Source organism: Suncus etruscus, chromosome 6, assembly GCF_024139225.1.
Source record: "Suncus etruscus isolate mSunEtr1 chromosome 6, mSunEtr1.pri.cur, whole genome shotgun sequence".
Taxonomy (NCBI): domain Eukaryota; kingdom Metazoa; phylum Chordata; class Mammalia; order Eulipotyphla; family Soricidae; genus Suncus; species Suncus etruscus.
In genome coordinates this window covers 58,588,539-58,727,372 of record NC_064853.1, presented here as the reverse complement: position 1 = coordinate 58,727,372, position 138,834 = coordinate 58,588,539, and the positions used below count along the sequence as shown (strand labels likewise).

The 138,834-nt window shown below is 39.7% G+C and overlaps 3 protein-coding genes and 2 non-coding genes across 5 annotated transcripts; 3 read left to right on the top strand and 2 right to left on the bottom strand.

Annotated features, from left to right (window-relative positions):
• Positions 1-30,807: 30,807 nt before the first annotated feature.
• On the bottom strand, positions 30,808-32,848 carry ACTRT3 (actin related protein T3). The gene is made up of 2 exons (XM_049774469.1): positions 32,649-32,848; positions 30,808-31,726 (listed from the first exon to the last, which is right to left on the bottom strand). Exons 1-2 carry the CDS (start codon positions 32,846-32,848, stop codon positions 30,808-30,810), a joined length of 1,119 nt encoding a protein of 372 aa, XP_049630426.1.
• Positions 32,849-34,362: 1,514 nt separating this feature from the next.
• TRNAV-AAC (transfer RNA valine (anticodon AAC)) lies at positions 34,363-34,435 on the top strand. The gene has a single exon. It is a non-coding gene; the product is annotated as a tRNA-Val (tRNA).
• Positions 34,436-36,353: 1,918 nt separating this feature from the next.
• On the top strand, positions 36,354-57,773 carry MYNN (myoneurin). The gene is made up of 8 exons (XM_049774454.1): positions 36,354-36,422; positions 37,419-37,715; positions 43,722-44,515; positions 45,473-45,632; positions 49,665-49,843; positions 52,843-52,926; positions 54,725-54,811; positions 57,482-57,773. Exons 2-8 carry the CDS (start codon positions 37,450-37,452, stop codon positions 57,742-57,744), a joined length of 1,833 nt encoding a protein of 610 aa, XP_049630411.1. The 5' UTR covers positions 36,354-36,422; positions 37,419-37,449; the 3' UTR covers positions 57,745-57,773.
• Positions 57,774-65,209: 7,436 nt separating this feature from the next.
• On the bottom strand, positions 65,210-111,920 carry LRRC34 (leucine rich repeat containing 34). Its single transcript, XM_049774491.1, has 10 exons — positions 111,811-111,920; positions 110,633-110,751; positions 110,466-110,530; positions 95,454-95,537; positions 91,941-92,069; positions 77,784-77,879; positions 72,626-72,780; positions 72,118-72,273; positions 68,450-68,576; positions 65,210-65,413 (listed from the first exon to the last, which is right to left on the bottom strand). Exons 1-10 carry the CDS (start codon positions 111,882-111,884, stop codon positions 65,210-65,212), a joined length of 1,209 nt encoding a protein of 402 aa, XP_049630448.1. The 5' UTR covers positions 111,885-111,920.
• Positions 91,288-91,393, top strand: LOC126012326 (U6 spliceosomal RNA). The gene has a single exon (XR_007496841.1). It is a non-coding gene; the product is annotated as a U6 spliceosomal RNA (small nuclear RNA).
• Positions 111,921-138,834: the final 26,914 nt, after the last annotated feature.

The following is a 138,834-nucleotide window of genomic DNA, read 5'->3' as shown; positions in this document are numbered from 1 at the left end:
TCAAATAAATTTTGGGTTTTGTTTTTGTTTTGTTTTTGTTTTTGTTTTTGTTTTTTTGGGGGGTCACAGCCATCAACCCTAAGGGATACTCCTAGCTCTGTGCTCAGAAATCACTCCTAGCAGGCACAGGGGACCATATGGATGCTGAGATTCGAACCACCATCTGTCCTGGATCAGCTGCATAGAAGGCAAATGCCCTACCGCGGTGTTATCTCTCCAGCCCCATGACTCAAAATTTTAAGGAGGTTATATAACTTAAATTTGTACAGCAATAGATTTCACATTGCTTTTATACATACTTGTGAATTAGAAAGAACTGATACTAATAACCTCATTTTGTAAAAAGAAGAACTATTCAAGTTAAGTGAATTACTCAAGTTCACAAAAAATTATATACCATACTTAAGACATCCTAGCTCTCCATTCTACTTTTAGAGGAACTATGATTTTCCTGAACTGTTCTGTATTTCTCATATGAAGTTACAGCTTAATGTTAGAAATTATAATCTGTTCATGGCTATAATTATTGTTAGAGCATAATTTTTATTTCTGTTTTTGTTTTGGGGCCACATCTGGTTTTCAAGACTTACTCCGTGCTCTGCATTCAAGGATCACTCCTGTTGGTGCTCAGGAAATCATAGTGTTGGGATATCAGGCCTGGGTCAGTCACGTTCAAAGCTAGAGCCCTATCAGTTATCTGATCCCCCCCCCAATATCTGATTATTATATTAAGAATATAGAAGCAGCTCCGGCAGTGTCAGGGTGCCTAAAAGAGAAGTCAGTACAGTTAAGCTAGTATTCTAAATTTCAGTTCAATGGAAACTTTCATCTCTCTTGCTACCCAATAAAGTGGCAAGAAAAAGGTTAAATAATGTGGGACTTTGAGAGTTAGAAAAAGAACCAGTCTTGTAGGGGAGAATCAATTTTATCCAGATGATAGTTATGAAAAATAGTAACTACAATATAATTTTATAGTAAGTCAAACCAGGTTGGCTGCATGCAAGGCAAACGCCCTCTCCACTATGCTAGTGCTCTGGCCCTACTATAATTTTTTTTAAGACAATTTTTTTTCTCCCTTCTTTTCCTTCTCTTGATGGTATGATCAAGAGGCAATGATCAGGGCCACACACATGCTTGATTAAGAGTTCACACTTGACCAAGCTTTTTAGAGCTTGAATTCCTTTAGCAGAGTTTGCACATGTGCTCACTGAGGTCGCATCCTTTAGTTACAATGCTTACACATCCCTTTCTGAGGTGCAACTGGGAAGAATAGTGCCTTAATCATTGCCTTAGTCCTAAGCACTGACCAGTCTTTTACCAAATGGTGGAATATCACTCCATGCTCCATATAATACTACAGAAAATTATAAAAGCTAGTTAATTATCATATATTTATCAAATATAAAAAATATAGAAGAAGGCTGGAAGTTTAGATCTAGTTGATGACTAACCACAGCAGCAGAGATTCCAGGATCTCTTTACGCATATGCAAGCAGCACCAGGGATCAAACTCTTAGCCTCATACTTGCAAGACACCAGTTTTAGCCATGAGTCATCCCTGTCTGCTGCTAAGACTATTATTTTATAATATTCAATGAATATTGAATTCAACCTATTGAATATCAGAAGAATGAAGGCTGAAAGTTTTGATCCCTTAATCACTTCATTAGTTAACTTGCAACCAGACTCCATTCTCAGGTCATCTAATGTCATCTCATTAACATAAAATTCAACTATAGTAGAGAAGGGTTTGTCATGAATATCACAACACCTTTATGGCTATTATTGTTGTTTTGTTTTGGGGCCACATATGATAGTGCTCAGGAGTTTCTCCTGTTTCTACATTCAGGAATTATTCCTGGCAGTGCTCAGAGAACCATATGGGATGCAAGGTAACAAACCCAGAATGGATGTGTGCAAGGCAAACACCCTACCAACTGTACAATCTCTCTGGCCCCAACATCTTTACTACTCTAATTCTTGAAAATTTACAAGGGTTTTAGGAATCTTCTATAAACAAGAAGGTCAAATATATATTCCATATTATAAAACATAACACAATGCCCAATTAGTCTGATGAATTACCCAGTTTATCAAGCCATCTTACTAATAAACTAGATGGCCATAAAACATAACTGTAAAAACCAGAATTTTTTTTTGTTTGTTTTTGTTTTGGGGCCACACCCGGCAGTGCTCAGGAGTTACTGCTGGCTGTCTGCTCAGAAATAGCTCCTGGCAGGCACGGAGGACCATATGGGACACCGGGATTCGAACCAACCACCTTTGGTCCTGGATCGGCTGCTTGCAAGGCAAACGCCGCTGTGCTCTCTCTCCGGGCCCAAAAGAACAGGATTTTTAAGATTGATGGGAAACATTATTAATTGTACTAGCATGGTAATCTCAAATAGAATACGTAAGCAAGGATTCTAAATTTGCAAAAATGGCTCACTCAGTAGAACACTTGCCTAGCAAGTATAAGGCCTTGAGTTTGATCCCAGAGCAATGATTGTTTCCCAATACACCTACAACACCTAGAACCACTTAAGAATTGTTCAGAGTACTATCCAGCCCAAGCAAGCAACTAACTGTGAAGCCTATATCACAGAAGCAAGTTGTCTTGAACCCTTGAAAACTACTGTTTTTTATACAAATAAATAAATATTTACACTTGGATATTTCATCTCATTCAGCAAAAATAAATAAAACCCCAAACCTGAAACATTAATTTTCCTACTCTGTTCTTCTTTATATTATTAAAATCCTTTTATATTTATATCTACCCCCATTTACTACATTCAGTAACCTGGAATTATGCCCAGTTGCCCCTCCCTGAGACTGATACTCATTTCATAAACATCATTCATAGAAATGTATCTACAAAGTATGACCTATATATATATATATATATACTTATTTTCTCATCCATCTTCTACCTGAATCCTCCTTCCTACCCACAGTACCACACCCTGTTTATTTTCATCATATTATATAACTATATATTTGTAATTTTCTTTCTTTTCTGTCTAGATTGTTGTCAAGAAATATCAAATTTGATCACAACATTATTCCTAGAATAATGCTGGCACATAGCAGGTACTCAACGTTTGCTGGATGAATTTAAAAAAAAGAAAGAAGGGCAAATCACCCTTAGAAAATACCTTTGGTATGGTGGAATATTAATATAAGTATTTATGCCCTTTTTCATTTTATTTTACTTTTTTATTGGGGGGGGTGGGGTCATACCTGATGATCCTTAGGGGATGGTTACTTCTACCTCTGCACTCAAGAATCACTCCTGGTGGTGCTCATATGGTGAGGATCATATGGGACGCTGAACATCAAACCTGGACTGACCATATGCAAATCAAGCACCCTGTCTGCTGAACCATTTTTTCAGCCCCTGTACCCTACTTATTTTTATATTTTTTATTGAGACCATTGTGAATTAAAAGTCTTTCACAGTTATATTTCAGGCACATAGTGACAGTGAAATAGTCAACACCACCAGTGTTGACCACCCTCCACCAGAGTTCCCAGCATGCATCCCATACCTCCACCCTTAGCCCCCTAGACTACTAGTGTAACAGGCCCATTTTGTGTTTAGCTTGTTATATTTTGAATCTTTAGATTTCATTGTCATTGATTTTAGCTTGGGTATTTAGATCTGACTTTTTATTTGTTTTTTTTTTTCCATTCAATGCTCCTGAGATACTTGCCCCTGGGTCCCATCTACTTATTTTTTCTTTTCTCTGTTTGTAAGAAGACACAGAAAATGAGGCAGAACAAAATTATTCAAGTTCTGAGATTCTATGAAAAAGGCAGGAGCTCCTATCTAGTAGATATAAATAAAATTAACAGAAGAAAAAATAAAACAAAAAAAGGGGAGGACAGGGGCCAGGAAGGTGGCGCTAGAGGTAAGGTGTCTGCCTTGCAAGCACTAGCGTAGGATGGACTGCGGTTTGATCCCCCGGCGTCCCATATGGTCCCCCCAAGCCAGGAGCGACTTCTGAGAGCATAGCCCCTGAACATCAAACGGGTGTGGCCCAAAAAAAAGGGGGGGGGAGGACAGATGTCCTTTTGCAAGTTTGTTTTTTGTTTGTTTTGTTTATATGCATAGGCACAGTAAACATTGGGGAAATTAGAAAGGAAATTCCCTTGGCCTTAGAGAAACAGGGTGTCTCGAGCCCTGAAGCATACAGTCATAAGACTGACTACAGGCTCTGTCTCTGGGCATGTTGGTTGTCCAACCCCAAGGTCTTTCTTTATGGTCCCAGGAAAAATTCTGCTCAGTCATGGTTGCAAAATCAGTCTTCCGTAATTAGAGATCTTGTTTGGTTTCTTTTGTACCCTACTTTTAAAAGTATGTATTAAAATCACTAAGACAAACACCAAACAGTAAAATATAATTGGTTAGTACTGAAAAAAAGGAAAGACAGTACAGGAGTGGAGAAAAGTAGAATTCATACTAAACCATTTTCCTATTCCTCTCCTTTGGTTTCTATATAACTTTTAGTTTTATATTTTGTTTTGTTTTGTTTTTGAGCCACCCTTAGTAGTGCTCATGGGGTTAACTGGCTCTATACTCAAGGGTCATTCCTGGTGGTATTCAAATGACCATATAGGATGCCAGGGATCAAACTCAGTTTGGCCACATACAAAAAAAATGTCCTATTGCTCCAAGCCCAAATTTTATATTTTGTACAGAGAAAGTTACAATAATCCCACTCTCCAATTTCAAATTATACTACAAAACAATAGTCAGAATGTAACAGTATCACAATAGAAACACACACACGCACACACACACACACACACACATATATATGTATATATATATCTTTTTTTTTTTTTTTTTTGCAATGTCTCTTCTCTTTCATTCTTTTTTTTTTTTTTAATTTTTTTTTTATTTAAACACCTTGATTACATACATGATTGTGTTTGGGTTTCAGTCATAAAAGGAACACCACCCATCACCAGTGCAACATTCCCATCACCCAAGTCCCAAATCACCCTCCTCCCCACCCAACCCCCGCCTGTACCCTAAACAGGCTCTACATTTCCCTCATACATTCTCAATATTAGGACAGTTCAAAATGTAGTTATTTCTCTAACTAAACTCATCACTCTTTGTGGTGAGCTTCCTGAGGTGAGCTGGAACTTCCAGCTCTTTTCTCTTTTGTGTCTGAAAATTATTATTACAAGGGTGTCTTTCATTTTTCTTAAAACCCATAGATGAGTGAGACCATTCTGCGTTTTTCTCTCTCTCTCTGACTTATTTCACTCAGCATAATAGATTCCATGTACATCCATGTATAGGAAAATTTCATGACTTCATCTCTCCTGACAGCTGCATAATATTCCATTGTGTATATGTACCACAGTTTCTTTAGCCATTCATCTGTTGAAGGGCATCTTGGTTGTTTCCAGAGTCTTGCTATGGTAAATAGAGCTGCAATGAATATAGGTGTAAGGAAGGGGTTTTTGTATTGTATTTTTGTGTTCCTAGGGTATATTCCTAGGAGTGGTATAGCTGGATCGTATGGGAGCTCGATTTCCAGTTTTTGGAGGAATCTCCATATCGCTTTCCATAAAGGTTGAACTAGACAGCATTCCCACCAGCAGTGGATAAGAGTTCCTTTCTCTCCACATCCCCGCCAACACTGTTTATTCTCATTCTTTGTGATGTGTGCCATTCTCTGGGGTGTGAGGTGGTATCTCATCGTTGTTTTGATTTGCATCTCCCTGATGATTAGTGATGTGGAACATTTTTTCATGTGTCTTTTGGCCATGCGTATTTCTTCTTTGTCAAAGTGTCTGTTCATTTCTTCTCCCCATTTTTTGATGGGGTTAGATGTTTTTTTCTTGTAAAGTTCTGTCAGTGCCTTGTATATTTTGGAGATTAGCCCCTTATCTGATGGGTATTGGGTGAATAGTTTCTCCCACTCAGTGGGTGGCTCTTGTATCCTGGGCACTATTTCCTTTGAGGTGCAGAAGCTTCTCAGCTTAATATATTCCCATCTGTTAATCTCTGCTTTCACTTGCTTGGAGAGTGCAGTTTCCTCCTTGAAGATGCCTGTAATGTCCTGGAGTGTTTTGCCTATGTGCTGTTCTATATATCTTATGGTTTTGGGGCTGATATCGAGGTCTTTAATCCATTTGGATTTTACCTTTGTACATGATGTTAGCTGGGGGTCTAAGTTTAATTTTTTGCAAGTGGCTATCCAATTGTGCCAACACCACTTGTTGAAGAGGCTTTCCCTGCTCCATTTAGGATTTCCTGCTCCTTTATCAAAAATTAGATGGTTGTATCTCTGGGGAACATTTTCTGAGTATTCAAGCCTATTCCACTGATCTGAGGACCTATCCTTATTCCAATACCATGCTGTTTTGATAACTGTTGCTTTGTAGTACAGTTTAAAGTTGGGAAAAGTAATTCCTCCCATATTCTTTTTCTCAATGATTGCTTTAGCTATTCGAGGGTGTTTATTGTTCCAAATGAATTTCAAAAGTGTCTGATCCACTTCTTTGAAGAATGTCATGGGTATCTTTAGAGGGATGGCATTAAATCTGTATAATGCCTTGGGGAGTATTGACATTTTGATGATGTTAATCCTGCCAATCCATGAGCAGGGTATGTGTTTCCATTTCCGTGTGTCCTCTCTTATTTCTTGGAGCAGAGTTTTATAGTTTTCTTTGTATAGGTCCTTCACATATTTAGTCAAGTTGATTCCAAGATATTTGAGTTTGTGTGGTACTATTGTGAATGGGGTTGTTTTCTTAATGTCCATTTCATCCTTATTACTATTGGTATATAGAAAGGCCATTGATTTTTGTGTGTTAATTTTGTAGCCTGCCACCTTGCTATATGAGTCTATTGTTTCTAGAAGCTTTTTGATAGAGTCTTTAGGGTTTTCTAAGTAGAGTATCATGTCATCTGCAAACAGTGAGAGCTTGACTTCTTCCTTTCCTATCTGGATTCCCTTGATATCCTTTTCTTGCCTAATCGCTATAGCAAGTACTTCCAGTGCTATGTTGAATAGGAGTGGTGAGAGAGGACAGCCTTGTCTTGTGCCAGAATTTAGAGGGAAGGCTTTCAGTTTTTCTCCATTGAGGATAATATTTGCCACTGGCTTGTGGTAGATGGCCTTCACTATATTGAGAAAGGTTCCCTCCATTCCCATCTTGCTGAGAGTTTTGATCAAGAATGGGTGTTGGACCTTATCAAATGCTTTCTCTGCATCTATTGATATGATCATGTGGTTTTTATTTTTCTTGTTATTGATGTTGTGTATTATGTTGATAGATTTACGGATGTTAAACCAGCCTTGCATTCCTGGGATGAAACCTACTTGATCGTAGTGGATGATCTTCTTAACGAGGCATTGAATCCTATTTGCCAGGATTTTGTTGAGGATCTTTGCATCTGCATTCATCAGTGATATTGGTCTGTAATTTTCTTTTTTGGTAGCGTCTCTGTCTGGTTTAGGTATCAAGGTGATGTTGGCTTCATAAAAGCTATTTGGAAGTGTTTCTGTTTGTTCAATTTCATGAAAGAGTCTTGCCAAGATTGGCAGTAGTTCCTCTTGGAAAGTTTGATAGAATTCATTAGTGAATCCATCTGGACCTGGGCTTTTGTTTTTCGGCAGACATTTGATTACTGTTTTAATTTCATCAATGGTGATGGGGGTGTTTAGATATGCTACATCCTCTTCCTTCAACCGTGGAAGATTATAAGAGTCCAAGAATTTATCCATTTCTTCCAGGTTCTCATTTTTAGTGGCGTAGAGTTTTTCAAAGTAGTTTCTGATTACCCTTTGAATCTCTGTCATATCAGTAGTGATCTCTCCTTTTTCATTCCTGATACGAGTTATCAAGTTTCTCTCTCTCTCTTTCTTTGTTAGGTTTGCCAGTGGTCTATCAATCTTGTTTATTTTTTCAAAGAACCAACTTCTGCTTTCGTTGATCTTTCGGATTGTTTTTTGAGTTTCCACTTCGTTGATTTCTGCTCTCAGCTTTGTTATTTCCTTCTGTCTTCCTGTTCTTGGGTCCTTTTGTTGAGCATTTTCTAGTTCTATTAGCTGTGTCATTAAGCTACTCAGGTAAGCTCCTTCTTCCTTCCTGATGTGTGCTTGCAAAGCTATAAATTTTCCTCTCAGTACTGCTTTTGCTGTGTCCCATAAGTTCTGAGAGTTTGTGTCTTTATTGTCATTTGTTTCCAGGAACCTTTTTATTTCCTCCTTGATTTCATCTCGGACCCACTGGTTATTGAGCATGAGGCTGTTTAACTTCCAGGTGTTAAAGTGTTTCTTCTGAGTCCCTTTGGAGTTCACAAATAATTTCAGAGCCTTGTGGTCAGCGAAGGTAGTCTGCAAAATTTCTATCCTCTTGATCTTATGGAGGTATGTTTTATGTGCCAGCATGTAGTCTATCCTGGAGAATGTCCCATGTACATTGGAGAAGAATGTGTATCCAGGTTTCTGGGGATGGAGTGTCCTATATATATCCACTAGGCCTCTTTCTTCCATTTCTCTCCTCAGGTCTAGTATATTCTTGTTGGGTTTCAGTCTGGTTGACCTGTCCAGTGTTGACAAAGCCGTGTTTAGGTCCCCCACAATTATTGTGTTGTTGTTGATATTATTTTTCAGATTTGTCAGCAGTTGTATTAAATATTTTGCTGGCCCCTCATTCGGTGCATATATGTTTAGGAGAGTGAATTCTTCCTGCTCTACGTACCCCTTGATTAATATAAAATGTCCGTCTTTGTCCCTTACAACCTTCCTGAGTATAAAGTTTGCATTATCTGATATTAGTATGGCCACTCCAGCTTTTTTATGGGTGTTGTTTGCTTGGATAACTTTTCTCCAGCCTTTTATTTTGAGTCTATGTTTGTTCTGACTATTCAGGTGCGTTTCTTGTAGGCAGCAGAAGGTTGGATTGAGTTTTTTGATCCATTTAGCCACTCTGTGTCTCTTAACTGGTGCATTTAGTCCATTGACGTTGAGAGAAAGAATTGTCCTGGGATTTAACGCCATCTTTATTTCAAAATTTGGTGTGTCTTTTGGGTAGTCTTGTCTTAGATTAGGTCTTTCAGTTTTTCTCTTAAGACTGGTTTTGTGTCTGTGAAGTTTCTGAGCTGTTTTTTGTCTGTGAAACCATGTATTCTTCCATCAAACCGGAAAGTGAGTTTTGCTGGGTATAGTATTCTGGGTGAAGCATTCATTTCATTCAGTCTTGTCACAATATCCCACCACTGCTTTCTGGCATTGAGCGTTTCTGGTGACAGGTCTGCTGTAAATCTCAGGGAAGCTTGCTTGAACATGATTTCCCCTTTTGATCTTGCTGTTTTCAGAATTCTGTCTCTATCTGTGGGATTTGTCATTGTGACTAGGATGTGTCTTGGGGTGGTTTTTCTGGGGTCTCTTTTGGTTGGTACTCTTCGGGCATGCAGGATTTGATCACATATATTCTTTAGCTCTGGGAGTTTCTCTTTAATGATGTTCTTGACCATTGATTCTTCCTGGAAATTTTCTTCCTGGGTCTCTGGGACTCCAATGATTCTTAAGTTGTTTCTGTTGATCTTATCATAGACTTCTATTTTCGTCTGTTCCCATTCTTTGACTAATTTTTCCATTGTCTGCTCATTTGCTTTAAGTTTTTTTGTCCAATCTCTCCTGCTGTATGGAATTGTTATGTATCTCATCTTCCACAGCACCAAGTCTATTCTCAGCTTCTGATACCCTGTCCCAGAGCTTATCCATTTTGTCATTCACTTCGTTTACTGAGTTTTTCAGGCCTGTTAGTTGACATGTTATTTCAGTTTGGAGTTTTGTCATTTCTGCCTTCATATTTTCTTGGTTCTTATTAGTGTTCTGTTCAACTCGATCCATGGTTTCTTGGAGTCTGTTGAGCACCTTCCATATTGCTAGTCTAAAGTCCTTATCTGAGAGGTTGATTAGTTGTTCAGTCATTATCTGGTCCTCAGAATTGTCATCTTCATTCTCTATGTCTGATGCTGGCCTGCGCTGTTTCCCCATTGTCACATTTGTATTGTGGGTTTTTCTACGTGTTGTAGTGGTATTCATTGTCTATATGATGTAGGCAGCACACTCCTCTGGCTCCTCCCTTTCTGGATGGGCTGACTTGCCTCTAAGGGAGGGGAGTCCTCCGTGGATGAAGCCTCACACTGGGTCAAATCTTAGGCCCGAGCATGTAACAGAGAAGACAGTCCAGAGAGAAATGTTTGCTTCTGTGATATAGCGCCGTTCTTAGTGTGATTTTTCCTTCTTGTTGCAATGGAGTTCTTTCCTTAGAAAGAGTGCACGGCCGCGTAGCGAAGCGGAGCGGCCGTGCTCCTCTGAGCCTCTTTTTGCCCCACTCGCAAGAGTTTCACGCAAGAGGACAGTAGACAGACATAGACAGGTCACACTCACAGTCTTTCACAGCTGAGCCCCACTGGGCCGGTGTACTTTCGCGGATTTTCCCCGCCTGGTGTCACACACAGGGAGCCAGCTTTTGCAAAGGATAGCCGGTTTTTATGCTCTGTATATATATATCTTAATGAAACAGAATGAAATGCCCAAAAATAAATTCATATATGTGGGTAGTGGAATATTATTTAGCCATAACAAATGAAAATATTAATTTGTAACATGGATGAACCTAAGGGTATTATACTTCATGAAGCTAAATTCAGATGAAGAACAATAAATACTATAATTTCATTTATATGTGGCACATAAAATAAATAAATGAACTAATGTTGTGTTAACCAGCCTTCACCTAAATAATATGGCTATGCCAGCCTTCACCCTTAACAATGATGGCTTCTCACAGTGGTAGGGCATTTGTCTTGCACGCAGCCAATCCAGGATGGACGGTGGTTCCAAGCCCCGCATCCCACATGGTCCCCTGTGTCTACCAGGAGTGATTTCTGATTGCAGAGCCAGGAGTAATTCCTGAGCACTGCCAGGTGTGACACCAAAATATATATATATATCCAAAAGAAAAAAACCAATGATGGCTTTTTCTTTTAAATGTCAAAGACCCACTGGGCGGGAAGAACTTCTAGATAGATTCTTTACCTTAATTCCCCATCCCCTACCCATGAGGGTGGTCCTATTTTCCCAATAATTATTGTGGTTCTGGCCAGTCTGTTTCCTCTTGCTCCATGTGGTGGAAAAATATCTGGTCTCGTGTTTCATCTCTCTCTCCAGTCTACTTTGGATTATTTCCTGCAGTGACTCTATTCCAGACCCTATTTCCCCCTTCCCTGTAGGATTAAAGCTTGTAGATTTTTCTATATCTGTGCTTAAACAGGGACCAGTTGAGAAGACCTCAACAACAGAGGTGAGATGAGACCCTTGTAGATCAGGTTGATAATCCCCTCGTAGATGAGGGCCATTATTCCCTTTTGGATCAAGATTATAATAGTGTCTTGGCTTTGGAACGAAGGCAATAGACCTTTTACCATTATTTTTACTGTATCCTTTAATGGAGTGGTGACATATATACTAGGCAGCTTGGCGTTACTCTTAGGAGGTTTTATGTTATTATGGTGCTTTTACATACATCGTGCATTACAGATTGTACAGGTCATACTTTCCAACATGTCTTCCATATTGGAAAGAAAAAGCACCTTCCCAATGATGAAGCATTCTCAAACTAGAAGCAATCTTAAGGCCAGTAATTAGCCATTCACCACTGGCATTAAACCAGAGAAACTAACATTTACCGGGACTAATATATCAAATGAAGTGGGAAACTGAAATGAGCTGGCTATTGCCTCTTCAAACTTAAAGTATTCTGTAGAAACGTTCTCTTCTCCTCCCCCACTGCAGCCTGGCAGAGAGCACTCTAGACACAGCTCCTTCATCCCTACCCATCAGGAGAATAATCAACCTCCATCTTATGAGGATGTGAATATGGCCTCACTAAGACAGTTTAAAAAGGCTTGTAGGGGCCTGAGAGATAGCATGGAGGTAAGGCATTTGCCTTGCATGCAGAAGGACGGCGGTTCGAATCCCGGCATTCCATATGGTCCTCCGAGCCTGCCAGGGGCAATTTCTGAGTGTAGAGCCAGAAGTAACCCCTAAGTGCTGCTGGGTGCGACCCAAAAACAAAACAAAACAAACAAACAAAAATGCTTGTGCTTCATACATGTCATTTTCGCATCCTGTTTTGAATTCCTTACTAACTGAAGTGAGGGTGGGCTTTGGACACCTCAGGATTTTCATGCGATTGCTAAGATCTGCCTGAGCCCTTTGCAATATTTGCAGTGGAGAATGTGGCTTAGTGATGAGACTAAAATTAAACACATCCTATGCCATTATAAAAGGAGAATTTCAGGGGTTCAGTTATAAACTCTGTTTTTGTTTTATTTTGTTTTGGGGCCACACCTGGCAGTCCTCAGGGGTTACTCCTGGCTTTTGTGCTCAGAAATCACCCCTGGCAGGCTCGGGAGCCATATGGGATACCAGGGATAAAGCCCAGGTCCATTCCGTGTCAGCAGCATGCAAGGCAAATGCCCTACCACTGTGCTATCACTTTGGCCCCAAGTTATGAACTCTTGATCTGGGGAATTATGCAAATGTTCAAGCACAAGCTTTCTTGCCTTGTGCTATATTAGAGAAGATCCAGGAGGTGGTGCTATGAACTTGGGAAAAGATTGATGCTGATTCTGAATTAAAGGAAGTTATACAAGGATTTTTCAGGGAGTTTCTGAGCTATATGCAGAATTTCTGGGGAAATTGACAGATCCTATCCAGAGACAAGTAAAGATGTTTCATCATCAGGTTATGGTAGGATCACTATCCTCTCACTGATGACAACGTTGTCTATAAAGTATAAGTGTGCCCAACAAGTGGAACTCACCATGTTGATTGACCTTTCTCATGTGTTAGGCCCATGGCTGACCGATGTGGACCGATGTGGACCGATATGGCCCATGTGAACCGATGGCTCAAACAAATGAAACTTATCACCTGGCAGCACCTGTTTCTACATCATCTATGGAAGAGCATAAAGCCCTGTACACAAACGCCCACCACCTTCATGTGCATCATCACCTTCTATAGACAAGCCAGACAGATAATCAGGGCATGTCAGGTTTGTGCACTGTTAAATTGTATTTCACATGTAGCTGGAGCTAAACTCCAAGATATGCAGACAAATGAATTATTGCAAATGGATGTTACACACTTTAACTTTTTGTCAAACAAACCCTATCTTCACGTAGTGGTTGATTCTAACTCTCGTTTTATGTGGGCAGTCCCTATAACTTTTTAAAGAGCTGAGGGACCACTCCTGGCTCTGCACTCAGAAATCACTCCTAGCACGGGGGATCATATGGGATACCGGGATTCAAATCACCGTCTGTCCTGGATTTGCTGCATGCAAGGCAAACACCCCACAGCTGTGTTATTTCTCTGGCCCCAAATGAGCTTTTTAAATGTTTAGGCTATAAAATAAAAAATAACTATCAGAAGAACTACTCATAAGAGGGCAGTGTGAGTAAAATAATTTTATGACGATAAATGAAAATTAAACATTATAGTAGATATTTATCTAAATATAGTAGATATTTATGCTGATTTATAATGATGTATGCCTAGACCTAGAATATATATAATAGTAAAGTGAAAATTCAGGGGCCAAAGTGATAGCATAGTGGGTAGGGTGTTTGCCTTGCACGCAGCCAACTTACCTGGGTTTGATTTCCAGGTCTCACATGGTCCCATATGGTCTCCCGAGCATCCCATACAGTCTCCTGAGCCTGCCAGGAGTGATTTCTTAGCACAGAGTCAGGAGTAAAGCCTGAACACCTTTGGGTGTGGCCCAAAATCCAGGGGAAAAAAAATAAATTCATTTCAATTACAATAATGTTTAAAAAAGAACAGTATCATTTTTAATATATCTTTATTTAAATAGCTTGATTACAAATATTATTGTAGTTGGGTTTCAGTCATGCAAAGAACACCACCCTTCACCAGTGCAACATTCCCATCACCAATGTCACAGATCTCCCTCCTCCCACCACACCCCCCCCCCCGCCTATACTCGAGACAGGCTTCTACTTCCCTTGTTCATTCACATTGTTATGATAGTTCTTAATGTATTTATTTCTCTAACAACACTCATCACTCTTTGTGGTGAGCTTCATGTAGTGAGCTGGACCTTCCAGCTCTCCTCTCTTTTATCTCTGAGAATTACTGCAAAAAATGTCTTTTATTTTTCTTGAAAGCCATAGATGAGTGAGATTATTCTGCGTTTTTCTCTCTCCCTTTTTGTTTTTGTTTTGGTTTTGGTTTTGGTTTTTGGGCTACACCCGGCGGTGCTCAGGGGTTACTTCTGGCTGTCTGCTCAGAAATAGCTCCTGGCAGGCACGGGGGACCATATGGGACACCGGGATTCGAACCAACCACCTTTGGTCCTGGATCAGCTGCTTGCAAGGCAAACACCGCTGTGCTATCTCCCCGGGCCCTTCTCTCTCCCTTTGACTTATTTCACTCGGCAAATAGATTCCATGTACATCCATGTATAGGAAAATGTCATGACTTCATCTCTCCTGATGGCTGCATAATACTCCATTGTGTATATGTACCACAGTTTCTTTAGCCATTCATCTGTTGAAGGGCATCTTGGCTGTTTCCAGAGTCTGGCTATTGTAAATAGCACTGCAACAAATATAGGTGTGAGGAAGAGATTTTTGTATTGTATTTTTATATTCCTAGGGTATATCCCTAAGAGTGGTATAGCTGGATCGGATGAGAGCTCAATTTCCAGTTTTTGGAGGAATTTCCATATCGCTTTCCAAGGTTGGACTATATGGCATTCCCACCAGCCCTAAATAAGAGTTCCTTTCTCTCCAGAACAAAAAAAAAAATTTTTTTTTTTTTGGCTTTTGGGTCACACCCAGCAGCGCTCAGGGGTTACTCCTGGCTCCAGGCTCAGAAATTGCTCCTGGCAGGCTTGGGGGACCAGATGGGATGCCAGGATTCGAACCTCAGTCCTTCTGGATGCAAGGCAAAATGCCTTACCTCCATGCTAGCTCTCCGGCCCATGAACAGTATCTTTTTTTTTTTTTTTTTTGGTTTTTGGGGCACAACCCGGTGACGCTCAGGGGTTACTCCTGTCTATGAGCTCAGAAATCATGCCTGGCTTGGGGGACCATATGGGGCGCCGGGGAGTCGAACATAGGTCCATCCTAGGCTAGCGCAGACTAGGCAGGCACCTTACCTCTAGCGCCAACATGCCGGCCTCAGAACAGTATCTTTTAATATAAAAATTTATCATACAGGGGCCAGAGAGATAGCATGGAGGTAGGGCATTTGCCTTGCATGCAGAAGGATGGTGGTTCGAATCCCGGCATCCCATATGGTCCCCCAAGCCTGCCAGGAGCAATTTCTGAGTGTAGAGCCAGGAGTGCTGCTGGGTGTGACCCAAAAACCAAAAGAAAAATATTATCATATATATAAATATAATTATTATATTTTTGTATATATACTTTTTTGGCTAATCAGGTAGTTGCAATAAATGCCAAATGAAGAGCCACCCCTAAAACCAAAAATATTTTAAAAATTAAATGAAACAGAAATAACTTATACAACCATCCCATTTTTAAAATAATTATTTAACAAACTATTTAAGACAAAAATTAAATAGGACAATATTATTTAAGTTATGTCATTTATATAAATCTCTATAATAAGTAAGCAATTGAGAGATAGTACCAAGAAAATAAAGATTAAGAGATGGAGAATGGTAGAATTAAATTTTCATGATTGTATATGCTGTTGTTAAAAGTTGTTTTACACTATTGTAACCTTACTATCTCAATAATAAAACTTATCTAATGACTTCCATGTGCCTAATAAAATAATAAGCTGAAAATTTCTAGCCCTGAGCATAAAGTCTTTCAGAGTGTGGTCCAAAAAAAAAAAAAAAAAAAAAAAAAAGAATTGAAGTAAAAAGAAACCAGATCATGAAGAATCTTGATTAAAAAAAAAAAACTTCATTTAAATAGACTTTATAATTTTATTTCTTCAGAGGAAAACTCAGTATAGACTGAATAAATCCTGAGGAGAAATTACATCAAATTATTCACTCTTTCCTTTCAGTCATTTTAAGTCTCATTTGCATTATTTTGGAAAAGAGATTGAAGTAAACAGGAACCAGGTCATGCAGAATCTTGATAAAAACTGAATTTTTTATTCCAAGTGCAATGTAAAATCACCAGTTATATATAGAAAAAACACATTTTAGATTATAATTAATAAGATCACCCAAAGTACATTCAAAAAAAGAACTAGTGGTAGCTGGGGGCCAACTGAGACAAAGATAAACTAGTCAGTGAATGATGGGGGTCCGAGCAGAGTGTTAGCACACCAGGAAGGGTGATTGCATTGCATGTGGCCAACCTGAGTTGATCCAAGTATACCTTATGGTCCTGCAGCCTGCCAGGAGTAATTTCTCAGTGCAGAGCCAGGAGTAACCCTTGAGCGCCCCCAGGTCAGGCCCCAAAATGCAACCTCCACCCCAAATAGTGAACAATGAAGATAATTAGATGTCTTCAGGGTAAATTTTCAAGATAACACGATGGGCTGTGGGCAGAGTAAGGGATGATGCCCAGATAACTGATAAATAGGGTTGAGAAATAAAATAATTTGGTTAAATTTAAGTAATATAGTGCTACAATAATCTACTTAGATGGTCTTTCTCGCCAATAAAACCTCTAAGAATGGGAACTCTGTTTACCTTTGAAGTCATCCAAAACAATGCAATAGACTAGCTTTTTGTGTTTGTTTAAATGACCATCACAGCTTTACAAAGATCCATCCCAATGCATTAAGATTCTAGTTACTGTGAAAAGTCTAATTTTAGACACCTTCCCTTACCAAAGCAGATTCTTTAAAATGATTAACTTTGAAATAAAGTCATGATATTTATAATATAGTTTTCTAAAATGGAAGTTAAAAGGTTTAAAGTGTGTTCTTAAATTCTTTGATGTGTTACTGACCAGCGAACAGCATTCTTCAAATAATCTGACCTCTTTTATCTCCAGGTGTTTCAGTTTCTCCATTTATAAAAAGGAGATAATAGTAGTTGCTCCTCTTACAGGATGTCCAGGAAAGTAAATCAGATAAATTACTTTGCCCTCCCAGGAGAAGGGCTCCAGGAAATATGCATTATTAGTTATGACTTCAAAGCTGTTTTTAAACTGCTCCCCAAGTCTTTGAACATGTTAAGCCTATGAATAACACCATGTTAGGTGTTTATACATTTCTGGCTAGCTTTCACCGCTTGTTAAAGCAGTAAATGGTCTTGGAACAAATGTATTTTTCATTCTGTGATAGCTATGCCTCCTTGTTTGTACACTTGAAAGATGATTATCTGGCATATGAAGCATATGAGGTCAAGTTGAACTCATTGGTGCCAGTACAGTTCAATTGCAATTTTAATTGAGTTTTTCTTCCAAGGTTGAACATAAATCACTGGTGCATTTTGGTAAGCTATTTGAATTCTAAAAAATTATCACAAGGTGAATATAACTACTTTCTCCAGTAATATAAACTTTTTTTTATTTAGCTATAATTTCAGTATTTTTACAGTACTTTTTCTGATGTACTCATGTTTTTTTATTGCTATAACTATGCATTTTAACATTTCCTTTTGAGGGGGTCACACCTGGCAACGCTCAGGGGTTACTCCTGGCTCTACGCCCAGAAATCGCTCCTGGCAGGCTCGGGGGACCATATGGGATGCCGGGATTCGAACCACCGACCTTCTGCACGCAAGGCAAATGCCTTACCTCCCTGCTATCTCTCCGGCCCTGTTTACAAATTATTTAATTTATTTGGTTTTTGTGTCACTCCCAGCAGTGCTCATGGGTTACTCCTGGCTCTGAGCTCAGAAATCGCCCCTGGCAGGCTCAGGGACCACCTGGGATGCCGAGAATCGAATCAAGTCCATTGCTGGTCAACTGTGCCAAGGCAAATGCCCTACTGCTCGGCTCTCTCCGGCCCTTCATCATAAATCCTTAACTTAAAAGAATAGGGGAAGGAATGACAACTTACCTTTTGTCACTTGATTTTCATTTTAGTTTAAAACTCTTTTTTTTCTCAGCTTTTTGTATAAGTGTGAGTATATATAAACTGTGTATAAACTATGTACATAAAACCAGCGTACATAAACTGGTATATGCTATTATTAAATCTCTTAAGTCTTTCTTCTAATCTAGGAATTTTGACCCAGAACCAGGACAGGCTAAATTCAAGTTCTGGTCAACTTCAGAGCCAAAATCTATAGTCCTTACAAGACAACTCTCATGCTGAAGGCAAATCAGGCCCACTTCTCAATATTTTTAAAACCAGAATTTGCATCATGAGCATAAAATTCTTAAATCCTCTTTTATTATTTGGAACTCAACATAAGTAACTGAAAATAAATGGCACAAATTCCAAACTTATCCTAATAAGCCCTTTCTCCTATTATAACCTCTGCAAATTAGTACACAAGGATAATAATGATTTTGGCACTTCTATAATGGTGGAGGTGCAGTAACTACGTGCATTCACCAAAAGCATTAACACTACTATCATGTTGCCTCAACAAGAAAGAAAAGAGATTTCTGATACTAACAACCAAAGTTAAGTGAGCTTTTACAAATTACAGACACAATCCACAAGAGTGACTTCATAATGCAAGTTCTACAAGAAAGAAAAAGTGGGGGCCGGAGAGATAGCACAGCGGTAGGGCGTTTGCCTTGCAAGTGGCAACCCAGGACCAAAGGTGGTTCGAATCCCGGCATCCCATATGGTCCCCCGTTCCTGCCAGGAGTGATTTCTGAGCCGAGAGCCGGGAGTAACCCCTGAGCACTGCCAGGTGTGGCCCAAAAACCAAACAAAACAAAAACAAAAAAAAAAAAAAAGAAAAGTAAAAGAAAAAAGTGAAAATGAGAAAAAGGAGAGGAGAAATAGAGGAAAGTCAAAAGGAGAAAATGAAAGGTGGAATTTTTGTTGTTTTGGTTTGGTTTGTGATTTCTGGACATCAAACAAAAATATTAACACTATTGTAAACCATGGTAAGGGAAAGAGAATGAAAACTAAAGCTCCCAAACATGCAACCTCTAAGGTTCTTGTTCTAGGGCCAGAATGCAATTCAGTGGTGAAGTACTCACCTTGCAAGTGATGCTGGTGCAAGTTCCCAGGAGACTTATGTAAAGTGGGAAGAAGAAAGACAGCAGCCTGGGAATCTGCCACTATCACTGCCTCTCTCCACCTGTGGTCACCCCAGAATAACTGGGGAAGAGCTAGGACTATTAGCCTTGCTCTGGCAAAGAAAGTAAAATCAGTCCTAGACCTACCCAGGCCTTTCAGGTCCATCATCTCCCTCACAGCAAAGAATTTCAGGAAGAGATGAGCAGTGAGTAAAAAGTTTTGGGGCCAGCAGATAGGATGCTTGTGTTGCACACAACTGATCTGGATTTGATCCCATCCCATAATCATCTGAGTCTGATGGGAGTATTCCTGAGAGCCAGATCACCACCAGGTGTGGCCCAAAATGCAAAATAAAAGTTGAAAAACAGGTTTTATTTAAAAATCCAGAGGAAAAGATGGGAGCTGGGGGGAGAGGGAGAGACAGACAGAGACACAGAGAGACACAGAGAGACCAAAACATGCTCAAGAGAAAATAATGAAGTTAATGCTATCAAATCATCCTTCCAGACACACCAATGCACCATCAAAGTGTCAAACAGGCCAGGCCAATAGTACAACAGATTTTTTGCTTTGCACACAGCCTACCTGTTCGATCCACCACATCCCATATGGTTTGCCAAGCATTGCCAGGACTAATTCTAGAGTGCAGAGCCAGAAGTGGCCTGTGGGCATTGCCAAGTATGACCCAAAAACCAAAGAAATAATAAAGTTCTGAATGGTAAATGGAGCACAGTACTCCATCAAAAATTAATGTTGTCATTTAAATTCCTCTGAGCATGTTTCCCATCTGCTAAAAGAATTTAAATCACTTAAATCTTGCAGCAATTAAACTTATCTATAAATATTTATAAGTTATCTCGTGAATGACATTATGATCCCTTGCTACAAGATTAAGTGATTCACTTTGCCAAATCAAATTTTGTAACACTAAGAATTTTAGAATGCAAAACATTAGTCAGAGGGAACTTTTTGAATATAAGATAGAACTAGTCAACAATTGTTAAATTGTTAAATCTCATTATTAGTATTTCCTTTTTAATGGTGGGAGAAAAGCATTCCCATAGCTCATTTCTTATCACAGCAATTTTCTAAATGTAGGGAACCGAAAATCCCACTAGATGGAGCAGTAACAAAAAACATCTACTTTTCAAAGAAATCCTGGCAGCCTTCAAGAGATTTTAAAGGTCAATTTGAGTAAATGTAAACTTAAGTGTAGTTACTTCAGGAATTTAGAAAGGTCTTCAGCAAAAACAGAACTGAAACTTTTTTCATTGCTTTCTTCGTTCTTTCCACAAAAAGCAAACTGACAAAATTATTTTTCCTTATTTTAAAGACCAATAGTAAAAGAACACTAGCTTTTCCACAGGCCTCTCTCAGGGCCTTACCTCCAGTAGTAGGCTGAGATGATACAGACCTATTATTTTATACACATTCTCGTGAAAATATGAAAATTTTATGTAATATATTTAATAAATTTACTGTCATGGGCCTACACTTAAATCATCCAGTTAGGATACAGGCCTAGTCGTTTTATTTCACTTCCTAGGGGTTCTGGATGAAACCCGAGGACTCACTCCAGCGATGCAAGCTCTCCACTACTGGGCTGGAAGCTACAACAACTTCTATGCCAAGAAAAAAATAAAAGGGGCTGACTCATTTAGGATGAATCTATACAAAAGCCTGGGAAAGTTTGGGGAAGGAGAGGACAGATTAACAGGGTAATTGTTCCCTTTTACCTAATGGGTTTGCTAATTCTTCCTGAACAAAAACTAGCCTCCCCTCCTCCATCTTATTTATTTTGGAGAAGGGGAGTAGTAACTGACCAGCAGTAATGCCTGTAGTTAAACCCCTCTGGGGTAAGCACCTCTTGGGGCTTTACTTATGATTCAGTGCTCTGGGATCACAGGCAGCCCTCAGAAGACATTAGCTAGGGGCGCCCTAGAATGGTGTAGGGTCAGAGTTGACACCCCAGTCAGTACTGAGTCAAAGACCACCTCCAGACACAGAAGGGAGTTTATTCAGCTAGTCGAGGTCCAAGTCTCATCCAACACTGTGGAGTCTTGATAAGGACCCCAAAGCAAATTTCCAACCAGTATATATAGGACTTTACAAGCATTTCATTGGTTAATACAAGCAGTTCATCCTTCACCACTTACATGATTGGCCCATTTCCATTTTGCACAGAAATCACATCCAATCTTAGGATTGATGTCTAACTCACTGCTGACTCCATTTTGGATCAAGGGGTCCTTATATGGTGAAACACTGGGATCCACCTAGTTCCTCGTTTTCATAGAGCAGGGAGGGTCTTGCCCTAGAAAGGATACATTTTGCGATTTAATCTTTGGGCTAACACCCTCTGCCTATGGGGAAGCTGTAGAGTGTAAAAAGGCTTTACTGGTAGCCCACTTTGGACCACCTTGGCTCTAGGCCCAAGGGTTTTGGTTCTCACAATAGAAACCAGGTAGGCCTCCAGCTAGGCAAGAGACTTAATCCCTGTCCTCTCCCTGCAGCTGGGACCAATTCGAAGGTGCCAAGATGATACAGACCTATTATTTCAAACACATCCTCACGAATATTTTATGAAATATATTTAATAAATTTACTGTCATAGGTCTACACTTAATTGTCCAGTTAGGATACAGGCCTAGTGGCAAGAGGGGCCTCATGCGATGGGCTGCGCGCCTCCAGGCCCACTTCTGAGTGCAAGAAGACACGCAAAGCCCCTGGCACAGGAAAGGCCGCCTCTCGGCTTCCTCCCCCAGCCCAGTTCAGGCTAACAGAAGTGTAGGGTTCGAGTCCCGGGTGCAGATCCCACAGCTCGGGGAGGCACCGTGGAGGGCCCGACTCCAGTTTCTCTCCCTGCGGACAGGGGTCCCGTCCCCGGCCCCAGGCCCCGCGGCTGACAGAGGCGAACTCTTCGCGACGGCAACGGTGCCTCCGAAGAAGCCCGGACCGACCGCGGCCTTGGGCGGGGATGGACGCTGGGGACGGAGGCGGGTTCCGGGAGGGCGAGAGCCGGCCAGCGGCTGACTTTTTTGGCTTTTCGCTCCTGGGAGGGTGGCGGGCAGGACTTGAGCCCTTGAGACACTAGATGGTGGGTGGCGGTAGGTCTTGGGCCTTTTCGCCCGCTGAAAGCCAGCCCAAAAACAGCGGGCGAGTTGCCAAGGCCAAGCACCTACGCCTTTCTCTTTAGGGTTAGACGAGAGGGCCGCTCGCAGTTCCCACAACCCGCCAAGATGGCGGCGCCGCGGCTCCGTTTAAGTACAGTTGCCGCCGACCGCGCTGATTGGCTAAGATGGTCCCGCTGCAAATATCGCGATGTTTAAAGTCACGTTTCGCTTTTGTTTCTTGCCTCCCCCGCCCACGCTGTAGTTCCGCCTTTGAAATTGAGTGACCCGGGGCCGGAGAGATAGCACAGCGGTGTTTGCCTTGCAAGCAGCCGATCCAGGACCTAAGGTGGTTGGTTCGAATCCCGGTGTCCCATATGGTCCCCTGTGCCTGCCAGGAGCTATTTCTGAGCAGACAGCCAGGAGTAACCCCTGAGCACCGCCAGGTGTGACCCAAAAACCAAAAAAAAAAAAAGAAAGAAATTGATTGACCCTTGGGGCGGAGAGATGGTAAGCGGTAAGGCATTTGCCTTGCACGCAGCTGACCCAGGACTTACGGTGGTTCCCCGCATCCCATATGGTCCCCCGAGCTGCCAGGAGCGATTTCTGAGCACACTGCCAGGAGTAAAGCCCTGAGCGCAGCTGCGTGTGAACCATCCCACCCCCAAATGAAATGTATGACCAGCATCTTCCTACTTGGGGCTGCCCGTGGGGCTGCCCCAGTTGGGTCTTTTGGTTGCATTGGTAGTGGGAAGGTTGCACTAGTGAACGGGGCAACCCAAGTACAAACAAAGCACCATGATTACAAACATGTTTGTAGTTGGTTTTCAGTCATTAAAACACACACACACACATACACACACCTTCACTAGTGGAACATTCCCACCACCAGTACCCCCATCTCCTTGCTCCCCCACACTGCCTGTATTCCAGACAGGCATTCTACTTCTCTCACTCATTAACATTGTCATGTCTCACTCATTAACATTGTCTCACTCATTAATATTGTCTCACTCATTAACATTGTTAGTGTGGTTATTTCTCTATGCTCACAATTCTTTGTGATGAGCTTCATATCTATTTTAAAATTTTAATAATAAAAATATTTTTCAAATTAAGTTTGAGCTTTAAAAGGCATTTGATAGTCAACTCTTCAATTACTGTAAATACTGAACAGAATCTATCTAGTTACCCCTGAATAACAAAATCAAGAAGATTCCTTCATTAAATGAGAATTTGGACTAAACATGTTTTTTTTTAAAACTTTTTCAGGTTTGGGCCCGGAGAGATAGCATGGAGGTAAGGTGTTTGCCTTTCATGCAGGAGGTCATCAGTTCGAATCCCGGTGTCCCATATGGTCCCCCGTGCCTGCCAGGAGAATTTCTGAGCATGGAGCCAGGAATAACCCCTGAGCGCTGCCGGGTGTGACCCAAAAACCACAAAAAAAAAAAAAAAAAAAAAAAAAAAAAAAAAAACTTTTTCAGGTTTTGGGGGAGTATAAAGGTGGAGGTCCACATTCTACAGTTCTAAGGATCTACTGGCCCTGTGCTCTCTGGGGGTGATTCTTTTGGGTGGGGTCACGCCCAGTGGTATTCGGGGGTTACTCCTGGCTCTGCGCTCAGAAATCACCCCTGGCAAGCTCCAGGGTCCATGTGGTATGCCTGGAATAGAACCAGATCAGCTGCATATAAGGCAAAAACTGGACTGCTAATGTAACTATTGCTCAGGCCCCTCATGAGAGTAGGGGGTCATTCTTTTTTTTTTTTTTTTTGGTTTTTGGGCCACACCCGGTGACGCTCAGGGGTTACTCCTGGCTATGTGCTCAGAAGTCACTCCTGGCTTGGGGGACCATATGGGATGCCGGGGGATCGAACCGCGGTCCGTCCTAGGCTAGCGCAGGCAAGGCAGGCTCCTTACCTCCAGCGCCACCGCCCGGCCCCAGGGGGTCATTCTTGACCAGGCTTGGAATGTCTAGGATCTACAGGGTGAGAGGTGTATAAGGTAAATGGCCTATTCACTGTACTATGTTTCCAGAACCCATTTTTCTTATTTTGAGAATTTTTTTTTATTTGGGTTTTTTTTTTTTTTTTTGGAGGGGGGGGGCACACCCAGCACTGCTCGAAGGTTATTCCTGGCTCTGTGCTCAGAAATTGCTTCTGGCTGGTTCGGGGTACCATATGGGATGCAGGGGGCCTAACCGGGTCTTCCCTGGTCGGCAGCATGCAAGCAAATAAATGCCCTACCTCTGTGCTATCTCTTCAGCCCTTGAATAATTTTCTAACAAAAAAAAAAAAAAAAAAGAAGAAGAAGAAGAAACTAATTGGTTACTTCTGAGCAATGTTTCCAGCCTCTAGAGACCAAAAGCGATGTCTTACTTGGGCTTTGAGAGCACAAAAATATTTTAAGGCAGGAATACAATACTTTGATTTTTGATTTTGGTTATCACATTTGTTACAAACCTAGGAAAAGTCCTGATGTTAGAACTAAGTTTATGGGAATGTCAAAATATAAGTTTGGTTTAGAATTAATTGATTGTTCTGCTCTGTAACCTAGCTTTGTTATAGGCTTAACCACAGCCAATTCTAAAAACATCAAGAGCATGTACCAGGACAGTTAGATAAACTAGCAACACCAGGGACCCTGTGGGGCAATAAACCTTATGTAACTGCAAGCCAAGGTCCCTGGGCATCCTTGCTCTTCCTCTGCTACTCAGCCAACCAGTTTAAACCTGGCTCAAGCAATATGGACTAAGTAGCTTAGTCCATAGCTTGAAGCCCCAGCAACCCTATGAAAAAGGTCTTACAAGTCCCTGCATTGTCACCACTTGTGAGATGAGTGACCCCAGAATACTGCTATTTAAATAAACTCCCTTGCTCATTGCATTACTCCTCTGGCTTTGTGAATCAAATCTCAAGTCCAGAGCTAACTTTGAAACTCTGACTAAAAAAGTCTTGGCTCTGCTGGTTCAGGCGTTCATTTTCTTCCCTCTATCTTTAGGAGATCTTTTAAATTCGTGAGCACATTCAACAATCAAATATGGTTTTTTTTTTTTGTTTTTTTTGTTTTTTTTTTTTTTGCGGAATATAGGCCCCACATGTACAAGGTTCTATTGCATGAGCCATACTTCAGCCCTAAGTATTGTTTCTTAATCTTATTATCCATTGACTCACCTGCTAAATAAAGCTTTTTCAAGCATAAACTGAGCTTTATGTTACTAATTTTAATTTAATTACAATTTTAATTGTTATTTTACTTTTAAAGTGCAATCCAAATTGCTTATAAAATTTTTAACTGAAGCTAAAAGGTAAACAGAGGTGGGGTTGCTGGGTGTAGGGGCAGGGAAAAAGTTGAAGGGGCGAGAAATTAAAAGGTAAATAAAAATTCAACTTGTGTTCATTTTGAAGAAACAGCCTGTGGAATTGTCACTTATTGGCACCTCAATCAGAGAGCAAAGTAAAATATTAGATTTATTTGAGATTCTTTGAGGGCAGGAAAAACTATAAAAAGCATTCACTTTTTCTTTTAATTCATTGTGAATTATCTGAAAGGATCATCTATGATCCAATAATATCCTAAGCAGGTTATTGGATTAAACCTGAAACCAGTTTCAGATTGTTTGTACCAACCTACAAGTTGCTTTAAAATCAGATCTCAAAACACTAAAAAAATTTTATCTTAGACACCATTGTTTACAGTCTTGATAATGATAAGGTTTAATACACAAAATTTCCAAGACCATACTCACCAGTGTGTGAGTAGCTCTAAATATTTTTGTTTCCTCTATCATTCCTTGGGACTCCAATTACATGTACATGTTGAAATTATCTTAAAGCTCACTAAATGCTATTTATTTGTCTTTTTCCTCTGTATTTATTTTTCCTCTTTCAAAATTTATATACATTGGTTCTCAACACAGAATTTTAGGAGTATGGCTTAACACCTCTTATGTGTAAAGGATTCACTACACCCACCACTAAAAGGAACATTATCCATTACCCTTTTCTTTATGGTATCCACTATAATGTCACCAAATCAAGGGGTTAGTTTTGTAGGGGCATGCTGGCTCATTTGTTTAGTTAGATTCCCCTTCTCAGTAAAACCATCAATGGTTGTTTTCTTTTTTGTTGTTGTTTTGTTTTTTTTTTTTGTTTTGTTTTTGGGGCCACACTCATTTGATGCTCAGGGGTTACTCATGGCTAAGCGCTCAGAAATCACCCCGGCTTGGGGAGACCATATGGGACGTTGGGGGATCAAACTGCGGTCTTTCCTTGGCTAGTGCTTGCAAGGCAGACACCTTACCTCTAGCGCCACCTCACCGGCCCCCAATAGTTGTTTTTTACTTACATTTTTTTGTTACCTCCCATTTAAGGAAAACACGCACCAGATGTGGTTTTTTCCTTCCTTGGTGAAGTGCCTTCCTCCAAAAGAATTATTTGCCAAAAGGCCCGCTTAGTGAAGTCAATCATTTAACCCTTTGTGTGGATCACTGGTGGTAATTCCAACATGGCTGAACATTACATTTTCTCTCTATTTGGCCACTATAGAAATCAAGCCTCAGCTCTCCTACAGACAAAGAAATGTCAGTACCAAAAGCCCGCCAAAAGTTCCCTGCTGGCACCAACAACTTATTTTTCTGAGTCTAGCTCCTTGATGGTAAACAATTATTTCCATCCCCCCTAAAATCTATTTTCTGGCTACTACATAAACATCATAAATATCTGTCTCTCTCCTCTTGGTTTCTTGAAAAACCTGCTTTTTGCTAAACCAAAAACATCTCTAGCCCTGGTTTCACTGCCCTCCAGCAGAGTTCTTTCTCACCTGAAAAAACAGTCTTTTAATATGTAAATTTAAGGCCTGTATCCCCATTGTGTTGCTCTCCTGCTCTTTGAAGACACCTTGCATACCAGAGTCTGTGCTTATAAATGTCATCAGCTGAAAAGTAAATTTGTCTCTCGTCCCTTGGACAAGGGTCCCCTTACAATGCATTTTGTGTGGTCTCATTTATTTCATTTTCATATTTTATATCCGTCCACTTGTGCTCCTGTGTAAGGTTCCCGGACCCCACGAAGGTTCTGCTTAGCAACGCTAACATGTCTGCAGCATTTTTCACTTAAAATAATTACCTTGTGTCCCAATATTATCTCTTCAAATGGAATAGTATTCTATTGAATAAAGAAACCACTGCTTCTTGGGTATCGCCAACCTGTTATGGACCCATGTTCGATCCCTGGCATCCCATATGGTCCCCTGAGCCTGCCAGGAGCAATTTCTGAGCACTGGGCCAGGAGTAACCCCTGAACACCAAAAAGATACCATTGCTTCCTTATCGAGTCATGTAAATGGGTATTTAGATTCATTCTGTTTCAGGTACTGTAAATAATGCTGTTAAGAAAGGTGTACAAATTTTCTTCAAATTAGTGTTTTGTGTCATTCAGATAAACTAAGAATATTACTGGATCATATCAAATTTTCTTTTTGTAATTTTTTATAGAATCACCATAAGATAGAGTTTAAAAAAGGTTGATGATTGAGTTTCATTCATATAATGTTCCACCATATTAGATTTTTATTTCTGAATTTGTAAAATGGGAAATTTCATTTTGCCTACTTCTGGGTTGTTTAAGTTTAAATTATATGTATGACTAATCTTAGTCATGAAATAAATTCTGGGGCTGGAGAGAGAGAGTACTGCAGGGAGTGTACTTGCCTTGCACACAAACTGGAAGTACCAGGCAATATGATTTCCTGAGTCCTTCCAGGAGTGATCCTACTCAGGAATAATTCCAGAGCACTGAGTCATGAGTTAGGTGTCTGAGCAGAGTTAGGTTTGGTCCTAAAGTAAATAAAATTTTAAATAAGTTCTAAGAATTATTAGATGAAGGCTTTGTTTTATTCATCCCTACACAAATCACCACTACTTGAAAGTAGTAAGTACAGATCAGTTGTTCATGCTACTTGCAGATAGTCATTTTCTACACTTATCCAGTTTTGTTTATAATCACTAATGTGTAGGAACCACCAAGAAATGAAATACATCTTTTCTAGTTAGATCTATCTATCTATCTATCTATCTATCTATCTATCTATCTATCTATCTATCTATCTATCTATCTATCCATCTATCCATCTATCTATCTATCTATCCATCTATCTATCTATCTATCTATCTATCTATCTATCTATCTATCTATCCATCCAGCTATCTATCTTTCATCTTTCTCTCCCTCCCTCCTCCCCTCCTCTCTCCTCCCCTTTTTTATCCTCCCCACCCCTCTCCTCTTTCTGTCCCTCCCTATTAGGATACTAGGAGGGATACTAGGAGTGTATAAAAGAAATCTGGGAAGAGGGAAAGATCACAGACTTGGTTGTTGTTGTTGTTGTTTTATGGGGGAGAATTTGAGGGAAGCTTGTGTTAGTACTCTGGATCTTCCACATACCAAGTTTGTGCTCCAGCCTATTGAACTATCTCTCTGTTCTCACAATTCTTATCTTTTAAGAATGTATCTAGTGAGGGGAAAATACAGGCCAAATAAGACTACTAACTAGATGCTTATAAAAGTATTAGTAAAAGTATGAGAAACATAATGCAGTGGTTTTGAGCTACTTGTCCATGGACTGATTCTAGTCCACAGGTATAAAAAAAAAAAACAGTTGGCTTACTCTTTTTTAAACTAAGTTGTTGAAAATCACAATTCTTTTTATTTTATTTTATTGGTTTATGGGTCACACCCGGCAGCTCTCAGGGATTACTCCTGATTTGTGCTCAGAAATCGCTCCTGGCAGGAATGGGGGACCATATAGGATGCCGGGATTTGAACCACCATCCATCTGTCTGGATTGACTGCTGAAAAGGCAAACACCCTACCACTGTGCTATTTCTCCACCTGTGAAGGACACAGAATTTGACTCCTTGAAGGAAATAGCATTTCCAATGGACTTTAAAATTCTTTAATTACAAAGCAAAAACATTTTTTTGTATTTTAAATGACTCTAGTGATAACTATGTGCAAAACTCTTGCACTAGACAGATGGCCTTTTAAGCATAGACACTGATTCTAGCACTCATTGCACTTAGTAGAGTGCTTTGCATAGAATAGATACAAAATAATTTGAGTTAGGTCAATACTGCTATTAGTCATTCAACTACCCAGGTCATCTCAAACTTTAAGTTCCATCATATATATCTAGGCACAATGATGTATCAGCTTTCTTTGGCAATTTCTTATAGAGCCTATTGTTTACAATTCAAATATAGGACTAATATTTTACACCAGGCGAATAACTTTTTAACTCATTACTAGATCACTAGGGCGCATCCTAACCATTCTCTAAACTACAACTGTAGTCATCTTAATTTTCTTGTCCTCCTAAATCCTTAATTGTTCAGTTGCCTCCAGTCACTGGCTTTTGTTTATCTTTTAAGAGCTTTGACACTGTAATATATTTCCATATGAGCTTTTTATATTATTTTAATTTTTTTAAGTTTTTTTGTTTTTGTTCTTTTTGTTTTTTGTTTTTGGGTCATACCCGGCAGTACTCAGGGGTTACTCCTGGCTCCAAGCTCAGAAATCACTCCTGGCACGCTTGGGGAACCATATGGGATGCCGGGATTCAAACTACAGACCATCTGCATGAAAGGCAAATGCCTTACCTCCATGCTATCTCTCTGGCCCCAAAGTTTATTTTCTTATTTTTACTTTTTGGTGTTTGGGGGCCACACTTAGTGGTACTCAGGACTCACTCCTGGCTCTGCACTCAAGGATCACTACTGGTAGACTTAGGAGCCTAACTTGGCTGCCAGAGATCATACATGAATTGAATGACTGTGTGTAAGGTAAGCAATCTGTCCACTGTACTGTCTTCTTAGTTCCGTGAATTATTTATTTTAACAAAATTAATCTGTTAAGCTTGCCTTGAATATGTTCATTCTCCTCTCTAGACTCTTGGTTCATTCCATCCCTCACCCATTCTAATGCCATCTAATCCTTAATAATACCTCTGCTGTATTAAACTCCTCCTCATAGAAACCACCATAAACATAAAAAAATTAAATCAGCTTTTAGCACATATCATTCTACCACAAATTGATTTCCTAGAGGGGCTGGAGAGATAGCATATAGGTAGGGCATTTGCCTTGCACAAGGCAGATACAGGACAGATGGTGGTTTGAATCCCGGCATCCCATAGGTCCCCTTTGCCTGCCAGGAGCAATTTCTGAGTGCAGAGCCAGGAATAACCCCTGAGAGCTGCTGGGGTGTGACCCAAAAACAAAAAAAAATTGATCCCCAAGATCAAGAATAATGTTTCTGCTAACATTTAATTTAGTTCTACTGAATAAAACATGGTATTTGATGACATAAAACCATAATTTCTCCCATTATTGATGTGTAACAGGAATATTTTGTTCTCTCAGACACACAGTTTTTGTGACACAGTTTGTCATAAATATTCAAAATGTTTCCTTCCAATCACTATAGTTGTATTCAGAAGCATCTCTGGTGGACTATGTTGGGTCCAACTTCCTTAAATTCTGCAGCAGTGATCCACATGTCCTGGAAGGCTGACAGAGATGCAACAATAGACCCTCCCATCCATACAGATATTTTCCTTTCTGGGGGCGATATTACCTGCACAGGAGTGTTGGCAGGAGCCAACTTTGCTACCTCCTTAACTAGCCGCTTGTCTAAGCCAGGAAAAGTGGTTGATCCCCCTGAGAGGATGATGTTAGAGAAGAAGGAACTCCTCAGGTCTGAGTCACACTTCATTATACTGTTGACGCACATCTTATCAATGCCAGGAGCACTGAGATTCAGGAGCATTGGTGAGAAGAGGGCCTCTGGACAATGAAAGAGCTCTTCTTGAAGCTTGACCATTTTCCCATCAGGTAACTGGTACACTTTTTCTAGAGAATCAGCTTTCTTAGTCTTTTCCTCTTCGTAGTTCACTGCCACATAACAACAGGTCTCCTTAATGTCTGCAAGTATTCTTTTGTCCGCAGTACTGAGTAGCATGATGCCATGGTCCTTCAGTAGCATCATAAGGAAGTTGGTGAGGTCTTTGCCTGCCAAATCTAGCTGCAGGACCCCATGGGGCAGACAGTAACCCTCGAAGATAGGGATACTCTGGGTAACCCCCGCACCTGAACTCAGCACAAAGCCAGTTGTGAAGCCAGCAGCAAAGAGTGCCAGCACCCCCTGGACAGACATGTAGAAGGCAGGAACATTCAGGTGCTCAAAAAACACTTCAATGATCTGCTGCCGGTTGGCCAGAGGGTTCAGGGCTGGCTCGGTAAGCATAACTGGGCTATCAGAGGGCTTTAGCTTCAGGTTATGATCATACATATGCTTCCACATGTTCTCCATGTCCCCCCAGGAAGTAATGAGGCCTCTCTCCACAGGGTAGCTGTAGGAAGTGCGACAAAACAAAAGGCAACTTTTACTTTTCCGGGTTTCTATGCTTTCACACCAGAGTTAATCCCTCTATTTATTACAATTCTTGCTAATAGTTAGGGCCCAGCGGGAAGCTCTTGGATGCGGCTTGGAAAATATTCCTTAATGAACAGGGACTGCCAGAGTCTCTTGGAAGAGAAATCATGGGGACTAGAGGGATCAGACAGGAGGGAGGGCTCTGGCCTGGCACCTGGCAAATCAGGATTTATTTCCCCAGTGGGCCCCTGAGCCAGCCAGGAGTGAGCCCTCAGTGTAGATCCAGGAGTAAGTTCTGAGCATTGCCCAGTGCGGCCCCCAGTCCACAAATCGATAGGCAAAATAAAAGCAATTTTATTTTTAAAGTTTAAGTTTAAAAGAAAGAGTTTGTGTGTGTGTTTCATATAGAATATACATTGAATATTCATGTTGAGTATTGAATGCATAATAATATTGAATATTATTGAATATCAATAGTCAATATTGAATATCAATAGTCAATAGATAGTATACTCATTTATATATGAATATGTGTACTCTATATTTATATAGAGCATGGTATATACATATTACATATGTATGTATCTATTATGCAATGTGCATAATATGATATATTGTATATGCTATATATAATGTAATATCAACATATAAGTACTCATATTTCTATGAATGAAAAAGCCCAGAGGGTGGCGCACTGAGCAATGTTCGGAGACGAACTTGGACTTCACGAGCAACACGTCCGTTTGACAGCATCTGCGGGGCTCTAAAGGAGCGAGGGATGCACGTCTGCCTATTCTGGAGCGACCCAAGGACCGTGCCAGAGCCGCGGGTCGCTCCCTCCTCTCCCGGGGGTCCCTCCCGCCGCCCCTTGGGGCTCCCCCGCCGGCGGGACGAGGTACCTGATGGCCAGCGCGTTTCTCAGCTCCTGCGCCTGGTCGCCCACGTAGAGTTCCCGCGCGCCCTCGCTCCCCGCGGGGCGGCTTGGGGGGCGGCCGATTATGTTGGGGTACACGAACTGCGGCTCCCGAGAGCCAGCCAGGCCCGCCTTGATGGTCCCCGAGCCGTTGTCGATCACCACCGGCACCTGGTAGTGGCTCATGTCGCCGCCGCCGCCGGCCAAGCGCGCGCGCGGCTCAGCCCCGAGGTCGCGGTCGCGGGTCGGCCTGGAACGCGCGTCACAGAGCACAGAGGCCACGGCCGCGCGGGAGAGGGAGAGCCCAGGGCCGGACGGTCCGACTGGGCCCGGAGCCGCGACTCGGGCAGGCAGGCGTAGGGGCGGGAACCTCCCGGGATCAGCCGCGGGAAAAGCGTCTTCGCTGGACTCGAACCCGGCCCAAAGCAAGGGCTTCCAGCAGGCCCTCGAGTTGTATTGGCCCGAAGTCTAGAATTCGCACGGATATTCAGGGTCCGCCCGGGAGGTCCGGAATGGGCCTGAGAGATGGAGAAAAAGGGCAGAGATGGAACAGCAGGGGAAGGTTTTCCCGGAGAGGAAGAGATGACAAGTGGAAAAGGAGCCTTCAGTGCCTTTGCTATTATTGATCCTCTGGACGGGATCCTAAGCCAAGCCTACCAGGGCCATAGATAGGCTGTATGTGAACATAAAGGATAGAATGTATAGAGATCTATAGATAATATTATTCATTATTAGATAATATACTAACATATCACCAATTAATACATAATATAGAACATATAATTAATTTGCACACCATACAATATATGATATATTAACATGTATATCATATATATCAATTAAATATAATATGATTATATATGATAATATACTTCATTTAAAATATATTGATTGATATATGCGTTATATAATGTATTATATATTAATTAACATGTATATTGTGTATATACATATATGTACATGTATTCTATATGGATATTCTATACATGCATGTATAATATACTATGTATATGTACAATATATAATCTATAGTTTTACCCTCCTTGTTAATATGGAAGTTTATTCTCATTTCCTAACTGACCATATTTTAGGCCTAAAGATATACGTGTGCCTCTCTGCAGGGAAACAGCAAATGAACTTATCTAAGGTTGGTGCATATATGGATGGTGTCCACGCTCAGCAAACTAGATACGTCGAGTGTCCCAAAAGTGGTTTTCGATGCCCAAAATGCTGGACTTTCTCTAATGCCAGTTAGAATCTCGGCTCCTCCTCCAGGAGGGCGGAGGGACTGAAGCGCAGCGCCACCTCCCACCCTCCCCGGGAGAAGCTAGAGCCAGTCCTGGGCTGGAAGTCTCTGCGATGAGAATCGGTGCCGAGGGGCGATGGGAGGGCCGAGGGGGACCCTCTCGGAGTCGCCTGGCCTCGGCTGGGCTGAAGCTCGCAGCTCCCCCGACCATCACCGGAGCCAGCCCGGCATAAACTAAAACCCCGCTTCCACCGCCAGGTCGACCCCAAGGACAGGCTCCCAGCCTGGTTTCTACGCAGGTTGAAAGAAAGTGCGTGCAAATTTCAGTGTGGATCCGTTGCGCACTAGCTATTTTCCCCCAAAGTTATATTTATTTTACATAAGGATCCGAATGAACAGAACTGCGTTTCGCAACACGGACATAGGCGACATTCGAAGCTCCCTTTGCAGGGAGGTTTCCGTAGTGTAGTGGTTATCACGTTCGCCTAACACGCGAAAGGTCCCCGGTTCGAAACCGGGCGGAAACAACTTTTCCTTGCTGGGTCCTAACAAACTAGTCCGGAACCTTGGGGGCGGGCGCATTTTGTTTCGTTCAGCAACAGCTTTTGGGGTAGCTTTCTGCGTGGCAAACGTGTCTGACTTGCAAATATTGAAAATTCAACTCAATCTTTTACCTATAAAACGCACAGCTTAGGAGATAAAACGGTAAAAACTGCCTCTTTTTTTTTCTCCCAAATTCTTACTTAATTTTTTTTCTCTCAAATTCTTACTTTTTTTTTCCTCCCAAATTTTTTTTTTTTTTTTTTTTTTTTGGTTTTTGGGCCACACCCGTTTGATGCTTAGGGGTTTTTTCCTCCCAAATTCTTACTTAATTTTTTTTTTAACTGCCTCTTGTTCGTCTTCCCAGAGCTCCCTGACAAGTCACTTTCCTCTTAATCAGTTTACTTTTTGAGATGCGGATCTTAATGGCTCTTTCCCCTTACGGATCAATCTTTAGACCCAGGAAAATTCAACTATTTCTGAATTACGGGAAAAAAAATTTAATGCAAATAAGGGGGGGGGTCTTCAGCCAGTGGGAAAGGGCGTCTGCCTTGCATGCGGTGCGGTTCAATCCTCGGTACCCTAAATGTTCCCCTGACCCTGCCTGGAGAGATTCCTGAGTTCAGAGCCAGGAGTAAAGCCAGAGCACTGGAGGGTGCAGCCAAAAAAGCAAAACCAAAAATAGAAAGAAAAGTAGAATCAAAGGAAATGATACGAAGTGGAAATCAAGAAGGAGCCAGTCTCAAAATTTGCCATATACAGAAACGTACTTTTATTCACAAATATGGGGTTGTTGCAGAGAACAAAGTTATAAAGAAAGCAAACAGTTTGATTGTGGGGTGCGGGGAGGAGTATCTCGACAAGACAATTTAAACTCTCCTTTAGTATCAAGTGGCGAATAGGGTATTGACAAGTTTTAAAGAAAATGCTTTATTTTTTTTTGTCTTTTCAGATTGTTGTCAGCGGATATTAGGAAAGAAACCACTCTAACCTGGTGTATTTTATTGTTTTAAAGAGTGAAGACAGAGATGTGCCCATCCATGGCCTCTTGTATATCACACAGATGAGCTAACATCTTTGTCACTAATTCTGATTTCACGATGAATCTTCTAATTCTAGTACAGAATCAGCAGCGTTTCCAGCAAATACGGTCCACCGGCCTCCATTCACGGTTGTGCTTCTCTAAGAGACCCGTTAAAAGTATCCTGAAAACTGGGGCTACCTTTGATTGCTGCAAACAAACTCTGGAACCCCAAGAGCTTTGGGGGACGTTAAGTGAAATGGGACGCTCAAGGCTCAGCTCAAAACATTCCTGGGGCGCAGAGTAACGGTTCCCGCTCTGGGAACCAGTAATTACACACCCTAACTAGCAGTACGGAATTAAGACCCGGGAATGGAAGCCACGGTGCTGGGCGGTATTGCCAGGTCAGCCTCGAACCCAGGTCCAGCATTTATTACTGCAATTCTCTGAGAAGAGGCGGATAATTAGGAGCCAGGCCCGCCTGGAATCCCGGACCAGCGTTGACTACCGTAATACTCTGAGAAGAGGCGGACAGTTAGCCAGGATCGCCTCCAATCCAGGTGCAGCATCCACTATCGTAATACTCTGAGAAGAGGCGGGCAATTAGGAGCCAGGTCCGCCTGAAATCCAGGGCTAGCATTCACTACCGTAATACTCTGAGGAGAAGAGGCGGAGAATTAGGAGCCAGGTCCGCCTGAAATCCAGGGCCAGCATTCACTACCGTAATACTCTGAGAAGAGGCGGAGAATTAGGAGCTAGGTCTTTTTGGCTTCAGTCTCCGCGATTACCCGAGCCCTCCGGGAAGGCCTGGAGACTTTTAACACGACCCGGAAAGACGGGACCCGGAAGTGACGTTGCACGTAGAAAGAGGGGAAAGGCGGAGCACAGCGCGGTGACGTCCCCCCAAGATGGCAGCAAGAGGGTGAGGAAACCTTGCTCCCTTTTTCCGATAGGTGAGTTCTGGCTTCCCCCCCACCCCCCCCAGCCCTCTGTCACTGCCTGTGTCCAGGCACCGGGCGTTTTGGCGGGCTGGCCCCGTGCGGTGGCAGCTCGGGTCAGGCTGCAGGTGTCGACTGGCGGGACGTGGACGCGGCGGCCGTACTGTTGGCCTTGGGGATACGAGGGAGCGGGAGCCGGGCAGCCGAGCGCTGTGAGGCTCGTCCCTCGCGGAAGCCGCCCAAGGGGGCGGAGCGGGGCCTGCGGTCGGGGCGGGGCCTAAATGGGGCGGGTCCTGCAGTGGGAGGCGGAGCCACTGACAACCCCCGGCCCTGCTTGGTCCCCACCTACCTTTGAGCTGCTGTCCGCCACGTGGGGACGAGCCTGAGCCCCTTTTCGGTGCCTGTATGGGGGCCGGAGCGGTGGCGCAAGCTGTAAGGCTTGGACGGACCGCGGTTCGATCCCCCGGCATCGGCATCGCAGATGGTCCCCCAAGCCTGGAGGGGATTTTGAGCACACAGCCAGGAGGAACCCCTGAGAGTCACCGGGTGTGGCCCCAAAACAAACAAACAAAAACCCTATGCTTATGTTGTTTACCTCCATCGTCCCTTCATGGCTTCCTGATTTGTTTTTTCATTTATTTTACTTTTTGCATCTTTCATTTCTTACTTTGCCACACCTAGCGAGCGAGCTCCTGGCCCTGCCCTGCTGGGGAAATAAATCTAAGCCCTGTTTGAAGCGTCCCAGGCACCTTACCTGGGGTACTGGGACTCCAGCCGTGCTTTTGTTTTGAAAGCTAGTGGAAGTGACATTTGTGTTCCAGGTCCAGATAAATGGAGGAAAGGAGGCGTTTGTTAACCGTAGCTATTTAGACTTTTTTTGGAGATGCGAGAGTTTACGTTTTGTGTTTTTTTATTTCCCCCTTCCCAATTCTCCATAGCAGTTGCTTGGGTGAGACATCTGATTCAAAAGCTTTAGGATGCTGATTTAGATAGTTTCTTTTTGTCTTTTAGAACAAGGGTGACCTTCCATCCTGATCCCAAAATGCAGTATTCGCACCACTGTGAACACCTTTTAGAGAGACTGAACAAACAGCGAGAAGCAGGTTTTCTTTGCGACTGCACCGTTGTGATTGGGGAATTCCAGTTTAAAGCTCATAGGAACGTGCTTGCCTCCTTTAGTGAGTATTTTGGCGCGATCTACAGAAGCACTTCCGAGAACAATGTCTTTCTTGATCAGAGTCAAGTGAAGGCTGATGGATTTCAGAAACTGTTGGAGTTTATCTATACAGGAACATTAAATCTTGACAGGTAACGTACACATTCTCACTTTCAAAAGCTAGTTAAGTAATCTAGAGCTAAAAGATTTCATTTTTTTATGTCCTTCAATGCAAATATTCAGGTTTATGCACAGTGATTTTTTTTTTTAAGTTTTTGTTTTTGGGGATTTATACCTAGGTTTGCTCTGGGTTTACTCTTGGCTCTACTCGGGACCATATTTGGTACCCTGGATCAAAGAGGTTGTTGGTTATATACATGGCAAGTACAAGTATTACCCTTTGTACTACTATCTCTCCTGCCTGCACAATTACTTTTTTCTTTGGAATTCAGAAAAGACTTTAAAGAAAGGGAAAGGAAGTCAGGGGAGCACTCAGATTATGGAAGAGGTCTCCTAAAGAAGTATTCTTCCCAACCCCCACAGTTCTGTTTCAAATTTAGAGGACAGTATCAGGAATTTGTTTCCTTCCTTCCCTTCCTTCCTCCCTATCTTCCTCCCTCCCTCTTCCTTCCTCACTCCCTCCCTTGCTTTCTTCCTTCCTTCCTATTTTCCCTCCCTCCCTTTGTCCCTCCTTCCTTCCCTCCCACCTTCCCTCCCTCCCTCCCTTCTTTCCTTCCTTCCTTCCTTCCTTCCTTCCTTCCTTCCTTCCTTCCTTCCTTCCTTCCTTCCTTCCTTCCTTCCTTCCTCCTTCCTTCCTTCTTCCTTCTTCCTTTCTTCCTTCCTTTCTTCCTGCCTTCCAGCCTTCTTCCTTCCTTCCTTCTTCCTTCCAGCCTTCTTCCTTCCTCCCTTCCTTCTTCCTTTCTTCCTTCCTTCCTTCCAGCCTTCTTCCTTCCTTCCTCCCTTCCTTCTTCCTGCCTTTTTCCCTTCATCCTTCCTCCCTTCCTTCTTCCTTCCTTCCTTTTTTCTTTCCTTCCTTCTTTCCTCTCTTCCTCTTTCTCCTTTCCTTCCCTTCTTCCTTTCCCTTCCCCCCCCTCCCCACATTCTGCATTGATCAGGCCTATTTCTGGCTCTGGGCTCAGGAATCATTCATTGTAGTATTCTGTGAGTCTTGGGTGTCGATGATCAAAACTAGGTTAGCCACATGCCAGACAGGTACCATGCCTGCTGTATTATCTCTCTAGCCCCAGCTAGTTTGGGGGCCAGTTACTCCTGGCAGGATCAGGGGACCATCTGGGATGTTAGGGATTGAATCCTGATCAGCCATATGCAAGGCAAACACCCTACCTGCTGTGCTATTATTGCTCTGGCCCTCAGACTGTTTTTTAACCACAGAAAGCAAAGGTAAATATGACTCAAAACTTGTTTTTGACTCTTTCTGTATACCTGCTTTTTAGTAGGTAATGCTCCAATTTCCAGTCACAAGTAGCAATATATGAAACCTCTTTCTGATCTTTATTCAGGGAAATAATTTCATTGGAATGTAAATGACTTCATTTGTTTATTATAGGAAAGAGCAGGGACCAGAGGGTGAGAAAGTATTGGAGGCCAAGTATGTGCCTTGCACACAGTGAACCCTATTCAATCCCTGGCATTGCATATGTTTGTTCCCTGAAACACAGAGCCAGAAGTAAGTCCTGATCACTGCTAGGGTGAGGCCCCAAAACTAAAAGGAGGAAAGGAATTAGTGTTGGATTAATCTAAAATGTAAATTATTTAACTCCTTGATAAGTCCATACAACTGATGGCACACTCTTGCATATGGTTTAATTATCATACTCTGCTGCATGGTGTATATGTAGCAAATTTGCCTATGACTCCTTTACAAGTGATTCTGATTTAAAATTTCAGAATATATCATGTAAAATAACCCAAATCAGTGAATTTTGTTTGGATTATTTGTTGATTTTCCTTTTTTTTTTTCCGGGCACACCCAGTGACGCTCAGGGGTTAGTCCTGGCCATGCACTCAGAAATCACTCCTGACTTGGGGGACCATATGGTACACCAGGGTATAGAATCGTTGTCCATCCTAGGCTAACGCACACAAGGCAAACATCTTATTGCTTGCACCACCACTCTGGCACGGTGATTTTCCTTTTTTTTGTTTTGTTTGTTTGTTTGTTTTTGGCTTTTGGGCCACACCCGGCGGCGCTTGGGTTACTCCTGGCTATCTGCTCAGAAATAGCTCCTGGCAGGCAAGGGGACCATATGGAACACCAGGATTCGAACCAACCACCTTAGGTCCTGGATCGGCTGCTTGCAAGGCAAACACCGCTCCTGGCAAACATCTCTCCTGGCCCCCCTTTTTTTTTTGTTTTTTGTTTTTTGGGGGGGGGTTGTTTGTTTTTGGGCCACACCCGGCAGCGCTCAGGGGTTACTCCTGGCTTTATGCTCAGAAATCGCCCCTGGCAGGCTCGGGGGACCATACGGGATGCCGGGGATTCGAACCACCATCCTTCTGCATGCAAGGCAAGCGCGAAACCTCCATGCTCTCTTTCGATTTTCCTTTTTATTTCTGGAAAATTTTGAATTGATTTGTTGAACACTGAAAAGCATCTTTCTTTGAGCCTTTCATGCAAAAGAACTGTTGTGGAAAAGGACCAGTATTTATCTTTCCTAGGGTGTTGGAACCAGCAAGCCACAAATAGATGAGATTTATGCCAAAAATGGAAAGTCCATAAAATTTAGTGATTAAGAAAGCAGGCAGAAAGATTGATGTGTATTTACCAAATTACCTTGGTCAGATCTTAGTTCTAATATCTCTGAACTTGGACAAATTCCTTCATTTAATGGTCTTTTCATCTTTATATGAAATGGGGACCATTTCATAGGCATGTTTTTTAAGATTAAATGAATTCTGTAAATCATTTAGCTATATACTTGAAAATATGCATGACTTTCAGTAATTGTTCAAAAGTTGGCAAGCACTGTCACTGTATGTTTATAATCAAAAATCCTTTGTTGACACATGCTCATTGGTTGATTGAGATAATTTGTACAAATTATTGTTTGGTACCCAATAGTATGTGACTAATGCTAGTTTGTATTAAAGGATATTTGACTATTCTGTGGCTTATATGAAGCATTAAGCACAATTATAATTAAGTTATAGCAAATTTGGTATTATTTAAGTAATTTAAGTTATCTGATTAACTATAATTATTAATTTATACACAATAAAATGCTTAAGAAATTGTTTTTATTTTATTTATTTTTTTAAAGCCAGTCAAATTGAGCAGTGGGGGGGTTATATACCAACTTTTGTGATACTAACGTTAATAAGTTCTGATAAACCACTGCCATCGGATCAGCCAAGAAATTGCTTTTAAAGAATGATAATGCTATGTTACAGCTTAAAACATTTTGTACAAAAGACAGGATTGTTAATTTGGGGCATTTGTGTTTTTATCTTTGCAAATAAGAATGAACTTAATTACAAAGATCATATCTTATGTATTTAAAAATTATAGCCAAAAACCATAAAGTACCTTTACATTTTCTTTTGGAACAGGCACACCCAGCAGTGCACAGTGTTTACTCCTGGCTTTATGCTCAGGGATAACTCCTGATGGGCTCAGGGAATTTTATGGGGTGCCAGGGATTGAATCTGGGTCTAGCTCATGCAAGGCAGGTGCCTTATTCCTAGTACTGCCTCTCCCTATTAATGTTTTTTTTTATCTTGGGGGAAGCCCAGTTGGAAGCTTATTGGAACACAAATGTACTGTGTTCCAAAAGTTTATATATAATATGTTGAGTTGGAGTTGTCTGGAGAATAAAATGTTTCCTAAACTGGTGGTTAGGTTTTCCAACTAGCTTCTAAATCTTAATACATAATGAACGAAAACATTAGTATATGCTTAATAAGAAAAAAATTGTAAAGCCACTGTAAATGCTAACCATACTATAGTGACACTTTAAGGCAAAAAAAAAAAAGCATCCAAGTAGTATTTAGGCAAAGGAGGTCTAATTCAATGGTGATAAGGTAGTAAAAATTTGTAGATTTTTGGAATGCAGTATATCTTGAAAGAGAGTCTAGTTGTTAATTTCATTTCAAATCTTAATTTGTAAAAAAAAATAGGCATAGTAACAGTACAGAAGACTGTTAACTGATTAAAACTGTTGCCAGAGTGATAGCACAGCGGCAGGGCATTTGCCTTGCATGCAGCCAACTCGGACAGAGCTGGGTTTGATCCCGGGCATTCCATATGGTCCCCCGAGTCTGCCAGGAGTGATTTCTGAGTGCTGAGCCAGGGGTAATCCTTGAGCACTGCCCGGTATGGCCCAAGAACAAAACAAAAAACAACTGATTAAAACCTTAATTTTTTTTGGTGCTAATATAATGAAAAAACAAAAGGAAAAAGATTTCTCTTGTAGACGTAAAACTGGCAAGTAGGAAGATTACATGAGGTGGGTGAGGGGTGCTTGTATGGGATTATGGTGTATAATGTCCTCAAAGAGCTGATAAGTACGTGAAGCGTATGTTTTTCATATTCATATCACATCATTAGCTACGAAAGTTTAAGGACCCTGCAAGATGCTGACTTGTCATATTTATTTCAGGTGTTAATTCTTCTAGGCAGGTATTAGGGATCAAATCAGCTAGCTCGTCACTATATGGTATAAATTTCAGGGTCACAGACTTTAATATCACACTACCACACATGGTAGAGAATCAATCAATAAAGACTGAAAGAATGGAATTATTTTTTTCTTTATTGGTTTTTGGGCTATACCCAGCAGTGCTCATGGGTTACTCTGGCTCTGTGCTCAGAAATAACTCCTGGCAAGTTCTGGGGACCATATGGGAGGCCGGGGATCCCACCCAGATCTGTCCCAGGTCAGCAGTATGCAAGGTAAATGTCCTATCGCTGTGCTATCGCGTGGGCCCAAGATGGCTTACATCTCTTTTTAGTTTGTTTTGGGGAGCCACAGTTGGGGATGTTCAGGACTTACTCCTGGCTCTGTGCATGAATCACTCCTAGCAGGGTTAGGATATCAAAAGTAGTGTCAGGGAGCTGGAGAGATAGCATGGAGGTAAGGTGTTTGCTTTTCATGCAGAAGGTCATCAGTTCGAATCCTGGTGTCCCATATGGTCCCCTGTGTCTGCCAGGAGCAATTTCTGAGCATGGAGCCAGGAGTATCCCCTGAGCACTGCCAAAAACCACCAAAAAAAAAAGGAGTAGTGTCAGGACTCAAAGCCTGGTTAGTGTATGTAAGGCAAGCACGTCATATGCTGTACATCTCTCTGGCCTAGATCTTTTCTAATTCTAATATACAGTTTTCCAACTAACAGGCTATCCAGAACAAAACAAAAAACCCCCAAGAAAACAACAAAACAAAACAAGTGGAATGGGGAGAAGGATCACTAGTAAGAGCATAGAACATCTCAAGACTCTTTTTCCAAAAGCAATTGAAGGACCAGCAGCATGGGCTCCTCCTGGGAGTGTACTTGAAATAAAAACACATTCACACTAAATCAGTCTAAATTTATCAAGCATTCCTAGTTTTTTACATGCACAAAAAGTTTGAAAAGCCCTATGAAAAGATTTTTATAGAAGCAAAGGAAGAAACCTGATACCTTTGTTTTGGGGCCATATGTAGCAATGCTCAGGGCTTCTGGCTCTGTTCTGAGAGATCGTGCTTGGCATGGCTCAGGAATATATATAGGGAGTGGTGGGGCTCAAACCCAAGTCAGCTGGGTGCAAGGCAGTTCTACCTGTTGTCAGTTCTGAAAAGTGAACATGAGTCAAGGAAGCTTTAAAATGAATGGAAGTAGAGAGTAAGTTTTCCACAGTAATTTTTGTGGTTCAAATGTTTTAACTTTTTTGTTTCTGTAGTCATAGGTAGCTGTAAAAAACTATTATTATGTAAAAAAAAAACCCTCTATTATACAGATCTTATGATCTGTAAAATGGGACATTTTTGCCTATCCTTTATGAGGAATGAAATAGTTTTGTAATTTGTTCTTTTGTTTATGCCCATTTCCTTTGTATTCTGCTTTCTTGGGTCCTTAAAGGCATTAAAATAAATTCGTGCTTCTCTGTTCAAAAATTTTTTCCTATAGTCAGAATATTGTCATTTAGCCTTGTTTCCTTACAGTTGGAATGTTAAAGAAATTCATCAGGCTGCAGACTATCTCAAAGTGGAAGAGGTGGTCACTAAATGTAAAATAAAGATGGAAGATTTTGCTTTTATTGCTAATCCCTCTTCTACAGAGATATCTAGTATTACTGGAAACATTGAGTTGAATCAGCAGACTTGTCTCCTTACTCTACGAGATTATAATAATCGAGAAAAACCAGAATTGTCTACAGATTTAATTCAGGCAAATGCTAAACAGGAGGCTTTAGCAAAAAAATCATCTCAAAGTAAAAAGAAGAAAAAGGTCATCATCTCCCAGAAAACAGGGCAGAATAAAACAGTGCAATATCCAAATGACATTTTAGAGAGTGCATCTGTTGAAATACTGCTGGATGCAAGTAAGTTGTCGACCCCTGTCATTGAACAAGTTGCACAGAGAAATAATAATGCAGAACTGGAGTTGACATCAGTTGTAGAAAATACTTTTCCAGCACAAGATATTGTGCAGACTGTTACGGTGAAACGGAAACGCGGAAAATCACAGCCAAATTGTGCTCTGAAAGAACACTCCATGTCCAATATAGCCAGTGTCAAGAACTCATTTGAGCTGAAGAGTTCTGGAGAAGAGCTGGATCAGAGGTATTCTAAGGCCAAGCCAATGTGTAATACGTGTGGGAAAGTCTTTTCAGAAGCCAGCAGCTTGAGAAGGCACATGAGAATACACAAAGGAGTCAAACCTTATGTTTGCCACTTATGTGGAAAAGCATTTACCCAGTGTAACCAACTGAAAACACATGTAAGAACTCATACAGGTAAGATTGGTTTGTGGCACCATAAAATCCTTTTTATGTTATGATGCTTTGTATAGAGCACTTGCTAATATACAGCATTGACTTTGTGGCCAAAGTTTGGTATTATATTCATTAAAGTATCTTGCATATTATACTGTTGGACTTTTTTTTTTGTAGTTGACCAAGTATTTAATGACCTTTATTCTAGCAGATACTTCTGAAGTCTTTATACATGAATTCCTTGAACCATTTTCTCATAATCAAAATAGATATAAATTTGGTTCTGTTTTGCTAAGAGTACTTGACAATAACATTAAAAGTGATAAAGCACAAAAGACAATTAAAATAATGCCCAGGAGCTGGAGAGAGAGTACTACAGATAGGGTACTTGCCTTGCATGTGGCTAATTTAGGTTCCCCTGAGCACTGGCCAGGAGTGATTTCTAAATGCAAAGTCGGAGGAATCCTTGATCATTGCAGACTGGTTCTAAGAATACTCCCAAATATCCCCCAATAAAAAACAAAACTCAGGCTAGTTCCCAGGTTTTTTTTTTTATTAGATAACACTCTGTTTTTTAGGCTTTATCAACAATATTAGAATTGCATGTTTATTCCTTTGCTACTTTTAGCTCTATTGGGACACTTAAATTTATACAGTTTAGTATGCACTGTGCATTGACACTATTGGAAAACACCAATTTCTTTTAATTCTACCTGCTCTCAGTCGTTAGAAAAATATTGTTAACTTTACATGTGGCCGGTGATGGTTCATCCCCAGCACCACATTTGGTAGCTCAGCACCACCAGGAGTGACCCCTAAATATTGCCCAAAAAAGCAGAATAGGAAAAAAAAAAAGATACTATTTCAGCAGTTTTCTGAGTGCCAACACTTCTGATGGAAGTCTTTTGAAAGCTTATGTGGTTTAAGCAACTAGAAATACTTTTGTAGTAAATGTCTTTTGTTTACTTGTTCCTTTAGGTGAAAAGCCATACAAATGTGAATTGTGTGACAAAGGATTTGCTCAGAAATGCCAACTAGTCTTCCATAGTCGCATGCATCATGGTGAGGAAAAACCCTATAAATGTGATGTATGCAATTTACAATTTGCAACTTCTAGCAATCTCAAGATTCATGCAAGGTAACAACAAAGAAATGAGTTGTTTGATCTCTGAGTTTGTTTTTGACCACAGTCTTACAGAATAAGCTAGCATATTAGATTTTAGGACAGTACACTTCCAGTTTGTAGTTATACCACCAACATATTTAAGTACCCATAATGTACCATGTTGACTGGAGGCAGCTAATAAACAAGGGAGGAAAGAGATCATAGAAATAATAGCAGTCCAGGTGCTGTAAAATTTGTAGGATGTTACAAAGTATTGACTAAAGATTGAGAAGTAAGTGAGGTGATCCTGAAATTTGAGAATATTGTACTAGGGAAAGTTTGTAGGACTGAAGATCGAAAACAATGTGACCATTTAGGAAACTGTAGATCACTTAATTCAAAAAACTAGTTTGTAAAGTGCCCATCTGATCATAGTTGTAAAAAAAAGTTGAAAGTCATTGCTATATTGATCAAAAACCTAAGTGAGAGTAATAATCAGGGCAGATAATCAGTGTAAGACATAAGTAGTAATTAAATTCTGGAAGGGTTTTTTTGTTTGTTTTTTGCTTTTTTGGGTCACATCCATGGCACTCAGGGGTTACTCCTGTCTCTGCTCTCAGGAATCACTCCTGGCAGGCTTGGGGGACCATATGCAATGCCGGGGATTGAGCCCAGGATATTTTAAAGGTAGAAAAACCCAGAATTTTTTGTAAAATTTGATGTAGGGGATGAAAGAAACAAGGTAAAATTAAAATGAATTCAAGGATATGGGCCTGAGCACCTAAAATTATGGAATTACCATGAACTGAAATGGAGTCTTGTGGTTACAGCAGTTTATATTAGAGAAAATAGCCTTAAGAGTAGAACTCTGAAAATGGCCAATTTGAGATACTTACCTATTTTAAGGGAAGTATAGAATAGATCATTAGCTATGCTGGTGTTTAAGGGACTGATTAAAGCTAAAGATACGAAATTGGCAGTCATTAGCATATAGATTTTTTAAAGCAAGCAAACTTGATGAAGTTAAGGAATGTAGATAGTAAAGTTAAAGGATAGAACCAAAATACTCTAGTTTTTTTAAGATTAAAAACTATGAACTTTACTTAAAGAGGTTAACTAACTTGGTATCTAACTGAATGAAATTATTCCAGATAATTCCTGGAATAATTTTCACAAGTAGAAAATTCAAAATTAGGGCCCGGAGAATAGCACAGCAGCATTTGCCTTTCAAGGACCAAAGGTGGTTGGTTCGAATCCCGGTGTCCCATATGGTCCCCCGTGCCTGCCAGGAGCTATTTCTGAGCAGACAGCCAGGAGTAACCCCCCCGAACACTGCCGGGTGTGGCCCAAAAACCAAAAAAAAAAAAAAAAAAAGAAAATTCAAAATTAGAAAAATAGTGTTTCCTAGATGGCAGCAATATGATACACCTGTCAAAAATTTTTTTATAATACCTTATTTAAGCACTATGGTTACAAACATGTTTGTTTCAGTTATATAAAAGAACTCCCCCTTTACCAGTACAAAATTATCACCACCACCAATGCCCTCCTCCTTCTTCTCCCCTCTCCCCCCAGAAACAGGCATTCTGTTTCTCTCACTCACTATCATTTTCATGATAGTTGTTAGTGTAGTTATTTCTCTAACTGCACTCACCACCCTTTGTGATAAGCTTCATATTGGGGCCGGTCTTCCAGCTGTCATCTCTATTGTCTCTGGGTATTATTACAGTAATGTCTTATTTTTCTTTAATCCTACAGATGATTGATACTATTCTGTGTCTATCTCTCTTCCTCTGACTTATTTCACTCAGCATAATTGTTTCCATGTCCATTTATGTATAGAAAAATTTCATGACTTCATTTTTCCTGATGACTGCATAGTATTCCATTCCACAGTTTCTTTAGCCATTCATCTGTTGTTGGTCATTAGGGTATTTTCCAGATTCTGGCTATTGTAAATAGGGCCGCATTGAATATAGGTGTGCAGAAGGCATTTTGTATCATGTTTTAGTATTCCTGGGGTATATCCCTAGGAGCGGTATAGCTGGATCATATGGTAGCTCAATTTCCAGTTTTAAGGAATCTCCACATTGTTTTCCAAAAAGGTTGTACTAGACAGCATTCTGACCAGCAGTGAATGAGAGTTCCTTTCTCCCTACATCCCTACCAGCACTGATTGTTTTTGTTTTTTGTGTGCTAGTCTCTGTGGCAAGAGATTATATCTCATTGTTGTTTTGATTTGCATCTCCCTGATGATTAGTGATGTAGAGCATTTTTTTCATGTGTCTTTTGGCCATTTGTATTTCTTTGAGAAAGTGTTCATTTTTCCTATCCATTTTTTTTGATGGGGTTAGTTGTTTTTTCTTTTTTTTTTTGTTTTTTTTTTTGGGGGGGGGCCACACCCATTTGACGCTCAGGGGTTACTCCTGGCTATGCCCTCAGAAGTCGCTCCTGGCTTGGGGGACCATATGGGACACCGGGGATCAAACCGCGGTCCGTCCTAGGCTAGCGCTGGCAAGGCAGACACCTTACCTCTAGCGCCACCGCCCGGCCCCAGTTGTTTTTTCTTAACTTCTGTCAGTACCTTGTATATCTTAGAGTTGTTAGCCCCTTATTTAATGGTATTGGGGTGAATAGTTTCTCCTATTCTGTGGGTGGCTTTGTATCTTAGTCACTATTTCCTTTGAAGTGCAGAAGCAAGAAAGCTTAAAATTGTCCCATTTGTTTATCTCTGCTTCCACTTGTTTGGAGAAGGATGTTTCTTCCTAGAAGATGCCTTTAGCCGCAATGTCATGGAGTTTTTTAAATATGTGTTCTTCTAAATCCTTATGATTCTAGGTTTGATATAAAGGTCTTTAATCCATTTGGATTTAACCTTCGTGCATGATTGTTAGATGGAGGTCCGAGTTCAGTTTTTTGCATGTGGCTGACCAGTTGTCCCAGTCACAGGCTTTCCTTGCTCCATTTTGCATTTCTTGCCCCTTTATCAAAGATTAATTGATTGTATGTGTGGGGAACATTCTCTGAATACTCAAGTCTATTCCATTGATCTGAGGGTGTGTCTTTATTCCAATACCATGCTACACTTGTCAAATTCTGTTTATAGGAAGGACAAGACTGAAAATTGACTATTTTCAGGTTAGAAGGTCATCATAGTATTGACTATTTTTAGGTTAGAAGGTCATAGTATCCTTGAAAACTAGTGTTAGCAGGAGTTGAAGGAAGAATTTTGCAGAAGAGAAATTAAAAGTGCAATTGTTGATTAAAAAGAGCAGAGAAATGGAGAAGCAAGATCAAGGAATAATTCTGAAGATGGGAGAAACATCAGTATATTTGTATGCTGTGATCTTGTGGGAAGAAAAAAAACTGATGGATGCAATGCAGTAGTTATAATGTAGATAGACAAGAGGAATAGTATTTAACTACAAAGTAAAGTTGGATTCAGACCCAACTCTTCAAGTTAATAAGAAAGGAAGTGAGCTATTAAAATAAATGGCTATCTGTGGCAGTACTGGTGGTGAACCTCAATAGTGGACATCTTCTGATTGTTTTTGCTCAATAAAATTGGAAAATAGAACACAGAAGGAGACATCAGAGTGAGGAGGTACTAGAGCAAAGGGTTTTGAAAAGTGAGTGATAAGGGCTAGAGAGATAGCATGAAGGTGAGGCGTTTGCCTTGCATGCAGAAGATCGGTGGATCAAATCCCGGCATCCCATATGGTCCCCTGAGCCTGCCAGGAGTGATTTCTGAGCATAGAGCCAGGACCGCTGCCGGGTGTGACCCAAAAACCAAAAAAAAAAAAAACAGAAAGAAAAAGTGAGTGATAAGCAAAAGTAACTACCCATAGCTTTTATGGTACAGTTGAAAAAGCACATGATCATACTGACCTCAGAAATAAATGATTTGATTACAACCAAAAGTTTTTTTATGATTAGTACACTAAAATTTGGCCTTTACCACTGAAAATGAAATAAAATAGTAATGTGTAAAAGTGTGTAAATGCGCATAAAGGTTGAGCCAACAATTTATATATTAACATGTAACTTCTATTTGATCACTATTAGGAAGCATAGTGGAGAGAAGCCATATGTCTGTGATAGATGTGGACAGAGATTTGCTCAAGCCAGCACACTGACCTATCATGTTCGTAGGCATACGGGAGAAAAGCCTTATGTATGTGATACCTGTGGAAAGGCATTTGCTGTCTCTAGTTCTCTTATTACTCACTCTCGAAAACATACAGGTAAGAATTTATATGAAGAACCAGCTTAAAATAAGGAAAGCTCTAAATAGAAAAAGGGCACATCAGCCTTTAGAGAGAAAATAGTGTATAGACTGTGGTCATGCATTTGTAAATTCTGACTTACTTTCTAGGATAGCATATTTAGGGTGAAATTTTTGTCTATAGTAAAGTCAGATGCATTAAAAAACTATTGACATGTAGAAAAACTTAAAAATTTTTTTATATGTTTGTTTTGTTTTGGGGCCACATGCAGCAGTGCTTGCGTTATTCCTGGCTATTTGTTCAGTAATTACTTCTAGTGGCTTGGAGAATTATAAGGAATACCTAGAATTGAACCTGGGTAGGCCATGTGCAAGGCAAGCATCCTACTCTACCCATCACCTTGGCCCCAACTTCTTTTTATTTTTTACATGATAGAATTTTATTATGTATATTATTTATGATATAACATAACTTTATTTTCAAATAGTGGAAAAACAAATAACATGATCAATATAGAACCTGCCTTCACTAGGTCCTCGTAGAAAGGGCTTCCAGGGGAAAGTGTGTGTGTGTGTGTGTGTGTCTGTGTGTGTGTGTGTGTGTGTGTGTTGGTGTTCAGATACCATCAATGATGCCCACAACAATCAGAAGAACTCCAGAACCAAAGGGTAAACTTGGCTGGAGTATTGGGGAGGTTCCACAAAAGGGAGGTCCTGAAATTCATCTCCAGCAATGCAAGCAGGAGTGATAGCAATAATAATAACAATAATAGCTTGAAATGCACTATTAACAAATAAGTCCCAGGGCCGGAGTGATGGGGCATTTGCTTTGCACTCAGCCAACCCTGGATGGACCCGGGGTTGATCCCTGGCATCCCATATGGTCCCTGGGCCTGCCAGGAGTAACCCCTGAGTACTGCCAGGTGTGTCCGAAAACCAAAAACCAGTAAGTCTCAGATTTGAATATCACCATTTGCTAATTCTAATAACAATAATGAGGAGTCCTTATTGGAATGCTTTTGTACCATCAGTAGACTTTACATTGCAGACAGGTCTACAATTCCAGTAACTTCGAGCCTTGTGAGTTCTCTACAGGCTCTCTTATTCATGGTACCCAGTGGCTGAGGAGAATAAACAGGAGGGTTCTGAGGGCAGACTCGGGAGGACTCAAACATGGAGATGAAATTGGGGACAAAGAGTCTGAAAAGAAGGTAATAGGGGTCAGCGAGCAGTGTGGGACTTGGTGTTGGATCAGTCTTTATACATTCCGCTGTAGGGACACAGATTTTCTTGGGCTAGGATTGCAGAGGACTCAGGCAGTCGCCAAAGAAACTTCTAGAAGTCTCAAGTGGAGGCTGTCCTGAGAAGCCTAGCCTCGATGGCGAACCTAAGGTACGCGTGCCAGCGGTGGCACGCGAAGGCCTTGCAGCTGGCACGCGGGAAGGTCCACAATTAAGATATGCGGTGCGTCAGGAGGCGAATGAGCTTTGCAGCTCACCTGGCAACAGGGCTGGATTGGTCATTGGGAGGACTAGGCATTGTGGCAGTTTGGGCAGTCGGGCTCAAAAAAGTTAGCCACAACATAGAGGATCCAAGGAGAAGGTCTCCAGAGAAATTTTCCGATGGCTCTAGAGAAGGCTCTTTGCAAAACCTTGCTGAGGGCGGGAGAGCAGGCCCATTGCATAAATTTGGGTACTCAGAGTAGGAGAAGCTGAGAGTTGGGTTGAAGAACACTGGGCCCCTTGAGAACATAGGACCCTTGAAAGTAGGGTATGAGGTCGCCACCCTCAGGTTGTAGGAGTCCAGAGTAGCTGGGAGTGGGGAACTCTCCAACTGGGGAGCCTCCAGAGCAGAGTCATTGTTCTGCAGGATCTACAGGTGGGCCCAACTTCTTATACTCAAAGTTCTGTTTTCCTTAGCTGTACTAATGTTAAGGGATGGGGAAGGATAACTTTAGATAGAACAGTGTTTTCATAATTTTTCAATATGTAATTACTACATAGACATTTATTGATTTGCAAAATAAACACATATTCAAATATACAGCTCAGTTTTAAAACAAATTCTATTAAAATATTTCAATTTCTGCAGTTTACTTTTTTTGTTGTTTGTTTTTTTGGCTACACCCGGTACACTCGGGTTACTCCTGGCTATGCGCTCAGAAATCGCTCCTGGCTTGGGGACTATATGGGACGCAGGGAGTTTGAACTGCAGTTCGTCCTAGGCTAGTGTGGGCAAGGCAAATGCCCTACCACTTGCGCCACTGCTCTGGCCCCCAGAAACATTTTTTTTTTTTTTGCCACACCTGGTGATGCTCAGGGGTTACTCCTGGCTCTGCACTCAGAAATTGCTCCTGGCTTGGAGGACCATATGGGACGCAGAGGGTATCAAACCACGGTCCATCCTAGGCTAGTGTGCACAAAGCAGATACCTTACCACTTGTGCCACCCCTCTGGCCCTGCCTTTTTTATTTTATTTGTCTTTTTTTTGTTTTTTTTTTCGGGCCACACCCGTTTGATGCTCAGGGGTTATTCCTGGCTAAGCGCTCAAAAATTGCCTCTGGCTTGGGGGGACCATATGGGATGCCGGGGGTCGAACCACAGTCCTTCCTTCGCTAGCGCTTGCAAGGCAGGCACGTTATCTCTAGCACCACCTCGCCAGCCCAGTCTTTTTTTTTATTATATTTTTGCAGTTTATATGTTTAAGTCTTTCTGAAATGATTTTATTCTCCTTTAGTAATTTAGTTTAACGAGAATTGAAACATGAGTCACTGAATTTAGATGATTTTAATCATTTGAAAATTGAACTTACTGTCTCATCTAAGAGTTACAGAAATAATTTTTTACATGAAAGGCATCAGTTTAGATGGTGTGTAAAATCATTACCAATACTTAACTAAAATTGAGTCAGACTGAAAATATGTCTAAAGTACAAACCATTTTAATTTTAATTGCATTTTAGAATTACTAGCTCTTAATTATTATATTGTATAGTACACTTTTTATTTTTTTAATCTAGGTGAAAAACCGTATATATGTGGTATTTGTGGGAAAAGTTTTATTTCCTCAGGAGAGCTCAACAAACACTTCCGTTCCCATACAGGTCTGTATTTTTGTTCTTTCTTTTTCATTTAAACCAGAACACTCTTATGTACTACATGTTATCTATTTATAATATGCCTATCATAGTATTTTAATGTGTAGATTTGGTTGTGGTTTTTTTTTTTTTTTTTTTTTTTTTTTGGCGGGGGGCACACCTGTTGACGCTCAGGAATTACTCCTGGCTATGCGTTCAGAAATCGCCCCTGGCCTGGGGGGACTATGCATGTGGGACACTGGGGGATCAAATCGAGGTCTGTCCTAGGCTAGCGGGTTTGTTTTTGTTTTGTTTTGGTAGATTTGGTCTTTAAATTTTGGGGCTGCACCCAGTTATGCTCAAGGTTTAGTCCTGTCTTAGCAGTCAGGTATGTCTTGCTAGGGCTCAGGCTTTCATATGGGGTATCTGGGGCCAAACCTGGGTCAGCCTCATGCAAGGCAAACATCCCACCTACTGTACTATCTCTCCTGCCATTGTTTAAATATCTATTTAAAATTTTTTTCTAGTTGATTATAGCATAATTAAATTGGATCAAGAATTGTGTAGATTTTCTGATTAGGTTGGGGTGGGTGGGAAGGAAAATGGAGACATTGGTGACGGAAAAAGAGCTCTGGTGAAGGGTGGTGTGCATTCTATGACAGAAACTTAATCATGAACAATTTTGTAACTATCATGATGCTTAAGTAATATTTGATTTTCTTTGTGAGCCACACCCTGCAGTGCTTTGAACCTACTCCTGACTCTTTGCTCAGTGATCACTACTAGTGCTCAGGTAGCCATATGGAGTGCCAGGGATCAAACTTGGGTTGACTGTGTACAAAATTGACTAGCCCCACCCTATGCTTATTTTAAAATATATATATGTATATATATTCCTTGTAATTTTATCTAGGTTAGTGTGAGAAATTAGTGGATAGTTTATATTTCTTGAAGTCTTATATATTTTCATGAGCCTTGCTATAAAACAGTTCTTAATTTCAAAAGTTAAAATTTTATAGTATTTTGTATTTTTTAGGATTTTTATTTTGTATTCTTAGGATTTGCATTTTGTATATTTTATAATTTGTATTTAGGATTCATAAACTACCTAAGAGAAAACAACCATAATCACACTCCCCCTTTACCTTTACTGTATTTCTTAGCTAGGATTTGGTATATAATTGGTACTTACTAAATGTCTTATAGAAACAAAAGTAAGTTATTGAGGGTTTTTTTGAATAAGTTCTTAAATTTTAGTTTATACTTATGAAAATATAATTTCCCATAGAAATAGGGATACTTTATATATAAAAGAATACCTTTGGGGCTGTAGAAATAGTATAGTGCTTAGAGCTCTTGCTTTTTACTCACTTGATTCAACTTTAATCCCTGACACCCCATATGGTCCTCTGAGCACCACCAGGTGTTAGTACCACCCGCTCCACACACACACAATTATAAAGCATATCCTTGGGGCTGGGCGGTGGCGCTAGAGGTAAGGTGCCTGCCTTACCTGCGCTAGCCTTGGACTGACCGAGGTTCGATCCCCCGGCGTCCCATATGGTTCCCCCAAGCCAGGAGCGACTTCTGAGCGCATAGCCAGGAGTAACCCCTGAGCGTCACCGGGTGTGGCCCCCCCCAAAAAAAAGAATATCCTTATATACAGAAGTTTTTTATTTTACTATATTAGAATCAACTCATTAAAAAGACAAATTGATATCAAATTTAAGGAGTGGGCAGTCTATATTTTTTGTTGATAAACACTGATGATTTTGCTTTAGATAAGAATTAAAATGATTGAAAATTTAAACCTCTTGTTTTTCAGGAGAAAGACCGTTTATCTGTGAGTTGTGTGGAAATTCTTATACAGATATTAAGAATTTAAAGAAACACAAAACAAAAGTTCATTCTGGTAAGTGCTTTTTATTTTGGTGGTGGGTTGGTTTGTTTTGTGTCTCTGCAGTACTCTTTTGCCCAGGGGCACTTTCAGTGATGGACCTGACTGGTACTTGGGCCCATTGGTGTTTTATAGGCTTCCAGGGGTTTGAGCTACACAGGCAGTGTTCAGGGATCATTTGCAACCTCGTATATAAGGCTTGTGCTCAAATCCTTTGAGCTATTTTCCAGCTCTCAAATGCTTGTGATAAAAAAAAAAAGGTGCTATTCCTTAAAATGTTGAGATGTGCATTACAATAGTTTAAATCCGATAGCATAGTTAAATTTGTATACTTATGAGGAACATAGACATAGATTTATAATTTTTCAGCTTAGCATATTTTGGTGTTTTGCTTATATTGAGGGTAGGCACTCGGCATTTCTCAGGGGTTAGTCCTGGCTCTGCACTTAGGAATCACTACTGTTAGTGCTCAGGATAATATGGTAATAAGGGATGCTGAAGCTTGAACCTAGGTCAGCCAAGTGCAAGGCTTATGCACTTTACTATTGCAACATTCAGCCACCTGGGTTTTTTATATTGACCATCTGTAAAAAAAAATCTTGAAGTATTTCTACCTTAAGCCTGATTTTGGGACAGTTTAGAGAATGAAGGAATATATTTACTATGTATCAGGAACAGGGATTACTCCTGGCTTTGTGGGACCATATGGAACACCAGAGGATCAAACTGAGGTCCATCCTAGTATAGCACATGCAAGGCAAATGCCCTCCCACTTGCGCCACTGCTCTGGCCCTATGTATCAGGAATAATTTTAACTCTAGCCCAAATATATAAGAGGAAACAAGGAAATAGAGTGCCCAAAGAAAGCTATTATGTAAGAAAGGAAAAACTTTCGGTCCAGAGCAATAGTAGCACAGCAGGTAGGGCATTTGCCTTGCACTAGGTTTGACCAGGGCATCCCATATGGACCCCCCCACCTCTAACCTGCTAGGTATAATTTCTGAGCACTGAGCTAGGAGTAACCCCTGAGCACTGCTTGATATGGCCCCCAAAACAAAACAAAAGGGGGGAAACTAGATTATGAAATACTAAGGTTTTTATTTTCTCTTGGTTTTTTGGTCACACATAGCCATGCTCAGAGGTTATTCCTAGCTCTGCTCTTAGGAATTACTTCTGTCAGGTTGGGGGGGACCATATGAGATACCAGAGACCATGTGTAAGACAAATATATTGCCACTCTGGCCCCAATATTAAGATTACTGTTTAAGATGAATACTTGAAAAAGCTTCTCTGTGTTTATTACCATTTTGTGTCAAAATATTAGGCTTTTACCAGTGTGTTGACAGTCTGATAGTCACATCCCCAAAACTACAGTAAATCATTAATCCAACAAAGATTTATTAGATACTTATAAAATTCATATAATTTCAGGGTAAAGTTCAGCAAGGCAAAGTCAGTCCTAGTCTTCAAAGCATTTTCTTAGTAGAACAGATGATCTAAATTAGGTAATTATGATTACAAGACTGATGCAGGAAAAGAGATACAAAGATGCTTGAGAACATCTTAAGTCCTTCTAAGGTGAGTGTTGGCTAAGATTTAATCCTAGGGCACGTGCATGATAGAGAATTCAGAGCAGAGATAAGGAACAGAGGCTCATTCTAAGCAGAAAACAGCAAAAAGCAGCTTGGATTGAAAAAGCACAGGTTGTATTTGTGTCTGGTTAAACTAAAGAGTAATCTGGCAAGAACAGAGATTACTTTTTGTTTGGTTTTTGGGCCACACTCAATGCTGCTCGGGGGTTATTACTCCTGACTCTCCTCAGAGGTGATTCTTGGCAGTTGCTCAGGGTATCCTACATAGTACCAAGGATGAATTTGGGTTAGCTACTTATAAGGTAAGAGCCTTAATCCCTACACTATCTTTCTGGCCCTGAAGAATTATTTTATGACAGCAAATAGGTAGTTTTTAAAACTGATACATATTTGATAGTAAAATTGAAATTATGTCAGTACTTTGAAGTGAAAAAAGCTTGTGAAAATGTGATGGTAAAAGTGCATCTTTAGTTAGTGGTATAATTAGTTCCTTGAGAAGAGCAATATTTCTCACCTATAAAGTATATGAAATTGCCCTATTTTGGACTTAAACTCATAGAATAGAATGAACTACTTACTTTTACATTTAGTGAACTAATGGCATATTTATTATGTATTATCAGTACTTTGAAGACATTAAAGAAGTTTAAGTTCACATTTACCCTCTAGAAATGGTCTAGATGGTGACATGTCTGAGGATATTAAATAGCAATAAGAGAAATAAATATCACAGGCTATTTTGGAAAATTGATTAACACTTCTTACCCTGATCTAAAATGATCAGGTCTCTTTATTTTTTTATTCTTATTTATGTATTTGGCTTTTGGCCATACCTGACTGAGATTCCTGTCTCTGTGTTCAGGAATCACTCCTGGCATTGTGAAGAGGGATCCAACCTGGGTCAACCACATTTAAGGAAAACACATTACTTACTGTTTTTATAATGGAATGATACAGTTGGACCTTACTTTGAGGGCCTGTATTACATTTGTGTATATAGTAAGGCAGCAAAAGAGAAAATGCAGACTTGGGAAATGGCAAAAAAAAAAAAAAAAAAGATTAGCTACTTAAATGTTTTTTCCTTCTATATTAGGTGCAGATAAAACTCTGGATTCCAGTGTAGAAGATCATACCTTGGGTGAACAAGATTCCTTACAAAAAAGTCCCTTATCAGAAACGTTGGATGTAAAGCCTTCTGATATGACTTTACCACTAGCTCTTCCACTTGGGACTGATGACCACCACATGCTTCTGCCTGTCACAGAGAATCAGTCCCCTCCATCAGATACGTTGTTGAGATCAACTGTGAATGGGTATTCAGAACCACAATTGATTTTTTTACAGCAATTATACTGACTTTGTGAGAAATATAAATTTGCTAAGATGTTCTCTGGAAGTAAACATAAACATCTCTGGTAAGGTGCATATATTCATATTAAATTGCCATCATTTGAGTTGTGATCATTATTTTTTTTATTCACTAAAGTAAAAGCAGCTAATGCTGCATCGTATCTGTGCAATGTTTTGATTTTTTTTTGTTTAGATTATATACACAACTTTTAAAGGAATTATATTGTTTTGGATTGATAAATTTTTATTTTATTATTTTATTTTAGAGCTGTCTTAATTCCATTTTTATTTTGAATTTTAGTTCTTTTTATTTAAGTGGAATCTGTCCATTTATATGGTTCATTTTCTCTTTTGGGGTTATAATACCTGGTGGTGCTTGGGGGTATCAGGGAGTATTGGGGATCAAACCTGGACTCCCACATGCAAAGAATGCACATCAGCCTTTAGAGCCCTCTCCCTAGCCCTTATGACTCATTTTAACCTATAATATTTTTCCCTCCCCCCTTTAAAATTTAAATAAAACCCAGGATACTATCAGCTTAAGAGTGATATTTTTACTAATCTCCATAGACCAAAACAAAATTAAAATTTAGTATATTTTACCTAAAAAATTTAGGTACTGAATGAAAATTGTTTATACTGTTTATTAGTGTGTTCTAATCAAAAGTTTTCTAAAGAAACAAAAGAAAAATTTCTTTTAACAGAAAAAGTTATAAAAATATTTATTTAGAACTTGGTATTCCAGAGGGGGGAAAAAACTCATCTCTTTAATTATTTGAGATGAGTTTTCCAATATGAAAATTAAATAGATATTTGGTGTGTTTTTTTTTTTTAATAAAAAGACAGTTTCAAAATTGTTTATGCTTTAATAATACCTAGATTACTGGAGATGAAAATATGAGTTTAAAAAATTTTTGGTAAACCTCATATAGCTATTATGCACTTTTTAAAATTATAAATTCTTAAAAGAATTTTTTCAGAGATAAACTTAATGCATACTATTAATGAAAATCACTGGGCTTCTGAATTTGATACATTATATTACACAAAAAATTAAAAAAATTAACTTCAGTTAGTAGCAGATTACACTAATCAGATGACCAGTTTATTGAACATTTTATATTTGCATTTCCTATAATTTTTGAGTTTTGAAATTTTCTAAATTAAGCTATATTTTGTTGTAGTTTTATAGTAGTCCTTTTTGTTTCTAATGAAAAGAAAATTCAGTGTTATTTTGATGTTTGCTTCCTCAACTTCTATAATATGATTGTTATTTTTGTCCAATTTTGGATATTAAATTATTTCTATAATGTAAATCCCTATAGTTAATCAAACCAGTATGGTACATTTCTTTTGCCAGGCATTAGTTATGGCTTGTTTTCTGATTTTAAACTATACCTGTAATAAACTTAATGTGTTTTCTAATGGCATTGATTTTTTTTTTTAATTGTATTTCCTCTGTGGTCCTAGTCATAGGGACAACTAGGTGACATTAAAAAACAAATTTTGTGGGACAGAGCGATAGCACAGTGGTTGGGTGTTTGCCTTGCACGTCACCAATCCAGGACGGACTGTGATTCGAATCCCAGTGTCCCATATAGTCCCACAAGCCAGGGGTGATTTCTGAGCACAAAGGCAGAAGTAACCCCTGAGCGTCACTGGGTGTGGCCCAGAAAACAAAAACAAATTAAAAAAAACCCAAATTTTGTAAACTTTAGAGATTATCATCCTTTGACAGTGCTCAACATTTTCATAATAAATTGCCACTCGTGGAATTGACTTAACTGGGTATATTTTAAAATACTGCATAAGTATAAAATACATAATATTTAGTACTTTTTAAATTATCTAAGAAATCTAATCATGCATGTGTATTGACATACTGGTTTTCAGTGTAATTTATAAAGATAAAATATTCAACTAATCTCTTCTGACTTAAGTTCAAAGGAATTTGATGGAATTAAAGAAAATTGGCAGTCTCAGTCTATTTAAGTCTACTGAAATGGAAAGATTAAACTTAATTCACATATTCATTAATCCAAGTATCTAAGGAAAATATTTTTTAAGAATGCTACAGTGATGTCTTGAAACTATGAGGGCAGTGTTTACCAAATTTCCTCTATTATGGTAATTAGCATTTTGCCTCTGCTTAATTAACCTTTCTCTTTTATTGTAGTATTATTGAATTGGCATGGCTAAGTTAATTTGCTTGCAATCTTTCCGGCCCCAATATGTCCAGTATTGATACTAGAAAAACAATAAATACAGAATGCATAAAGCCATACATTAAAAAAAAAGATATGGGCTGGAGTTATTGATAGCACAACAGTAGGGCATTTGCTTACATTTGGCCAACTCGGGATGAACCCTGCCAGGGTTCAATTCCTGGCATCCCATATAGTCCACTGAGCCTGCCAGGAGCGATTTGAGTGCAGAACCAGGAGTAACCCCTAAGCACTGCTGGGTGTGCCTTCCCCTCGCACCCCCAAAAATAAACTCAGGCCAGGGTGATAGCACAGCAGGTAGAGCACATGGCCAAACCACTGAGCTTGGTCCTCTGAACCTGCCAGGAGTGATTTCTGAGCACAGAGCTAGGAGTAACCCCTGGGTTCTGGTGTGGCCCCAAAACAAAATAAAAAGATAAATTCTACTCTTGTCAGTAAAGTAAGAACTATGCACCTGAATATAACAAAACAATAAAAACTGGCTAGAGTGTCCAGTATTGGAGTGAAGGCAAGAAAAGAAATGCTGAGCAATTGGTAGAGAAACTGGATGCCTCAAGAATCCTCTTGATAGGCAAATGAGATTTGACATAGCCTACAGGAAGAATGGAAAAGATACTATGAGTAGAATAAAAGAAAGTATGATCCCCACAATTCATTTGAAAAATGGTCCTCTACACCCCTCCTACCAGTTGCATTTAAAAATATGGAATTAGTCAGTTTTTAATTTTAGGCTTATTAGAAGTGATTTTTAAAGGTTACCTGTCAAATAATTATAACTATTTGATTTCTCATAACACAAAATTCAAAATCCTGGGACCAGAGCAGTAGTATAGCAGTAGCAGGTAGGGCACTTCTCTTGTGCACAGGTTTGATCCACAGCACCACATAGCCCCCATGTCTCATTAGAAGTGATTTATGAGCACAGTGGCAGGAGTAAATGCGAATGTCTCTGAGTGTGGTCCAAAAACCAAAAGGAAAAAAGAATTCAAATCCCTACCATGACCATCCAGTTTGAAGCATCAAAGAGCTAGTCTGACTTTCCCAAGAATGTTGGAAATTTCAAGCAGCTGCCAATTCCATCCCTGAACCACCCCAACAATATAAAGGAAAGTACCTCCAACATACTGTTGTTTGGAGCTAATGTCTCTAAAAGGAATATACAGTGTAAATGTCGAGTACAAATAGTCTTGTTTCTGTGTCTTAGAAAAAGCTTCTCTGGCTTCAACTTCAGTGCTTGAGTTCAAAAAGTACCTTGGTGTAGGAAGCTGTAAAGAATGTGCTGGACTTGACTGACTTCTGTTAGGTTCTAAGATGGAAGCACTCAGCAAAGCTTGAGTCAGGAATTTTTTTTTTTTTTTTTGAGTCAGGAATTTTTTATTAGTCCCAGGACAATTGCACTTCACCCCAGTGGGGGTTAAGTGCAGCCTTGATTAAAGTTTTTTTCAAACCTTTTGAAGAGTGGTGGAGTACATCTTCCTAGAGCAGATGTGCACAAGTAGATAAGCAGGTTCACAATTGGTGAATGTAGTTACAATTGCAAGGTCATTTTAGCAGCTAGTTATCAGAAAAGCCTCAGGAGTTAGTCATTTTCAGAAGGAGGTCGTCTTTGGACTTAGCAAATTATTTCTATGGAGCTTGATTTTTTTAATATATATATTTGTTGTTGTTATTTGTTTCTTTTGGGGGGTCACACCAGTGGTGCTCAGGGATTACTTCTGGCTCTGCATTCAGAAATCATTCCTGCCAGACTTGGGGGACCATATGGGATGCCAAGATTCAAATCACCATCCGTCCTGGATAGGCTGCGTGCAAGGCAAACACCCTACTGCTGTGCTATCTCTCTGTCACTGGAGCTTGTTTTTTAAAAAATGCTAACGGCAAAATGGTGGTATGGGGACAAGATTGCATGCTTTTACAGTCCCCTAAAGCATAGTTTTCAGTAACCACTGGGTGTGGCACAACAAATACAATCTGAGTTTAATCACTGAGCAGTCCCCTGTGGCCTGTGATAGTTTTCTTTGCCATTAAGACTTATATGAACATGGAATCTATTATGCTGAGTGAAATAAGTCAGAGAGAGAGAGAAAAACGCAGAATGGTCTCACTCATCTATGGGTTTTAAGAAAAATGAAAGACACCCTTGTAATAATAATTTTCAGACACAAAAGAGAAAAGAGCTGGAAGTTCCAGCTCACCTCAGGAAGCTCACCACAAAGAGTGATGAGTTTAGTTAGAGAAATAACTACATTTTGAACTGTCCTAATATTGAGAATGTATGAGGGAAATGTAGAGCCTGTTTAGGGTACAGGCGGGGGTTGGGTGGGGAGGAGGGAGATTTGGGACTTGGGTGATGGGAATGTTGCACTGGTGATGGGTGGTGTTCCTTTTATGACTGAAACCCAAACACAATCATGTATGTAATCAAGGTGTTTAAATAAAAAAAAAATTATGCATTAAAAAAAAAAAGACTTATATGAAAAAACCTTGAAGTCCATGCACATATTTCGTTCATAAAATGAACTATTGTATATTTTTCAACCAACTCTAAATATTAAAAAAATAGCAACCATTTGTCCTAGGTCACTCAAATTCATCTCTGAGGGCACAAGAATGGGTGTATTAAGCTTTTAGGTATTTTATGGCTCAACAACTATATAGCATTCGGTTTAAATGATGCCTCATTATTTAGATGTTCTTTCCATTTCATAACTATTACCACAGTCAGCATGCAGATATCTACAAATGCACAATCATGTGCACACACAATTTCATGCCATCTCTCCAGTATGTAAGGTATTGCGTATAAGTTCTATTCAGATTTCAAGGTCGTAAATGTGTAAGTGATACTTGTCTTAGTTGTGTCATTTATTAAAGGAATGGATGGTGGCAGGTGTAATTTTTTGTTAAAATTTTGGAATAAGTACAGTTATAATGTAAGGAATTCATAATACTTTCAAGTGAAAGCCAAAACTCTGGTAAGTATAAATAAAGCTGAGTGCTACCTTTATTTCATCTCCTTACTCAGAATTTAAAGACATGCTATTTTCTTTTTATTTTAAATTACTTTATTTAAACACTGGTTACAAGGTTATTCATAATAGTTTTTTTTTTCACATATACAAAGTTGTTCATGATTGAGTTTCAGTAATACAATGTATAATGCCCTTCACCAGTATCCAATTTCCTCCACCAATGTCCCCACTTGCCTCCCCCCCTCCTGTCTATAACTGGTACATTTTTCTTCCTTTTTTTTTTTTTTTTGGTTTTTGGGCCACACCTGGCGGTGCTCAGGGGTTACTCCTGGCTGTCTACTCAGAAATAGCTCCTGGCAGGCACGGGGGACCATATGGGACACCGGGATTCGAACCAAGCACTTTGGTCCTGGATCAGCTTGCTTGCAAGGCAAACGCTGCTGTGCTATCTTCTCTGGGCCCACATTTTTCTTCTTTTTCTCCTCTTCCCCCTTCTCTCTCTCTCTCTCTCTCTCTCTCTCTCTCTCTCTCACTCACTCTCTCTCATTTTTTTAAACACCTTGTATTGACAGGTTATCATGCTTATCACTTCATGGCCTTTCAGTATCCAGTTCTTATACAGTGTGATCATATGGTATTTTCTTTTAGATTACAGAACCTCGCCTATATTCAAAATCCACCGTTTACAACTAATTGTTTTTCTATACTTTGTCTTGAGAGGCAATAATTTATACTAAACCAACATCTTTTTTGCTTTGTATGCAAGGAATATACTGTGACTATCTGTATTAAAGAACCTGTTTCTTTTGCCTTCTTAGAGGGATCAATTAGAAGACAAGATAGGCTATGAAATCAGTTTTTTTTTTTGGGGGGGGGGGTCACAGAGTTGCACAGCCAGGTCTTACTCCTGGTTGGCTCCTGGGATCATTGGGGTGCCAGGGATCAAACCTGTGTTGGTTGACCACATGCAAGGAAAGCACCCTTCCCACAGTCTTTGGAAGACTGGTTTTATTTATTTATTTATTTATTTTGGTTTTGGGCCATACTGGGCAGTGCTCAGGGATTACTCCTGGCTTTGCACTGAAGAATTATTCCCAGAGGTGCTTGGGAGACCATATGGGATACTGGGAATCAAACCAGATTCAGCCATGTGAAAAGCAAGTGCCTATCTGCTGTACTATTGCTCTGGCCCCAGAAAGGGCAATTTTTGTTTTGCTTTTAATCTTTAAATTTAGTTTGAATCACTGTGAAATAGTTAAAAAGTTGTTCATGGTTGAATTTCAGTCATACAATGTCCAATACCCACCCCTTCATCAGTGCACATTTCCCAATACCAATGTCCCTAGTTTCCTTCCCCCACCTTCTCCTGCTTTCCCTCATGCTTACTTTCCTATGGCAGACATTTTCTTCTCTCTCTCTCTCTCTCTCTCTCTCTCTCTCTCTCTCTTTCTCTCTCCTCCCTTTTTTCCTTTAGACACTGGTTTACAATATTGTTACTGAAGAGGTATCATAATTATCATTTTACCTCCTTTCAGCACTCAGTTCTTGTCCAGAGTGATCATTTCCAACTATAATTATCATAGTGGTCCTTTTTCTATCCTAACTGCTCTTTGTAACAAGCTTCCTACCATGGACCAGTCCTCTTGGTACTTGTCTCTATTGCCTTTAGGTATTATTATCATGCTATTTATTTTTACATCCCACAAATGAGTGCAATCATTCTAGTCTATCTCATTCTCTCTGACTCAAATTGCTCAACATAATACTCTCCATATCCATCCATGGATAAGCAAATTTCATGACTTCATTTAGGAAGAGTAGTTTACAACAAAAGGTTGTAAACAAATTACAAGAGGTTACTGGCATCCCCTAAGATAGTAATAAAGTTCAGTGGAGCACTGATGTGTTTGGAAAGTTTGTGTTTATATATGTATGTATGTATGTATATATACATACACTTAGTTATCCTAACTTTTAAGGTATCATAATGATTTTGTTATGTTCTATTTTATTATTTATTATTTTATTATTTAGTTATATATATTCATTATATAAAGAAATTATTCCTGTGTCTCGATTTCTTTCTCTAGGGCTAAATTTCTTTTATAAAGTTCCACTACTTGGTTTCTTCAATGGACAATTATACACAGTTTTAATAGTGATTTCTTTGATACACTTAATAAAATAACATCCTAATTTATGGAAAAGGGCATTAAAGTATTAATCTGTGAAATCAATACTACAGTTTGTGAAAATTATCTTAAGGCTTGTTTTTCATAGATCTTGGCCTACTGGTACAAGACTAAAACCTGCATTTGCTGAGTTGTGACTAACAGCTTCGTAAGTTGGTGTCCAATAATAGTGCTTTTTAAGGCCATTCGACACTTCTGCAAGGTACATCTTTCCATCCACCATATACGGCTCCACATCTGTATTGTCTGCTTTTAGTCGTCTCGTTTGAATTAAGTCTGAATATGCCTGGGGGGTTATTTAAAGAATAACTACTATGAAAAAAAAACAGTATTTACAGTACTAAAACATTAAAGTATTTGTGATAATTTAGTTAAAAATACCCTGAACAGGGATCGGAGAGATAGCATGGAGGTAAGGCATTTGCCTTGCATGCAGAAAGACGGTGGTTTGAATCCCATATAGTCCCCGAGCCTGCCAGGAGCGATTTCTGAGCATAGAGCCAGGAGTAATCCCTGAGTGCTGACCCAAAAAACCAGTATATATATAAACATATATACCCATATCCTGAATAGGGTCGGTGCGATAGCACAGTAGTGGGGGATTTGCCTTGGATGCAGCAGATCCAGGACGGACTTGGTTCAATCCCTGGGATTCCATATAGTCCCTCTAGCCAGGAGTTATTTCTGAGCACACAGCCTGAGTGTCACTGAGTGTGGCTCCAAAACAAAAATCCTGAATACTGAATTTTATGTTTTTATATGTTATACTTAATTATGTACAATGTACTTGTACTTGTAAAAATGTACTTGTAAAAATTTTAAGTTTTAATATGTAAGCATATTTTGACAATGATTTTATTACCAATTTCTTCTCTGCCTTTCCAATTTTAGTATGTGTGCTGCCAAAGCAAGCACTCTATTACCAATTTCTGAACTCAACTTCTCATGACCAAAATGGTTTTAGTTAAAGGTGTGGGTGATTGTATTTTTGTTTTTTTTTTTGTTTGTTTGTTTTGGGGTCACACCCAGCAGTGCTCAGGAGTTACTCCTGGCTCTGAGCTCAAAAATTACTCTGGGACCATATGGGATGCTGGGTATTGAACCCTGGTATTGAACTTTGCTGCAAGCAAGTAATGGCCTACATGCTGTGCTATTGTTTCTGCTCCTGGTTGTATATTCTTAAAAATCTAATGACAGGGAGAGACTCATTCCTCAGGAAAATAAACAGCATCGGATTTGGCTATATGGCTGTATAGAGTACATGAACTTCCCTGAAGCTAATAAAACTAGGCTAAGAAGACAATTCCCATGGATGTTAGTTGTTGGCCTAGATGACTGCCTAATTTCTTACTGTATGTATCTTATGGATCACTAGTGTCTCTATGGGTGTCATAAAAATGTAAAACAATTTGTTAATAAAGTTGCAATTATGGAGAAAGGGCAAGAATTTAGACAAATATTTGAAAGGCCAGCAGCTTCCTGCCTTGAAAGAACATTTCAAAACAATGCTGTGTGTGTTTTAATAATCATTTTTAGTCTGAAATTTGCAAATAGTCTGTGTGCTTGTAACCAGATTTGAAGTGAAGACCTTATACAGCTAATGCCTAACATACTTCAATTGGTCATCATGATCCCATCCCACTACCTCATCCGAGAATTTTAATTTTTCCACCTTTTTGAGGGTATACACACCAGCTGTTAGGGTTACTTCTGGCTCTGCTCAGATCTTTTCTGGGGACATTATGTGGTGCTGGGGATCGAACTTGAATCAGCTGTCAAGCACTTTACCCACTGTATTACTTCTCTGACACCTAAAATTTATTTTCTTCATTCTTTCTAAAAAGAAACTATACTGCGATGATTTTTTGTTCTAAAAGTAGTTTCAGGATCTCTACATACATTCTAAATATTTTTATATTTTAAACATTTTTATTTCTGTGCAAATGTTGTGTTTGTTTTGAGCCACACCCAGCAGCACTCAGGGGTTACTCCAGGATCTGTGCTCAGAAATTACTCCTGGCAGGCTCATGGGACCATATGGGATGTTGGGAATCGAACCCAGGTCAGTCACATGCAATGCAAATTCCCTACCCACTATGCTATCACTTTGGTCCCTATATTTATTTTCTGACCTAATGCAGCAATGTTTAGGGAGTGAGTACCTGACCTGACTTCATTTCTGCTAGAACTAGGACATCTTGGATCATCAAAACTACATTTTGGGTCATGTTAACAAGGATTCATAGGAACTTACATGAGACGTGTGCTCTAAAACTCAAGTCACAACTCTGCCCAAAATGTTCCTAGCTTGTTTGTTTTGTTTTGGCTTTTTTTTTTTTGGGGGGGGGGGCAGGTATAGCCAGCAATCCTCAGGGGTGACTCCTGGCTCTGAACTCAGAAATCATTCCTGCCTGAGCTTGGGAGGCCATATGGGAGGCCATGGATTAAACCCAGGTCAGGTACATGCAAGGCAAGCATCTTTCCCTGCTGTACTATTTCTCTAGTACTTAGCTTTTTTTTTTTTTTAACTACTCATTCTGTGTTGATTAAATTACTGTAGACTGGATTGGAGGTAATGCCACGTAAAGTTTAGGATAAATCAACAATTGAGTTTAATTTTAATTTTTGAGTAATTGGGACTATAATTCACTAACACACACACACACACACACACACACACACACACACACACACACACAAACACCAGTGTAGAAATTAAACCCAGGTTTATGCATACAAAGGTATACTTTATTTACCCTGTTCCTTCACTGACTTTGAATACACGATACTTTAAGTATCTTTTGCTATTTTAATCATAAAATTATCCAATAATGTAGCTAAACATACAGAGCCTAACATCACACATCTTGTTTTTCTTCCTAAACAACAAACATCCTGTTCTCTCTAGCTAGAGCACACATCCTGTCTTTCCTTTAAACAGAGCACTTGCCCTGTTTTTCTACTTTTCCTGTTTTCCTCTTAACCAAATTGGCTAGTAATGTGTAAACATATATATATATGTATGTATGAATAATATTATATGTATGCAAATGCATCTCATCCGCACCTAAAATAAAGGATTGTTGGAGTGATTATCCAGACATGGTTCTTGGATGATTTTTTAATCTAAACTTCCTACTTGCCTTGGGATCTGACTTTATCAGATTCACTTTCACAGTAACTAAAGTTTCAGACATTTGTGAAAATTAGTGAGATTGCAGTGTTGATGATTTTATATTCACTCCTATGACACCTATAAAATAATATCTGATATTATAGAGAAGATTCTAGAAAGAGACTCAGTGAAGATTAACATACTTACTATATATGTAGCCTCATCAAATTTGTTTCCCCAAATGTAAATATGAGAGAATATGGGGTTTTTCTCCATTGCTTGTGAAAGTGCAACAAGTCCTTCTCCACTTATGCTGTTGCTTACAACTGACAACCTATGGGGGAAAAGGAAATTTAAAAAGTAGTAAGAGACCAGCAAGAGATCAGCTTTTGCAAGCAATAGCCAGAGATTGGGTTAATCTCTGGGTAAGAACTATGTGAACCAGCCCCAGCTACCTGTAGGTTATGGGCAGAGTTTGGGGGGAAAAATTCCCATGACAGTATACTTAAGGGGTGGAGAAACCCTGTATCTCTTTGGCCAAGGGAATTCCCTTTCTAATCTCCCCAATATTTACTGTGCCTATGCAGAAAAAAAAAAAAAAAGGCAGCACAAAATGTTTTTGGTTTTGTTATTGGTGGTGTTGTTTTCATTTATTTTGTGCTTTGTTTTGTTTTTATTTCAGGACTGTGGTTATTGTGTGGCGGTTATCTTTATTGCTGTAGTGCTTTTTGGATTTTTGGATTTTTCTTTTTGTATTGCTGTTGTGTTTCTCTCCCCTTTTCCCTTTCTTCTCTCAAATTGATATTTATAGCCTCTAAGGACTCCGCCCATTTTTGCTTGTTTGATTTTTACCCCATTTTATTTTTTTTCTTTTCTTCAAACAGAACCACATAACTTGAACCATCTTGTTTTGCCTCTCAAATTGAGGGGGAAATAATAGAGGGTATCAAGACCAAACTGTTGTAGGATCACTAAATAGTAATAAAAATGATCAGACTTAAATACCAAATCCAAAGCCAGCGACAACAGAATTGATACCCAATCTACAACAAGCTAGACACAGGTGGGACCATTTATACTAGCAGCCAGAGGGGGTAAAGGGAGGTGGATATGGGATGCAAGCTGGGAACGGGAGTGGAGGGAGGACAACTTTGGTGGTGGGAATGATTCAATGTCAGTATGTACCTAAAATATTACTGTGAAAGATATGTAATCCACTTTGGTCAAAATAAAAATTATTATATTAAAAAAAAAACCAGCTTGAGGTCAGCTGAGTGTGACCAGCAAGAGTGCAGCCACTCCATTTTGCTCCATAGGTGAGCATTTTTTTCAGTCATGTAGCTTTACCACAAAACTTAATAAGAGCACCGTATATCAAAATTCACAATGGGAAACTACACAGAACCCCACCACACCTTGTGACTGAAGAAACTAGTTCTTGAGAGCCAACCAACACCTGCCACCTACATAACATTTCTGGTTAGAACTTTAGAGAGGAAATGTTACAAATCAACAAGCTTAGAGAAATGATGGAAGAGACAGCCCAAAAGACTCAAGAGGATATGAGTGTATAAATGAGAGAACTTCAAAAAAATATCAGAATTAAAAAACTTGGTAGGTGAAATGAAAACCTCACTAGAAAGCCTCACCAGCAGAATAGCACCTACTGAAGACAGAATTGACAAGCTAGATGAGTTGCACAACTCCTCCATACAAGAGAAGAGGCTGGGGGAAAAATCCTCAAAGAAAGTGAACAGATAACAATAGAGCTCTGGGATAAACTCAGTAGAAACAACATACGAATCATTTGGGGCCCAGAGACCCAGGAAGAAAGACCCTGATGAAGAATCAACAGTTAGGGACATTATTACTGAGTAATTCTCAAAACTAAAGAGTGCATGCAACTGAATTCTAGATGCCTGAAGAGTATCAGCTAAAAGAGATCCAAAGAAAAGCACCCCAAGGCACATAATAGTTACAATGATGAAAGCCAGAGACAGGATAGAATACTGAAAGCAATATGATCAAAAAGGGGAATTATATACAAAGAGGGCATCCTTAAGAATTACAGTAGACTTATCACAACTCTCAATGCCAAAAGGCAGTGGTGAAATATGATAAAACTCAATAAAATTGAGTTTTTCCAACACCCATTCTTGATCAAAACTCTCAGCAAGATGGGAATGAAAGAAACCTTTCTCAATCTAGTTGAAGCCATCTACCACAAGCCAATGGCAAATATCCTCAATGGAGAAAAACTAAAAGCCTTTCCTCTAAATTCTGGTACAAGACAAGGCTGTCCACTCTCACCACTCCTCTTCAACATAGTACTGGAAGTGCTTGTTATAGTGATCAGGCAAGAAAAAGATATCAAGGGAATCCAGATAGGAAAGGAAGAAGTTAAGCTCTCACTGTTTGCAGATGCATGATACTCTACTTAGAAAACCCTAAAGACTCTACCAACAAGCTTCTAGAAACAAAAGGAAAAGGAAAATGGAAGCATTACTTTTCCCAACTTTAAACTTTACTATGAAGCAATAGTTATCAAAACAGCATGGTATTGGAATAAAGACAGACCCTCAGATCAGTGGAATAGGCTTGAGTTCTGAGACAATGTTCCCCAGACATACAATTACCTAATTTTTGACAAAGGAGCAAGAAATCCTAAGTGGACCAGGAAAACCTCTTCAACAAGTGGTGCTGGCAGAACTGATTAGCCACTTGCAAAAAAGCGAACATAGACCCCCAGTTAACATCATGTACATAGGTAAAGTCCAAAGGGATTAAAGACCTTGATATCAGACCTGATACCATAAGGTATATAGAACAACATGTCTTTCATACCCTTTAAGAGGACCTACTGTGAATCTTTTTCAGGTTCTTCCAGAAAATTGAAGAAACAGACACTCCCAAATAGTTTTTATGAGGCTACCATCAACCTGATACCAAAAGCAGACAGAGATGCCACAAAATAAGATAACTACAGACCAATATCTTTGATAAACATAGATGCAAAGATCCTCAACAAAATCCTTGCAAATAGGATAGCTCATCAAGAAGCTCATACACCATGATTGAGTAGGGTTTGCTCCAGACATGCAAGGATGGTTTAACATATGCAAGTCAATCAATGTAATACATATCAACAAAAGGAAAAATAAAAAACTATATGATCATATTAATAGATGCAGAGAAAGCATTTGACAAGACCCTCACATTTATGACAAACCCATGGAAAATATAATATTTAATTATGATTTTTCGGTTAGACTTATAAATAGGAATGGCAATCGGAATTTTATTATCAAAATCTTATTTGTTTTTAGAACACACCTAGTAGTACACCAGAGCTACAAATGGCTTGGTGATCACAGGGATCAGTCCTGGTAATGTTTGTGAGATGATTCTAGGCCAGGGATTACCCCAAATCTCCTGCATGTAAAGCATACATTTTAACACAATGAGCTATCTTATCATCAACCATAGGATAGATACTAGATTCAGTGTAATTTTAAAAAGATGTTACTTTTGAGGCTGGAACGATGGCACAGTGGGAGGGCATTTGCCTTGCATGTGGCTGACTAACGAACCACAGTTTGATCCCTGGTGTTCTATATGGTCTCCCAAGCCAGGTGTGATTTCTGAACGCATAGCCAGGAGTAACCCCTGAGCATCACTGAGTGGCCCAAAAATCCAAAAAAATGAAGAAAAAAAAAAAAGACACTACTTTTAAAAAACAAGAAACCAAAATATTTATTGTAACTTACTAGTATGCCCATTTAAAATGTGTATTTCATCATGCACATTAAGAGAGGTTTGGGGTAGTATTTTAACAATGTAATTTATGTTATTTGAAATATAAAAACCATACTAACGCTTTAAGACTTCTGTTGTGTGAAGCAAGAGTTTCACTGAGATATTTTGCTCCTACATTTTCTATTCTGTTAAAAGAAATATCTATTACTTCTAGGGCAGTATTTTTTTTCAACATATCAGCCAAAAACATCATTCCATCACGAGTTATGTTATTGCTGGGAAAGAAAAAAATACGAAGATTATATTTTAAGATGCACAGTATTCTTTTATTATTTATAAAAATGCTTAGAAGTTGTTACATTAGTCAAATAACTGTTAGTGAATATTTTTATCATTTAATATCCCAGAAAATTAACAAAAATGTGCCATAAAATATTCCACTTGATTTACACAATTAAGTCAAGTTTTCAGAAGACTAAAATAAGGTGTAAGATGAAAAGTTACCAATAGCTATATGCTAATCTGTGAAATATAATGTCATAAAATATTTTATGTATTCTGAGTATTTATATAAATTATTTCCAAGACTTAACTTTGGAGTTACTAAATGTTTAAATTGTCACTTACCAGCTGACATCAAGGTAGCGTAGGCTTCTGTTCATATACAATGCCTCACATAAATATTTCATTCCCCAGTTTTTAATATTATGCTTGCACATGTGTAATTCAACAAGGTTGTGATTTTCTTTTAACATGTGGCTTAAGTGAACTGTGGATTCTTCCTAAAAACAAATAATTTTTTCTAAAATACAATTTTGAAACAGTACTTGTCTTTTAAATATACTATTATTTAGCTCACTTTAAAAGATGATCAGTTAAGATAATTAGTCTACAATCTACTTTTGTTCTGGCTTAAAAAAAAACATTGCCATCATATCATCTTTGGGACTGGAGCAATAACAGCAGGTAGGGGCATTTGCTTTGCACGCAGCTGACCCAGCTTTGACCCCTGGAATTCCATATGGTCCCCTAAGTCTGCCAGGAATGATTCCTGAGCACAGTAAAGAATAGCCCCTGATTACAGTCTGGTATGGCCCCAAAACAAAATAATAATAATAATGATATCTGCATTTAAAAACAATGGCAGGGAGCCATGGTGCAAGCCTTAAGGCATCTGCCTTGTGTGCGTTAGCCTGGGACGGACTACGGTTCGATCCCCCCAGTGTCCCATATAGTCCCCCAAGCCAGGAGCGATTTCTGAGTGCATAGCCAGGAGTAACTCCCGAGTGTCACCCTGTGTGGCTCAAAAACCAAAACAAAAAAAACAAACAAAACATAAAAACAAACAAAAACACTGGCAGGAGACACCTGCAAAATGTTCAAAGGAATATGAGGGTCCAGAGTGATAACGCAGTGGTAGGGCATTTGCCTTGCATGTGGCTGACCCGAGACATCTCATATGGTCTCCCAAGCCAGAAGCAATTTCTGAGCACACAGCCAGGAGTAACTCTGAGTGTCACCAAGTATGGCCCAAAATCCAAAAAAAAAAAAAAAGAAAAGAAAAGAAAAAAAAATAATAAAACACTGGCAGCAGACACCTGTAAAATGTTCAAACTGAAATGATGAAGAGGAATGGTTAATAGTTTTAAATATGTAATTCAAGAAGAAAAATATAAAAACAGTAGTTCCCATCATGTACTGAGTATAACAATCAGTTACTATTATTGGCTCCTCAAACTTTTCTGACTGTGACAGTCTTATGCTTTGCCCCCCTTCCATTTACATAATGTTCACCTGAGTGCCCTTTGATTATTCTGGAATCCTGAGTGCCACATGGCCTTTGGTTGAAAAACACTGTTTTGAACATTTTCTTGTAGCCTCCTACTGTTTGCTTTTGATTTTTCACTCATTAGTTTGTAAACAATATATAAAGATATCTGTTTATTTCATTTCTCTGTGTGTGTGTGTGTGTGTGTGTGTGTGTGTGTGTGTGTATGTGTGTTTCTGGGTCACAACCAGTGGTGCTCAGGGCTTACTTGTGGCTCTATTCTCAGAGATCATTTCTGGTGGTCTTCAAGAGACCATATAGGCTTTCAGGAATTGAATCCAGTTCAGTAGGTACAAGTCAAGTGCAGTACCTGCTATTATCTCGCCAGGCTCTTATTTATGTTTTCTTAATATATTTACATCGATGTTGTATCCTATTCATTTTTTATTTATTTGTTTTTTTTTTTTTTTTGAGCCATGCCTGGTGATGCTCAAGATTACTCCTGGCTATGCACCCAGAAATTGCTCCTGACTTGGGCACCATATGGGATGGTGAGGATTGAACCGAGGTCCATCCTGGGTCAGCCATGTGCAAAGCAAACGGCCCTCCTGCTGTGCTATTACTCTGTACTCTCATTTTTTTTTAATCTCAACTCCCTCTTCACTTTCTTGTTTTCAGTTATACCTGGTTTTACTCTTGGCTCTGGAAATGCACAGGGGACTTTATATGGTGTGGCATATTAAACCTGAGTCAGCTGACAAGTGCCTTACTTACTGTACTATTTATGAGTCCATTTTTTCCTTAAAAAAAAAAACAATATATCACTGGTTTCTAAAGAATTTCAGGGAGTAAAGCTTTACAATTTGATATAGAAACCATTGCTCTCACCACCATAGTTCCAGTGGTATACCATACCATTGATTCATCCAAGGGCAAGTATATATACTTTTCCAAATAAATCTTTGTAAGAACCCTAAAAGAGAAACTAAATGGACTGGTATTGTTAGACATATACAGATTCTTCATCCCTCCAAACAAGAAAAAACATTCCTGAGAGTATTCAGGATAGAGAATAACCGAAACATATAAATTTACAAATATAAAAATTGTACAAAGTACTTTCTCACACCATAATTCCGTGAAAGTAGAAATTAACCACAATAATATGATAGAGAAAACTTCTAACTCATGAGAGCTGAAAGAAACACTGCAAAATAAGAACTGGATTACAGAGAAAATCAATGATGAAATAAAAAGATTTCTTGAAAATAATGTAAAAAAAGATACAAACTATCAGAATCTATGGGATACAGCAAAAGCTGTAATATGAGGAAAAATCATAGCTTTGCATGCCTACATTAAATTTTTTAAAAGCCCAAATCAACGACCTAACCATTTCAAAAATGGACCCAAAATGTAGGAGGGAAATAGTTTGAGCAAAAATCAACAGCATAGAAACCAAGTAATTCAAAGAATCAATGAAAACAGGAGTTGGCTTTATGAAAGAATAAACAAAAAAAATAAACCTTTATCTAGACTCACAAGAAAAAAATGTTGAAATAGATCAGCAATAAAAGGGGAAATAATTACAGTGTAATTTCAGATTGCAACTTATTTTTTTTAAACTTGATTGATTCATTGATAGATTTTTGGGCCACACCCAGTGGAGCTCAGGGATCTGCACTCAGAAATTGCCCCTGGCAGGCTAGGGGACCATATGGAATGCCAGGAATCAATCTGGGTCCCTCCCTGGTCGGCTGCATGCAAGGCAAATGCCCTACCACTGTGCTAAATCTCTGGCCCCAACAAATTTTTTTAAACTCTTGATTTATTGATTGGTTGTGTTGGGGCCTCACCCAGTGGTGCTCTGGGTTAATTCTAGCTTTGCATTCAGAAATCCACCTGGCAGGCTGGGGGAATCATATGGGATGCCGGGAATCAAACTGGGTCCCTCCTGGGTGGGCTGAATGCAAGGCAAATGCCCTACTATTGTGCTCTCTCTGGCCCCTACAACTTATTTTAAATTACAACATATTTTAGATTACTTGCATAATATTTAAAATAATAAGCTATTAGCACTAAATTAATACTAATAATCTGTTAGTATTATATTAGTATTTATTAGTATTTAAAATAGATAATTAAAATTAGTTACTTCCGTATTCTAAAATATGGTGAGGGGTGAAAGAAAAATACTAGAGTAGGTAGGGCATTCCTATGGCCCTCTAAGAACTGCAGTTTTTAAAGAAATCTTCAGTTTGCTGAAGGTTATATCAATTTACTACATTCCTACCAACAATATATGAGAGTTCTTTTCCTTCCACTCCCTTGCAAACACTTGTTTCTAATTTTAATATGTTACTTTCACTAATGTGAAGTGATAGTTTAAAATAATTACAAATATGGAACAGTGAAATAAGTATCTTATAGACTATACTTTTCATAGATGTATTTAATCTATATTATATATTATAAAGAAATATATATATGCATGTAGATAGACAGATATAGTTCTTTTTTGTTTGGTTTGGTTTCTTTGGTTTTTGGGTCACACCTGGCAGAGCTCAGGCGTTACTTCTGGCTCTGTGCTCAGAAATCACTCCTGGCAGGCATGGGGGACCATATGGGATGCTGGGAATCGAACCGGGGTTTGTCCTGTTTTGGCCAAGTGCAAGGCAAACACCCTACCTGTGCTATTGCTATGGCCCCTATATGTAGTTATTTCTGCTTAGATCAGTAATAATGAGTTATTATTCTCTAGCCGACCAACTCATGAAAAATTATCCTTTAATGTTAAGGAGCAAGGAGAAGCCTTATAGTATATAAGGAGCTATACTACTGTCTCCAGCTTGCAGTCAACCAATAGGGCCAAATCCAAGTTTAGAGTGTTGTTCATTCATATTTGCCATTTTAACCCATAATTACAAAGATAAAATGATTTACTCACATCAGTATAAAAAAGAAAATGTCTGGGATCCCATAATTCTTTAAAATTTTTCTTTAGGATCTTATAATATTTTTAAAATTTAAATCCTTTATGTTCTCATCTTAACTACCTTGCTTCTCACAATTACTTGTTGCAACATTGAGTTTTATTGAGAAAAAAGTAACATTTACTGCTTAAATATGCAACATCTAGAGAGGGACACTGTTGACATTGGTGGTGGGAAATGTGCACTAATGAATGTTATTATACATTGTGTACTGTAACTCAATCATGAACAACTTTATCTGTGAAAAATAACTACTTTGGACAATCTTGTAACCATGGTGTTTATATAAAAATATGCAACATCTGGGGCCGGAAAGATAGTGTGGAGGTAGAGCGTTTGCCTTGTAAGCAGAAGGACAGTGGTTCAAATCCTAGCATCTCATATGGTCCCCCGAGCCTGCTAGGAGCAATTTCTGATCATAGAGCCAGGAGTAACCCCTGAGCGCTGCCAGGGGGTGACCCAAAAACCAAAAAGAAAAAAAAATGCAACATCTAAAATCACATTTAGGACTTGAGATATAGTAGTACATGGGGTGAAGCACTTAGTTTGCATGCTACTGAACCAGGTTTGATTCAACAGAACACATGATGGAGTGCTTGCACCAGTAGGATTGAGTGTTCCAGAGCACTGAGCCAGGAACAAGCTCTGAGTGCAGCCAGGTATGGAACACTCAAATGAAATAATAATAAATAAAATAAAATAAAATAAATTACAAGTAAAATCAAATAATACATATAGTAAAATCACATCAATAGTATGTAAATAATATTAATAATATATAAAATATTAAAATCACAATTAGTTATAAATATACTATCAATAATTATATTTTTCCAGTTGTAGCCCCTGAGTACCCCTGGTATATCCCCAGTCCTCCCTTCCCTTAAAGATTTTATGTGGAAGAAGTCTATAAGATTTAAATACAATTCTAAAATTTAAATGCATTCATGATCCTAGACATAATCCTAAATTTTGCTTAATTTTTTTACATGTAATGTTAGCTGCCATAATTCTGAATACATACCTGTTCTCCATATAGTATAGGTCGGTTTAAGTTGATGCCCATAAGTGTTTGGTTTTGAGTCAGGACTGTAGCAAATGCTATCAAACTTTGCATTTCCTGGAAACAGGCAGATTCATTAAGATAAATAATGTTCTGTCAGAAAATCTGCACCTCATCTTTCTTGTTGTTTTTGCTTTTAGGCCACACTTAGCGTTGCTCAGGGGTCACTCCTGCCTCTGCACTCAGAAATCACCCCTAGAAGGCTCAGGGGACTATATGGGATGCCAGGAATTCAAGTCGGGTCCGTCCTGGGTTGGCTGCACACAAGGCAAATACCCTACTGCTGTGCTATCTCTCCAGTCCTGCGCCTCATTTTCTTACCTTCTTATCAGTCAGTCTTAAAGAATCTGCCTCCAAAAGTTACATCTCAAATTTAGTCCTTTTCTATGGCCACCATCACACCCCAGTAACTTGTGAACTACTTAGTAAGCTTTCTCTTGCCATGTTGTCAATTTCCCCACAGAGAAACATGATCTTTATCATCATCATCATCATCATCATCATCATCTTATCATCATCATATTTTGGTTTTGGGCCACACCTGGTACTCAGGGGTAACTCCTGGCTCTGCACTCAGGAATTACTCTTGGAGGTGCTTGGGGAACCAACTAGTATGCCAGAGAGCAAAATCTGATGAGCCATGTGTGAGGCAAATGCCTTACTTGCTGTACTATCTCTCCAGCTTCTATTATTATTTTTAATATAAAAAATTGTTTTGGGTTTTAGGGCCACAAATGGCAGTGCTGGGGGATATTTCTGGGTCACTGCTCCACATTTTTTTTCCTTACAGTACTCAGAGGATCAAGAAGTACTGGGGATTTAACCTAGTCTACTGCACACAATACAAGTGGTCAGCCTATTGTGTGATATCTCTAGAACAGGGATGATCTCTTAATTTTGTGTGTGGGATGTTGTCTTCCAAATGGCACTTTAGAAGACTGGTAGTCCCTTCTAGTGATTCTTAGCCAAATGTGCAAAATGTTCAATGCCAGGGTTCCAGAAAGTGGTATATTTGTTGCTGCGGTGCCAGGAAAATCTGGCCACCCAACAATGCTCAGGACTTTCAGGAGTACATCCAGCAATACTTCGGAACCATGTAGACAGAAATCGAACCAGAATCATGTATATGTAAGACATGCACTCAGAAATTGAAAATGCACTCAAAAATAGAAATTGCTGGATCATATATATGGCAGCTCAATTACCAAATTCTGAGAAACATGCAGTTTTCCATGAACCACACATTTCTACTACCAATGAATGACTATTCCTTTTTTACCACATCACTGCCAACACCGAATATTCCTAGTTTTTTAATATGTACATCTCACTGGTACTTATGATATCTCATTGTCATTTTGATCTAGATTTTCCTAATAATAAGTGATAATAAACACTTTTTCATGTGCCTATTGAGAAGGTCAAGGTCTGTCTTCTGCAGAAAAGTGTTCATTTCCTCTTCCATTTTCTGATAGGGTTTTTGAATGTATGTTGTTGCTGATCTTTATACATTATGCACAGAAACCCTTTTCTGATATATTGAGTACAAATATTTTCTTCTACTCATCAGAGTGCCTTTTCATTTTAACTTATTTCTTTTACCAAATTTAAAGAAATCTGAAATTTATAGTTCAAAAAAATGTTTTAATTGCTTTTTATTTTCCAATTAGAATCAGATCATTGAAAACATCTTTGAGGTTCAAATAATGGAGCATTCTGCTTATATTTTCCTCAATGTATTTTGTGGATTCCAATCTGATCTCAACATTTCCCCCACTCTGAATTGACTTGTTTAAGTGTGAAATATTCTTTATTTTAATGCATGTGGTTATCCAGTTTGCCCAGCACCATTTGTTGATGAGGATATCTTTACTCCATTGTTATACTCATCTGCTTTTTTTTTTTTTTTTTTTCCTTTGGTTTTTCGGGCCACACCCGTTAGATGCTCAGGGGTTACTCCTGGCTACGCGCTCAGAAATTGCCCCTGGCTTGGGGGGAACCATATGGGACACCGGGGGATCGAACCACGGTCCTTTCCTTGGCTAGCGCTTGCAAGGCAGACACCTTACCTATAGCGCCACCTCGCCGGCCCCCTCATCTGCTTTTTTGAAAATTAGTTGACCACAGTTCTGAGATTTGTCTTTGGATGCTCAATTCTAACCCATAAATTAGTTGAAGAGTATTCTTATTACAGTGTCATGGTGTATTTATCACTCTAACTTCATAGTATATAGTATAGTCTCAAGTTATCTAATGGGATGCTTCCCAATTTTTTATTTTCAGTATAGGTTTTGCTATTTGGGGGTATATTATGATTCCATACAAACTTCATTCTTGACAGTTCTATGACCTTAGAGAATTTCTGAGAACTGGTGCTAAAAGGAGGTAGGTAAGTCATATGAATGATACCCCTTCAGTAAAAATATTGCAAACTATAGTGTCTAAAAGGGAAAATGGAGAGAAAGAAAGAGAAGAAAAATGTTTGTCATAGAGGCAAACAGGGGAGGTCAGAGGGTCAGCAAGATCGAAACTAGGGACATGTTACTACTATTGCATATGAGGATAAAAAATAACAAGCTAAACAATCCCTATATAACTTAGTTCTAACATAAACTCAGAACTCAAGAGAAATTTATCTACCAGAATTTCCTACTAAACAAAATTACATCTACATAAGGAAATACAAGATAAGAATTATATCTATTAGGGCTGGAATGGTGGCACAAGTGGTAAGTTGTCTGCTTTGCCCACACTAGCCTTGGATAAACCATGGTTTGATCCTCCAGTGTCCCATATGGTCCCCCAAGCCAGGAGCAATTTTTGAGCGCATAGCCAGGAGTAACCCCTGAGCGTTACCGTGTGTGGCCTCCCAAAAGAATTATACCTGTTAAGGAAATACATCTAAAGAAATATATGAAGGAAATATACATATCCCTTTTAAGTCTTTTGAAATAGTCGGGGGGTGGGGTGGAAAGAATAGAATGTATTAAAGAGGATTCCCGTCCTTCAGATGTTTTGGAAGAGTTTAAGGATTAATGGTAGTAACTCTTCTTTGAATGCTTGATAAAATTCACCTGTAAACTCGTCTGGTCCTGGACCTATTCTTGGGTAGTTTCTTAGTTATGGCTTCAATTTCCTAACTTGTTATTAGTCTCTTTAAGGTTTTCTACTTCCTCCACATTAAGTATCAGGAGAGTATATTTTTCCAGAAATATGTCCATTTCTTCTAGATTCTCTAGTTTAACTGAATACAGTTGTTCATATTAAACTCTCATGATGTCTTGGATTTCTTTGTGTTCTGTTGTAATCTCTCCCTTTTCATTTATGATCCAATTTATTTGAGTATTTTTCCTTATTTTCTTTGTGAATCTTGCCAGCAGCATGTCTATCTTGTTTACTCTTTTCAAAACATCAGCTCCTAGTCTCATTAATTCTTTGTATTGTTTTCTTTGTTTTTATATTGTTGATTTCTGCTGTTATTTTTTTCTTCTGTTTGTATTTGGGTTCCTTTGCTATTGGTTTTCCAGATATTTAAGGTGTCCCTTTAGTTTGTTGATTTTGTCTTTTTATTCTTTCTTTTTTTTTTTTTTTTTTTTTTTTTTGGGCCATACCTGGTGACACTCAGGGGTTACTCCTGGCTATTGGCTCAGAAGTCGCTCCTGGCTTGGGGGACCATATGGGACGCCGGGGGATCGAACCGCGGTCCGTCCTAGGCTAGCACAGGCAAGGCAGGCACCTTACCTCCAGCGCCACCGCCCGGCCCCCTTTTTTTATTCTTTCTTAATGTAGGCCTGTATTGTTAGGAGTTTTCCTCTAATTAATGCTTTTGCTGTGTCCCATAGATTTTGGCAATTTGTTTTTTCATTATCATTAGTCTCAAGTAATCTCTTTATTCCTTTATTTCCTCTTTGATTCAAGTGTTGTTGAGCAGCATGTTGTTTAGTCTCCAGTGTTAGATTTTATCCAAATCTTTTTATAGTTAATCTTGATCTCTATGGCTTTGTGGTCTGATAGGGTTCTTGTTTCTAATATTGTGACTTTATGTAAATTAGACTTGCGTCCTAAAATATGGTCTATCCCACAGTTTCCACGTGCACTTGAAAAGAAAGTTTATTCAGTGTTTTGAGGTTATGAAAGGCTCCGTATAGATTAGTCAGTCTTAGTTCTTCTAGTTTCTCATTTAGGGCTCTATGTCTTTGCTAGTGTTCCGCTTGGTGGATTTGTCTAACAGGGGTCCTCAAACTTTTTAAACAGGAGGCCAGTTCACTGTCCCTCAGACCACTGGAGGGTCTGACTATAGTAAAAACAAAACTTATGAACGAATTCTTATGCACACTGCATATATCTTATTTTGCAATGAAGAAACAAAACAGATACAAATACAATATGTGGCACATGGGCCATAGTTTGAGGACCACTGCTCTAGTAGCAATAATGGCTGTTGACATCTCCATCTACTATCATGTTTCTATGCATATGTTTGCTACCAAAAGCCTTAATTATTTTGCTGACTCTGCATTTGGTGCACAAATGTTGATCAGAGTTAGTACTTCTTGGTCTATTGTTCCTATGATCAATTAGTAGCATCCATTTTTATCTCTAAGTATTTTCTTTTTTTTGGGGGGGGGCCACACCCGGCATTGTTCAGGGGTTACTCCTGGCTGTCTGCTCAGAAATAGCTCCTGGCAGGCACAGGGGACCATATGGGACACCGGGATTCGAACCAACCAACTTTTGGTCCTGGGTCAGCTGCTTGCAAGGCAAACGCCGCTGTGCTATCTCTCCGGGCCCTCTAAGTATTTTCTTGAGGTTAAATGCAATTTGGTCTGATATGACTGTCCTAGCTTTTTCTTTGTTTTGTTTTTCAGTGGTTTGTATAATTGTTTTCCATCCTTTTACTCTGAGCCTGTGTCTATCCTGAGTTTTTAAATGTATTTCCTGCAGGCAGTAGATGTCTGGGTTTTGTTCCCTGATCCAATCCTCTACTCTGTGCCTTTTGATAGGAGAGTTTAGTTCACTTACATTTTTGGGGGGGGGGGTTCACTTACATTAAAGAAAACTATTGAAAGGGCTGTTGTGCCATTATATTGTGTGGGATTGTTGTTGTTACAATTGGGAATTTGGTTTGTAAACTGATCTTTGAGTAGATCGTTTAGGGTTGGTATGGTTTGTGTGACTACTATGAGTTCTTTTTCGTCCAAGAATGTTTTTAACCCTTTCTCCCATGTACATTTTTAAATATTATGTTAATTTAAGCACCTTGATTACAAACATGATTGAAGTTGGGTTTCAGTCATAAAAAGAACACCCCCCCTCACCAGTGGAACATTCCCATCACCAATGTCTCCAACCTCCATCCTCCCCCACCTGTATTTAAGATAGGCATTCAACTTTTTTCACTCATTGACATTGTCACAATAGTTGACAGTGTAGTTATTTCTTTTTTTAATTATTTTCTTTATTTAAACATCTTGATTACAAATATGATTGTGATTAGGTTTCAGTTATAAAGAACACTCCCTTCACCAGTGCAACATTCCCACCACCAATGTCCCAAATCTCCCTCCATCCCACGCGACCCCCACATGTACTCCAGGCAGGCTTTCCAGTTCCCTCATTCATTCACATGATTATGGTAGTTCTTTGTGTAGTTATTTCTATAACTGCACTCACCACTCTTTGTGGTGAGCTTCATGAAGTGAGCTGGAAGTTCCAGCCCTCCTCTCATTGTCTCTGAGGATTGTTGCAAAAATGACTTTTATTTTTCTTAAAACCCATAGATGAGTGAGACTATTCTGCGTCTCTCTCTCTCTCTCTCTCTCTCTCTCTCTCTCTCTCTCTCTCTCTCTCTCTCTCTCTCTCTCTCCCCCTCTGATTTATTTCACTCAGCATGATAGATTCTATGTTGATCCACATATAGGAAAATTTCATGACTTCATCTCTCCTGATGGCTGCATAATATTCCATTATGTATATGTACCAGTTTCTTTAGCCATTCGTCTGTTGAAGGGCATCTTGCTTCCAGAACCTGGCTATTGTGACTAGTGCTGCAATAAATATAGGTGTGAGGAAGGGGTTTTTGTATTGTATTCTGTGTTCTTAGGGTATCCCTAGGAATGGAATAGCTGGGTCAAATGGGAGCTCAATTTCCAGACTTTGGAGGAATCTCCATATCACTTTCCATAGAGATTGGACTAGACGACATTCCCACCAGCAGTGGGTAAGAGTTCCTTTCTCTCCACATCCCCACCAGCACTGATTGTTCTCATTCTTTGTGATGTATGCCAATCTCTGTGGTGTGAGATGGTATCTCATCTTGTTTTGATTTGCATCTCCCTGATGATTAGTGACAAGGAGCATTTTTTCATGTGCCTTTTGGCCATTTGTATTTCTTTTTTATCAAAGTGTCTGTTCATTTCTTCTCCCCATTTTTTGATGGGATTAGATTTTTTTTTCTTATAAAGTTCTGTCAGTGCCCTGTATATTTTAGATATTAGCCCCTTATCTGATGGGTGTTGGGTGAATAGTTCTCCCACTCGGTGGGTGGCTCTTGTATCCTGGGCACTATTTCTTTTGAGGTGCTTCTCAGCTTAATGTATTTCAATCTGTTGACCTCTGCTTCCACTTGCTTGAAAGTGCAGTTTCCTCCTTGAAGATGCCTTTAGTCTCAATGTCATGGAGTGTTTTACCGATGTGTTGTTCTATATACCTTATGGTATCAGGTCTATTATCAAGGTCTTTAATCCATTTAGATTTTACCTTCATACATGATGTTAATGGGGGTCTATGTTTGCTTTTTTGCAAGTGGCTAACCAGTTCTGCCAGCACCACTTGTTGAAGAGGTTTTCCCTGATCCACTTAGGATTTCTTAGTCCTTTGTGAAAAATTAGGTGATTGTATGTCAGGGGAACATTGTCTCAGAACTCAAGCCTATTCCACTGATCTGAGTGTCTGTCTTTATTCCAATACCATGCTGTTTTGATAACTATTGCTTTGTAGTACAGTTTAAAGTTGAGGAAAGTAATGCCACCCATTTTCCTTTTCCCTAGGAGTGCTTTAGCTATTCGAGGGTGTTTATTGTTCCAGATGAACTTCATAAGTGTTTGATCCACTTCTTTGAAGAATGTCATGGGTATTTTTAAGGGAATCACATTAAATCTGTATAATGCTTTGAGGAGTATTGCCATTTTAATGATGTTAATCCTGCCAATCCATGAGCAGGGTATGTGTTTCCATTTCCATGTGTCCTCTCTTATTTCTTGGAGCAGGGCTTTATAATTTTCTTTGTATAGGTCCTTCACATCTTTGCTCAAGTTGACTCCAAGATATTTGAGTTTGTGTGGCACTATTGTGAGTGGGATTGCCTTCCTGACTTCCATATCTTCCCTATCATTATTGGTGTATAAAAAGGCCATTGATTTCTGTAGGTTGGTTTTGTAGCCTGCCACCTTGCTATATGAATCTATTGTTTCTAGAAGCTTTTTGGTAGAGTCTTTAGGGTTTTCTAAGTAAAGTATATGTCGTCTGCAAACAATGAGAGCTTGACTTCTTCCTTTCCTATCTGGATTCCCTTGATATCTTTTTCTTGCCTGATTGCTATAGCAAGCACTTACAGTACTATGTTGAAGAGGAGTGGTGAGGGAGGACAGCCTTGTGTTCTTGTACCAGAATTTAGAGGAAGGCTTTTAGTTTTTCTCCATTGAGTATAATATTTGTCATTGTCTTGTGATAGATGGCTTCAACTAGATTGAAAAAGGTTCCTTTCTTCTTGCTGAGAGTTTTGATCAAGAATGGGTGTTGGACCTTATCAAATACTTTCTCTGCGTCTATTGATATGATCTTGTGATTTTTATTTTTCTTGTTGATTTTGTGTATTATGTTGATAGATTTATGGATGTTAAACCATCCTTGCATTCCTGGGATGAAACCTACTTGGTTGTAATGTATGATATTCTTGATGATGCATTAGATCCTATTTGGCAGGATTTTGTTGAAGATCTTTGCATCTGCATTTATGAGGGATATTCGTCTGTAATTTTCTTTTTTGGAATCATCTCTGTCTGGTTTTGGTATCAAGGTGATGTTGGCTTCATAAAAGCTGTTTGGGAGTGTTCCCATTTTTTCAATTTCATGGAAGAGCTTGGCTAGGATTGGTAGTACCTCCTCTTGAAAGATTTGAAAGAATTCATTAGGAAATCCATCTGGGCCTGGGCTTTTCTTTTTGGGCAGATCTTTGATTACAGTTTCAATTTTCTCAGTAGTGATGGGGGTATTTAGATATGCTACATCCTCCTTACTTAACTGTGGAAGGTTTTAAGTGTCCAAGACTTTTTTCTATTTCTTCTAGGTTCTCATGTTTAGTAGCAAAAAGTTTCTCAAAATAGTCTCTGATTACCCTGTGGATCTCTGCAATATGTTTCCAGGAAATTTTTGATTTCCCTTTTTATTTCATCTTGGACCCACTGGTTGTTCAGTAGCAGAGTGTTTAATTTCCTATTGTTACAGTTTTTCTTTTGTGTGTCTTTGTATTTCACATCTAATTTCAGAGCCTTGTGGTCAGCAAAGGTATCCTGCAAGATTTCTATCCTCTTGATTTTATGGAGGTATGTTTTATGTGTCAGCATGTAGTCTACCCTGGAGAATGACCCATGTACATTGGAGAAGAATGTGTATCCAGGTTTTTTGGGATAGAGTGTCCTATATATATCTACTAGTCCTCTTTCTTCCATTACTCTTTTCAGGGCTAGTATGTTTTTGTTGGGTTTCAGTCTGGTTGACCTATCAAGTGTTGATAGGGCCGTGTTGAGGTCTCCCACAATTATTGTGTTATTCTTGATGTCTTCTTTCAGATTTGTCAGTAAGTGTATTAGATAATTTGCTGGTCTCTCATTGGGTGCATATATGTTTAATAGTCTGATTTCTTCCTGTTGCACATATCCCTTGATTAGTACATAGTGTCCATCTTTGTCCCTTACCACTTTTCCGAGTATAAATTTGGTGTCATCAGATATTAATATGGCCACCTCAGCTTTTTAAGGATGTTGTTTGCTTGGATGATTTTCCTCCAGCCTTTGATTTTGAGTCTATGTTTGTTCTGACTATTCAGATGTGTTTCTTGTAGGCAGCAGAAGGTTGGATTCATCTTTTTAACCCATTTTGCCACTCTGTGTCTTTTAATTGGTGAATTTAGTCCATTGACATTGAGGGAGATGATTGTCATAGGATTTAATGTCATCTTTGTAGATAAGTTTGCTGTGTTTGTTGGTCTCTCTTGTCTTAAAGTAGACCTGTCGGTTTTTCCTTTAAGGCTGGTTTTTCATCTGTGAAGTTTCTGAGCTTTTGTTTATCCATGAAGCTATGAATGTGAGTCTGGCTGGGTGCAGTATTCTCGGTGAGGCATTCATTTCATTCAGTCTTGTCACAATATTCCACCACTGTCTTCTGGCCTTGAGAGTTTCTTGTGACAAGTCTGCTGTAAGTCTTAGGGATGCTCCTTTGAATGTAATTTCCCTTTTTGATCTTGCTGCTTTCAGTATTCTATCTCTTATCTGTGGGATTTGTCATTGTAAAGAGGATGTGTCTTGAGGTGTTTTTCTTCAGGTCTCTTTTAGCTGGTATTCTTCGGGCATGCAGGATTTGATTGCATGTAGTCTTTACCTCTGGGAGTATTTCTTTGATGATGTCTTTGACAGTTGATTCTTCCTGGAGATGATCTACCTGGGTCTCTGGGACTCCAATGATTCTTATGTTATTTCTGTTGAGTTTATCAAAGACTTCTATTTTCATCTGTTCACATTCCTTGAGTACTCTTTCCATTGCCTGATGGTTTGTCTTAAGGTTCTTTTCCAATTTCTTCTGCTGTGTTGAGTTTTTCTGCATCTTATTTTCCAGTAGTCCGATTCTCTCCGCAGCTGCTGTTACCCTGCTGGCGAGGCCATCCATTGAGGTTTTTTTTTTTTTTTTTTTTTTTTTTGGGCCACACCCGGTAATGCTCAGGGGTTACTCCTGGCTATGTGCTCAGAAGTTGCTCCTTGGGGCCGGGCGGTGGCGCTGGAGGTAAGGTGCCTGCCTTACCTGCGCTAGCCTAGGAGACGGACCGCGGTTCCATCCCCCGGCGTCCCATATGGTCCCCCAAGCCAGGAGCGACTTCTGAGCGCATAGCCAGGAGTAACCCCTGAGCGTTACCGGGTGTGGCCCAAAAACCAAAAAAAAAAAAAAAAAAAAAAAAAAAAAGAAGTTGCTCCTGGCTTGGGGGACCATATGGGACACCGGGGGATAGAACCGCGGTCCGTCCAAGGCTAGCGCAGGCAAGGCAGGCACCTTACCTTTAGCGCCACCGCCCGCCCCCCCATCCATTGAGTTTTTCAGTTGAGCTACTGTGTTTTTCAAATCTGCTATTTCAGTTTGGAGTTTTCTGATTTCGGTCTTTGTGTTCTGTTCAGATCGATTTATGCTTTCTTTGAGTTCTACAAACATCTTCCATATTGCTATTTTAAGAACCTTATCCGAGAGGTTAATCAGATGGTTGAAATTTTTTTTTTGTTTGTTTTTGTTTTTGGGCCACACCTGGTGGTGCTCAGGGGTTACTCCTGGCTGTCTGCTCAGAAATAGCTCCTGCCAGGCATGGGGACCATATGGGACACTGGGATTCGTACCAACCACCTTTGGTTTTGGATCGGCTGCTTGCAAGGCAAACACCACTGTGCTATCTCTCCAGGCCCGGAATTTTTTTTTAAATTTATTTATTATGAGAACAAGGGTGCAAAGAAAGAGGACAAGGTAAAGTTACAGTGGAAGGACAATCACCCATAACATAATTCTCAGAAGTCCCCTTGCTGATATCTTAACTTTGAAATTTCAGACAAAGAACATTAAGATAAATAAGACAGAATCCATGTACAATTACTTTGTCCCTCAAGTACCCAGATTGTAACACATTATAATATTTCTTAACAGTACACAAGGCAATCTAAAGCCATAAAACTTATGTAACTCCTTAAACATTACAGGCATAGTATTTTCTTACATTTCCATATACATGCATATTAGCTTAAGTTAACCTCAAATTTTAAGTGAGTTCTTTTTAAGGATTAGAGTCAAAGGAGCACAGTAAAAGTGATGTTAGAGTGGCAATTGTTGTTTGCATAGGCCCACCAAAATATGAGGGACATGGAAAGAAATAACCTTGGCCTAAGTACAAAGAGACCAGACCCCTGAAGTTTCCTGGCACAAGACCAAGTCTAGGCTCCAGGCAAGTTAGATCGTCCAATCCAATACATTGTCTGTAGTGCCAACAGACTTTTATTTTCACACAGTCTCTGTTGTTGGTATCATGTTTCTGTAGTAAAGATCCTGGAATCTGCATATCTTACATTGAAGTCAGGATGTGGAGCATCCTCTCCTTTCACCTCACAATCAAAGGGCAACGCAGGGAGCCCTGTCCTGTAAGCAGGTCGTTGTTGTTGTTGTTAAGTCTTCTCAGTGTTAAGGGAAGTCTCTTTTGAGCAGGTCGAAGTCTGAGCAGTGTAGGTCTTCTGTGGTAGAGGATTGCTTCCAGGTGATGTTATAGACCAGCCTGGATGTTTCGTGGATGGCTTCCCTGGTTCAGGCCCGGAATTTTTTAAGTCATCTGAGCTATCGTCTTCATTCTCTGTGCATGGTGTTTGCCTGCAAGGTTTCCCCATTGTCACACTTGTAGTGTGATTTTTTCTGCGTGTTGTGGTGGGATTTATTGGTTAGAAATAGTGTGTGGCTATGAAGCGGAGCCATAGGGGGTTATACTTCCTAGCCCTCTGAGTAGAGCTTCAAGTATTCAGGGAAGACAGACAAGCAAAGCAAAGAGTTCCCTTCAAGTCCTCGGTGTCTTCCAAGGCACATCAGGAGGTCAGAGCCAGCTAAGAACTCTCTGTAGTAGGCAGTATCGCAGGCAGGACCACTGATGAAATCTAATCTCTGGCGGCTGGAAGCACCATGGCCCAAGATGGCTTCTGCGCCCTTCTGACTCCCAGCAGAAACTAGCAGGAATCAGTGTGTGTACCTCCCGTAACCACCTCTGAAGCAGGCAGGATCACCGGCAGGAACACAGATGAAATCCAGTCTCAGGCAGTTGAAAACAGCATGACCCAAGGTGGCTTCTGCGCCCTTCTAGTGTAGTTATTTCTTTAACTCACTCACCACTCTGTGGTCTGTGGTGAGCTCACACTCTGTTGTGAGCTGGTCCTTCCAGCCCTCATCTCTATTGTCTCTGGGCATTATTACAATAACATCTTTTATTTTTCTTAAAACCCATAGATGAGACTATGCTGTTTCTATTGCTCTTCAACTTATTTCACTCAGCATAATAGATTCTATGTCCATCCATGTACAGGAACATTTCATGACTTCATCTCTCCTAATGGCTGCATAATATTCCATTGTGTATATGTACCACAGTTTCTTTAGCCATTCATCTGTTGAAGGGCATTAAGGGATCATTCTTAGGATTAATTATTATATTTCAAAACCCTTTATTGGTATTTCAGTGGGATAGTCAGTTGTGGTCTAGTTCTTGTTTAGTTACCAAAACTTTTGTGGAAGTAATCAGGGACATAATTAAGACAATGTAGTTTCCTATCAGCTCTTTAAAAGTGAGGAGTGGGTATGTCTGCATGATTCAAGGTATCAGCATGGTCAAAGTGGACCACTCAGGATGCCTGATCAGATTTAGAGATGATGTTAGCTGGCATAGGTTCCTAGGGTCAACTGGAGGGTGAAGGGCAGCACAAGGGTAGATGCCCAAAGTTTAGAGGCTGTCCCAAGGCTGGAACCAAAAGGGTAATATTTGAGGTCATGATGTCTTTTTAAGATTCACAAATCATTAGCTCAAAAAAATCACTTAACCCATTTATAATTGTTTGCATGTTCAGGCATCTTATGTCACTGAAGCCATGTAACAGTTTCCTTACAGTAGGCCTCAAGTTCTGAACACCTTTAAGAAAAAATAATCAGTTTAAAATTTGAAGATATGCAAAATCAGCTCCTAGTTATCAGACCAGCTGAAGTCTCATACCAGCTTTTAGCATAATTGTAGGTCTGTCTTTACTTCTTTTCTCTTCCTTTATCCCTTTTTCTCTCCCTTTCTTTCTCCTTCTTTTTCTCCTTCTTTTCTCCTTTCTCTTTTTTCACTCATTTAAGGTACTTTATGTGGTTTTTTTTTTTTTTTTTTTTTTTTTTTTTAGGAACTTGATTATTTGAGGCTGTGCTGGGCAGTGCTTAGGGAATTAAATGTGGTGCTGGCAATTAGAGTCAGGATTGTGGCCAATGCAACCACATTCAAGGCCATACCTTTTATAATATCATAAGTGTCCACTTTTAGGGTTTCCTGCTACTACTATTGAAATAACATGAAATATTTTCAAGAAAAAATTATATTATACTACTGAAGTGCTAATGAAAACGATCTTTTTTCTTTAAAAATTCCATCCAGGTGCTCACTTCAGCAGCACATATACTAAAATTGGAACAATACAGAGAATATTAGCATGGCCCTGTGCAAGTATGACACGCAAATTCAGGAAGCCTTCAAATAAAATTCCATCCAGGTGACTCAGAAGATAAGTACCCATCCAGTGTGATCCCTAGCACAACATGGCCTATTCAGATAGGTAAATATGGCCCTGGCCTCCAAGAACTATGGGGTGGCTCAGGTGGGCTTCACCACAGCATGGCCTGAGAACAGCATGTTAAAGCCCAAGCACTGCATTGTTGGACAGATATTTCTGGAAGATTCTACCATCTACCTTCACACAAAATATTCCATAGGGATGTGGCTCAGTAGTACAGTCCTGCTTTCTATTTGTTGAGAGCTCGTTTTGATTTTCAACCCTAAAGAAATAATCTCACCCAGTTTAAGGGTTATAATGGAAGGTTGGGAATATTTTTCTATTGTTGGGTATTCTGATGTATTATTTACTAAGATCAGATATTACTCATAACACTATTATGTGGAGGGAAAACCTTTTTATCTGATATTACATTAGAGGTAAACTTATCCATTCATAAAATTGTTATTTGCCAGTTTCATACATATCCTTTATACTGATTTCCAATATCCAGGTGATTTTCTCATTATTAACTTACCAGATTACAGTCACCTAAATCTAGTTTTTCTAAGGATGAATTCTTTTGTAGCATTGAAGCAAATAACATTCCCCCTTTATTTTCAATCTTGTTTCCAGTCATTCTTAGGTATTTGAGAGTTACATTGCTCTGAAAAGGAAAATACAAAAACTTGGTTAAAATTGGAATCTCAATTTTATTTAGATTATTTAAATTAGGAGATTGATACGTTTTCATTAACACAGACTCAAATACTTTCTTTTTAAGTAACATCAATTTCTCATAACCATTCAGTGAGTAGGGCATTTACCTTGCATGAGGTTGACCCAGATTTGATCCTTAGCATCCTCAAAAACCATTAGGAATAAATCCTGAGTGCAGAGACAGGAGTAACCCCTGAGTACCAGTGGGTGTCCCCTCCCCAAAATAAGAGGGGAAAAAAATAAACTAAAGGGGCAGGTTTTACACAGAAAATAACAATGCAGCTTTGAAAGGAAAAAAAGAAGACAGAAATAAATACAAAGACTTTCCAAGTTCAAGAAAATTTGTTAAGGTGACAGTACTCTCAAAATTAAACTACAGATTTAAAGTAATTCCTCTAAAATTCCCAGCACCTCCTTTTGTAGAAATTGCTAAACTAATCCCAGAATACCCAACACAACAATAAAAGTAAAAATGAAACTATTTACCTTTAAACTTACAAAAAAGCTACAGAAATGGATCTGGGACTGGCAAAGGGATATTCAAAGATGACTAGAATAGGCGATTGAATACAAAAATAAACCCATACAATCTAAATACGTGAAAGACTTATTCTTTTTTAAATTTTATTGGGACCATAATGAATTACAAGTCTTTCTCAGTTGTATTTCAGGCATAGAGTGACAGTGAATTAGGGCCATTCCCACTACCAATGTTGATCTCCCTCCACCTGAGTTCCCAGCATGCATCCCCTACCTCTATTCTTAGCCCTCTGAACTACTAGTTTAACAGGTCCATTTTGTGTTTAGCTTGTTATAGTTTGGGTCTCTTGATTTTCATTGATGGCTTGGGTATTTAGATCTGACTTTTTTTTTACTCAATGCCCCTGAGACCACTTTTCCCCTGGTTCCCATCTACTTTCTTTTTCTTTGTTTTCTCTATTTGTAGGAAGATATAAAAATATGAGGCAGAGCGAAATGATTCAAGTTCAAAGATTCTATGTAAAAGGCTGGAACTCTAAAATAAAACTAAAGAAACAAAACAAAAAAGGGGGGCAGGTATAGCAAGATTTTCTTTTTCCACACAGGCGCAGTAAACATTGGGGAAATTAGGAAGGACATTTCCTTGGCCTAAGAGATACAGGGTGTCTCCACCCATGAAGCATACTGTTATAAAACCGACTACAAGCTCTGAGCATTTTGGTTGTCCTACCCCAAGGTCTTTATGGTCCTAGGAGTTCTGTTCAGTTGCGGTTAGAAGACTGATTCTTTTTTTTGGGGGGGGGGATTTTGGGTTTTTGGGTCACACCCGGCGGTGCTCAGGGGTTACTCCTGGCTGTCTGCTCAGAAATAGCTCCTGGCAGGCACAGGGGACCATATGGGACACCAGGATTCGAACCAACCACCTTTGGTCCTGGATCGGCTGCTTGCTATCTCTCTGGGCCTGAAAGTCTGATTCTTAACAAAGTTGTCTCCCCCACCCAGAATAACCACAAAGAGGGAAACAGGATATGACTCACATGGGAAAGTATGTCTAGCACATGCAAGAACCTGAGTTTGATCCCTACCATCAAATGACTGAACACCAAACTATTAGGTACACACTACCAGGAAAACCAGGAAAAGTTTCTCCAGTGTTACTCTGGTCCCCTTCAACCACCAGCACAACTGGCTGTGGGCTACATAAAAAAGGTGGAAGGTGCTAGAGTTATAAAGTCTGGATTTGATCCCTGGAACACCAGAGGATCCCCTCCAAGCCAGGCAAAGGGATCTCTAAGTACAGATCCAGGAGTAATCCTGAACACAGTTGTGGTGGCCCCATAACGGAAACAAAATTAAAAGCCAAAAATGGACAAAATGTGATATATCATTGTAATAGAATACCATTTAGCAATAAACGGAATGAAATCTGTCACAGCATGGATGAATTTTAAAAATATTTAGCCAGTCACAAAGGGCACATACTGCAATATTACAAGTATATGAAGTTCAGTGTTAGGTAGTCAAAGTAGATTAGTGACTATCAGAAGCTGAGAGAAGAATGGAAAGGGAATTCTATTGGGTAAAGAGGCCTTTTTCTTTTCTTATTTTTTAGAGGGGCACACCTGGAGGCACTTAGAAGTTACTCTTGGCTCTTTTTTCATAACTTACTCCTGGCAGGTTCAGGGGGCCACAAAAGATGTAGGGGGTTGACAAACATCCTTCGTGCTATACTATTGTTCTGCCTCCAAAAAGGCCTTTTTGAAGTGAAAATGTTCTAAGAATAGTAACAGTGATCGTTGCACAATTTTGACTAACCTTTTAAAAACTGCTAAACTGAACATTTCAAATGTTCTTTTTGGGCCACTCTGGCAGTGTTCAGGGCCTATTTCTGGCTCTGTGCTCATTAGTGATCCCCTGGTAATGCTGAGAGGATCCTATGTGGTGATGAGAATTTGAGCCAATTACTGAGAATTTGAACAATTACTGCAGCTAGATGTTTTGTTTTTGTTTTTGTTTGCTTTTTTTGGATCACACCAGGTGATGCTCAGGGGTTACTCTTGGCTATGCGCTCAGAAATCGTTCCTGGCTTGTGGGACCATATGGGACACTGGGGATTGAACCACGGTTCATCCTAGGCTAGCGCAGGCAAGGCAGACACCTTACCCCTTGTGCCACCACTGCAGCTAAATGTACAGCAAATGCCTCACCACCTGCACTGTCTCTGCAGTCTTAAAAGAGTTAATTTTTGTTTGTTTGGGGTCACACCAGGTGGTGAACAGGGCTTACTCCTGACTATGCTCAGGGATCACTCCTGGTGGTGCTTGGGAAACCATATCTGGGGTGCTTGGGATCAAATCCATGTTAGCAGTGTGCAAGGCAGGCACTCCAGCAACAAAAGCTAATTTTTATGTATGTGAATTATGTTTTAATAAAAGGGGGCCAGGAAAATAGTTTGGTGGGAGAACATATGATTTGCATGTATGAGGTCCTGTCTGCCCCTCAAGGCCCAAAATAATAAGAACAAATGTGTTGTTATGATTTTGTTTGGGGGCCCACACATGGTGGAGCACAGGGATGACTCCTGTCAGGGACTTTATGTGGTGCAAGGCTAGTGTCTTATATCCTGTAATATCTCTCCAGCTTTAAATATATATATATACATATATATATGTATATATATATTTAAGTGAGTTCAAAAGTACTTGTGAAATATTCACATTTTAATTAAGTAATTTCTTAGATATTCCCATTACATTAAAATAATACAAGTTAATGTTTGATTCTGTGGGGTCCAACCTGTTAGAAACAATAATTCCCAAATAAAATGTCACAGAAATATGTAAGTGCTTACATTTAGTGCTTTAGCAATAAATTCTCCACCTTCAGGTCCAATATCATTAAACATAAGGTTTACATATCTGAGATTAAGGTCTTTCTATAAGGAGAGAAAAGAAGTTATTATATATGATATTCAAAAGTTAATTATACATGTTTATATATTTAAGCTACTTCAGGTACTCACCATTAAAGAAAATCATTATAAATTAGAAATTCTGAAAATCCAGTTTTAAATACTTAAATCTATGGCTAGATGCCATAGGTGTGAAGCCAGTTTTTTATTTTTATAAATACTCGTTCGATATACTACTAAAAATATTAAATTAAAAATGTGCCTTTTAACTAGTTAACATTTGTATATACTCTTTTTCAGTTTCTCTTTAAACATTTAAAAAAAAAATTTTTTTTTGGGCCACACCGGCGGTGCTCAGGGGTGACTCGTGGCTGTCTGCTCAGAAATAGCTCCTGGCAGGCATGAGGGACCATATGGGACACCGGGATTCGAACCAATCACCTTAGGTCCTGGATCGGCTGCTTGCAAGGCAAACGCCACTGTGCTATCTCTCAGGGCCCACATTTAAAAAATTTTAATGTCCTGAAAATACAAACTTATTTATGACTGTGTCAGGTTTACAATGTTTCAACACTAATCCCTTCACTGATGTCTACTTCGCTCCACCAATGAAATACTCCATACCCCACTTGTTTGCCTCTAACCCACCAGTCTGCTTCTACAAGCAGTGCCCTCCCCCTTTTTTAAGCTTTTGTATTGTAATTTATAGTGCTGTTCCTGGTAGAATTTTATACACAACACTTTACCACTTTTCAGCACTCCATTCTCTTCCAGGTTAATTGCTTTCCCCCACTGTAGCTGAGACTCCTTCCAGTCTTTTCCCTCCAACCTTCCCTTAAAGTGCTATTTTTCCTACTAAATTAACAGTTCTCATGCTCTTTGTTTCCTTTGTATTTGCGCATTCATTAATGCACACTGTTATTTATATCCCACAAACGAGAGATCATTTTGTGTTGGTCTCTCTCCCTCTGACTAACTTCATTAAGCATAATACTCTCCAGTCCTCCCATGGAGATATCAGTGAATTATTTTACTTCTTCTTTCAAAGCCAATATTTCCATACTGAGCTTTTAGTCTAACCAATAACTATTGTCACTTATTGAGCAATAACAGAGCATTGTTGAAGTTTCCAACTACTGTGTTGCTATCCATACCTTCCTTCAAGTCTACTAGGAGTTGTTTTAAATATTTTTCTAGTCCCCTCCATTAAATGCATGTATGTTTAAGTGTGAGTTCTTCGTAATGTAAATATCCCTTGATTCTTTTTTTTGGGGGGGAGGGGGCACACCGCAGTGCTCAGGGGTTACTCCTGGCTATCTGCTCAGAAATCACTCCTGGGGGCCCAGAGAGATAGCACAGCGGCGTTTGCCTTGCAAGTAGCCGATCCAGGACCAAAGGTGGTTGGTTTGAATCCCGGTGTCCCATATGGTCCCCCGTGCCTGCCAGGAGCTATTTCTGAGCAGACAGCCAGGAGTAACCCCTGAGCACCGCTGGGTGTGGCCCAAAAACCAAAAAAAAAAAAGAAATCACTCCTGGCAGGTACGGGGAACCATATGGAACGCTGGGATGCGAACCAACCACCTTAGGTCCTGGATAGGCTACTTGCAAGGCAAATACCGCTGTGCCATCTCTTAAGAAATAACCCTTGGAACTCTGCTGGAACTCAGATGCCAGCACCCCTATCTGCCTGTCTTCTGTGCTGTGCTCCATTTTCAGCCTGATTTCATTCTGTGTGTGGCACATCTGAGGATGGCTCGCCTTCCCTGGAGGTGAGCTTACACGCCCAAAAAGGGGAAGCCACTGAACTCTGCTGGAACTCAGATGCCAGCACCCCCATCTGCCTGTATTCTGTGCTGTGCTCCATTTTCGGCCTGATTTCATTCTGTGTGTGGCTCATCTGCGGACGACTCGCCTTCCCTGGAGCCTTCCCTGGAGGTGAGTTTACATGCCCAGAAAGGGTGGAGCCAGAGGAGCACAGCCACTCTACTTCTCGGCCGTGCACATCATTTAGCCAATGAAAACAACCACAACACATAGAAAAACCCACAATACAAGTGTGACAATGGGGAAACAATGCAGGCCAGTGTCAGACAGATGGCAACTCTGATGACTTGAACATGACTAACCAACTAGACAGTCTCTCAGATAAGGAGTTTAGAGTTGCAATATGGAAGATGTTCAAAGAACTCAAAGAAAGTATAGAAGAGAACACTAATAAGAATCAAGAGAATATCAATATAGAAATCAGAAAACTCCAAACTGAAACTTCAGGTCAAATAACAGGTCTGAAAAACTCAGTAGATGAATTGAAGAAAAACATGTTTGAGCTTTCCCACGGTTTAACAGCAGCTGAGGATAGAATTAGTACACTGGAAGATGAGATGAATAACAATTCCATACAGCAGAAGAAATTGGAAAAAAACCTTAAAGCAAATGATCAAACAATGGAAAAATTACTCAAAGAATGGGAACAGATGAAAATAGAAGTCTATGATAAGCTCAAGAGAAACAACTTAAGAATCATTGGAGTCCCAGAGACTGAGGAAGAAAATCTCCAGGAAAAATCAACGGTCAAGAACATCATTAAAGAGAAATTACCAGAGCTAATGAATACATGCGAACAAATCCTGCATGCCCAAAGAGTACCAATTAAAAGAGACCCCAGAAAAAACACCCCAAGACACATCCTAGTCACAATGACGAATCCCACAGATAGAGACAGAATTCTGAAAGCAGCAAGATCGAAAAGAGAAATTACATTCAAGGGAATATCCTTGAGATTTACTGCAGACCTGTCACAGAAAACACTCAAGGCCAGAAGGCAGTGGTGGGACATAGTGACAAAACTCAATGAAATAAATGCTTCGCCTAGAATACTGCACCCAGCAAAACTCACTTTCAGGTTTGAAGGAACAATACATGGTTTCACAGACAAACAACAGCTCAGAAACTTTACAGACTCAAAACCATTCTTAAAAGAAAAACTGAATGGCCTACTTTAAGACAAGACTGATCAACAGACACACCAAACTTCGATATAAAGATGGCACTAACACCCAGGAAAATTCTTTCTCTCAATGTCAATGGACTAAATGCACTTGTTAAGAGACACAGAGTGGCTAAATGGATCAAAAAACTCAATCCAACCTTCTGCTGCCTACAAGAAACGCACCTGAATAGTCAGAACAAACATAGACTCAAAAGAAAAGGCTGAAGGAAAATCATCCAAGCAAACAACACCCATAAAAAAGCTGGAGTGGCCATACTAATATCAGATGATGCAAACTTCATACTTAGGAAAGTTGTAAGGGACAAAGACGGATATTTTGTATTAATCAAGGGATATGTACAGCAGGAAGAAATCACTCTCCTAAACATATATGCACCGAATGAGGGGCCAGCAAAACAATTACTATAATTGTTGACAAATCTAAAAAATAATATCAATAACAACACAATAATTGTGGGACACCTCAACACGGCATTGTCAACACTTGACAGGTCAACCAGACTGAAAACCAACAAGAATATACTAGACCTGAAAAGAGAAATGGAAGAAAGAGGCCTAGTAGATATATACAGGACATTCCACCCCCAGAAGCCTGGATACACATTCTTCTCTAATGTACATAGGACATTCTCCAGGATAGACTACATGCTAGCACATAAAACATACCTCCATAACATCAAGAGGATAAAATTTTTGCAGGCTACCTTTGCTGAACACAAGGCCCTGAAATTATATGTGAATCACAAAGGGACACAGAAAAAAACTTTAATACCTGGAAGTTAAACAGCCTAATACTGAATAACCAGTGGGTCCGAAATAAAATCAAGAGGAAATCAAAACTTTCCTAGAAACAAATGACAATGGAGACACAAACTATCAGAACCTATGGGATACAGCAAAAGTGGTACTGAGAGGAAAATTTATAGCTTTGCAAGCACACATCAGGAAAGAGGAAGGGGCATACCTGAATAGCTTAATGACGCAGCTCATAGAATTAGAAAGTACTAAACAAAAGGACCCAAAAATAGGGAGACAGAAGGAAATAACAAAGCTGAGAGCAGAAATCAATGAAGTGGAAACCCAAAAAACAATCCAAAAGATCAACGAAAGCAAAAGTTGGTTCTTTGAAAAAATCAACAAGATTGATAGACCACTGGCAAAATTAACAAAGAAAGAGAGAGAGAGAGACTTGATAACTCATATTAGGAATGAAAAAGGAGAGATCACTACTGATATGGTAGAGATTCAAAGGGTAATCAGAAACTACTTTGAGAAACTCTATGAACACCTGGAAGAAATGGATAAATTTTTGGACTCTTATAATCTTCCACAGTTGAATGAAGAGATGTAGCATATCTAAACACACCATCACTATTGAGGAAAATAAGACAGTAATCAAATGTCTGCCCAAAAACAAAAGTCCAGGCCCAGATGGATTTACTAATGAATTCTTTCAAACCTTTCAAGAGGAACTTCTGCCAATCATGGCAAGACTCTTTCATGATTTCAAAAACACAGGAACACTTCCAAATAGCTTTTATGAAGCCAACATCACCTTGATACCTAAACCAGACAGAGATGCTACCAAAAAAGAAAATTACAGACCAATATCGCTGATAAATACAGATGCAAAGATCCTCAACAAAATCCTGGCAAATAGGATTCAATGCCTCATTAAGAAGATCATCCACTACGATCAAATAGGTTACATCCCAGGAAAGCAAGACTAGTTTAACATCCATAAATCTATCAACATAATACACAACATCAACAACAAGAAAAATAGAAATCACATGATCATATCAATAGATGCAGAGAAAGCATTTGATAAGGTCCAACACCCATTCTTGATCAAAACTCTCAGCAAGATGGGAATGGAAGGAACCTTTCTCAATATAGTTAAGGCCATCTACCACAAGCCAGAGGCAAATATTGTCCTCAATGGAGAAAAACTGAAAGCCTTTCCTCTAAATTCTGGCACAAGACAAGGCTGCCCTCTCTCACCACTCCTATTCAACATAGCACTGGAAGTAATTGCTATAGCTATTAGGAAAGAAAAAGATATCAAGAGAATCCAGATAGGAAAAGAAGTCAAGCTCTCGTTGTTTGCAGATGACATGATACTCTACCTAGAAAACCCTAAAGTCTCTACAAAAAAGCTTCTAGAAACAATAGACTCATATAGCAAGGTGGCAGGCTACAAAATTAACACACAAAAATCAATGGCCTTTCTATACACCAATAGTAATAAGGAAGAAATGGACATTAAGAAAACAACCCCATTCACAATAGTGCCCCACAAACTCAAATATCTTGGAATCAACTTGACTAAAAATGTGAAGGACCTATACAAAGAAAACTATAAAACTGCTCCAAGAAATAAGAGAGGACACGCAGAAATGGAAGCACACACCCTGCTCATGGATTGGCAAGATTAACATCATTAAAATGGCAATACTGCCCAAAGCATTGTACAGATTTAATGCGATCCCTCAAGATACCCATGACATTCTTCAAAGAAGTGGATCAGGCAATTTTGAAATTTATTTGGAACAATAAACACCCTATAATAGCTAAAGCAATCATTGGGGAAAAGAATATGGGAGGAATTACTTTCCCCAACTTTAAACTGTACTATAAAGCAATAGTTATCAAACAGCATGGTATTGGAATAAAGATCAGTGGAATAGGCTTGAATACTCAGAGAATGTTCCCCAGACATACAATCACCTAATTTTGATAAAGGAGCAAGAAATCCTAAATGGAGCAGGGAAAGCCTCTTCAACAAGTGGTGTTGGCACAACTGGCTAGCCACTTGCAAAAAATTGAACTTAGACCTCGAGCTAACATCATGTACAAAGGTTAAATCCAAATGGATGAAAGACCTCGATATCAGACCCGAAACCATAAGATATATAGAACAATACGCAGGTAAAACACTCCAGGACATTGAGACTAAAGGTATCTTCAAAGAGGAAATTGCACTCTCCAAGCAAGTGAATGCAGAGATTAACAGATGGGAACATATTAAACTGAGAAGCTTCTGCACCTCAAAAGAAATAGCGCCCAGGATACAAGAGCCCCCCCACTGAGTGGCAGAAACTATTTACCGAATACCCATCAGACAAGAGGCTAATCTCCAAAATATACAAGGCACTGACAGAAATTTACAAGAAAAAAAAACATCTAATCCCATCAAAAAATGGGGAGAAGAAATGCACAGACACTTTGATAAAGAAAAAATACAAATGGCCAAAAGACACATGAAAAAATGTTCCACATCACTAATCATCAGGGAGAAGCAAATCAAAAAAATTATGAGGTGCCACCTCACACCCCAGAGATTGGCACACATCACAAAGAAAGAGAACAAGCAGTGTTGGCAGGGATGTGGAGAGAAAGGAACTCTTATCCACTGCTGATGGGAATGCCATCTAGTTCAACCTTTATGGAAAGCAATATGGAGATTCCTCCAAAAACTGAAAATTGAGCTCCCATATGACCCAGCTATACAACTCCAGGAACACAAAAATACAATACAAAAACCCCTTCCTTACACCTATATTCATTGCAGCACTATTTACCTAGCAAGACTCTGGATACAGCCAAGATACGCTTCAACAGACGAATGGCTAAAGAAACTGTGGACATATACACAATGGAATATTATGCAGCTGTCAGGAGATGAAGTCATGAAATTTTCCTATACATGGATGTACATGGAATCTATTATGCTGAGTGAAATAAGTCAGAGAGAGAGAGAAAGATGCAGAATGGCCTCACTCATCTATAGGTTTTAAGAAAAATGAAAGACATTCTTGCAATAATAACTTTCAGACACAAAAGAGAAAAGAGCTGCAAGTTACAGCTCACCTCATAAAGCTCACCACAAACAGGGATGAGTTTAGTTAGAGAAATAACTAAGTTTCGAACTATCCTAATAATTAGAATGTACGAGGGAAATAGAAAGCCTGTCTAGAGTACAGGCAGGGGTTGAGTGTGGAGGAGGGAGATTTGGGACATTGGTGATGGGAATGTTGCACTGGTGATGGGTGGTGTTCTTTATATTACTGAAACCCAAACACAATCATGTATGTAATAAAGTTGTTTAAATAACAAATTAAAAAAATTTAATATGAAAAAAAAGAAACAACCCTCACTGTCTCATAACTTTCTGGAGTCTGAAATCTATGTTGCCTCCTGCTAGTGTGGCCATATGAACTTTTTGAGGGAGTTGTTTGCTTGATGGTTTGTCTCCCAAGTGTTGTCTTTGAATCTGGGTTTGCAATGACTATTTAAATGTGTTTCTTGCAAGTAGAAGAATGTTGGGTTTAATTTTCTAATCCATCCTGCCAATATGTATCTTAATTGTTGCATTTAGTTCATTGACATTAGATTATTTTCACATCTTTCTGCCATCTTTCTGTAGGAGTTTGGGATTTATCTTATCTTAAAGTAGCCCCCTTTGTTCTTGTAGAGATAATTTTAAGTCATGATGTTTCTGAGCTGTTGTTTATCCATGAACTTATGTATCATTCCTGCAAATCTGAATGAGAGCCTGGCTGGGTAAAGTATTCTTGGTGGAGTGTTTATTTCACTGAGATTTTTTTTAGGGAGGGGTTGCTCTTTCTTATTATAACCCATCCCTGTCCAAAGACAGAGGGAATTTTTTGGGGGGTAAAATTTCTCAAAATCGTAAGGATGCTCCTTTAATCTAGAATTCTAAATCTATCTCTGGCTTTCATCATTCTGATTAGGACGTTTTGGAATATTTTTATTTGAATCTTTTTTTAGCTGGTACACATTGAGCCTTTTAGATATAGGTACATGTTTACCAGCTGAGAGATCTCAACAATTATTTTTTTTTGCATGCTTTGTTTTTGAGTCCACACCTGAGATGCTTAACAGTTACTCTTGGCTCTGTGCTCAGAGACCATTTCTGGAAGTGCTCTGGGGAAAAACTGGGGTGCCGAGGATCAAACTCAGGTTGATTACAATCATGGCAAACCACCCATGCTGATTATCACTCTGGCCACTCAGCAACAATATTTTTACTTTTGCTCTTCATCAGCGTTGCTATCCTGGCCCTCTGGGACCCTGATGATTCTTGTTTTTTGTTTGTTTGTTTGTTTGTTTTTCTTGAATTCATTCCTAAATTCTCTTGTTAGCTATGTGTTTATTTGGGGGTTTTCCCTATCTTCTGTTATCTGGATATTTTTGCACCTTATTTTAGAGCTCAATGATTCTGTCCTCATTAGCTATTACACTGCTAGTGAGGCCTTTCATGATTTTTTTCATTTTGTCAAGTTTTTCAGTTCTGTCATTTGTTTGTAGTTTTGTTATTGTTGATGGGTTTTTTTTTTTTCCTGTTTGCTTTGAAGCCATACCCATTGGTACTCAGGGCTTACTTCAGGCTCTATGCTCAGGAATTGCTCCTAGCAGTGCTAAGAGGACCATAAGGGGTGCCAATGATCAAACCTTTGGGTCTGCGGAATGCAAGGCAAATAGTTTACTAATATCCTCTTTTATCTTGCATTTTATAGGAGGGTTGTTTCTTTGAGCTCAATAAACATCCTAATTATTTCCACTTCCACTCTGAATTCCTTCTCAGGTGTGTGTGTGTGTGTGTGTGTGTGTGTGTGTGTGTGTGTGTGTGTGTGTGTGTGAATATATATATTCCCTTAGTGGGGATCTGCATTGCTTTACTTTATATGCATTTTATACTCTAAAGGTCTTTTCTACATCACTCTCCCCATTGCCAGGGAAATCTCTGGAGAAGCTCTATTGAGAGGAAGATTATTTTTTGGCTGCCCTCTGCTTTGTAAAACCATGGTGCTGACTTCCAACCTTTGAGTGAGGCTCTTCTCCATGTTTAGCAGGACTCTCCCATTCTCTCCAGGGCAATAGTGGAGATTACAGCCTCAGGTAACACTTGAGGAACCACTCTGGAGTCTAGGTTGTTTTTGAAAATTCCTCCCTCCATGTTTTCTTTTACTCAGGATGCTATGGCATAGATACTCCTGGAAACTGGATAAACCTTTATACAATAAACATGTGTTACTGTATGTTAATTTATTATTTTTATTTTTCCTTTTCTTTCTTTTTTTGGTTTTTGGGCCACACCCGGTGACACTCAGGGGCAACTCTTAGCCATGCACTCTGAAATCGCTCCTGGCTCGGGGATCATATGGGATGCTGGAGATTGAAGCAAGGTCCGTCCCAGTCAGTCGCGTGCTGACTTACCACTGTGCCACAACTTCGGCCCCATGTCAATTTATCTTTAAGGGGTGATGATGCCTCTTGTAACTATCAATAAACTGGGACTGCCCCCCAGTAACTGTCAACTGAAGGGTATAAAAGGAGAAGCCTGGCAATTAGAAAAGGGGAGGAAGGGAGGAAGATCCTGCAGGTGGGGAGTGGTGGTGGTGGCAGGGAGCATATGCCCCCAGGCTGGGCCTAATAGGAAGATTCAGCAATATGTACTTTGCTCTGCTTTCTTTCTCTCTCCCATCCCAAACTGTAGCAATTTGACCCTGGAGCTTTGGCCCTTCCTCCTCCTCTTGCTTTCTCTCTTTTTCTCTCTCTCACTCTCTCTCCTTTGGCAAACTTTAAGTGAGCATTATATAAAGGGATGTTTCCTCCTCCTCTTCTTTCTCCTCCTCCTCCTCCTCTTCTTTCTCCTCCTCCTCCTCTTCTTTCTCCTCCTCCTCCTCCTTTCTCTTTCTCTCTCCTTATATTTCATTTCACTACACAAAGTAATTGTTTGGTATGCCAATGTGTGTTCTGCAACTTGATCCTGAAGTACCCGGAGAGAAAATCAAGTCCCACAAGTTAAGGCTTTTGTCCCATAAGACAGTTCTCACCCACTTCAGGTGTTCACAAGTTCATGCTTCTGGGGGCTGGGGCATAAATCTATATCTCCAATAGATTTCTCTGTCTGGAATAATCTGCAGAGTGGCTCTCAGAACTCAGGTAACACTTAGGTTTAGCAGTTTATTAAAAGAGATGAAATATAAAGGGTACAGCCAGATGAAGAGACACATATGCAAGGACTGAGAGGTCTTCAAGCTTGAGAAGTTATAACCTTGTAGATGTCTTCACCACTAGAAAGTTATCCAGCCTCATACTATTTGAATAATTTAGGGATAGTCAATTATTTTTTAATGTTATATTTCTTATAAGGGCCACTCCTGGTTGAGCTCAACCCAAGGTACATTCCCAAGTTCCTTTAGGACCATCAGGACTATACTTTATGATGCTCAGGAAACTATGCAGTCTATGATCAAAATCATGGCCTTGCTCTTGGTAGGCATGAACCCTACTATTTTAGTTAATCTTCCCAGCCATAGCATGATTGATGATTAATGACATTACCAGCCTACAAATGTAAAAATTTCAAGTTTCTAACCATGGTCTGTTTTTCTATTCAAAAGCCTGATAGAAGAGTCATACAAGAATTTACTCACTGGGGCCGGCGAAGTGGCGCTAGAGGTAAGGTGTCTGCCTTGCAAGCGCTAGCCAAGGAAGGACCGCGGTTTGATTCCCTGGCGTCCCATATGATCTCCCCAACCCAGAAGCGATTTCTGAGTGCTTAGCCAGGAGTAACCCCTGAGCATCAAACGAGTGTGGCCCAAAAAACCAAAAAAAAAAAAAAAAGAAAGATCCCCCCAAACCTGGTGGGTCTTCAGGGCCACGCCTGGTTAATCGGGCCCTGGGGGGAGGTGGGGGAGAAATCCCGCCCTTTGCATCCCAAAACTGCAGAGGCACAGCTGGGCTCAGACCACTCCACATGCCAGGATTTCTGGGTGTTTGACTGGTATGTGGGGGGCTCTGGGTAGGACAGCTAGCCACAGGTCCCCTGGGCTGAACTCCTAGTCCAGGGGGCCAAGATCCCCCCAAACCTGGTGGGTCTTCAGGGCCACGCCTGGTTAATCGGGCCCTGGGGGGAGGCGGGGGAGAAATCCCGCCCTTTGCATCCCAAAACTGCAGAGGCACGGCTGGGCTCAGACCACTCCACATGCCAGGATTTCTGGGTGTTTGACTGGTATGTGGGGGGCTCTGGGCAGGACAGCTAGCCACAGGTCCCCTGGGCTGAACTCCTAGTCCAGGGGGCCAAGATCCCCCCAAACCTGGTGGGTCTTCAGGGCCACGCCTGGTTAATCGGGCCCTGGGGGGAGGCGGGGGAGAAATCCCGCCCTTTGCATCCCAAAACTGCAGAACCGCGCGGGGGCGCCCCCGCGCGTACTTCATATATTAAGTGTATTCCTACTGTTATGTTACTTTTTACGTATCCAGAATCTTTATTATGTATCGTGCCCTTTCCCACATCCCTACAAAGCTCTTTTTTATTCCTTTACTCTCTATCCCCCCCAAACATCTCTAATCTACATTACTCTTTTTAATCAGTAGTGTACAAGCGTTATCACAGACCAAAGCCGTGCATTGTGTGTAACAACCCCAAACTGTTTCAAGATACATAAAATGGACACGTATTTCTTTAGAATATTTTGGTTTTTTTTCTCTGACAGCTATAATTCTTACTAAATGTTGTCTTATATAGTGACGATTCTAACCGCTTTTCTTCTTCTCTTTTTGAGCTGTTTAACAAGGAATCTTAGAGAAAGAGTCCCCCAGATTAATGCTTATGATTGAACCATAATTGTTCTTATCACCCCCTTATGGGCCAAGAACACCACGTGGCATTGCTCCTTTTTTGTATAGGCACATTAAAATGGGAAAATACTATACATATAAATAAGATCCTATCTAATAGAGATTGGTACAGACTAATCTTATAGTGCAAAGGGACCTTACACCCTGAACATTGACATAACGACCTGGCACAGACCTCAGAAGAAAGGGCATTCCCCTGAACCAGGGAAGCCATCCACAAAACATCCAGGCTGGTCTATAGCATCACCTGGAAGCAATCCTCTACCAAGGAAGACTCTACACTGCTCAGACATTGTCCTGCTCAAAAGAGACTTCCATTAACACTGAGAAGACTTAACAACAACAACGATTTGCTTACAGGACAGGGCTCCCTGCATTGCCCTTTGATTGTAAGGTGAAACCAGAGGACGCTCCACATCCTGACTTCAATGTTGGATATACAGATTCCAGGATCTTAAATACAGAAGCTTGATACCAACAACAGAGACTGTGTGAAAAATATAAGTGTGTTGGCACTACAGACAATGTCTTGGATTGGACGATCTAGCTTGCCTGGAGCCTAGAGTTGGTCTTGTGCCAGGAACCTTCAGGGGTCGGGTCTTTTTGTATTTAGGCCAAGGTTATTTCTTTCCATGTCCCTCATATTTTGGTGGGCCTATGCAAACAACAATTGCCACTCTAACACCATTTTTGCTGTGCTCCTTTGACTCTAATCCTTAAAAAGAACCCAGTTAAGATTTGAGGTCAACTTAAGCTAATATGCATGAATATGGAAATGTAAAAAAAAATGCTATGCCTGTAATGTTTAAGGAGTTATGTAAGTTTTATGGCTTTAGATTGCCTTGTGTGCTGTTAAGAAATATTATAGTGTGTTACAATCTTAATGTTCTTTGGATGAAATTTCAAAGTTGGGATATCAGCAAGGGGACTTCTGAGAATTATGTTATGTATTGTCCTTCCACTGTAACTTTACCTTGTCCTCTTTCTTTGCATCCTTGTTCTCATAATTACAAATAAAAAATTAAAAAAAAAAAAAAAGAAATTTACTCACAGCCCCCTCAATAGGACAAAGATGCTCCTAGTGATTTTTATCATTTATAACTTATGGGGTTTTAGGAGTTCTGGACCAAGAATCTAGAACAGAGACTGACATTTGTTATTTTGTACTAGCAAAAGACCTATAAATAGGGGCTGGAGTGGTGCGTCTGCCTTGCATGCGCTAACCTAGGATTGACCATGGTTATTCCCCCAGAAATCCCATATGGTCTCCCAAGCCAGGAGCGATTTCTGAGTGCATAGCCAAGAGTAACCCCTGAGTGTCACCGGGTGTGACCTAAAAACCAAAATATTAATTAACTAATTAATTTAAAAACACCTATAAATAGGGGGCAACAATCATTTTCATTTAAACATCAACATGGCTGCTATGTAATACTATGTTCTAGTTTGACCAATGAATAAAAGTCAGGATTTAATATTTTACTAAATCATATTATTACATAATATTATACTAATCATACAAAAACCTGTATAATTGGTTTCAAAAGACAAACCAGAATGACAACTAGATATTAGCCACAGTTAGACCAAATGCACAAATGGGTTTCTAATGTATAATGTTAGTGGGTTTCCAGTGTAAATGTTAAGGTTTCCTTAACCTGGAATGTTGACATTTTATAAACCACGTGTGTGCACCTTTTTTTTTTTTTAATAATATCTTTATTTAAGGGCCCGGAGAGATAGCACAGCGGTGTTTGGTTTGAATCCCAGTGTCCCATATGGTCCCCTGTGCCTGCCAGGAGCTATTTCTGAGCAGACAGCCAGGAGTAACCCCTGAGCACCGCCGGGTGTGACCCAAAAACTAAAAAAATCAAACAAAAAAACTTTATTTAAGTACCGTGATTATAAACATGACTGTAGTTGGGTTTCACTCACAAAAAGAACATCCCCCCTTCACCAGTGCAACATTCCCACTACCAATGACCCCCATCGCCCTGCTCCTCCCAACCCCCCTGCCTGTATTTGAGACAGACATTCTACTTCTCTCCACTCATTAACACTGTCATGGTAGTTGTTAGTGTATTATTTCTCTAACTGCACTCACCCCTCTTTCAGGTGAGTTTCATTTCATGAACTGGTCCTTCCGGCTCTCATCTCTGGGAATTATTACAATATCTTTAACTTCTCTTAAAACCCGTAGATGAGTGAGACTATTCTGTGCCTCTCTCCCTCTGACTTATTTTACTCAGTATAGTAGTTTCCATGTCTATCCAAGTATAGAAAAATTTCATGACTTAATTTCTCCTAATGGCTGCATAATATTCCATTTGTGTATATGTACCAGTTTCTTTAGCCATTCATCTGTTGAAGGGTATCTTGGTTGTTTTCAGAGTCTGTCTATTGTAAATAGTGCTGCAATGAATATAGGTGTGAGGAAGGGATTTTTGTGTTGCGTTTTTGTGTTCCTAGGGTATATCCCTAGGAGTGGTATAGCTGGATCATATTTCCAGTTTGTTGAGAAAACTCCGTATGTGTGCACCAATAGTGTGTGCACCAATAGACTAAGCAATTTCATTCTAAATAGAACAATGATTTGATGATGATTTTGAAACATTTTTACTTGTTATTGCTGAGAATAATTTGATCATATATATACATATACATATACATATATATACATATATATATATATTTGAGGGTGGGGCCACACTCATTGGCTTTCAGGGTTTACTCCTAGCTCTGTACTCAGAAATTACTCCTGGCAGGCTCAGGGGACCATATGGGATGCTGGGGACTGAACCTGAGTTGGCCCTACCCATTGTGGTATCACTCCAACCCTCGGCATATCATATTTTTAAAATTATCATTCATTCTTATATTGTTTTCCTTTTAATGGATATCAAAATTTTAAGACCATTGGGAGTTCACATGGGCTTTTAGCAGATAATGAATAGCTAGAAAAATAAAAGGAAAAAATGATATATGCTTCTTTAAACAGAAAAGAAAACATAACACATGTATTTGTATATCTTTCAAGACAAATTCTTTTAATACATCTATTCTTGTTGACCACACTGTTGAGATATAATGCAACGCTATACAGCAACATTTTAGCTGAGGGAGATTCTCTCAAAGTGAAGTCTTCAATAAAGGCTTAACTTCTAACCTATTTTTTTGAGTTGTTGGGAAGACAGAACTTAACTGGGCCATTCTTAACTGCCTGCTGGGGAGAAAAATAATAAAAACCCCAGTATATAGTAAAATAATACCTGTAACAGTCTTGCTGCATAGAATGCACCAGTATCACCAATGCTGTTATATCTCACATCCAAACCTGGAGGATATAGATGAACAGAAGCAGATACTCTTTAAATTTAATATGTAAAACCAGGAAAAATAAAAAGTAGGAGGTAATTGTTTTTTTAAGAATACGTACTTTTAATATTTTGAACCTTCTTTAAAATTTTACAAAGAATCCAAAACTCTGTACCTTTTATTCTTTCTACTGGTATTAAGTGATTGTTACCAGCCAACTTCAATGAAATTACTTCTAGTCTGTAAAATTACAAGATAGGACTTTGAAACACAAAGAAAATCAGAAAGGAAATCAAAGTATTGTTTATATATATTTGTTTATTATTATACTGGATGATTTATATTTAAATTTGTATTTAGATACCATCTAAAGCTACTAAATACCTATAGTATAGGTCAATTAAAACCACTATATATTCCATTAATTTCAAAAAATACTTTTTTATTTGGATGATGCTTGGCAGTGCTCAGGGCTTACTCTTGGATGTGCTCAGGGGTCATTTCTGATGGTTCTCAATGGACTGACAATATGGGGTGCCAGGGTTTCAAAACAGAGTATGATGCAAGCAATTTACCTCTTGTACTATCTTTCTGGACTATACAAGTCACTTTTTATACCTAATTTAACTTCTCCACAAGAATAAAGATGTTTCACTTTATTATATTAAAGCCTTCAATTATTTGCATAAATTAACCCAGCTCATAGAACTGAGTCAGTTGGTTTAAAATTTTGTCATATACCTCCCTCATCTTTTAGACCTGCTAACAGGCCACTTTTCTCTGAATTAAAATATGTCCAGGGGCCGGAGTGGTGGTGCAAGTGGTAGGGTATTTGCCTTGCATGCACTAACCTAGGATGGACTGTGGTTCAATTCCCTAGTGTCCCATATGGTCCCCCAAGCTTGAAACAATTTCTGAGCACATAGCCAGGAGTAACCCGAGTGTCACAGGGTGTGGCCCATAAAAGCAAAAAAAAAACAAAAAAACAACCAAACAAACAAAAACAAAAACAAAATAAAACAAAACAAATTTTGCCAAAGGGCTAGTCTTAGTACAGTGGATATGGTGCTTGCCTTGCATACAGCCAATCTGGGTTTCATCCCAGACATCCCATATGGTTTCTTGAACACTGTCTGAAGTAATCCCTGAGCATAGATGCAGGAGTAAACCCTGAACACTGCTGAGCATAGAGAAGCCCCACACCAGGAAAAAGTATATCCATTTCACTGATGATGTCAAATTTCTCTAAAATAAAACAAATATCAATAAATGTTACAACATAATTTTTGTGTTCCTTACCCATTTTTAATGTTTTCTTCTAGTTCGTGTAATTTGTGCAAAATTAAAGGGTTAGTTCTCTGGAGCTTTTCCATACATAGAGTCAAATACTGTTTCTGCAAATCAGGAACAGTCACTGAAAATTTTGAAAAATAAATTTGTAACTTTAATTGCATTAAAATTATTCCAGAATAATTTGTCTAATCTGTGCCAACAAATAAACACACTTCTTTCAAAGACATAATAATGTATGCAGAGTGAGGCAGGAGCAGTGTCACAAGTGGTAAGGCATCTATTTGCCTTGCATGTACTAGCCTAGGACAGACCACGATTCGATCTGATTCAATGCCCAGTGTCCCATATTGTCCCTCAAGCCAGGAGTGATCTTTGAGCACATTAGTCAGGAATAACCCCCTGAACAACACCAGGTATGGCCCCAAAACCAAAAAAAAAAAAAAAGTTTGCAGTCAGATTATAGAAGGAAAAAAGATGGCATTTAGGGATTAAGGAAGAGGAGAGGAAGAAAGCAGAAAGACTGAGGTGCCCTGGATATGCCTGAACAGGATGAATCCGGGTTGCTATCATCTTTACTTCGGTGTCTGAGCACCACAGTTTTGAGACCAACCTACCCCCTTCCCCGCACAGAATCCCTGAAGAAACAGAGAAACTGAGGTGCTCTGAACACACCTGAACAGGGTGAGTCCAAGTTGCCACCAAGGATACCACTACTGAGGGCTCCTGAACCCTGCGAGTTTGAAATCAACACCTGAGCAGGTTGGGCCCAGAGGAGCACTGCCACTCTGATTTGAGTGGCATTTCCAGTAAATAAGCTTTACCATAAAATGTAGAAGAAGAAAAAAACACAGCAAGCGTGAAAATGGGGAAACAACACAAGCCAACATCAGAAATATTAAATGTAAAGACCTCGATATCAGATCTAAAACCATAAGATATATAGAACAACATGTAGGTGAAACACTTCCATGACATTGAGACTAAAAGGCTTTTTTTAAGGAGGAAACAGCACTCTCCAAACAAGTGGAAGCAGAGATAAACAGATGGGACTGTATTAAACTGAGAAGCTTCTGCACCTCAAAGGAGATAGTGCCTGGAAGAGACACCCACTGAGTGGGAGAAATTATTCACCCAACACCTATCTGATAAAGGACTAATATCCAAAAAATACAAGGTACTGACAGAACTTTACAAGAAAAAAACATCATCCCATCAAAAAAAATTGGGAGAAGAAATGAACAGACACTTTGTAAAAGAAGAAATGCAAATGGCCAGAAATGCAAAAGGCACATGAAAAGATGTTCCACATCACTAATCGTCAGGGAAATGCAAATCAAAACAACTATGAGGTACCATCTCATGCCACTGAGATTGGCACAATCTCAGGAAAACAAACAGTGCTGGTGTGGATGTGGAGAGAAAGGAACTCTCTTTCACTGCTGGTAGGAATGCTGTCTAGGCCAACCTTTATGGAAAGCAATATGGAGATTCCTTGAAAAATTGAGCTCCCATATGATCCATCTATACCACTCTTAGGAATATACCCTAGGAACACAAAAATACAATACAAAAATCCCTTCCTTACACCTATATTCATTGTAGCTCTATTTACCACAGCAAGACTCTGGAAACAACCAAGATGCCCTTCAATAGATGAATGGCTAAAGAAACTGTGGTACATATACACAACGGAATATTATGCAGCCATCAAGAAAGATGAAATCATAAAATTTTCCAATACATGGATGTACATGGAACCTATTATACTGAGTGAAATAAGTCAGAGAGAGAGAGAGAGATGCAGAATGGTCATACTCATCTATGGGTTTTAAGAAAAATGAAAGACATTCTTGCAATAATTTTCAGAGACAAAAGAGGTTTTGAGGTTTTTATTTCCTCTACCAAGTTTTTCAGTCCTGTCAGAGTCTGGAGTTTTCTGATTTCTGTCTTTGTAGTCTGTTCAGCTCAATCTGTGCTTTTTTTGAGTTCTATGAACATCCTCCATATATCTACTCTAAGTTTCTTATCTGAAAAGCTAATTAGGTACTTTTGGCACTTTTTGGGTCATCAGAGCTGCCATATTCATTAAATATTTCTTTTTAATATTTATATAAACACCATGATTACAAATATGATTGTAGTTGTATGATTTCAGTCATGTAAAGAACACCCCCCTTCACCAGTGCAATGTTCCCACCACCAATGTCCCAAATCTCCCTCCTCCCACCCCAACCACACTTGTACTCAAGACAGTTTTTCTACTTCCCTCATTCATTCATATTGTTAGGATAGTTATCAATATAGTTACTTCTCTAACAGCACTCATCACTCTTTGTGGTGAGCTTATGTTATGAGCTGCATCTTCCAGCCAGGCCTTCCAGTTCCCTCATTCATTCACTTGATTATGGTAGTTCTCTGTGTAGTTATTTCTATAGCTGTACTCACCACTCTTTGTGGTGAGCTTCATTGAGTGAGCTAGTGTTCCAGCCCTCCTCTCATTGTCTCTGAGGATTGTTACAAAAGTGACTTTTATTTATCTTAAAACCCATAGATGAGGAAGACTATTCTGCATCTCTCTCTCTCTCTCTCTCCTTCTGACTTATTTCACTCAGCATGATAGATTCCATGTACATCCATGTATAGGAAAATTTCATGAATTCATCTCTCCTGATGGCTGCATAATATTCCATTGTGTATATGTGCCACAGTTTCTTTAGCCATTCGTCTGTTGAAGGGCATCTTGGTTGTTTCCAGAGCCTGGCTATTGTGAATAGTGCTGCAATAAATATAGGTGTGAGGAAGTGGTTTTTGTATTGTATTCTTGTGTTCTTAGGGTATATCCCTAGGAGTGGAATAGCTGGGTTGAATGGGAGCTCAATTTCCAGATTTTGAAGGAACCTCCATATCGCTTTCCATAGAGGCTGTACTAGGCGGCATTCCCACCAGCAGTGGATAAGAGTTCCTTTCTCTCCACATCCCCGCCAGCACTGATTGTTCTCATTATTTGTGATGTGCGGCAATCTCTGCAGTGTGAGGTGGTATCTCATCTTGTTTTGATTTGCATCTCCCTGATGATTAGTGATGAGGAGCATTTCTTCCTGTGCCTTTTGGCCATTTGTATTTCTTTTTATCAAAGTATCTGTTCATTTCTTCTCCCCATTTTTTGATGGGATTAGATGTTTTTTTCTTGTAAAGTTCTGTCAGTGCCCTGTATATTTTGGATATTAGCCCCTAATCTGAAGGGTGTTGGGTGAATAGTTTCTCCCACTCAGTAGGTGACTCTTGTATCCTGGGCACAATTTCTTTTGAGGTGCAGAAGCTTCTCACTTTAATGTATTCCCATCTGTTAATCTCTGCTTCCACTTGCTTGGAAAGTGCAGTTTCCTCCTTGAAGATGCCTTTAGTCTCAATGTCATGGAGTGTTTTACCTTTGTGTTGTTCTATATACCTTATGGTATCAGGTCTGATATCAAGGTCTTTAATCCATTTGGGTTTTACCTTCGTACATGATGTTAGCTGGGGGTCTATGTTCGCTTTTTTGGAAGTGGCTAACCAGTTCTGCCAGCACCACTTGTTAAAGAGATTTTCCCTGTTCCACTTAGGATTTCTTGCTCCTTTGTCAAAAATTCGGTAATTGTATGCCTAGGGAATGTTCTCTGAGAACTCAAGCCTATTCCAATGATCTGAGGGTCTGTCTTTATTCCAATACCATGCTGTTTTGATAATTATTGCTTTGTAGTACAGTTTAAAGTTGAGGAAAGTAATGCCACCCATTTTCCTTTTCCCTAGGAGTGCTTTAGCTATTCGAGGGTGTTTATTGTTCCAGATGAACTTCATAAGTGTTTGATCCACTTCTTTGAAGAATGTCATGGATATTTTTAAGGGGATCATATTAAAACTGTATAATGCTTTGAGGAGTATTGCCATTTTAATGATGTTAATCCTGCCAATCCATGAGCAGGGTATGTGTTTCCATTTCCGTGTGTCCTCTCATATTTCTTGGAGAAGGGCTTTATAATTTTCTTTGTATAGGTCCTTCACATCTTTGGTCAAGTTGACTCCAAGATATTTGAGCTTGTGTGGCACTATTGTGAGTGGGATTGCCTTCCTGACTTCCATATCTTCCCTATCATTATTGGTGTATAAAAAGGCCATTGATTTCTGTAGGTTGATTTTGTAGCCTGCCACCTTGCTATATGAATCTATTGTTTCTAGAAGCTTTTTGGTAGAGTCTTTAGGGTTTTCTAAGTAGAGTATCATGTCGTCTGCAAACAATGAGAGCTTGAATTCTTCCTTTCCTATCTGTATTCCCTTGATATCTTTTTCTTGCCTGATCACTATAGCAAGAACTCCAGTACTATGTTGAAGAGGAGTGGTGAGAGAGGACAGCCTTGTCTTGTACCAGAATTTAGAGGAAAGGCTTTTAGTTTTTCTCCATTGAGGATAATATTTGCCATTGGCTTGTGGTAGATGGCTTCAACTAGATTGAGAAAGGTTCCTTCCATTCCCATCTTGCTGAGAGTTTTGATCAAGAATGGGTGTTGGACCTTATCAAATGCTTTCTCTGCATCTATTGATATGATCATGTGATTTTAATTTTTCTTGTTGATGTTGTGTATGATGTTAATAGATTTACAGATGTTAAACCATCCTTGCATTCCTGGGATGAAACCTACTTAGTCGTAGTGTATGATCTTCTTGATGATGCATTGGATCCTATTTGCCAGGATTTTGTTGAAGATCTTTGCATCAGCATTCATCAGGGATATTGGTCTGTAATTTTCTTTTTTGGCAGCGTCTCTGTCTGGTTTTGATATCAAGGTGATGTTAGCTTCATAAAAGCTGTTTGGGAGTGTTCGCGTTTTTTCAATTTCATGGAAGAGCTTGGCTAGGATTGGTAGTAGCTCCTCTTGAAAGATTTGAAAAAATTTATTAGGAAATCCATCTGGGCCTGGGCTTTTCTTTTTGGGCAGATCTTTGATTACAGTTTCAATTTCCTTGGTAGTGATGGGGGTGTTTAGATATGCTACATCCTCCTTACTTAAATGTGGAAGGTTATAAGTGTCCAAGAATTTTTCCATTTCTTCTAGGTTCTCATGTTTTGTAGCATAAAGTTTCTCAAAGTAGTCTCTGATTACACTTTGGATCTCTGCAATATCTGTCGTGATCTCCCCCTTTTCATTTCTAATACGGGTTATCAGATTTCTCTCTCTCTCTTTCTTTGTGAGTTTTGCCAATGGTCTATCAATCTTGTTTATTTTTTCAAAAACCCAGCTTCTGCTTTCATTGATCTTTCGGATTGCTTTTTGGTTTTCCACTTCATTGATTTCTGCTTTCAGCTTTGTTATTTCCTTCTGTCTCCCTATTTTTGGTTCCTTTTGTTGGTTATTTTTTAATTTTTTGAGCTGTGCCATTAAGTTATTCAGGCATGCTCCTCCTTCCTTCCTGATGTGTGCTTGTAGAGTTATCAATTTTCCTCTCAGGACCGTTTTTGCTGTGTCCCATAGATTCTGGCAGTTTGTGTCTTCATTGTCATTTGTTTCCAGGAAAGTTTTGATTTCTTTTTTTATTTCATCTCGGACCCACTGGTTGTTCACTAGCAGGGTGTTTAATTTCCAATTGTTAAAGTTTTTCTTCTGTGTGGCTTTGTAGTTCACATCTAATTTCAGAGCCTTGTGGTCAGCAAAGGTAGCCTGCAAGATTTCTATCCTCTTGATTTTATGGAGGTATGTTTTATGTGTCAGTATATAGTCTATTCTGGAGAATGACCCATGTACATTGGAGAAGAATGTGTATCCAGGTTTTTGGGGATAGAGTGTCCTGTATATATCTACTAGTCCTCTTTCTTCCATAACTCTTTTCAGGGCTAGTATGTTTTTGTTGGGTTTCAGTCTGGTTGACCTATCAAGTGTTGATAGGGCCGTGTTGAAGTCTCCAACAATGATTGTTTTATTATTGATTTCTTCTTTCAGATTTGTCAGTAATTGTACTAGATAATTTGCTGGTCTCTCATTGGGTGCATATATGTTTAATAGTCTGATTTCTTCCTGTTGCACATATCCCTTGATTAGTAGTGTCCATCTTTGTCCCTTACCACTTTTCCGAGTATAAAGTTGATGTCATCAGATATTAATATGGCCACCCTAGCTTTTTTGAGGGTGTTGTTTGCTTGGATGATTTTCCTCCAGCCTTTAATTTTGAGTCTATGTTTATTCTGACTATTCAGATGTGTTTCTTGTAGGCAGCAGAAGGTTGGATTCATCTTTTTGACCCATTTTGCCACTCTGTGTCTTTTAATTGGTGAATTTAGTCCATTGACATTGAGGGAGATGATTGTCAGAGGATTTAATGTCATCTTTGTAGATAAGTTTGCTGTGTTTGTTGGTCTCTCTTGTCTTAGAGTAGACCTGTCAGTTTTTCCTTTAAGGCTTGTTTATCGTCTGTGAAGTTTCTGAGCTGTTGTTTATCCATGAAGCTGTGTATTCTTCCTCCAAACCTGAACGTGAGTCGGGCTGGGTGCAGTATTCTCAGTGAGGCATTCATTTCATTCTGTCTTGTCACAATATCCCACCACTGTCTTCTGGCCTTGAGAGTTTCTTGTGACATGTCTGCTGTCTTAGGGATGCTCCTTTGAATGTAATTTCCCTTTTTGATCTTGCTGCTTTCAGTATTCTATCTCTATCTATGGGATTTGTCATTGTAACAAGGATATGTCTTGGGGTGTTTTTCTTTGGGTCTCTTTTAGCTGGTATTCTTCGGGCATGCAGGATTTGATTGCATGTAGTCTTTAACTCTGGGAGTATCTCTTTGATGATGTCTTTGACAGTTGATTCTTCTTGGAGATCTCCTTCCTGGGTTTCTGGGACTCCAATGATTCTTATGTTGTTTCTGTTGAGTTTATCAAAGACTTCTATTTTCATCTGTTCACATGCCTTGAGTACTCTTTCCATTGCCTGTTCGTTTGTCTTAAGGTTCTTTTCCAATTTCTTCTGTTGTGTTGAGTTTTTCTGCATCACATCTTCCAGTACTCTGATTCTCTCCTCAGCTGCTGATATCCTGTTGGTGAGGCTATCCATTGAGGTTTTCAGTTGAGCAATCGTGTTTTTCAGATCTGTTATTTTAGTTTGGAGTTTTCTGATTTCTGTCTTTTTGTTCTCTTCAGATCAATCTATGCTCTTTTTGAGTTCTACGAACATATTCCATATTTCTATTTTAAACTCCTTATCTGAAAGGTTAATCAGGTGGTTGGAATTTATTAGGTCATCCGAGCTTTCGTCTTCATTCTCTGTGGATGGTGTTTGCCTGCTAGGTTTCCCCATTGTCACGCTTGTAGTGTGTTTTTTCCTGCGTGTTGTGGTGGGGTTCATTGATTAGAAAGAGTGCGTGGCCGTAAAGCGAAGTGGCTGTGCTCTTCTGCTGCCTCTAGTTGACAGTCCTCACAGTGAACAAGGCACAGCAGGGCAGAGTGATCCTGCAGCCCCAGAATGTACTCACTCAGCCGCTTCAAAATGCAGTTTTTTGGGGGTGTGCTCCCTAGGCCTCTGAGGAAACCTTTGGGAATTCAGAAGCACAGTTTCAGGCAGACAGAGATAGGAGTTTCCCCTGAAGTCCTCAGAGTGAACAAAGGCACAGCAGGGTAGAGCGATCCTGCAGCCCCAGAATGTACTCACTCAGCCACTTCAAAATGCAGTTTTTTGGGGGTGCACTCCCTAGGCCTCTGAGGAAACCTTCGGGGATTCAGAAGCACAGTTTCAGGCAGACAGAGATAGGAGTTTCCCCTGAAGTCCTCTCTGCTTTACTTGTTGGACATTGGTGTTTCCTCCTTGAAGATGCCATTAGTCTAACTGTCATACAGTGTTTTGCCTATGGTTTCTTCTATATACCTTATTTTTCAATTTAGATATCAAGGTATTAAGTCCATTTTTATTTGACTTCTGTGAACAGTGTTAGTTTGCCTTTTTTTTTTTTTTTTTGGCATGGTGGCTGACTAGTTGTCCCAACACCACTTGCTGAAGAGACTTTCCTTGCTCTATTTTGAGTTTCTTGCCCCTTTATCAAAGAATGACCATATGTCTGGAGGTCATACTCTAAATACTCATGTCTATTTTACTGATCTGAGGGCCTGTCTTTGTTCCAATACCATGTTGTTTTAATGACTATTGCTTTATAGTACAATTTAAAGTTGTGGAAAGTGATGTTTCCCATCTTCTTTTTTCTGAGTTGTTTTAGCTATTCATGGTCATTTATCATTCCAAATGAATTCAGGAGTGTTTGATCCAATTATTTGAGGAATATCATGGGTATTCTAAGAGAGATTGTATTAAGTATGTTTAATACTTTGGGGAGTATTGCCATTTTAATGATGATAATGGTCCCAATCCATGAACGGGATATATGTCTACATTTCCTTGTGTTTTCTTTTATTTCTTGAAGCCGTGTTTTGTAGTTTTCTTTGTATAGGTCCTTCCCCACGTTGTTAAGTTGACTTCAAGGTTTCTTAAAATACTACTGTGAATGAGATTGTTTTTAAAATGTATATTTCTTGTCTATCATTATTTCTGTATAAGGCCATTTTTCTGTGACTTTGTAGCCTGTCATTTTGTAATACAAATCACTGTTTCTAGCTTCTTTTTGGTAGTCTTTAGGGCTTTCTAAATATAATATCATGTCATCTGCCAAAAATAAGAGCTTGACTTCTTCCTTTCCTGTCTGGATTCCCTTGATATCTTTTTCTTGCCTAATTATTATGGCAAGTACCTCCAGGACTATGTTGAATAGGTGGCAAAAGGGGCCACCTTGTTTTGTGCCAGATTTTAGAGGAAAGGCTTTCAGTTTATCTCCACTAAGTATAATATTTGCCATGGGCTTGTCATAAATGACTTATTATATTGAGAAAAGTTCCTTCCATTCCCATCTTGTTAAATTTTTGTCATGAATGGTTGTTGGACCTTTATCAAATGCTTTCTCTGCATCTATTGATATAATCATTATGGTTTCTATTTTTTCTTTTGATTCACTTGTGTAAGTTAAACCATCCTTGAGTCTTTAGAATGAAACCTACTTAGTCATGGTGTATGACCTTCTTGATGAGGTGTTGGATCCTATTTGCATCTGTGTTTATCAGGTATATTGGTCTGTACTTCTCTCTGTCTCTCTCTCCCTCTCTCTGTCTGTCTGTCTGTCTGTCTGTCTGTCTCTCTCTCTCTCTCTCTCTCTCTCACACACACACACACACACACACTCATTCTTTCTGTCTTTAGTATCTCTGTCTGCTTTTGGTATCAATGTGATGTTAGCTTTGTAAAAACTATTTGGGAGTGTTTATGTTTCTTCAATTTCCTTGAAGAGCCTGAAAAATATTGGTACAAGATCCTCTAGAAAGGTTTGAAAAAATTCCTTAGTAATTCCATCTGGGCCTGGGCTTATGTTTTCGGAAAGACATTTTATTTTATTTTGTTTTTTTGGGTCATACCCGGCAGCACTCAGGGGTTACTCCTAGCTATGAGCTCAGAAATTGCCCCTGGCAGGTTTGGGGGACCATATGGGATAGCCGGGATTCGTACCACTGTCCTTATGCATGCAAGACAAATGCCTTACCTCCATGCCATCTCTCTAGCCCCAGGGAAAGACATTTTAATCACCATTTTAATTTTATCAGTAGTGATGGGTCTGTTCAGATATGCTACATCATCTTGGCTCAACCTTGGAAGGTTATAAGAGTCCAAGAATTTATCCATTTCTTACAAGGTTCTCCTGTTTTGTGGCATAGTTTAACATACTTTCTAATTACCCTTTGAACTTTTGTACTATCTGTAGTATTCTCCCTTTTTCACTTCTAATTCAGTTTATTAAGTTTCTCTATCTCTTTCTTTGTAGGTTTTGCTAGTGGGCTTATAGATCTTGTTTATTTTTTTCAAAGAACCACTCTTGCTTTCATTGATCTTTTGGATTGTTTTTGGATTTTCCCATTCATTGATTTCTGCTCTAAGTTCTATTATTTCTTTCCATCTTCCTATTTGGGGTTCATTTTTTTCACTTTCCAATTTTATAATTGGTGTTTTTAAGTTATTTATGGAGGCTCCTTTCTTCCTGATGATTGCTTTCAAAATTATAAATTTTCCTCTTTTGTTGTGTCCCACAAATTCTTTTAATTTGTGTCTTCTCATTCATTTCCAAGATTATTTTTATTTTTATTGTTGATTTCATCTCTGACCCACTGGTTGTTCAGCAGTGAGCTGTTTAATTTCCAGGTACTAAAGTTGTTCTTCTGTGTCTCTTTGTAATTCACTTTTATTTTCATGCATTATGATCGGAGAAGGTAGTTTGTAAAATTTCAATCCTTTTGATTTTATGGAGCTATGTGTTATGGATCAGCATGTGGTGTATACTGCATAATGACCCATGTGAATTGGAGAAAAATGTGTATTTGGTTTTCTGGGGATGGAGCCCTATATGTATCTACTAAACCATTCTCTTCCATTTCTCCCTTTAGAGCCAGTATATTCTTGTTAAGTTTTGGCTAGTTGATCTATCAAAGGCTGACTATTATTGTGTTGCTATTGATGTCTTCCTTCAAGTTTGCCAAAAATTGTTTTAAATATTTTGCAGGTCCCCGATCAGGTGTATATATATGTTTAGAAGTGTGATTTCTTCTAGTATATATTACCTGAATATTAAGAAATGTCCAACTTTGTCTCATAACTTTTTAAGTTATAATTTATTAAAGTTTGCATTATCTGATACTAGTATGGCCACTCCAGCCTTTCTAAGGGAACTGTTTGCTTAAATGATTGCCCTCCAACCTTTGACTTTGAGTCTATGTTTGTTCTGACTATTCAGATGTGTTTTTTGTAGGCAGAAAAATTCTGGATTCAGCTTTTTGAGCCATTTTGCCACTATATATTTCTTAACTGGTGCACTTAGTCCATTAATGTTAAGAAATTGTCATGGCACTTAGTATCAACTTTTTTGTTGTTGTTTTATTTGTTTTTATTTTCAGGCAACACTCAGCAATGCTCAGGGATTACTCCTGGCTTTGTGCACAGGAATTGCTCCTGGCAGCTCCGGGGACCATATAAGATGCCAGGGATCAAACCCAGATTCATCTTGGGTCATCTGCAAATGTCCCCTACCACTGTGCTATTGCTTCAGTCCTAGTATCTTTTTTGGGAAGAGTTTTGTGTGCCTTTTGGTCTGTCTTGTCTTAACATAGAACTTTCAGTTCATCTATTAAGGCTGCTTTTGAGTCTGTCAAGTGTCTGAGCTGTTTATCTGTGAAGCTGTGTCTCCTTCCTTCAAACCTGAATGTACATCTGGCTGGTAGAATTACTCTTGGTGAAGCACTCATTTTGTTGAGTTATATCACCATATTCCACCACTACCTTCGGGCCTTAAGGGTTTCTTATGACAAATCTACTGTAAATTTTAAGGATTATCCTTGAATATAATTTCCCTTTTGATCTTGATGCTTTCTCTATTCTATCCCTACCTTTGGGATTCATCATTGTGACTGGGATGTATCTTGGGGTGTTTTTTTGTGGGGGAATCTCTTTTTTGTTTGTTTTGTTTTGTTTTTGGACCACACCCGGTGGTACTCAGGGGTTACTCCTGGCTATCTGCTCAGAAATAGCTCCTGGTAGGCACGGGAAACCGTATGGGACTCCAGGATTCGAACCAACCATCTTAGGTCTTGGATCGGCTGCTTGCAAAGCAAATACCGCTGTGCTATCTCTCCAGCCCCGGGGTGGGGGTGTCTCTTTTGTCTGGAACTCTTCAGAATGCCAGGTTTGATTGCATGCACTCTTTAGCTCTGGAAGTTTCTCTACAGTGATCAATAATCCTTGACTGTTGGCTTTTCATGGGATTTTTCTTCCTGGGTCTCTGGAACTACAATGATTTTTGTGGGTGTTTTCTGTTGAGTTTATAAAAGACTTCTATTTTCATCTGTTCACATTCTTTGAGCATTTTTCCATTGCCTGATCATTTGCTTTAAATCTCTTTTCCCACTTCTTCTGTTGTATGGTTTATTAGGCATCTCTTCTTCCAGCTCACCGATTCTCTCAACTGCTGCTACTTTGTTGAAGAGGCTTTCCAGTGAAGTCTTCATTTTGCCTACCAAGTTTTTCAGTCCAATTATTTCAGCAGTTTCAGAAGTTTTTTCATTTCTACTTTTACATCCCTTTGATTCTTATTTGTGGATTTCTCTTTTCATGTTCTCTTTGAGTTCTATGAACATATTCCATATTTCTTCTCTAAGTCCTTACCTGAAAGGTTAAATAGGTGGTTGGTACTTTTTGGGTCATCAGAGGTACCATTTTCATTCTCTAAGGATGGTGAAGGCCTATATTGTTTCCCCATTGTCATGGTTGTAGTGTGTTGTTTTCTACATGCTGTGCTGGGGTTCATTAATTAGGGAATTGCACAGTCATTCCTCTGGCTCAGTCCTTGGTGGTAGGGGCCACTTACCTCATGACACTTTCTCAGGTTCCACTAAACAGACTTCGCCTTCTGCCTCTCAGTCCTTAGTGGTTGGGATTGCTTACCTCTAAAACTTTCTGGGGCACCACCAAACAGACTGCCCCTTCTGCTTCCTATAAGAGTAAATCTTTAATTTTTCAATGCAAGAAAAATGTGTAACTGTGTTAACTAGATTTATAATAGTAAACATTTCATAACACAAATATTCTCACCTCTCATTTGGGGGGGAGGCGAACTGTGATATTCAAAAATTACTAGATGCTCAAAGGACCAGATGTGATATATAAAGCCAGAGCAACAGTACAGTGGGTAGGGTGTTTGCCTTGCACACTGCCAATACAGGTTTGATCCCTGACACCCCATGTTGTCCACAGAGCCTGCCAGAAATAATTCCTGAGTGCAGAGCCAGGAAGTAACTGTTGAACACTGTTGAATGTGCATGCATCCAACCAGGGTTCCATTCAGGCATCCCATATGGTCCCCTGAGCACTGCCAGAAGTAATTCCTGAGCACACATAACCCCTGAGCCCCACCAGGTGTTGTCCAAAAATTAAAAAAAGGACCGTATGTAGTACCAAGATTCAAACTAAGGTTGGCTACAAGCAAGGCCTTACTTCCTGTACTATCACTATGAACCCAATATATACAAATATCAAATCATTTTATATATCATCAATAAATATATGTTAATTAAATAATTTAAGAGTCTATTAAGCAATTCTACTTGCAAAAATGTATACTAGAGATGTGACAGTATTTTTTATTCCTTTTCTTTTATATTCATGTTTACATATACATAATTATAATTTTATTTATTACTTTTAAGTTTTGAGGGACTTTTGGCTAACAGGAAATTAAATCTGTATCAACACATACTTTGCACTCTTTTGGGGTTATTTTGTTTGTTTGTTTTTAGGCCACACCTGGTGATGCTCAGGGCTTACTCCTGGCTCTGTGCTCATAAAATGCTCCTGGCCTGGGGGACCATATGGAACACTAGAGATCAAACTCAGGTCCTTCCTGGGTTAGCTGCGTGCAGGGCAAATACCCTATCACTGTGCTATTACTTTGGCCCTATACTTTGCACTTTTAAAAATCTCTTCAGATATTTTTATTTTAGGTTCATACCTGGCAGAGCTTGGAGGAGCACATAAAGATTGGAAGTGATTACCAATGGGGTTTTGACCATGTTGTGCCTGTGTATGGAGCATAGTTCTGCATGCAAAGCATGTGCTTGTCCCATTGAGCTTTCTCCAGGTTTCTAATTAGGGAGCTGTTAAAAGGCCTTCCTTGAATTGTTAGAGAAAGTTTTGTTTGGTTTTGGTTTTTGTGTCACACCCAACAGTGCTCTGAGGTTACTCCTGGCTCTACGCTCAGAAATAAATCCTGGCAGGGTTGGGGGACCATTTGGGAATGGCAGGATTCGAACCACTGTTCTTCTGCATGCAAGGTAAATGCCCTACCCCATGTTATCTTTCTGATGCTAGAGAAAATTTTGATTCCTTAGCATAGTATTCAAAATCTTCTACTATGATTTATACTTATAAATGCCCAATGATATGATAAAAATTATATAATGGCCAATAACAACTCTGCGAATAGTTAAATTGGTCTGTCCAAAACTTCCAGAAATTTTTTTTACCTTTCTTTTGAAATCTACAGTATCCTTTATGACAGCCACAGTCACATAAGCTTTGAGAGTGCATAAAACAAGTTCAGTCAGTTGTGATCCCTGAACAGAGTGAGCAGAAAGCACTGAACACCAAAAAAAAAAAAAATAGTGGGTGCATTTTTATATGAACAATACAAACTGGGTTTGAGTTTAGTTTGTTGATGTTAATTTATAAGATGCACATTAATAATTAATTTAGTGAAGAAAGCAGGAAATGCTACATTAAGTGTGCTTCAAAGAAATAAAACAATAGAGGTCAATATCTTCTGAACTTCTATCCACCTTTTTTTTTAATTTTTTATTTAAACACCTTGATTACATACATGATTGTGTTTGGGTTTCAGTCATGTAAAGAACGCCACCCATCACCAGTGCAACATTCCCATCACCAATGTCCCAAGTCTCCCTCCTCCCCACCTGACCCCTGCCTGTACTCTAAACAGGCTCTCCATTTCCCTCATACATTCTCATTATTAGGAAAGTTCAAAATGTAGTTATTTCTCCAATTAAACTCATCACTCTTTGTGGTGAGCTTCCTGTGGTGAGCTGGAACTTCCAGCTCTTTTCTCTTTTGTGTCTAAAAATTATTATTGCAAGAATGTCTTTCATTTTTCTTAAAACCCATAGATGAGTGAGACCATTCTGCGTTTTTCTCTCTCTCTCTCTGGCTTATTTCACTCAGCATAATAGATTCCGTGTACATCCATGTATAGGAAAATTTCATGACTTCATCTCTCCTGACAGCTGCATAATATTCCATTGTGTATATGTACCACAGTTTCTTTAGCCATTCATCTGTTGAAGGGCATCTGGGTTGTTTCCAGAGTCTTGCTATGGTAAATAGTGCTGCAATGAATATAGGTGTAAGGAAGGGGTTTTTGTACTGTATTTTTGTGTTCTTAGGGTATATTCCTAGGAGTGGTATAGCTGGATCATATGGGAGCTCGATTTCAAGTTTTTGGAGGAATCTCCATATCGCTTTCCATAAAGGTTGAACTAGACGGCATTCCCACCAGCAGTGGATAAGAGTTCCTTTCTCACCACATCCCCGCCAACACTGTTTATTCTCATTCTTTGTGATGTGTGCCATTCTCTGGGGTGTGAGGTGGTATCTCATCATTGTTTTGATTTGCATCTCCCTGATGATTAGTGATGTGGAGCATTTTTTCATGCTTTTGGCCATGCGTATTTCTTCTTTGTCAAAGTGTCTGTTCATTTCTTCTCCCCATTTTTTGATGGGATTAGATGTTTTTTTCTTGTAAAGTTCTGTCAGTGCCTTGTATATTTTGGAGATTAGCCCCTTATCTGATGGGTATTGGGTGAATAGTTTCTCCCACTCGGTGGGTGGCTCTTGTATCCTGGGCACTATTTCCTTTGAGGTGCAGAAGATTCTCAGCTTAATATATTCCCATCTGTTAATCTCTGCTTTCACTTGCTTGGAGAGTGCAGTTTCCTCCTTGAAGATGCCTGTAATGTCCTGGGATGTCTTGCCTATGTGCAGTTCTATATATCTTATGGTTTTGGGGCTGATATCAAGGTCTTTAATCCATTTGGATTTTACCTTCGTACATGATGATAGCTGGGGGTCTAAGTTCAATTTTTTGCAAGTGGCTATCCAATTGTGCCAGCACCACTTGTTGAAGAGGCTTTCCCTGCTCCATTTAGGGTTTCCTGCTCCTTTATCAAAAATTAGGTGATTGTATGTCTGGGGAAAATTTTCTGAGTATTCAAGCCTATTCCACTGATCTGAGGGCCTGTCCTTATTCCAATACCATGCTTGATAACTATTGCTTTGTAGTACAGTTTAAAGTTGGGGAAAGTAATTCCTCTCATATTCTTTTTCCCAATGATTGCTTTGGCTATTCGAGGGTGTTTATTGTTCCAAATGAATTTCAAAAGTGCCTGATCCACTTCTTTGAAGAATTTCATGGGTATCTTTAGAGGGATAGCATTAAATCTGTATAATGCCTTGGGGAGTATTGCCATTTTGATTATGTTAATCCTGCCAATCCACGAGCAGGGTATGCATTTCCATTTCCGCGTGTCCTCTCTTATTTCTTGGAGCAGAGTTTTATAGTTTTCTCTGTATAGGTCCTTCAAATTTTTAGTCAAGTTGATTCCAAGATATTTGAGTTTGTGTGGCACTATTGTGAATGGGGTTGTTTTCTTAATGTCCATTTCATCCTTATTACTATTGGTGTATAGAAAGGCCATTGATTTTTGTGTGTTAATTTTGTAGCCTGCCACCTTGCTATATGAGTCTATTGTTTCTAGAAGCTTTTTCGTAGAGTCTTTAGGGTTTTCTAAGTAGAGTATCATGTCATCTGCAAACAGTGAGAGCTTGACTTCTTCCTTTCCTATCTGGATTCCCTTGATATCTTTTTCTTGCCTAATCGCTATAGCAAGTACTTCCAGTGTTATGTTGAATAGGAGTGGTGAGAGAGGACAGCCTTGTCTTGTACCAGAATTTAGAGGGAAGGCTTTTAGTTTTTCTCCGTTGAGGATAATATTTGCCGTTGGCTTGTGGTAGATGGCTTCAACTAGATTGAGAAAGGTTCCTTCCATTCCCATCTTGCTGAGAGTTTTGATCAAGAATGGGTGTTGGACCTTATCAAATGCTTTCTCTGCATCTATTGATATGATCATGTGGTTTTTATTTTTCTTGTTATTGATGTTGTGTATGATGTTGATAGATTTACAGATGTTAAACCATCCTTGCATTCCTGGGATGAAACCTACTTGATCGTAGTGGATGATCTTCTTAATAAGGCATTGAATCCTATTTGCCAGGATTTTGTTGAGGATCTTTGCATCTGTATTTATCAGCGATATTGGTCTGTAATTTTCTTTTTTTGTAGCATCTCTGTCTGGTTTAGGTATCAAGGTGATGTTGGCTTCATAAAAGCTATTTGGAAGTGTTTCCGTTTGTTCAATTTCATGAAAGAGACTTGCCAGGATTGGTAGTAGTTCCTCTTGGAAAGTTTGAAAGAATTCATTAGTGAATCCATCTGGGCCTGGGCTTTTGTTTTTCGGCAGACCTTTGATTACCGTTTTAATTTCATCAATGGTGATGGGGGTGTTTAGATATGCTACATCCTCTTCCTTCAACCGTGGAAGATTATAAGAGTCCAAGAATTTATCCATTTCTTCCAGGTTCTCATTTTTAGTGGCGTAGAGTTTCTCAAAGTAGTTCCTGATTACCCTTTGAATCTCTCTCATATCAGTAGTGATCTCTCCTTTTTCATTCCTAATACGAGTTATCAAGTTTCTCTCTCTCTCTTTCTTTGTTAGTTTTGCCAGTGGTCTATCAATCTTGTTTATTTTTTCAAAGAACCAACTTTCGTTGATCTTTCGGATTGTTTTTTGGGTTTCCACTTCGTTGATTTCTGCTCTCAGCTTTGTTATTTACTTCTGTCTTCCTATTTTTGGGTCCTTTTGTTGAGCACTTTCTAGTTCTATTAGCTGTGTCATTAGGCTACTCAGGTAAGCTCCTTCTTCCTTCCTGATGTGTGCTTGCAAAGCTATAAATTTTCCTCTCAGTACTGCTTTTGCTGTGTCCCATAAGTTCTGATAGTTTGTGTCTTTATTGTCATTTGTTTCCAGGAACCTTTTGATTTCCTCCTTGATTTCATCTCGGACCCACTGGTTATTGAGTATGATGCTGTTTAACTTCCAGGTGTTAAGGTTTTTCTTCTGAGTCCCTTTGGAATTCACAAATAGTTTCAGAGCCTTGTGGTCAGCAAAGGTAGTCTGCAAAATTTCTATCCTCTTGATCTTATGGAGGTATGTTTTATGTGCCAGCATGTAGTCTATCCTAGAGAATGTCCCATGTACATTGCAGAAGAATGTGTATCCAGGTTTCTGGGGGTGGAGTGTCCTATATATATCCACTAGGCCTCTTTCTTCCATTTCTCTCCTCAGGTCTAGTATATTCTTGTTGGGTTTCAGTCTGGTTGACCTATCCAGTGTTGACTAAGCCGTGTTAAGGTCCCCCACAATTATTGTGTTGTTATTGATATTATTTTTCAGATTTGTCAACAGTTGTATTAAATATTTTGTTGGCCCCTCATTCCGTGCATATATGTTTAGGAGAGTTATGTCTTCCTGCTCTACATACCCCTTGATTAATATAAAATGTCCATCTTTGTCCCTTACAACCTTCCTGAGTATAAAGTTTGCATTATCTGATATTAGTATGGCCACTCCAGCTTTTTTATGGGTGTTGTTTGCTTGGATAATTTTTCTCCAGCCTTTTATTTTGAGTCTATGTTTGTTCTGACTATTCAGGTGCGTTTCTTGTAGGCAGCAGAAGGTTGGATTGAGTTTTTTGATCCATTTATCCACTCTGTGTCTCTTGACTGGTGCATTTAGTCCATTGACATTGAGAGAAAGAATTGTCCTGGGATTTAATTCCATCTTTATATCGAAATTTGGTGTGTCTTTTGGTTAGTCTTGTGTTAAATTAGGTCTTTCAGTTTTTCTCTTAAGACTGGTTTGGAGTTTGTAAAGTTTCTGAGCTGCTTTTTGTCTGTGAAACCATGTATTCTTCCGTCAAATCGGAAAGTGAGTTTTGCTGGGTATAGTATTCTGGGTGAAGCATTCATTTCATTCAGTCTTGTCACAATATCCCACCACTGTTTTCTGGCATTGAGTGTTTCTGGTGACAGGTCTGATGTAAATCTCAAGGATGCTCGCTTGAACGTAATTTCCCCTTTTGATCTTGCTGTTTTCAGAATTCTGTCTCTATCTCTATCTGTGGGATTTGTCATTGTGACTAGGATGTGTCTTGGGGTGGTTTTTCTGGGGTCTCTTTTGTTGGTACTCTTCGAGCATGCAGGATTTGATCACCTATATTCTTTAGCTCTGGAAGTTTTTCTTTAATGATGTTCTTGACCATTGATTCTTCCTGGGAATTTTCTTCCTGGGTCTCTGGGACTCCAATGATTCTTAAGTTGTTTCTGTTGATCTTATCATAGACTTCTATTTTCATCTGTTCCCATTCTTTGACTAATTTTCCATTGTCTGCTCATTTGCTTTAAGTTTCTTTTCCAATCTCTCCTGCTGTATGGAATTGTTATGTATCTCATCTTCCACAGCACCAAGTCTATTCTCAGCTTCTGATACCCTGTCCCAGAGCTTATCCATTTTGTCATTCACTTCATTTACTGACTTTCTCAGGCCTGTTAGTTGACTTGTTATTTCAGTTTGGAGTTTCGTGATTTCTGTCTTCATATTTTCTTGGTTCTTATTAGTGTTCTGTTCAACTCTATCCATGGTTTCTTTGAGTTCTTTGAACATATTCCATATTGCTAGTCTAAAGTCCTTATCTGAGAGGTTGATTAGTTGGTTGGTCATTATCTGGTCATCAGAATTGTCCTCTTCATTCTCTATGTCTGATGCTGGCCTGCGTTGTTTCCCCATTGACACACTTGTATTTTGGGTTTTTCTACGTGTTGTGGTGGTATTCATTGGCTATATGATGTAGGCAGCACACTTCTCTGGCTCCGCCCTTTCTGGATGGGCTGACTTGCCTCTAAGGGAGGGGAGTCCTCCGTGGGTGAAGCCTCACACTGGATCAAATCTTAGGCCCGAGCATTCAACAGAGAAGACAGTCCGAAGAGGAATGCTTGCTTCTGTGTTATAGCACAGTTCTTAGTGTGATTTTTTCTTCTTGTTGCGATGGTGTTCTTTTCTTAGAAAGAGCGCACGGCCGCGTAGCGAAGCGGAGCGGCCGTGCTCTGCTGGAGCCTCTTTTGCCCCACTCCCAAGAGTTTCACGCAAGAGGATAGTAGAGAGACATTTACAAGCAGCACTCACAGTAGGGCTCCACTGGGCGGGCGCAGATTCGTGGCTTTTCCCTGCCTGATGTCCCAAACAGGGTTGCTGGCTTCTGCCTCTATCCACCTTTCTGGCTGTTACCTTTCTTGGTTTAATTAAGAGAGAATGGCTCTTAATGAATGAAAACCTCCTATTCAGTGCCAGTCTTCAGCTAGCAAACCACAAGACATGCACAAAGCCTTCAGAATTACCACTCATTTTATTTTATTTTATTTTATTTTATTTTATTTTATTTTATTTTTTTTTTGCCATACTCAGTGATTCTCAGGAATTACTCTTAGTTTTGCATTGAAAATTACTCCAGGCAGGACTCATAGAGGACCATATGTGATGCTGGGATTTGAACCCTGGTTGACCATATGCAAGGCAAGTGTCCTACTTTCCAGCCCCATAATTCATTGTGAATGCAAAAATTTTTTTTAAATTACAAGCTAATTGTAGCTATATATAGTACCACAAATATTATTCTAATTCTTGGCTATTTAAATGTATTTAAATGTCTTGCTACATTTTTCCTGCTCCTATTTTACTTCAAACTCAATTTTAAATATGGTATATCTGTATAACTGTATCTCAAGGCAACAATATTCATTTCCTATACTGGGTTCCTGAGAGTAAAAATACTGAATCTTTATACCACAAAGCAGACACTAGGAAGAACCAGGTCTAGGACAAATCCCAAGAATCAAGCCCAAGTAATTTTCATCTAGGTAGAAGCCTTTGTAGAATCAAATAATTAATGATGGTGCTGGATGGAGATGGATAGATGGAGGGATTTTTCTTTGCCATCCCAGGCCACGTGGCTTCATCCCCCATCAACTGGCAGGTCTGGGGTCCAGGAAAGCGAAGGGTATTGAACTTACTCACAGGCAGGCTTCAGGAAGCATCAACTTTATTCATGCCCTATCCACCACATGTGTGGCCTATATCATAACCTTTTAAGCATTCAGCCATTCTTAGCTAGCCCTGCATCTTAATTCCTTTCAGCCATCTTCCCTTTGACTTCCATGCTGGCCAAAGACCAAAAAGGCGGCCTAATCCCCTAGGTCAAAGGCTTTATCTACCTTTTCCAAGACCCCTCCCAGGAATGGGTGGGGTCTTGCAGGTAAGGTCAAGTTACCTAGGAAGAATGGGTGGGGGATGAGGCTTCATTTCCCCCTTCTCTGAAATATAAAGGAACCTTTTGTAATCCTGATTGCACCTTTAGCCAAAGGCGGGTTAATAGTTTCATGGAACAACGTAATAAAGTGAAAATTAACATACCAGCCCTTTTCAAAAACATAACGTTTTTGCAAAATATACTATACACCTGTAACTTAATATATTCTTAATGCTTTTCTACCAAGCACTATTCTGGAACTTTCATGTTCCTATACTTTTAAACTATATTGGGGGAACTTTCTGTTCCTATTAACCTTCCCTACACACAAGTACTACAGCATAAATACATAGCATACATTTTAAAAACAGGCTAAGTACATTAAAATACACACAGTAAAACATTTTGCAATAGAAAATATTAACTATGGAAAACAAAACACATTTAAATTATAAAGAAAATGACTTAATCAAGACAAAGATGCAGGCGGTTAGAAATCAGATCTTTAAATGGGCTAAGCTGTTATTACTCCTTTTTTTTAAAAAAATTTTTTAAACCACTAACTAAAACTTATCCCATCACCAACTATGAGTAAAATATATGACTATCCATTTAGTCCCTACACCTAAAACCATAAGTCCAGATGCTGGTTTTTCCCACGCTTATTTCACCACATGGCTTCTTTAAACTTTCTGCAGGCCTGTTCGCTTGCACCATTTCACCTTTGTGATCTGGAGAATGAATTCCAGGCTTGCCGCTTTTCCATAGCAGAGCCAAGCCAAGCCAAGCCGCAGGTGTTGCCGTTTTTGGGCTGATTAGGAGTTTTTCCACTACTTCTTTGCTGCAGGACGGGCACTGTTGGCTGATCACCGCTGCCTTTTCTCCCCTCCGGGCCGCACTTTGGAAGCAAATTTCGCTGCCACAGCTGCTGCGGGTCTTGGCCACAGCTTCACAGGGCGATTTTGGATGTCCAGAGTTCAAAGTGATTTAAACTAAAAGTCCAGTCCGAAATTTCCAAAGTCGAAATCCAAATTCAAGCCAAAGGTTGTTCTTAGAAAATCAGTCCACTTTCAATACAGTCTTTTTTCTCCTCCGTTTCCAATCTAGGCTTTTAATCAGTCTTTGAGGAGTCCGAGGTTTTAGGAAAAAGGATTTTCGGCAACAAAGTTTCAGTCCTGAGTCTTTGATGGGAGTGATACAAGTTTTCAACTCCCCTGTTTTACTGATATGTTTGCCCCTAGAAGGGATTGCGGCCATCTTTGAACATGGCTTCACATGGCCAAACACTTTGGGCTGACTCCATGTGAAAAGAGCCAAAATCAAACAGAAGAGCAGAAATCTCAACATATTCGCTGTTTTCTTGGGTCCAGGTTTCAGGTCAGAGTTCGGAGCGCCAGATGTAGAATCAAATAATTAACGATGGTGCTGGATGGAGATGGATGGATGGAGGGATTTTTCTCTGCCATCCCAGGCCACGTGGCTTCATCCCCCATCAACTGGCAGGTCTGGGGTCCAGGAAAGCGAAGGGTATTGAACTCACTCACAGGCAGGCTTCAGGAAGCATCAACTTTATTCATGCCCTATCCACCACATGTGTGGCCTATATCATAACTTTTTAAGTATTCAGCCATTCTTAGCTAGCCCTGCATCTTGACTCCTTTCAGCCATCTTCTCTTTGACCTCCATGCTGGCCAAAGACCAAAAAGGCGGCCTAATCCCCTGGGTCAAAGGCTTTATCTACCTTTTCCAAGACCCCTCTCCCAGGAATGGGCGGGGTCTTGCAGGTAAGGTCAAGTTACCTAGGAAGAATGGGTGGGGGATGAGGCTAAGAATCAAGCCCAAGTTTAATTTTCATCTAGGTAGAAGCCTTGATGTTCAACTGTATTTAACATAGCATCACGTTTTTAGGATTTCTAAAGAAAAAACACATCTACAGAGGTGATCCCCCTAGCCTTGTTCTGTGAAATCTAGCCAATGATATCTACTGGGAAATCCTAAGGTAAAGACAGTCATACTAGTATTTCTATCCAGAATATACTGTGTGACTTTGAAAAAGTTGCTTAAATCCTCTGAGTTTATTTATTTTGGGGTGCAAAAGGCAGAGCATAACAATGCCCATCTCACCGGGCAAGGAGGAATCCTCAGGATTGGTACCATTCTCTCTCTTTGAGCACTTCCTTCAGAAGTGGGCATCCACCCAACAACAGATGAGTGGCTAAAGAAACTGTGGTACATCTATACAATGGAAAACTATGCAGCTGTAATAAAAAAATGGAATCATGAAATTTACTTAAACATGTATAGACTTGGAGACTATTACGTTGTGTGAACTAAGTCAGAGGGAGAAAGATAAGCATAGAATATAGTCTCACTCATATGTGGAATTTAAGAAAAATAAAAGACAGTATAATAGGGGCTGGCGAGGTGGCGCTAGAGGTAAGGTGTCTGCCTTGCAAGCGCTAGCCAAGGAAGGACCGAGGTTCAATCCTCCAGCGTCCCATATGATCCCCCCAAGCCAGGGGCAATTTCTGAGCGCTTAGCCAGGAGTAACCCCTGAGCATCAAATGAAAAACCAAAATAAATAAATTAATTAATTAATAATAAAAGACAGTATAATAATAATACCCAGAAACAATAAAGATGAGGGGTGGAAGGACCATCCCATGATAACAAGCTTATAACAGAGTGGTAAGTGCAGTTAGACAAATAACTACACTAACAGCTACCATGACAATGATAGAGAAATACAATGCCTGTCTTGAAGACAGGCGGTGTTAGAGGAAGGTAGGAACTGGGGCGGGGGGGGGGGTGGGGGGGGTGGGCAATGTTGGAGAAAAAGTTGCACTGGTGAAGGGGTGTGTGTATTTTATGGCTGAAACCCAATTATGAATATGCTTGTAATCGCAGTGTTTAAAGAAATTATTTTTAAAATATGATTAAAAATAAAAGAAGAAAAAGCGGGCATCCAAAGTGGAAATCGGATGGGAGCTAGTAGACTTACCCTTCATTTCTAGAAAATTCACAAACGCCTGGCACATAAGTGCAATGTCCTTCGGAAATCACGGTTCTTTAAATTAATTAGAAAATTAATAATGATGTCAATGATACTAATACTTGACTAATACGAATACTTCGTTAGCAAGATCCAGCTCTTCAAGAGTGCAACCACCAACGCAGCGGGGAAGGGGACAACTAAGGCGCGGGGCTGACCCGGCGCGGACCGGGCCTGTCTGCAAACTGAGCTCCCTGGCCCGCTGCAACCGGCTCAGAGGCCTTTCCGGGCTCTCGTGTCCCGGACCAGGCAGCTGCTGAAGCACCCCTTCTTTCTTACCATCTTGGGTAGCCTGACGAGAGTCCGGAGTCGGGCTGGGGGCGCTGGTCTGAGGCCGAGTCTGGCCCACCACCGGCTCCTGGCCGCGCCTCATGCTGCCTTAGTTTGGCGGCGGCCTCGTCGTGGTCAAGACAACCGCGCGTGCGCCCGAAGGACGCGCCGCTCTGCGCTTGCGCGGGCGCGAGTCCCACGTGTGCGCGAGTGCGCACGCGCGCCGGCGCTTCTGAACGCAGCCCTGCAGGTTCGAATTGTCAGTCTATGGAAGCTCCTCTTTCACCGTCCGTCTTGAGATTCCTTTCTCCTTCCGGGAAAGGCTCTCTGAGGGAGGGAACCTGGGTGATTTAATTTTTTTTTTCCAGCTTAGAGACAAGAGCTACAAAGACGATTATGACACAGTCCTGTGCCCCAAAGTGTGCATCGACTCGCGGGGATGAAGCTAAGAAGCAGATAACACCAGCTCTGACAGGTCACGGCGCTAAGGGAGCAGAGGGCTAATCTTTAGCTTGGTGGAAAGGTTGGAAAGTCAGGGCAGGAGGTAAGAGGTAAGAGGCTGAGTGGATTGAAGGAGCCAGCCAAAGGCAAAAGCTACTTGGTGCGAGCTGGAGAAGTGAAGGTGTTTAGGGGCCTGCTTAGGTGAGCATAGAGATGATGAGAGGCAGACAGAATTCAGGTCGGTTGGAGACTCACACAGCTTGCGAATACTGGAGCCCCTCAGACAGCTATGTAGGACTGTTGAGGAGGCATGTGTGGATCAGAAAATTCACAGAGGAGTCTGAATCAGCTGCCCGAGAAGGAAGACTCAGCCAGGCAGGACCTGGGGAAACCCAGGGATTAGAACGCAATGATAACAGTCCTGTGGCACTTCGCTTAGAACTCTGAAGGGGAAGAAAGAAAAGAGTAACCTAGATTAATGATTTCATTAATCTAGGAAATGAAGCATTCCTGGCTTCTTCCCAGGCTCAACTTCTTAGGCAAGTCTTATGGGAAGTACGGGGATTTGGACCACATCAGGTTGTTCAGGGCTTACTCATAACGATGTGCTCAGGGATAATTCCTGGCAGCACTCCAGAGAGTCTTTGTAATCCTAGAAATCAAATAGGTGTTGGCTGCATGCAAAACTAGCACCCAACCCTCTATTCTATCTCTCTGGTCCTTTAAGCTCAACAGCTTGACGAATCTTGGCGCACTCAAGTACTTTGTTGGCCCCAAGGAAGGAACTAATGGGTGGAGGGATTTTGAGTCTAGGGGTAGCCAGAGGTTGCCTGTAGAATGGTGAAAGGAAGATCCTCAGGATCTTTTGTGAAAACAGTTCAGCTGTGAGAATATGTCCAAATATAACTCCCTTTAGATATTCCACAAGGCACTTCCAGCCCAGTGCTTCACTGACAGGAAGTAACGGGGCCGACAAGGCAAGGGTGGCATAGATTTGAAGCAGAACTTGACATATTTCTGCAGGATAAATAGAATGATAGAAAAAAAGTTTGATAATTACTTATAGTCACATGTGCCCCCAATAAAGTTGAGATGTGGCAGGTAGTGCATTTGCCTTGCATGCAGCAGATCCAGGTTGGAAGCTGGTACCCCAGATGGTCTCCCAAGCACAGCCAGGAGCACGGCCTAATTAACCCCTGATTACTTGGGCTGATGTTAGCTCTCAAAATAAAACAAAAGGTGAAATACTGAAACGTTAATCGACATGCAATTCAGTGTCTTAGAGCAGGGCTCTTCAAACTGTAGAACCCTGGTCAGGTATACCAGACTGGCATAACCAAGGCACTAGGCTAGTGGATTTTAATCCTTGTACACCTGTGGATTGGCAATTGAAGATCACCAATTTAATGAATTTTGAGTTAAGACTGGAAAGTAAAGGAAGTTGAGGCTTAATTGCTCTTCAGGGAATGCTGGGAAAGGGAGTAAGAAGCTTAGCATCTTTTTTTGTTACTTTGTTTAAGGGCTATACCTGTTGGTGTTTGGTTCTATTGCCTATGGTGCTGGGGCTCCAGCTCTCTTTCTTAGGCCAGTCTTACACTTTTGATCTAGGGAGAGGCTAATAAACAAGACCAGAACAAAATAAACAGTAAAGAGCTGTTTTAACTAGACAGCACCTGTAGCACTGTAAAACAAACAAACAAAAAAAAAATAGTATTTGCACAAACTGATAACTGGGATATCAGAGTGTATATCGAATAGGATGGTCAACTCATTTCACTACATTTGTCATTACTCCCAGTGAATTCTGATCAAGGAAGGAAATCGGTGTTTTGCTTAGTTTTGTTTTAATAAACCTTGAGGGCTTGATATGTTGCTCTGTGGGTAGAGCACCTGTCTTGAATGTTCAAAGCCCTGGATTCAATTCCCAGTTTTGCATAAAACAAGACTACCTCCCACCTTTGAGAATTTCTGATTAGTGAGGAGGTGAGGGAGAATGTTGTTAGCTTACTTCAAAGAAAGCTGAGAGGTTCACTGAGAGCTTAAGTGTTAAGGAACTCTAGCTTGAATTTGAGCTTTCTAAATGAACCAAAGAAATAAAAAATGAGTATGTCATTTCCATGCTCCATTAAAAAAGGCATTCTTTATATTTGTCTGGAACATAAGTAGATATAATTAATAAAT

Coding starts and splice junctions, on each gene's coding strand:
- ACTRT3 (XM_049774469.1), bottom strand. CDS start 32,848: ATGAGCCACTACCAGGTGCCGGTGGTGATCGACAACGGCTCGGGGACC. Junction 31,727..32,648: donor AGAAACGCGCTGGCCATCAG/GTACCTCGTCCC, acceptor CACTTCCTACAG/CTACCCTGTGGAGAGAGGCC.
- MYNN (XM_049774454.1), top strand. CDS start 37,450: ATGCAGTATTCGCACCACTGTGAACACCTTTTAGAGAGACTGAACAAA. Junction 52,927..54,724: donor ACACTTCCGTTCCCATACAG/GTCTGTATTTTT, acceptor CTTGTTTTTCAG/GAGAAAGACCGTTTATCTGT. Junction 54,812..57,481: donor CAAAACAAAAGTTCATTCTG/GTAAGTGCTTTT, acceptor CTTCTATATTAG/GTGCAGATAAAACTCTGGAT.
- LRRC34 (XM_049774491.1), bottom strand. CDS start 111,884: ATGGAAAAGCTCCAGAGAACTAACCCTTTAATTTTGCACAAATTACAC. Junction 95,538..110,465: donor ATGCAGCAAGACTGTTACAG/GTATTATTTTAC, acceptor CTCTCCTTATAG/AAAGACCTTAATCTCAGATA. Junction 77,880..91,940: donor ATTTAGGTGACTGTAATCTG/GTAAGTTAATAA, acceptor GCCTGTTTCCAG/GAAATGCAAAGTTTGATAGC.